The 129,912-nt window shown below is 42.0% G+C and overlaps 6 protein-coding genes and 1 pseudogene across 12 annotated transcripts; 2 read left to right on the top strand and 5 right to left on the bottom strand.

The window, feature by feature from the left end:
* Positions 1-26,037: 26,037 nt before the first annotated feature.
* Positions 26,038-58,781, bottom strand: LOC115108566 (volume-regulated anion channel subunit LRRC8C-like). 2 transcript variants are annotated; one of them, XM_029633069.2, is made up of 7 exons: positions 58,660-58,781; positions 39,961-40,103; positions 34,364-34,738; positions 33,596-34,194; positions 32,865-33,186; positions 29,748-30,110; positions 26,038-29,532 (listed from the first exon to the last, which is right to left on the bottom strand). In XM_029633069.2, exons 2-7 carry the CDS (start codon positions 40,096-40,098, stop codon positions 28,966-28,968), a joined length of 2,364 nt encoding a protein of 787 aa, XP_029488929.2. In that variant the 5' UTR covers positions 40,099-40,103; positions 58,660-58,781; the 3' UTR covers positions 26,038-28,965. The 2 variants fall into 2 exon arrangements, with proteins under 2 accessions (XP_029488929.2, XP_064865209.1); XM_065009137.1 differs by lacking the exons at positions 39,961-40,103; positions 58,660-58,781 and adding an exon at positions 38,928-38,982.
* Positions 58,782-75,902: 17,121 nt separating this feature from the next.
* Positions 75,903-78,413, top strand: glrx2 (glutaredoxin 2). 3 transcript variants are annotated; one of them, XM_029633060.2, is made up of 4 exons: positions 75,903-75,976; positions 76,726-76,795; positions 76,872-77,048; positions 77,482-78,413. In XM_029633060.2, the coding sequence occupies exons 2-4, from the start codon at positions 76,727-76,729 to the stop codon at positions 77,644-77,646; spliced, it is 411 nt and encodes a 136-aa protein (XP_029488920.1). In that variant the 5' UTR covers positions 75,903-75,976; position 76,726; the 3' UTR covers positions 77,647-78,413. The 3 variants fall into 3 exon arrangements, with proteins under 3 accessions (XP_029488920.1, XP_029488918.1, XP_029488919.1); XM_029633058.2 differs by lacking the exon at positions 75,903-75,976 and adding an exon at positions 75,983-76,191; XM_029633059.2 differs by lacking the exon at positions 75,903-75,976 and adding an exon at positions 76,250-76,610.
* A 70-nt stretch (positions 78,414-78,483) lies between these two features.
* On the top strand, positions 78,484-85,732 carry LOC115108563 (ubiquitin carboxyl-terminal hydrolase isozyme L5). The gene is made up of 11 exons (XM_029633057.2): positions 78,484-78,792; positions 79,338-79,401; positions 81,085-81,190; positions 81,687-81,812; positions 81,939-82,000; positions 82,215-82,345; positions 83,028-83,091; positions 83,197-83,299; positions 84,131-84,244; positions 84,448-84,546; positions 84,778-85,732. Exons 1-11 carry the CDS (start codon positions 78,717-78,719, stop codon positions 84,820-84,822), a joined length of 990 nt encoding a protein of 329 aa, XP_029488917.1. The 5' UTR covers positions 78,484-78,716; the 3' UTR covers positions 84,823-85,732.
* Positions 85,733-88,412: 2,680 nt separating this feature from the next.
* LOC115108562 (regulator of G-protein signaling 21-like) lies at positions 88,413-91,583 on the bottom strand. Its single transcript, XM_029633056.2, has 5 exons — positions 90,249-91,583; positions 90,051-90,140; positions 89,806-89,867; positions 89,388-89,554; positions 88,413-89,261 (listed from the first exon to the last, which is right to left on the bottom strand). Exons 1-5 carry the CDS (start codon positions 90,335-90,337, stop codon positions 89,067-89,069), a joined length of 603 nt encoding a protein of 200 aa, XP_029488916.1. The 5' UTR covers positions 90,338-91,583; the 3' UTR covers positions 88,413-89,066.
* Positions 91,584-98,119: 6,536 nt separating this feature from the next.
* LOC115108561 (regulator of G-protein signaling 21-like) lies at positions 98,120-101,005 on the bottom strand. Of its 2 annotated transcripts, none has more exons than XM_029633055.2 (5): positions 100,727-101,005; positions 100,323-100,379; positions 99,812-99,873; positions 99,486-99,652; positions 98,120-99,297 (listed from the first exon to the last, which is right to left on the bottom strand). In XM_029633055.2, the coding sequence occupies exons 1-5, from the start codon at positions 100,810-100,812 to the stop codon at positions 99,109-99,111; spliced, it is 561 nt and encodes a 186-aa protein (XP_029488915.1). In that variant the 5' UTR covers positions 100,813-101,005; the 3' UTR covers positions 98,120-99,108. The 2 variants fall into 2 exon arrangements, with proteins under 2 accessions (XP_029488915.1, XP_029488913.1); XM_029633053.2 differs by having other exon boundaries at positions 99,812-99,876; positions 100,727-101,003.
* Positions 101,006-103,846: 2,841 nt separating this feature from the next.
* On the bottom strand, positions 103,847-107,282 carry LOC115107427 (regulator of G-protein signaling 21-like; annotated as a pseudogene).
* A 13,822-nt stretch (positions 107,283-121,104) lies between these two features.
* LOC115107426 (regulator of G-protein signaling 21-like) lies at positions 121,105-123,730 on the bottom strand. 3 transcript variants are annotated; one of them, XM_065009445.1, is made up of 5 exons: positions 123,553-123,730; positions 122,955-123,073; positions 122,781-122,872; positions 121,948-122,114; positions 121,105-121,760 (listed from the first exon to the last, which is right to left on the bottom strand). In XM_065009445.1, exons 2-5 carry the CDS (start codon positions 122,963-122,965, stop codon positions 121,584-121,586), a joined length of 447 nt encoding a protein of 148 aa, XP_064865517.1. In that variant the 5' UTR covers positions 122,966-123,073; positions 123,553-123,730; the 3' UTR covers positions 121,105-121,583. The 3 variants fall into 3 exon arrangements, with proteins under 3 accessions (XP_064865517.1, XP_029486689.1, XP_029486690.1); XM_029630829.2 differs by having other exon boundaries at positions 122,955-123,024; XM_029630830.2 differs by having other exon boundaries at positions 122,781-122,851; positions 122,955-123,024.
* Between the last annotated feature and the right edge of the window lie 6,182 nt (positions 123,731-129,912).

Here is a 129,912-nt window from a genome sequence, read left to right as displayed (position 1 = left end):
CAGTTTTTTGCTCATCTTCATCAAGGATGGAAAGAGTACTGAAATATACTACTCAAGAAAAAGTACTGTTACTTTAATGACATTTTACTCAAGTAGCAGTACTATTACTGGTGTAAAACAAACTACGGGTAAAAGTAAAAAGTAGCTTCCCTTCCTTGATCCATTTCCTTCCCTAGCTTCCTTTCCTCCTTTCCTAGCACAAATCTGTATGTAGAAAAACGAAGGATTTGTCAAAAATGGTGTTAATGTCACACCCTGATCTGTTTCACCTGTCTTTGTGCTTGTCTCCACCCCCCTCCAGGTGTCGCCCATCTTCCTCATTATCCCAAGTGTATTTATACCTGTGTTCTCTGTATGTTTGCTGCCATTTCGTTTCGTTTTTTCAAACCTACCAGTGGCTTTTCCTGTGTGCCTGTCTGTCATTAGTTCCTGTTTTCTAGCTTTCCTGGGTTTTGACCATTCTGCCTTCCCTGAGCCTGCCTGCCGTTCTGTACCTTTCAGACTCTGCTCTGGACTACTGACCTGGACTACTGCCTGCCCTTGACCTGTCGTTGGCCTGCCCCTTTGTTTTTGTAATAAACTTTTGTTACTTCGAAACTGTCTGCATCTGGTTCTTCTCCTTAGCCTTGACAGTTAACATTTGAGAGGAAAGGAAATTAGGAAAGGAAAGGTAAAAATGGAGCTGGAGAGGAAAGAAGAAAGGGATCTAGAAAAGGAGGGAAGAAAAGGGAGCTAGGACAGAAAAGGAGGAAAGAAAACAAATCCCAGAAAGGATGGGAGGAATGGACAGTAGAATATGAGGAATGGATAGGAGGAATGGAAAGGAGGAAATTAAAGGGAGCTAGGAAAGGAGGAAAGGAAGCCAGGAAAGGGATCAAGGAAGGGAAGCTTAGAATGTATAGGAAGAAAGGAAATGAGGAATTAAGATAGGAAGAGAAGCTAAGAAAGGAGGAAAGGAGCTAGGAATCAATTATAAGGTGACCTTGGAAAGGAAAGGGAGAAAGGGAGCTAGGGAAGCACTGTTGGGGAGGGGAGGAAAGGAATGGGTGCTATCATAGGATGCAATGAAAGGGAGCTTGGAAAAGATTAAATTAAGTAAGAAAGGAAGCTAGAAAAGGAGGAACGAAAGGGAGCTTGGATAGGAGGAAAGAAAAGGATGAAAGGGATCTAAGACAGAAAAGGAGTTCACATGCATGTGGTAGGGATTAACTATGTCCGGTAGATGGCAATAGTAAGCTATTGGATTTAGTGAGAGGTGAGTTTTATCTGCTGAGTGGCTGCTGCTGGGGCTTGGTTTGTGGCCCTGGGTTTCTGCTGGATTATAATGCATTCCTATGGGATTTTACCTAGAGTGACATATACTGGGCAGGTTTGCTGTCCCATTCCTTAAAAGTTACAGAGTATATAATATTATCTATCATTGTAACCAGTAGACTTCAGATAATACTAAAGAAAATGTTTAAGGGTTTGAATGTAAAACAAAACTTAAATGAATGTGAAATCATTGACAAAAAAATGTAATCCGGTTAGAATTTGGAGCACTTTCTCACCACTTTCAAGGACACATAGATGATATATGCCATATCTCTCCACACCACCTCAAACATTTTAAGCAGTCATTGGGCATTATATAGCAATTATTTATGGAAATACAGCCATGTGAATCCTGTCCTATTTGGTGCCATGGAACTGGTCGCTGGCCATATTGGAAAAAAGCTGCCCTACAGTGTAATAGATTAAATCTGCATTGTTACTATACTTAGACATGTTGTGTCATAATAAAGGAATTTTGTTCAAATGGGTTACTTACAGTACCAGTCAAACGTTTGGACACATCTACTCATTCAAGGGTCTTTCTTTATTTTTACCATTGTATACATTGTAGACTAATAGTAAAGACATCAAAACTGTGAAATAACACAAATGGAATCATGTAGTAACAAAAAAAAGTGATAAACAAATCAAAGTAGCCACCCTTTTCCTTAATGACAGCTTTCCTTCCTTCTTAATGCACTTTAGCTAATCAGTTGTGTTGTGACAAGGTGGGGGTATACAGAAGATAGCACTATTTGGTAAAAAACCAAGTCCATATTATGGCAAGAACAGCTGAAATAAGCAAAGAGAAACAACAGTCCATCATTTCTTTAAGACATGAAGGTCAGTCAATGCGGAACATTTCAAGAACTTTAAATGTTTCTTCAAGGGCAGTCTCAAAAGGCATCAAGCTCTATGATGAAACTGGCTCTCATGAGGACTGCCACAGGAAAGGAAGACCCAGCGTTACCTTTGCTGCAGATTATATGTTCATTAGAGTTAACTGGCAGCAGAGATTACAGCCCCCCAAAATACTTCACAGAGGTCAGAAACATTTCAACATCAACTGTTCAGAGGAGACTGCGTGAATCAGGCCATTGTGGTTGAATTGCTGCAAAGAAATCACTACTAAAGGACACCAATAAGAAGAAGAGACTTGCTTGGACCAAGAAACACGAGCAATGGACATTAGACCGGTAGAAATCTGTCCTTTGGTCTGATTAGGCCAAATTTGAGATTTATGTTCTAACATGTCTTTGTGAAATGCAGAGTAGGTGAATGGATGTGTGGTTCCCACCGTGAAGCATGGAGGAGGAGGTGTGATGGTGTGGATGTGCTTTGCTGGTGACACTGTCAGTGATTTATTTAGAATTCAAGGCACACTTAACCAGCATGGCTACCACAGCATTCTGCAGCGATACGCCATCCCATCTGGTTTGTGCTAAGTGTGACTATCATTTATTTTTCAACAGGACAATGACCTAAAACACACCTCCAAGCTGGGTAAGGGCTATTTGACCAAGAAGGAGAGTGATGGAGTGCTGCATCAGATGACCTGGCCTGCACAATCACCCGACCTCAACCCATTTGAGATGGTTTGGGATGAGTTGGACCGTAGAGTGAAGAAAAAGCAGCCAACAAGTGCTCAGCATATGTGGGAACTCTTTCAAGACTGTTGGAAAAGCATTCGTCATGAAGCAGGTTAAGAGAATGCCAAGAGTGTGCAAAGCTGTCATCAAGGCAAATGGTATGTACTTTGAAGAATCTCAAATAGAACACATTTTGATTTGTTTAACACTTTTTTGGTTACTACATGATTCCATGTGTTATTTCATAGTTTTGGTGTCTTCATTATTATTCCACAATGTAGAAAATAGTAAAAATAAAGAAAATCCCTTGAATGAGTAGATGTGTTCCCTCCCCAATTTTTTTGGTTTGTTGTGATATCGAATTGGTAGTTACAGTCTTACGGACGTGGGAGTGGCAAAGGTCGAGAGCCATACATCCTCTGAAACATTACCCCGCCAAGCCACACTGCTTCTTGACACAATGCTCGCTTAACCCGGAAGCCAGCAGCACCAATGTGTCGGAGGAAACACCATACACCTGGCGACCGTGTCAGCGTGCATTGCGCACAGCCCGCCACAGGAGTCACTAGAGCGCGATGGGACAAGGACAATCAGGCCGGCCAAACCCTCCCCTAACCCGAACGATGCTGGGCCAATTGTGTGCCGCTTCTCCCGGTCTGCTGCGATATGGCACCAGGTGTGTCCAGACTTTTGATTGGTACTGTATCTTCCTGCTGGATATAATGCATTCCTAAAGGGATTTTACCTATAGTGATGTGTACCTTACATATTTCCTGTCAAATTTCCTCAAAGTGACACAGTATATAATATATTATATATCATTGTAACCAGTAAACTTCGAGGATGATGTATATACCTTTCTTGGAGTGTTAAAGGTTATTTTGAATTTAATACTGGCTTTTCATCATTGTTGCGATCATCAAGGTAAACGCAAAGACCATGTGGTTTTGGCTGCTCCCCAAACCAATACAAACATTTTAATCTACACTACATGTGGACAACCCTTCGAATTAGTGGATTTGGCTATTTCAGACACACCTGCTGCTGACAGGTATATACAATCGATCACACATCCGTGCAATCTCAATAGACAAACATTGGCATTAGAATGGAAGCTCAGAAGCTCACAGAACAGGACCACTGAGTGCTGAAGTGCGAAGCTCGTAAAAATCGTCTGTCCTCGGTTGCAACACTCACTACCGAGTTCCATACTGCTTCTATAAGCAATGACAGCTGTTCGTTGGGACGTTCATGAAATGGGTTTCCATGGGCGAGCAGCCGATGGAAACAAGCCTAAGATCACCATGTGCAATGCCAAGTATCGGCTGAAGTGGTGTAAAGCTCGCTACAATTGGACTCTGGAGCAGTGGAAACGCGTTCACTGGAGTGATGAATCATGTTTCACCATTTGGCAGTCCGACGGGCGAATCTGGGTTTGGTGGATACCAGGAGAATGCTACCTGCCTAAATGCATAGTGCCAACTGTAAAGTTTGGTGGAGGAAGAATAATGGTCTTGGGCTGTTTTTTTATGGTTCGGACTAGGCTCCTTAGTTCCAGTGAAGGGAAATCGTAACACTACAGCATACAATGACATTCTAGACGATTCTGTGCTTCCAACTTTGTAGCAACAATTTGGGGAATGCCCTTTCCTGTTTCAGCATGACAATGCCCCCGTGCACAAAGTGTGGTCCATTAGAAATGTTTTGTCAAGATCGGTGTGGAAGAACTTGACTGGCACGTACAGAGCCCTGACCTCAACCACATCGAACACCTTTTGGATGAATTGGAATGATTTTGGAGTGAGATATTCGACGAGCATGTATCCACATACATTTGGGACCATGAAGATCGGTAAGAGCAGGCAAATGCATTTTCACTATTGACCTATAGGGAGAGCTACAGGCCAACCTGAAAATTGTTGAACTGGCACTATCAGGTTTTGTTCAAGGTAAAAAAAAATATACAAGTATGCCAATTTTCACGCTTCAAAACCAAATCGAACAATATGGCATTTTTGGGGAGCTTATTTACTAAACTATATTTATATATATATATATGGTCATAGGCAATGTTTCCTCTAAACTGCACGCAGCTCCCCGAGACTGCAATGCAGAATAAATATGAGCCTGCGAAGAGAAACACGAGATTGAACTTCACTCAACGTTCTAGTTTCCCCCGTTAACACTATCAACTTTTCCCTTTACTGTGTGATCAAATCAACGCAATATTAGCACATTTCAATGCAACATACCGAAGCAAAACGAACTATGCAAGACTTAGTATGTAAAACTAACTATGCAAGATATTTTATTGTAGGCACAACGCATCGGAGTAGGATTCTATTACATTGACATGCATAACTCAGCCATACTCTACATAGACCGGTGCAGAATAACCAAGATGGCTTGTTTTGAGATCAAAGCTCATATCCTGTTCATGTTCTTTGCTAGTTAGTGAGTTATTAGCCCAGTTACAGACAATTTGTTGTCAGTAATTGGGAGTGATTGCTTCCTACAATAATTCAAAACGTTTACATATCTAGATATCTTTGAAAAGCGAGTCTGGTAAATAGCTTTTTGTCTTCAAGGAGCAGTGTTGTATTTTGAGACAGGCTTGAATAAACTAAATCGCCAATAGGCAGACAGTAGCATAATTTGTCTGATTCTCTGTAATAATGGTATGGGAATAATAATGCATTTTATGTTGTAAAGTGGTTTCTTGCATCAAACACAACATTCAGTCACCTCCTTGTTTTAACTACAAGTAGATTAACAGGTTAATGTCAAGCCCTGCATGCTATCTGTTTTTCAAAAGTCATAGAATGTCATTGAACACCACACACTGGCTGCTATTGTAGACTGAAATAATTATGGGAAATACGGTCACATGCTACTCCTAGTGCATGAGGCGCAAGCCTAATTTATGCACGAGTGAAACAACTTTTCAGTATTGATTTACACCAGGGAAGGTAAGTACTTGCATGTGTGTGCAGTTATGATGCAGATGTATGATGTAGTCTGTCCTATGCAATTGCATGACTCTCGTTTTAAAGTTATTGCATGCTGGCATGGATCAAGGTAATTCATGATTTATATATTCTATAACCCAAAACAAATGAATTAATTAATTTAAACACAAATCAGATTTATTTGACTTATTTGAATACTGTATTGGAGAAGTTTAGCATCTGAATCCATCTAACCACCTTCCAAAGTCAACATGTGCCAATCTAAAGCAGATAAAAGTTATGCAGTTTATGACATGTCTTTTTAAATTCGAGCCCTGTCCCAATTAATCAATCAATTAATCAGTAAAGTTGCCTTGTATAACATGTTAGTAGATTCTAAGGGATAGACAGCATTTGATAAAAAATATTCATATAAGTAGTATAATATACCAACTCAAGGATTCTATAAGATGCTCAATATAATGTATTGTCAGAGCCACTGAAATAACTGTCACATACAAGCCATTGGCATTACCTGGACTGGGGGGGAGCATTGTTCACTGCAGGGAAGTCAAACCAACATAGCGTTTGCTGTACCTGTAGGGGGACCATCCTTTCTAACCCCTGCCAGGAGATCTCTTTGACCTGTCTTTTCAACATGAGTACAGCATGAGGTACTTGATTTCTGTCCTGCTATTCAAAACATTCAATAAGTGCTGCATCAGAGTAAGAATGGGTTCAATCATATTCATTCCTTACATAAAGCCCTGGCCTATTATGTGCTGCCTCTATAACAACTGTTAAAGACAATAGTGTATGGCATCTAAAAAACACTTTCCCAACGAGGTGTGATGAACTCTGTCACGCAGGAATAGGCCAGGGCTATCGTGTTTTGTTTTATGCGAGGATGCCTAATCCAGTGCCCACCCAAAGCTCGAACAAATATGGCCAGCACATTGTGTGCCCAACGAACATTGTGTTTTGTTAATCTTGCTCCCCCTGGAAGCCCTCGACCGGCGCTGCAGAGTAATTGAGGAGAAGCCCAGCTAAATCTGGTATACTGTCCAGGCCGGACTCAAACCCACAACTCTGGCATTGCTAGCAACATGTTCAACCAACTGAGGTACACCTGACAAAACTAAACAATTTAAAAAATGGAGACATTTTTATATATCAAATCAAAGGAGATGAATACATTAGTTGACCCACTTTGCAGTGTGTCAAGCAGAGAGCGGTGCAATAAACAACTCAATTATTCTGTATTATGTTAGCCCTACATGTAACAAAATGAACATCTGGGGACAATACAGTTTGAGCCATTACACCGCTAAAACAACTAATAGTTTTATCCCATCTCATTTCAGAAAGGGCCCTGCTGGATATATGAGCCAAGGTGGTACTCAAAACCAATATAATTAACTATAGGTTATGGGCCTAAGTTGTAAAGCGATAAGGCAATTAATAGTTCTCCTCCCTTGTTTTCTTCTGTCTTGAGACATTAGCTCTGTGGAGTCAACACAGTTGCTTAAGACTCCACCCAGTTCCGTATATATGGCACCTAAGTCATTTCCATGATGAATACTGTGTACTCTACTCCTTCCTGTTTGAGGCATAAGACTACGTGTCCTCGCTGTGAGGGCCTCGTCAAGCTCAAACCACAGCCTGGTACAGCCCAGCTCCCCCACCTACTGAAAAACAAGCTCACCCACAAGCTCAGCCTGGATCACTTCCAAGAGTTCTTCAACACCATAAAGACCTCCAGTGGCACTTAACTACTGTGTTTGGAACTGGAGACACTGTAAATATATAGTTTTCTGCATCGTACTGGCCAACTACTTGTTTTCTTTCTTGTTCTAAACAAATACCATCATGACCTCCAGTTGTGTCAGGTTACATACTGACTGCTGCTGGTCTACTGTCCATTGGTTCACCTCAGCTTATAAGAGAATAGAGTTTTACATTTAACATTGCAACCCTAAAGGACTGGTGGAGGAGGCACTCCACTTTACATGAGTTACAAGACAATAATATCCTAATGGAGTGGAAAATTCCACAGCTAATCTTTTCATGTGTAATAACTGATAACTAGTTATAAGCAGATATTAAACACTATTAAACTGCTTGAACCTCAGAACAGCCCGCCACTAGCTTGCGAGCTTCTAAGAAATACACACAAAATGTTAAAATACAATAGGTCATGGATTTCTGCATTAAAATATCAGTCTGTTTGGCTAGGTGGCAAATAGGCCAATCAAGTACCAATCGAGCAATGTATGTACTGATCGTGCAATGTATGTTGTCCCGAGAATGGACAGTTTGATGAGCTGGTGATCTCTCTTCTCTGCGTCTGAGGGCCTTGTGTACATCAACAGGGGACGGATATCATCAGCCTGAGGAAGGAGGAGGATGTGGTCAGAGGGAGAGTTACTGGGTGATAAGGGGTTTCCCTAACCATGTGTGTCAAAATATATTTGATGGGAATTATTATGAACAAACTACGTCCTTGTCAGACAGTTGTGTAACTACAAAAATATAGCACATGCATACATTCACTATGTCTACCATTTTGAACAAAAAACTAATGACAGCTCTTGTTTATGTTGAAAATCAACATATAATACTGATAGTAACACTTTTCATTTCACATCTTTGTTACGTTCCCCAGTTTCTGTGTTGTGGTTTTGTATGTGTGTGTTGCAGGATGGATTCCTGAAATTCCCACAAGCAGCTGATTGGTCGGCCTCAATGATGATTGGAGAGCTGACCCCGCCCCCTCGTCAGGATACAGGTGTATCCCATTAGACTCCTTCTCCAGCTATATAAGCCAGTGTTCTGTGGCTCAGAAGAGAGCTGAGGGTTACATCATATGTTGGTTGTTTCTCAGAAAGAGATTTGGTATGTACTATGTTAGTTGTTGCTGAGAGAGCTGATTGTTATGTGTTAGTTTGTTGCTCAGAGAGAGAGCGTTTCTTTAATGTCTTCAACACCCAGACTAGCTGCAGGGTGCTAGAGTGGAGGGAAGACCATAAAACACAACATAAGTAAATAATTGTTAAATATCCAACAAATAAGGTGAATACAATTGTTCCCTCAAGTGACAGCGAGGAAAGGAGGGGGAGAGGATATGATTTAACCGAATGACTTGCCCAAAAATGTATGACATCCAAGCAGTTACATAGCTAGGCTTTCCACAAGGTCACATTGTGGGTGTTTTTCCATTGTTTGTGCTGTACGGTTTTGTAAACAAAACAATCACACAATGTCTCCTAAAGCCTGATGACACCTAAGCTGTTAAATATCCTAGGCCACAAGGTCACACTGTAGGTATTCTGTATCAGGTATTACATTTACATTTAAGTCATTTAGCAGACGCTCTTATCCAGAGCGACTTACAAATTGGGGGGGTGAGAAGGATTACTTTATCCTATCCTAGGTATTCCTTAAAGAGGTGGGGTTTCAGGTGTCTCCGGAAGGTGGTGATTGACTCCGCTGTCCAGGCGTCGACCTGTCAGGTCAGGTATGAAGGTAAGATGCAGATGCAGACAATGTCGAATTAACAATGGTTTAATAATCCAACAGGGGCAGACAATAGACAGGCAGGGCTCAGTAAACCAGAGGTGGGTACCGGACGGCAGGCAGGCTCAGGGTAGGCAGAGGTCAATAATCCAGAGGTGGGTACCGGACGGCAGGCAGGCTTAGAGTAGGCAGAGGTCAATAATCCAGAGGTGGGGCAATGGTGTAGGTTGGCAGGCAGGGTCAGGCAGAGTGGTCAGGCAGGCGGGCTCCGAGTCAGGACAGGCAAGGGTCAAAGAAAAGGAGAAACTGGGAAAAGCAGGACCTGAGGCAAAACTGCTGGTTGACTTGACAAACTGGCAACAGATTAACAGAGAACACGTGTATAAATACACAGGGGATAATAGGGAAGATGGGCGACACCTGGAGGGGGGTGGAGACAATCACAAAGACAGGTCAGACAGAAACCGATCAGTGTCAATTCTGTATGCATTGTCTATGTTATAAAACCATATTACAAACCGTACAGCATGTAAAACGTCTTCAAAAGCCTGATGTAATCTTTGAGTTGACGGACCCTGTATTAGGCAGCATTGTGCAAACGGATGAGGCCTCACTTGTCCTGTGCGTTAATGTCAGCCCTTTGCTTCTGGAGATACTCTGCCACCTCCAGGTTGTTGTAGCAAGCTGAGGTGGGAAACAAGAGGAATGTCAAAATAAAACTGTCAGTCTGCCTTACAAAAAACTTTAAAACACAAGATCTTCCTGTAAAGGCCGTCAAAGTAATAACATAGCTCCACATTTCCCAAAGTCCCCGGGTTTGATGACCTGGCTGTCATCCTTTTATGCATTTCTGTTTATGAGTAGGTGTCTAAAAGGTGTGCTGTCCACATTTGCCTTGAAATTAATTGAATTAAATGTTTTTTTTAAACAGTCAGTAGTCTATTTTTATTTTCACATCCACATGAAATAGCCTAGCCTATGTTGAATAGGCGGAACTAAGCTATTCACAGTTATAACATGGCTCATTGTGTTATCTTCACGTAATGTCAACCAGACCTCTTTGAATGCAAAATATTTTAAATGATTAGTCAAAGTATATTAGCTCACGTTCATTGTCATGATCCAATTTGTGTCAGATAGAATGCACATTTCATGGCACTAGTATTCCACGATGAAGTTGCTGTTTCTGGGGCAAAGAAGGCTCGTAGTGTCAACGTCTGACACCTTGGGTTCAGACACAATAAGTTGGTTTGGAGTGTTTATAAGGTGTTTTAGCCATTTTCAGAATGCATTGAGTTCAATAGCAATGTTGACAACATAACATGGATCGACAATTACATCAATAACTCCAATAATCCATTAAAAACAATACATTGGAGATTCTACAATTAAGGAAAGAGTGATAAAGGGTCCACATTTAAAAACCGAGGATCAACTCTTTAATGGTACAAAAAGTGAGTGACCTGCCATAGAAAATTGAGTTTACAGAAAGTGTAGATTAGAGAAATGTTACCATTCTCAAATTCACAGAAAAGGCTCTGGATGCAAGTCTGACATCCAAATAACTGTTATAAAGATATGTTGAATGCAATACATTTTTATTTACAAATGTTTGTAAAGTCATTATCTAGTCTAGTCATAATCTATTACAATCAGTGGCTAATGGCTATATCATAAATGTTGGCCCTACAAAACCTTCCTTAGTCTACTTTGATTGTGAGTTTTGTTTTCACATACACATGAAATTACCATGCATGACATACTGTCCAAAACAATTATTCATGTTGAATAGGCGTAAGCTTTGCATTCATATTGTCTCACATGCATGCACAGGTTATAGCTAACACATGGCTCATTGTGAAACGTTCACGTAATAGCAACACGTGAATTTATTTTCATGATTAATCTAAATATTTTAGCTGACGCTGGATGTTGTAGTATATAGTACCGCACACTTATACTATCAGTGACAAGCGCGTAGTAATACAGGGTTGTCATACAGTTGGAAAGTGGTTCTGGTCTTGAAGCTATCGATGAATGAACATGTAATCTGAGGTCAACTAAGTAACTTCATTTGGTCCTCTGTAGCTGTTGGTAGAGCCTTGCAATGCCAGTGTAGTGGGTTTGATTCCTGGCACCACCCATAAGTAAAATGTATGCAAGCATGACTAAGTCACTTTGGATAAAAGTCGTTCGATTATTATTATTTTGTATTTAAAGTCAAGCTTCACTAGTCATCTATATACCTACCTAGTCAATGAGTCCTCCAGTCATACGAATCCACAACATGGTCCGGTTTCAGAATTTCGTCGAGCACAAACAACGGAGTTAACATAAAAACAGCTGCCAAGCTAAGGGAGAGAGGCTATATGGAATGCCTGGTGCCCAAATTGATGATGTATGTCAAATGGATTTGGTTCAGTAAATTGTCCTGACGAACACTTCTTAGCTAGCCAGCAACAATAGCATGGTGCGAGTTAAAACTTGTAAAAGAAAGTCTTTATTTTGATGGGCGAGGGAGAAATAACTTGCAGTATTGGTTCACCATCTAGAATCTGGATGTCATAGTACTGCTGCTCAAAGGGGAGCGTTTGCCCTGCAAGCCGGCAACACAACAACACGGGGCACAGCGTGTCCTTCGCTCCTGATTCCCACCTGCTGAGCACTGCTGTCCTGCAGTAACTTAAGAGGGAAGTAACTAGATACTGTAGCTAATATCAGGCCAGGGTGACAGGCAGCTAAAGCACATCTGTTGATTTTGTAGTCCGATAAGTTCCGACTTCGGGCAGACAAGTTTCAAATTCTCACTGAAGTTTCTAGCCACAAGCATGAACTAGCTAGCTGGGTAGGGCTCATCAAAGCAAATGACTGAACTGACTGAAACTAATCCTGGAGAACATTACATTTACATTTAAGTCATTTAGCAGACGCTCTTATCCAGAGCGACTTACAGATTGGTGCTTTCACCTTATGACATCCAGTGGAACAGCCACTTTACAATAGTGCATCTAGGTCTTTTAAGGGGGGGGGAAGGAGGGGGGGGTGAGAAGGATTACTTTATCCTATCCTAGGTATTCCTTAAAGAGGTGGGGTTTCAGGTGTCTCCGGAAGGTGGTGATTGACTCCGCTGTCCTGGCGTCGTGAGGGAGTTTGTTCCACCATTGGGGGGGCCAGAGCAGCGAACAGTTTTGACTGGGCTGAGCGGGAACTGTACTTCCTCAGTGGTAGGGAGGCGAGCAGGCCAGAGGTGGATGAACGCAGTGCCCTTGTTTGGGTGTAGGGCCTGATCAGAGCCTGGAGGTACTGAGGTGCCGTTCCCCTCACAGCTCCGTAGGCAAGCACCATGGTCTTGTAGCGGATGCGAGCTTCAACTGGAAGCCAGTGGAGAGAGCGGAGGAGCGGGGTGACGTGAGAGAACTTGGGAAGGTTGAACACCAGACGGGCTGCGGCGTTCTGGATGAGTTGTAGGGGTTTAATGGCACAGGCAGGGAGCCCAGCCAACAGCGAGTTGCAGTAATCCAGACGGGAGATGACAAGTGCCTGGATTAGGACCTGCGCCGCTTCCTGTGTGAGGCAGGGTCGTACTCTGCGGATGTTGTAGAGTATGAACCTACAGGAACGGGCCACCGCCTTGATGTTATTTGAGAACGACAGGGTGTTGTCCAGGATCACGCCAAGGTTCTTAGCGCTCTGGGACGAGGACACAATGGAGTTGTCAACCGTGATGGCGAGATCATGGAACGGGCAGTCCTTCCCGGGAGGAAGAGCAGCTCCGTCTTGCCGAGGTTCAGCTTGAGGTGATGATCCGTCATCCACACTGATATGTCTGCCAGACATGCAGAGATGCGATTCGCCACCTGGTCGTCAGAAGGGGGAAAGGAGAAGATTAATTGTGTGTCGTCTGCATAGCAATGATAGGAGAGACCATGTGAGGTTATGACAGAGCCAAGTGACTTGGTGTATAGTGAGAATAGGAGAGGGCCTAGAACAGAGCCCTGGGGGACACCAGTGGTGAGAGCACGTGGTGAGGAGACGGATTCTCGCCACGCCACCTGGTAGGAGCGACCTGTCAGGTAGGACGCAATCCAAGCGTGGGCCGCGCCGGAGATGCCCAACTTGGAGAGGGTGGAGAGGAGGATCTGATGGTTCACAGTATCGAAGGCAGCCGATAGGTCTAGAAGGATGAGAGCAGAGGAGAGAGAGTTAGCTTTAGCAGTGCGGAGCGCCTCCGTGATACAGAGAAGAGCAGTCTCAGTTGAATGACTAGTCTTGAAACCTGACTGATTTGGATCAAGAAGGTCATTCTGAGAGAGATAGCGGGAGAGCTGGCCAAGGACGGCACGTTCAAGAGTTTTGGAGAGAAAAGAAAGAAGGGATACTGGTCTGTAGTTGTTGACATCGGAGGGATCGAGTGTAGGTTTTTTCAGAAGGGGTGCAACTCTCGCTCTCTTGAAGACGGGAGGGACGTAGCCAGCGGTCAGGGATGAGTTGATGAGCGAGGTGAGGTAAGGGAGAAGGTCACCGGAGATGGTCTGGAGAAGAGAGGAGGGGATAGGGTCAAGCGGGCAGGTTGTTGGGCGGCCGGCCGTCACAAGACGCGAGATGTCATCTGGAGAGAGAGGGGAGAAAGAGGTCAGAGCACAGGGTAGGGCAGTGTGAGCAGAACCAGCGGTGTCGTTTGACTTAGCAAACGAGGATCGGATGTCGTCGACCTTCTTTTCCAAATGGTTGACGAAGTCATCTGCAGAGAGGGAGGAGGGGGAGGAGGATTCAAGAGGGAGGAGAAGGTGGCAAAGAGCGTCCTAGGGTTAGAGGCAGATGCTTGGAATTTAGAGTGGTAGAAAGTGGCTTTAGCAGCAGAGACAGAGGAGGAAAATGTAGAGAGGAGGGAGTGAAAGGATGCCAGGTCCGCAGGGAGGCGAGTTTTCCTCCATTTCCGCTCGGCTGCCCGGAGCCCTGTTCTGTGAGCTCGCAATGAGTCGTCGAGCCACGGAGCGGGAGGGGAGGACCGAGCCGGCCTGGAGGATAGGGGACATAGAGAGTCAAAGGATGCAGAAAGGGAGGAGAGGAGGGTTGAGGAGGCAGAATCAGGAGATAGGTTGGAGAAGGTTTGAGCAGAGGGAAGAGATGATAGGATGGAAGAGGAGAGAGTAGCGGGGAGAGAGAGCGAAGGTTGGGACGGCGCGATACCATCCGAGTAGGGGCAGTGTGGGAAGTGTTGGATGAGAGCGAGAGGGAAAAGGATACAAGGTAGTGGTCGGAGACTTGGAGGGAGTTGCAATGAGGTTAGTGGAGGAACAGCATCTAGTAAAGATGAGGTCGAGCGTATTGCCTGCCTTGTGAGTAGGGGGAAGGTGAGAGGGTGAGGTCAAAAGAGGAGAGGAGTGGAAAGAAGGAGGCAGAGAGGAATGAGTCAAAGGTAGACGTGGGAGGTTAAAGTCGCCCAGAACTGTGAGAGGTGAGCCGTCCTCAGGAAAGGAGCTTATCAAGGCATCAAGCTCATTGATGAACTCTCCGAGGGAACCTGGAGGGCGATAAATGATAAGGATGTTAAGCTTGAAAGGGCTGGTAACTGTGACAGCATAGAATTCAAAGGAGGCGATAGACAGATGGGTAAGGGGAGAAAGAGAGAATGACCACTTGGGAGAGATGAGGATCCCGGTGCCACCACCCCGCTGACCAGAAGCTCTCGGGGTGTGCGAGAGCACGTGGGCGGACGAAGAGAGAGCAGTAGGAGTAGCGGTGTTGTCTGTGGTGATCCATGTTTCCGTCAGAGCCAAGAAGTCGAGGACTGGAGGGAGGCATAGGCTGAGATGAACTCTGCCTTGTTGGCCGCAGATCGGCAGTTCCAGAGGCTACCGGAGACCTGGAACTCCACGTGGGTCGTGCGCGCTGGGACCACCAGATTAGGGTGGCCGCGGCCATGCGGTGTGGAGCGTTTGTATGGTCTGTGCAGAGAGGAGAGAACAGGGATAGACAGACACATAGTTGACAGGCTAGAGAAGAGGCTACGCTAATGCAGAGGAGATTGGAATGACAAGTGGACTACACGTCTCGAATGTTCTGAAAGTTAAGCTTACGTAGCAAGAATCTAATTGACTAAAATGATTAAAATGATACAGTACTGCTGGGGTAGGCTAGCTGCGTTGTTGACACTACCCTAATCAAGTCGTACCGTTGAGTGTGAAGTTTCTACAATGCTGCTTTTCGGGAGCTAGCTGGCTAGCTAGCAGTGTTGGTTACGTTATGTTGCGTTAGGAGAACGACAATAGCTGGCTAGCTAACCTAGAAAATCGCTCTAGACTACACAATTATCTTTGAAACAAAGACGGCTATGTAGCTAGCTATGTAGCTAGCTACGATCAAACAAATCACACCGTCGGGACTGTAATGAAATGAAATGAAAATGTGATACTACCTGTGGAGCGAAGCGGAATGCGACCGGAATGCGAAAGTTCTATTCAGTAGACGTTGGCTGGCTATTGGCTAGCTAGGAGTGTCTCCTACGTTAAGGACGACAAAATAGCTGGCTAGCTAACCTCGGTGAATTAAGATAATCACTCTAAGACTACACACTCTAAACTACACAATTATCTTGGATACGAAGACAGCAAAGACAACTATGTAGCTAGCTAATACTACACTAATCAAGTCGTTCAGTTGAGTGTGATAGTTACTACAGTGCTACGGTAGCCGGTGAACGTATGCTAGCTGGCTAGCTGCTAGGCAGATAGGAGGATGACGAAATACGATAATTACGCAATTATCTTTGATACAACGACGACTATGTAGCTAGCTAAGAAGAAATTGCTAAGATTAGACAAATCAGACCGTTGTACTATAATGAAATGTAATGAAATGTAATGAAAAAGTTATACAACCTGCAGACCGAAGCGCGGATGCGACCGGCTCGCTCAACCGGAGCGAGCCGGTTTACATCCATGTAAACCCAGACGTCCCACCTGTCATACATGGCTGCAGAAAGATTCGATAGGCAGTCATGGACAGACTAAAAAGATCACTGAATCAGCTACTGGAGGCTGATGTCATAGGATAGACCATGTGACAGAGCCCACTGCAGGGTATGCAGTCACAGAGAAGATTGGGAAACTACGAGTTTGCTTGGATCCCCACGACCTGAACAAAGCTGTTCTCTGGAAACACTACTCCATCCCAACTACAGAGGACATGCTGAGTAATCTGATTGGAAATATATTCATCATCTTGGTTGAAAAGGACGGCTACTGGCAAGTGAAGCTAATCAAAGAGTCCTCACTGCTGTGTACATGTAACACTCCATGGGGACCATACAGGATCAAATGCCTACCCTGCAGGATCAAATCATCCAATGAAGTGTTCCAGCAACACAACTGTGACACATTCAGAGACATCGAAGCTGTTCACACCATTGCAGATGACATGATCATCGCTGTAGCCACAGAGCAAGAACATAACAAGATACAAAATGTGATGGGAAGAGCTGAGCAGGTCAACGTGACATTCAACAAGGAGAAATAAAGTACAAGGTGAGCACTGTCAAGTTCATGGGCCACGTAATTACACTAGATGGCGTGAAAGCAGATGAAGGGAAGATGCGAGCAATAGCTGAAATGCAGCCAGCTGCTAACAAAGCAGCACTACAATGACTGCTGGGCATGACAAAGTATTTGACAGTACATCCCTGATGAAGCATCACTCACAGCATCACTACGACAGCTGCTACGCAAAGACATGGCCTGGCAATGGCAGCACGAGCTCCAGGAAGTGCTGAAGAAGCTCAAAACAGCTCTGATCCCTGCTCCAACACTGAAATGATTTGATCCACAGAAACAACTCGTCATACAGGCCAACGTATCCAAAGACTGAGTAGGGGCGTGTCTACTGTCTACTACAAGAGGGACGACCGATCGCCTACGCATCAATGCCCAAGTAGAATCGGAGCTATTAACCATTATGTTTTCTGCCAAAAGGTTCCACCAGTGTGTGTACGGGATGAAAGTGAACTTTAAGTCCAATCACAAGGTGCTATAGTCCATACTCAAGAAGCCACTGGGTATAGCACCATCCAGACTCCAGAGGAAGCTCCTCCAGCTGCAGAGTTAGGACCTGAAAGTATCCTACACACCTAGGAAAGACATGCTGCTCGCCGATACACTGCCACGAGCGGTCGTGGAGAGTCAACACACAGAGACTGATGAAGTCACAGACGAGAAAATCATCTACACTCTGGAGGCAACAGACGCCCTTGATGAAGACATGCTGAAACAGCTCAACGAGGCAATACAGAAAGATGACATTACAACTGCTACAAGGTTCACGGGAAAGGTTGGCCACAACAGAGAAATCAGCTCAACCCAAGACTGTATCAGTACTGGTCAATCAGAGACACAGCAGCAGAACAAAACAGAGTTCTGCTTTCAGGAGACAGAATCATCATTCCCAAAACACGGGGAACAGTCCTGCTACAGAAGCTTAACGGTGCTCATCAAGGAATGCAGCACACAAAAGCTCATGCCAGGAATCACCTGTATTGGCCTGGAATGACAAGAGACATTGAACAAATGGTTGAAATGTGCACCACATGCCCACAGTATCAGCCCAAGAATCAGAAAGAGCCGCCACTCTCACATGACATTTCAGAGTTCCCTTGGCTGAAAGTGGCTGTAGACATCTTCAAGATCAGGGGTTAGTCTTACCTGTTGATTACATGACCAAGTATCCCAAAGTGATGAACATTATAGACAAAACAGCACATACAGCCAATCAGCAGAATGAAAGGAGTGCACCCTAGAAATGGCATACAAAGCACTACTGGCATACCAAGCAATACAATTAGAAGCTTTACATCAGCCTGGGGTATTAAACTGACTCATTTAAGCCCTGGCTAAGCACAATCGAATGGACTGACTCTCCCCAGCACAGATCCTCATAGGCAGAGTACTCAGGAGCACTCTTCAAAGTTCCAGCAGAGTCCACCAACATGCAATACCACACCGCAAGGTATCCACACAACGCTGCAGCATATACTGTACAAGAGTAGCAACACAGTCTCTTAGAAGAAAAATATAAACACTTGGAACCAAGACTTAAAAATAACTGATACTGGCACATGGCATATGAGGGTGCAACGAGATAACAGGTGGGTTGGATGCTACTTTTCTAGTCAATAATTTTGAAAAAAATTATACTTAAAACCTGTAAATCAACCAATCCTCCATCATTAACACAATGGAAAGGCCAAGTGCTTTATTGTCCGAATGTTGAAAGTGTGTGGGCGACATAGAGAAATAAAATGGTGCCGTTTGAGACCATGTGACGGAAAGGGATGCGGGCGCTGGAGATGAGGTGTTAGCAGGTGAGTCTGGACAGGGGTGATGTTGTGGATGTTTGTGTGCATCTGTATGTTGTCATTTGTATGTGGGTTAAACCACTACTATAACAAAGGTGCAAAACCACTCCCAGAGCTGCAACCAGGTGCTACAGTGCACATGGAGTGTCCACAAGGATGGCATCCAGCTGTAGTCATGGCCCAGACAAGTGAGCCATGGTCTTACACCATCGAATCGTTATTAGGTCAGCAGTAGACGCAACATGAGACACCTGAGAAGCACACCAAGCAACACAACGTGTACGCTGACTTACATTTCGAGAGAACACAGAGCTCTCATCCACTACAAGCACCACACACACCAGAAATGGCAAAGAAATCAAACCACTGGTAAGGTATAAATCAGGCGTATTCTAGTGGTTAGAGCGTTGGGCCAGTAACCGAAAAGTTGCTGGATCAAATCCTCAAGCTGACAAGGTAAAGATCTGTCGTTCTGCCCTTGAGCAAAGCAGTTAACCCACTGTTCCCTGGGTGCTGTGGATGTCAATTATGGCAGCCCCCCATACCTCTCTGATTCAGAGGGGTTGGGTTAAATGTGGAAGACACATTTTCTGTTGAAGGCATTCAGTTGTACAACTGACTAGGTATCCCCCATGAGTTCTGGAGCCTGCTGTTTTTCTGTTCAACCTGATAATTAATTACAACCATCTGGCGTCCCAGGTCTAAATCAGTGCCTGATTAGAGGGGAACAATGAAAAAACCCAGTGGCACTGGCTTCGAGGTCCAGTTGAGTTGAGCTGGTGGTAAAGATCGAACTCCACCAAAGGGTTAAGTGCCAGTAACCTCTGACTCTATAGTCTTATTCCTTCCATTCTCTCATGAAAAATCACATTGAAAAGAGAGCTAAATATAAATGTATATACTCTCATGAAAAGACTGAAAAAAAGAGAGAAGAGACATTGAAAAAAACGGAACTGAATGTGAAAAGAATGCTCATTATTACAAGTGTTCTGAAGTGAACGTAGGGAGAGAAAGTAAGCAGTTGAAACGTACCTGCAACAGAAGAACAGAGTTAAATCAAATATCTGTTTCACGCTGAATAGAAACATTAAGTTAGTATTTTATTTGAAATTATGACAGTTTGTCATGATTTTATTTAGCCAAAATAATATTTTTCATGGATGTTTATTGATATCCTTAAGAGTGAAAAGGGTGTGTAGTACCGCACACTTATACTACTAGTGACAAGTGCGTAGTAATACAGGGTTGGTATGTGGTTGGAAAGTGGTTCTGGTCTTGATGCTATCTATTAATGAAAATGTAAACAGTTTGTGTCAGTTAGAATGCACATTTTGTGGAATACTAGTGCCATGAAGTAGCAGCTTCTGAGGCAAAGAAGGCTAGTAGTGTCAACGTCTGACATATGCAAACCATTAAGGTTAGCACTTAGCTAGCTAGTTCCAGTTCACAGGAGACAATATTTATCACATTAATGTAGACTAGAAACAGGCCTGGTCCTGTCCATTCTGCTGCCCTAAGCGAGACCAACCTCCTCCTACACGCCCAGGAAAACTAGTAAAGTCATAGTAAGCAAAAAAGGATGGTAAAAAGACATCTAAAAGGCATATATTCCAAAAACAGACATAAATTCTCCTTAGTTTCATTAGCTGTCTGGGTGGCTGGTCTCAGACGATCCCGCAGGTGAAGAAGCCGGATGTGGTGGTCCTGGGCTGGCATGATTACACGTGGTCTGCGGTTGTGAGGTCGGTTGGACATACTGCCAAATTCACTTAGACGATGTTGGAAGTGGCTTATGATAGAGAAATTATCATTTAATTTGATGGACATTCCTGTAGTCAGCATGCTAAATACACACTCCCTCAAAACTGGAGACATCTGTGGAATTGTGCTATGTGACACAGTTGCACATTTTAGAGTGGCCTTTTATTGTCCCCAGCACAAGGTGTTCCTGTGCAATGATCATGCTGTTTAATCAGCTTCTTGATATGCCAAACCTGTCAGGTAAATTGATTATGTTGGCAAAGGAGAAATGTTCACTAAGAGGGATGTAAACAAATTTGAGCACAGAATATTTGAGAAATAAGCTTTATGTACAGTTGAAGTCGGAAGCCTACATACACTTAGGTTGGAATCATTGAAACTCCCTTTTCAACCACTCCCCAAGTTTCTTGTTAACAAACTATAGTTTTTGCAAATCGGTTAGGACATCTACTTTGTGCATGGCAAGTGATTTTTCCAACCGTTGTTTACAGATATTTTACATACAATTCACTGTATCACAATTCCAGTGGTCAGAAGTTTACATACACTAAGTTGACTGTGCCTTTAAACAGCTAAGAAAATTCCAGAAAATGATGTCATGGCTTTAGAAGATTCTGCTAGGCTAATTGACATCATTTGAGACAATTGGAGGTGTTCCTGTGGATGTATTGCAAGGCCTACCTTCAAACTCAGTGCCTCTTTGCTTGACATCATGGGAAAATCAAAAGAAATCAGCCAAGACCTCAGAAACAAATTGTAGACCTCCACGAGTCTGTTCCCTAGGATGAACCAATTTACAAACGCCTGAAGGTACCACGTTCATCTGTACAAACAATAGTACGTAAGTATAAACACCACGGGACCACACAGCCGTCAAACTGCTCAGGAAGGCGACGCGTTCTGTCTTCTAGAGATGAACGTACTTTGGTGCGAAAAGTGCAAATCAATCGCCGAACAACAGCAAAGGACCTTGTGAAGATGCTGGTAAAACACGTACAAAAGTATCTATATCCACAGTTAAACAAGTCATATATTGACATAACATGAAAGGCCGCTCAGCAAGGAAGAAGCCACTGCTCCAAACCCGCCATAAAAAAGCCAGACTACGGTTTGCAACTGCACATGGGGACAAAGATAGTACTTTTTGGAGAAATGTCCTGTGGTCTGATGAAACAAAAATAAAACTGTTTGGTCATAATGACCATCGTTATGTTTGGAGGAAAAGGGGGATGCTTGCAAGCCGAAGAACACCATCCCAACTGTGAAGCACGAGGGTGGCAGCATCATGTGGGAGTGCTTTGCTGCAGGAGGGACTGGTGCACTTCACAAAATAGATGCATCATGAGGATGGAAAATTATGTGGATATATTGAAGCAACATCTCAAGACATCAGTCAGGAAGTTAAAGCTTGGTCGCAAATGGGTCTTCCAAATGGACAATGACCCCAAGCATACTTCCAAAATTGTGGCAAAACGGCTTAAGGACAACAAAGTCAAGATATTGGAGTGGCCATCACAAAGCCCTTACCTCAATCCTATAGAAAATGTGTGGGCAGAACTGAAAACGTATGTGCGAGCTAGGAGGCCTACAAACCTGACTCAGTTACACCAGCTCTGTCAGGAGGAATGGGACAAAATTCACTTTATTGTGGGAAGCTTGTGGAAGGCCTCCTGAAAATGTTTATCCCAAGTTAAACAATTTAAAGGCAACGCTATCAAATACTAATTGAGTGTATGTAAACCTCTGACCCACTGGGAATGTGATGAAAGAAATAAAAAGCTGAAATAAATAATTCTCTCTACTATTATTCTGCCTTTCACATTCTTAAAATAAAGTGGTTATCGTAACTGTCCTAAAACAGGGAATTTCTACTCAGATTAAATGTCAGGAATTGTGAAAACTTAGTTTAAATGTATTTGTCTAAGGTGCATGTAAACTTCCGACTTCAACTGTACATGTGGAACTTTTCTGGGATATTTTATTTCAGCTCATGAAACATGGGACCAACTCTTTACATGTTGCGAATATATTTTTGTTCAGTATATTTTTCTAGACATTGAAGTTAGGTTCATTTTAGTTTTTTAATGAAAGGTGAAAATACATATTTTCCGGATGTTGGAAATATGTATTTTCCGGACGTTTAAAATCAGGTTAATTTCCGGTTCTGAATAAAAGTTGAAAAGACATATTGAGTAGAGTACATTAGAGTAAGGCAGGCTACACATTTTTGTACCTGGCCATAGAGCTGGTTAGAGGGCACCCCTGTCATGAATGCCATCTGTCCTCAGGTGACCATAGAGATGGCTAGAGGACACAACTGCCTTGAATGCTTCTCTCCACTTTTACCCCACAGACTAGAGAATTCTTAACAATTTCCATTCTAGTATGCATTCTAATTTTCTGATTATAAGCCTGCAATCCATCCAGTTTATGTTGAATGAAGCGTGCTAGACAAACTGCACAATACATTACAGTGTAATAAATACAAGAACAAGCAATCTAGTAATTGATATCATCTGATGGACAGTATACCTTAGCTTGGTCCCATATCTGTTTATGCTATCATTCCACTCCTTGCCACTCCATGTCATGCAAAACATTCCAAGTACAAGCAGTCAAATGTTAGCACAAATCAATGACTTTATATATGAATGGACAAAGCCATTGATCACGTGACACCATTCACTCCTATGTGAAGACTCAATTGTGCATTGAAGCCAAATTAAGTTGGTTAAGATGGCTTCTCATAGAAACATAACATGCGTAGTTTGAGCTACTTCAAAAAGTGCCATTGCAGGCTAGCTCAGTGCTGCTCCCGCTCATTGAGTAACTCAAGTTGAAAGCTGACCAGGGTACTGCAGGCTGCCATTAGCAACTAAATCATAAATTATTATTACTTATTCTGTGTGAGGTTTTAAAATAATTTGTTCAAGGACATACATCGGATTAGATTAGAGGACTTTATTAGTCACATGCACAGGGTCGCAGAAGTAATTGCAGGGTACAGTGATATTCTTAAACTCCAAGCTCCAACAGTGCAGGTCAAAAAGATAATCTGGTGTATTAGAATAAATTATTGGTACCATGATTGTCTCGAAAACAAATTTTATTTACACGAAGATTGACCACTAATATTGACATTTTTCCATTCACTATAATGGGGGATCCTGTTTTCTGATAACAATGTCTGCAGTACAAAAGTTGGCCTTGAACTTCCGTGGTTTGAATGAGGGGGCAGTCGTTCTCCCCTGAATACGGTACTATAATCTACTGTGCTGGACTGTTGAACTATACTTTACTGTGCTCTATTGTATGTTGCTGTATTATACTCTTATTTTCTTTACTGTACTGTAAATGCACTCTGATGTGCTGTACTTTGCTGTCCAAATTTATGAAACAGATTTATTTATTTAACTAGGAAAGACAGTTAAGAACAAATTCTTACTGTCATTGATGTCTATGATTGGTTCATATTTGGTTCGGTCAAATGTTTGAGCCAAATCACGATCGGTCCGGAACAGGACACACCCAAGAAATACCCACATCAAACCACACCCCCAAGCTAACACGTTTGGCTTCTGTCATGGGCCGCAGGGATTTCTTGAAGAGCAAGCCAAATAAACAAAGTGAAATCAGCAGGTGAAGTTCCCCTTTAACCTACCTTTTTGGTAGTCTTAAACAAATCTACTTGGAAACAAAAGTATACACCTCACACACATGGTTATGGGCTTAAAAAAAGAAGCCACCTGTACCTTGTCAGATATAGAGTTGAAATGTACTACATTTTGAGAATTTTTATATACATCACAGATGACTGAAATATAACAACCCGTTTGACATAGAAACACTGGATGTTCTGTTTAAAAAAAAAAAAAGTTTATTAATTCTGAAATTCTGAAAAAATTAATAACAGTCCGCCCATGAGGCCACTAAGTAATTCGACTGCAGGAAAGGGCTACAGATAATTTCCTGCAATTCTACACATTTAGCCTTTTTTAATGATATCAGAGTCGAGAGTGACAAACAAAATAAAAGGGGGCAGTTTACTGTAGGTCGGTGGATACACTAACTTACCAATCTAAAATATTTTAGCCGAACATGGGCTAATGGAGTGACTGTCAGTAACTGACATAACATGAAAAAACAGGTGATGCACAACCAAATTAGAAATGTTACTATTCTAACTCTCCACAGTAGGTTGAGACCCTGAATGAAAAATACCAAAAGAAAGATGCCCAGGGTCCCTGCTCATCTGCGTGAACGTGCCTTAGGCATGCTGCGAGGAGGAATGAGGACAGCAGATGTGGCCAGGGCAATAAATTGCAATGTCCGTACTATGAGATGCCTAAGACAGCGCCACAGGGAGACAGGACGGACAGCTGGTCGTCCTCTCAGTGGCAGACCACTTCTTTTTTTTTTTTAGCTTTATTTAACTAGGCAAGTCAGTTAAGAACAAATTCTTATTTTCAATGACAGCCTAGGAACAGTGGGTAAACTGCCTGTTCAGGGGCAGAATGACAGATTTGTACCTTGTCAGCTCGGGGGTTTGAACTTGCAACCTTCCAGTTACTAGTCCAACGCTCTAACCACTAGGCTACCCTGCCGCCGTGTAACAACACCTGCACAGGATCGGTACATCCGAACATCACACCTGGGGGAAAGGTACAGGATGCCAACAACAACTGCCCGAGTTACACAATAGGCTGAGAGAAGCTGGACTGAGGCCTTGTAGGCCTGTTGTAAGGCAGGTTCTCACCAGACATCACCGGCAACAATATCGCCTATGGGCACAAACCCACCGTCGCTGGACCAGACAAGACTGGCAAAAAGTGCTCTTCACTGATGAGTCGCGATTTTGTCTCACCAGGGGTGATGGTCGGATTCGCGTTTATCGTTGAAGGAATGAGCGTTACACCGAGGCCTGTACTCTGGAGCGGGATCGATTTGGAGGTGGAGGGTCCGTCATGGTCTGGGGTGGTGTGTGACCATATCATCGGACTGAGCTTGTTGTCATTGCAGGCAATCTCAATTATGTGCGTTACAGGGAAGACATCCTCTTCCCAGGCTCATCCTGACATGACCCTCCAGCATGACAATGCCACCAGCCATAGTGCTCATTCTGTGTGTGATTTCCTGCAAGACAGGAATGTCAGTGTTCTGCCATGGCCAGCGAAGTGCCCGAATCTCAATCCCATTGAGCACGTCTGGGACCTGTTGGATCGGAGTGTGAGAGCTAACGCCATTCCCCCCAGAAATGTCTGGGAACTTGTAGGTGCCTTGGTGGAAGAGTGGGGTAATATCTCACAGCAAGAACTGGCAAATCTGGTGCAGTCCACGAGGAGGAGATGCACTGTAGTACTTAATGTAGCTGGTGGCCACAACAGATACTGACTGTTACTTTTGATTTTGACCCTCCCTTTGTTCAGGGACACATTATTCAATTTCTGTTAGTCATATGTCTGTGGAACTTGTTCAGTTTATGTCTCAGTTTAATCGTATGTTCATACAAATATTTACACATGTTGAGTTTGCTGAAAATAAAAGCAGTTGACAGTGATAGGACGTTTCTTTTTTTGCTGAGTTTATTTGAACCAAAATGACGGAATCTTATAGCCCCGAGATCTCGAGTTACTGGTAGGTAGGTATGTGTGGTTTATCTACAAAAGTAAAAAGGTACAAATAATAACACGCAATAATGTGCATAATTATGTGGCTGTTAACTTGTATAATATGAATATCAATGCAATGACAATATACAAATACAATGTAAATGAGTAAAGTTATACATAATTAGTGCAGCAATGCAACAAATCTCATGGCCAAGAGGCTGCAATAGCATGTGGCATAGAAGACAAAAGCTAGAGCAAGCTAGCGGTGGCTACATAGGATAGCATATGGCAGGCAATCAAACAATATAAAGCTCACGAAAAGATTTCAAGCAGCAATGCAATAGCCACAAAAAAGAGGCCTTAATTAGCATAATATAAACAAATGCTCAAAAGGTGTGTACAGTGATTTAAGGTGAGTCAATTAGCAACTACATGTAACAGAAACAACAGATAAATTAATCAAAATGGTTACGTGACTTGGTGTTGGTACCATAGAGATAGTTAGAGGACGAAACATTGTAGATATCCCATTATGTCGTCTGTGAGAGAACAGACTCCTTTCTGCGTTTGCAAACATTGCTGCACAAGGGTAACCGAACCTAGAAAGTGAAAAAAATCTGTGGATGTGCCCTTGAGCAAGGCACTTAACCCGAATTGTGCCAGGGTCACCGTTGATAATGGCCATGACCCCACTCTCCGAGGGTGTATCAGGGGGAGTTGGGATATGCAAAAAAAAACATTTCCAAAAGGAAAAATATAACCATTTATTATATTGGTTGCAGAACACGGGGGAGTTCTCATAGCGCACCAGCAAAAGAAGGCTCCATTTACATGTTGTTATGAGTACATTTCAGACTACTTTAGGATTCAAATTTGATTTTAAGACTCGTATGAATGTCTTGCTTAATATAATGTAAAAACTGTATTATACTTAAAAAGCTCAACTTCAACCAGTAAAATGGGTGTTAGCATTCTAGCTAACAACTGCTGGATCCAAATAGGTATTTTTGCAAAGGTCACAAACAAATATAATCTTAACGACTGTTCATGCAATAATCAAAACAACATTGTAAGCATACAAGAACCCAAAGTAGGGTTTTTGTTTAGACGTAAATCTAGATATTACTTATAAACAAAAACGGACGCAGTTGACAATGGGGTCTTTCTGCCTCCAAGAATCCTGTGCATCCTTGCCTGATGTGAGTGTGTCATGTACTGAAGAGTGGACTATGGGCTGCGCCATTGAGGGTATCTCCATTTTGAAGTAGTACATTTTCTTCTTCTACTACTTGAAATTAGGGCTGGGCATGGCCTAAAAATTATATCTCGATTTTTAAAAAACTTGTGGGTGATTCCCGATATATATATCTTTCAATTTAAAAAAATGTTTTCTCTAAATATGCTTTGTTGTACAATTAATGGTAAAATACACTGTTAACATTGATGCATTCAAAAGATATTCACACTATACCAGCAGATGCACGGTAGCACATACGCTAATATGCTCAAATATGCTAAAAATACTTTAAGCATGCTTTCCAGTGTGAGCTCACTGCCTCTATAATATCTGGCATGCTCACATGAGAGGGAACAGCTGTCGCTGGTCTACTTATTGTCCCCTATCCCACTAGCTACACCCTCCCCGACCCCCCACCCAAAAAAGCCAGTGAGATATCTCCTTTCCCTACAGTCTCTGGGGCACCCCTTCCTGCAGGGTGAGGGCAATAAGTAGACCAGAGTGGCCCTGCCTAGATCAGGAAAAATGTGGGTGTGGGATGTTTCGCTTCTCTGCCGGAATAGAAAGGAGGTGCCCTCAAACCTGCCAGTTTTTGTACCTGGCCATAGAGCTGGTTAGAGGGCACACCTGTCATGAATGCCATCTGTCCTCAAGTGACCATAGAGATGGCTAGAGGACACAACTGCCTTGAATGCTTCTCTCCACTTTTACCCCACAGACTAGAGAATTCTTAACAATTTCCATTCTAGTATGCATTCTATTTTTCTGATTATAAGCCTGCAATCCATCCAGTTTATGTTGAATGAAGCGTGCTAGACAAACTGCACAACACATTACAGTGTAATAAATACAAGAACAAGCAATCTAGTAATTGATATCATCTGATGGACAGTATACCTTAGCTTGGTCCCATATCTGTTTATGCTATCATTCCACTCCTTGCCACTCCATGTCATGCAAAACATTCCAAGTACAAGCAGTCGAATGTTAGCACAAATCAATGACTGTATATATGAATGGACAAAGACATCCATCACATGACACCATTCATTCCTATGTGAAGATGCAATAGCGCATTGACCACGAAGATTTACACTTTTTCATTCACTATAATGAGGATCCTGTTTTTTGCTTTCAATGCCTGCAAAACCGCAGTCAGCCATGAACTTCCGTGGCTTCAATGAAAGTGGGCATTTGTTGTCATCTGGCACAAATAGGCTGGTACCAGGGCTAAGTATACATTGCCTGTGACTAATTATATTGTTAAGAACCATTAAATTACAACATAAAGCCATATTTCCTTCTGTTATATAGCAACACTTAGACATAATACTCAAAACATACATTAATGAATATCATAACTGTTCCCCATTACGAACTGAGGGTATAGTGTTTAGAGTTTGATCATGATGAGCTAAGTATACAGTAAAATCTACCATTTTGGTCGACTATGATTGTCAGATTAAGACAAGATTGGCATTTTATTTTTGCACAGACATGTAAATTGGCTTGTCCAAGCCAGAATGGCCCATATGGCAGAAGCCAATCTCCTGTTTATGTAAGGCAGCTTGATGTACAAGTACACCCCTGGACAGGAAGCTAGTGTATGGCAGGGCCTTTTGCATAGATACTGTAAAGCATTTCACTCAGCCTTCATTTTGTCTCTGATATCTGAAGGCAAGGTTTCAAACAGGACGTCCTCCACCACTAGGCCGCCACGCTTCAACGCCCGGCAGAACCGCAGCTCTGGAGGCAGGAGCTCAAAATGGTTGCCCTTCAGTTCCAGGTGTGTCAATAGAACCAGGTATGAGATCTTTGGTGAGAGCAAAGACAGCATATTCTTGCCCAGCTTGAGGGTTTTGAGCTTCTTGCAAAAGAAGAGCTCGTCTGGGAGGTTCTCGATTTTGTTGCACGTGACAGAGAAATACTGAAGACTCTGTAGGACGCCAATCTCCGGCGGAATGAACCGGATGTCGTTGTTGGACAGGTCCAGGTAACGAAGCTTGTTGCATAAGAACAGGTGCGGGGACAATATCTCTATCTTGTTGTGACTGAAGTAGAGGCGCTCCAGGCTGCCCAGCTTCTTGATGTGCTCAGGGATGTAGCAGATACTGTTGTGCCAGAGTTTCAGGCACGTCAGCTTGTGGAGGTGCTGGCAGCTGACTATCTCCTCAATGGAGCGCAGGTTGTTTTCCTTCAGGTCCAACTCCTGTAGAGTTAAGAGTAAAACATTTTTATTTTAAGTGTCATTCCACAAAATTACAGCAATTGGCCATACATATATATTTTTGCAACCCTAGTTGTGTGACACTGTATGCAATCATAGCAGGCAGTTATAGTAAATCACGCCTGTAGGCTGACTACTCAGAGTTTTGAGACACTGTAGACGATCATATCAGGCAGTCATAGTATGGTATATCATACCTGTAGGTTCGTGAGGCTAAAGACAGCATGTGGGATGCGTTCCAGGTCACAGTGGACCAGCTCCAATTCAGTCAAGTTCACCATTTTCTTCAGGTTGTTGAGCATCACCAGCTTGGTGCCATCATTGTAGATGTACAGCCTCTGCAGGTGGCTGGACACATCTACGATGGACTGGGGGATCTTTGTAAAGTTACTTTTGAGCGAGAGTGTCTTCAGATGCTTCAGCTCCCTCAGGGACTCCAGACCCACATTCTTCGAAGCGTCAGGACTCAGTGAGCCAATGAGGTAGAGTTCCTCTAGATTCCGCAGGTGGTACAGCCAATGAGGCAGCTCCCTGCTGTCATCAAACTTTACCCTGAGCACCTTAGATGGAGATAGATAGATACTTCATTAATCCCTGCGTGGAAATTTAATGTCAATGACAACAGCAGACAAAATACACATGGGTTGTTCCAATAAATTGAGTGCCTTTTGAGTCCCTTTGATATTTTAAGTATAAATTGTACACAAATGTTGAATTTTAAAAGCATCCCTGAGTCGCCTCTACACTGTTGATGTTGAGACTGGTGTTTTGCGGGTACTATTTAATGAAGCTGCAAGTTGAGGACTTGTGAGGCGTCTTTCTCAAACTAGACACTAATGTACTTGTCTTCTTGCTTAGTTTTGCACCGGGGCCTCCCACTCCTCTCTATTCTAATTAGACCCAGTTTGCTCTGTTCTGTGAAGGTAGTACACAGCGTTGTATGAGATCTTCAGTTTCTTGGGAATTTCACGCACATTCATTTCTCAGAACAAGAATAGACTGACGAGTTTCAGAAGAAAGATCTTTGTTTCTAGATATTTTGAGCCTGTAATCAAACCCACAAATGCTGATGCTCCAGATACTCAACTAGTCTAAAGAAGACCAGTTTTATTGCTTATTTAATCAGGGGAACAGTTTTCAGCTGTACTAAACATAATTGCAAAAGGGATTTCTAATGATCAATTAGCCTTTTTAAAATGAATAACTAGGATTAGCTAACACAACATGCCATTGGAACACAGGAGTGATGGTGGCTGATAATAATGTAGATATTCCATAAAAAATCTGCCGTTTCCAGGTACAATAGTCATTTACAACATTAACAATGTGTACACTGTATTTCTGATCAATATGATGTTATTTTAATGGACAAAAAAAGTAGATTTTCTTTCAAAAACAAGAACATTTCTAAGTGACCCCAAACTTTTGAACGGTAGTGTACATTCAACACCGAGGCGCATACGCTGATTACTCACATAGATGCACATATTCCTTCAGGTTACAGACCATGTAAAGTGCCTTCAGAAAGTATTCACACCCCTTGACTTCTCACATTTTTGTTGTGTTACAGCCTGAATATGAACTTGATAAAATTGCTTTGGTCACTGGAATACCCCATAAAGTGAAATTATGTTTTACATTTTTTACAAATTAAAAAAAATGAAAAGCTGAAATGTCTTGAGTCAATAAGTATATACCCCCTTTGCTATGGCAAGCCTTAATAAGTTCACGAGTAAAAACATGCTTAACAAGTCACAAAATAAGTTGCATGGCAATAATTGTGTTTAACATTTTTTTTTTTTATGCCTACCTCAAATCTGTACCCCATACTTACAATTATCTGTAAGTTCCCTCAGTCGAGGAGTGAATTTCGAACACAGATTCAACCACAAAGACCAGCCAGGTTTTCCAATGCCTCGCAAAAAAGGGCACCTATTGGTAGGCGTATCAATACTTCCAGTCACTACAAAGATACAGGCGTCCTTCCTAACGGAGTTGCCGGAGGGGAAGTAAACCACTCAATGGTGACTTTAAAACGGTTACAGAGTTTAATGGCTGTGATAGGAGAAAACTGAGGATGGATCAACAACATTGTAGTTACGCCACAATACTAATCGAATTGACAGAGCGAAAAGAAGTAAGCCTGTACAGAATAGAACTTTTCCAAAACATGCATCCTGTTTGCAACAAGGCACTAAAGTAATACTGCAAAAAATGTGGCAAAGCAATTCACTTTTTTTTGTGCCGAATACAAAGTGTTAAGTTTGGGGCAAATCCAATGCAAGACATTACTGAGTACCAATCTCCATGTTTTCAAGCATAGCGGTGGCTGGATCATTTTATGGGTATGCTTGTAATCGTTAAAGACTGGGGAGTTTTTCAGGATAAAAAACAAAAACAGAATGGAGCTAAGCACAGGCAAAATCATAGAGGAAAACCTGGTTCAGTCTGCTTTCCACCAGTCACTGGAAGACTAATTTACCTTTCGCAGGACAATAACCGAAAACACAAGGCCAAATCTACATTGTAGTTGCTTACCAAGAAGACAGTGAACGTTCATCAGTGGCCCAGTTACAGTTTTGACTTAAATCTGCTTACAAATCAAAGTGGTTAACTAACATCGATCAACAACCAATTTGTCAGAGCTTGAATTTTGAAAAGAATAATTGGCAAAAAAAGAAAATCTTTACAAATGTTAGAATTTTTTATTCTATCACGTATTTCTTGTAGACCGTTGACAAAATATGACAATTAAATCCATTTTAATCCCACTTTGTAACAACAAAATGTGGAAAATGACAAGGGGTGTGAATAACTTTTGAAGGCTCTATAACTAGGCCTAGGACCTCTAGACGAAGCGAGTGCATCTATATTCATAGGCTAGTAATGTCATCAAAAACACTAGAGTAAATACTACAGTAATGTCATCAAAAACACTAGAGTAAATACTACAGTAATGTCATCAAAAACACTAGAGTAAATACTACAGTAATGTCATCAAAAACACTACAGTAAATACTACAGTAATGTCATCAAAAACACTACAGTAAATACTACAGTAATGTCATCAAAAACACTACAGTAAATACTACAGTAATGTCATCAAAAACACTACAGAAAATACTACAGTAATGTCATCAAAAACACTACAGTCCGCAAAACACTACAGAAATTACTATAGTATATACTACATGATAAACTGGGTGGTTTGAGCCGGAATGCTGACCCACATACTGTACGAGACAAAAACAGAATACAAAGTCAAGAGAAATAAAAAAACATGCCACACCAAATTCACTACCAGAAAAGCATACCTTGAGTTTCTCCTTGAGGAAGGAAGTGGCTGTGGTGTGGATCTTTAAGCAACACTGATACAGAGACAGCTCCTGGAGGTTTTCCAGCTGGGCGATGGAAGCTGGGATGGTTACATTGTTGATGATCTCTAGCTTCAGGGATTGGAGCTCTGTCACCTCGAAGATGGTGTCTGGGAGCCCAGACAGCATGAACAGCTGCAGCTCCAGTCTGTCATTGTGGTTGGTCAGCAGTCTCTGACGCAGCTTATCTGGCGTCCATTCATGGTTCAGGTTCAGCTGTTTCAGTTTGTTCTCGCTGACCTCAGACAGGAACACTGCGAACCTGAGAGAGAGACCGAAAGAGAGAATAAGAAGATTACTTTATTGTCCAAAAAACAATGTAAAATGATGTGCAATGGAAACTTTTATTCTGCTTTATTCAAATCAAAATCATATTTGTCACATGCGCTGAATAAAACAAGTGTAGACCTTAGCATGAAATGCTTACTTACAAGCCCTTAACCAACAATGCAGAGTATTTAAAAAGTAAGTTTGAAAAATGTGCTAAATAAGCTAAAGGAAAAATAGTAACACAATAACGCCTTCGAAGGGTTGGAGCAGAGGGCAGCTATGCATTAGCACATGAATGGTTTATTTTATAACTGGAGGCATTACATACTTATCAATAACAACAAAGAGCTGAATCACTTGAAAGAATTTACAATTGTCTAATTTAAGAAAATGTTTTGCACCTCTTAGAATACAGTGGATCATACTGGTCGATCATGTGCAGCATGAAGGCGAAGTCATTCTTCACGTCTGGGATGTCATCGATTCCCGTTTCTTGCCTCACGTATTCAAAGGAGTACTCCTTCAGTGAGCGGTAGAAGAGCCAATAGGAAGTGTAGAGGCAGGTGAATCCGTACACAGCCACGAAGCACAGGTAACAGTACGACAACTTAGAGAACAGGTGGGCCATGGTGTGATTACAGGAGAAATGCTTATATCCCGTCATGTCCTGTATGTCCACACTGCACTTCACTGTGATCTGCACCTCAGAGACTAAAGCACTGTTATATGCGATGATGAGGAGGAACTTGAACACTTTGAGAACAGTCTGGCGAACATACATAACATAGAGGATGTCCCCCTCTTCTACGTGCAGGCGGAACTTCTTCACCTTCTCAAATAGAGCTTTGGCCTGTTCTCCTTCCTTCTTATCCAGGGCGCTGGCTGTGGGCTTGTCCACTACGATCTTCTCTGGAATGGATTTGAGGGACTGGGTCTTCTCCAGGTTGTCCAGGTTCCCCTCTACAGACACATTGAGGATCGCCCTACTCTTCTTGATGTCCTTGAATCAATTCATGAATGAATGGATTAATGCATTTTATTTCAAAGATATACAATATAGATCGGCTGTTTTCCGGGATACAGATTGAGCCTAGTCCTGGACAAAACATAATTTTACACATGCACACACCCACACACAGTAAATACATACAAACACATACCAACAATACCTTCTCCTCTGGGTTCTCTCCAGACACCTCAGACAGAGCTCTAGTAGTCCAGGGGGAGTCAAAGCACTTTCCCAAGATGGAGATGAAATGCTCTATCTTAGAGCTGGAGCCTGGGAACTTGAACCAGAAATTGCTACACACCATGAAGATGAGGGTGTGTATGAGGACTAGGTAAGGGAAGTACTTGGCGTACCAGTGCAGAGCTTTCTCATAGCACATCTGGTTGATGAAGCTATACTGCTGGAAGTCCAGGTTAGTTTTCCGGCCCATCATCTCGTGCACATCCGGCTGCACAGCAGTTTTATTTGGTAAGAGTATTGTTTGGTTGTAGATGGTCATTTTTTGGGGAAGGCAGATGATTTTGTCCTGCCTCACCTGAAAGAAGACAAACAACAAACAATAACTCCGTAAACCAAAATTGTTTCTGTGAAAGTTCCAAGAACATTCGTTAGGTCACGACAAATGTTCTCATAACACACAAACTGTCCAGTTGTGCTGATGATTATACAATGTTTGAATGTATTTAACCCTCTGTTTCCCATCATGTCCTTGTCGGAGATTGTTTGTATGTTTGTGTATTATGTATTGGTGCGCGACAGGCTCTTGTCCCCACTTTTATTTATCTTGTAATTTTGGTTATGGAGTTTTGTTAAGTCTATTAAACAACTCCATTTATACCAAGTTCGATTCTCCTGCGCATGACTTCCCTGCCACCTACACACACGCTATTACAGAATCTCCGACCGGGACATGATGGGAAACAGAGGGTTAAATATACATGTAATTCATGGGATTGGAACCAGGTGTGAAGGAAGACAAGACAAAACCAATGGAAAATGAAAAATGTATCAGTGATGGCTAGAAGATCGGTGATGTCGACCGCCGAACACCGCCCGAACAAGGAGAGGGACCGACTTCGGCAGAAGTCGTGACAATAACTATGCACTCTCCTCAAACAATTGCATGGTATTCTTTCATTGTAATAGCTGCTGTAAATTAGACAGTGCAGTTAGATGAACACAATTTAAAGCTTTCTACCCATATCAGATACTGTATGTCTATGTCCTGGGAAATGTTCTTGTTAATTACAAACTCATGATAATCACATTAGACTACGTTAGCTCAACCGTCCAGTGGAGGGGACACCAATCCCATAGAGGAAGATAAATAGGTTACATGGGCCTATATATTTTAAATCATATTGAAATAGATTCTACAGTATGTTCAATCAATTGAGTTCTATTTTGACAATAGGCTACGGTCTGTCATTTATGACTCAGTGTATTGCATGTGTAACATGTGCACAAGGATGTCCCCGATCGGTAATTTAGCGCATTCTTATTGGGTAAGCATTATAAGCCGCCTCGATATTTGAAGCCATATGTGGTAATATCTCTAGGAGCTGATCCGTCATCAGTATTGCAGCGTAAATCCCATGTTATGGTACAATTTGAATGGAGTGAGCTGATCCGAGAGCAGCGCTGCTTTTCTTTTGATTTTATCAGTATTGACACATGGTCTAACGACACATTTAGCGAACATTCTCTCTATGTGGTGTTTGGGAAACGCATTTGACATCTTTAGCTGTTGTAGGAATGATGCATCGTTAAAAACACTCGTAAGCCTAAGTTCCATTGTTATCAGGAAACCAGGCCATGTCTCATTTTCTGCTCTGACGTCACTGGTAGAGATGTGACTCAGACAGGAAATAACCAATTAGTGCTTTAGCCAACCGCAGACTGAAGAGGGAGACACTCACTCTAATGCAATACTGTACCAAAAAATTCATTTGTTATGCTTTGACCTGCCATTGCATCTTTTATAAACACTTACAGCATATAGATATTTTTTTCTATTGAGATCATAGATGAATCATGGACCCAAGTTGTGGTGATGTAATTATAGTGAGAAAAAACAAATTTAATTGTTTTCTTCTTCAGCTTCGAAAGGTTTTACATAGATCCAGATCAGTGACGTGGTTTATGGGACAGAGGAAATTAGCCTCATGGTTGTGCTGCAGCAGTACAGGGCAGGAAAGGAGAAACACAGTCAGGCCTGCTGAGTATAATCTCTGGAGAGAGGAGCAGCAGAATTATTTCTCTCCATATATACTCTCTCTCTCTCAATCTCTCATCTTGCTCACTTTCTCTCACTCTCACTATCCCTTTCCCTCTCACTCTCTCCCCTCTCTTACTCTCACTCATTCTCCTGCTCTGTCTCTCTCTGCCCTCCCCCCTTCTCTCCCTATATGTGGTAGCTAGCGTGTAGAGCTATTCATTGGCTTCTCTCTGTTAAAATGTCCCTTGGTTCTGCCAATCTAAACTCGGACACACAGTCCCATAAAGGCAGGAAATGTATTAATTAGAGTCTTATTTGACAAGGCTGCAGTTCACCAATATAAACTAATGGAAGTTATCACATGGGTGGTGTTTTGACAAACTGGTCCCAGGCAGTGGTGTAAAGTCATTGTTTTTGGAGTATCTGTACTTTTTATATTTTTGTACTTTTTCTCCACTACATTCCAAATAAAATAATGTACTTTCTACTCCATACATTTTTCTTGACACCCAAAAATACTCGTTACATTTTGAATGCTTAGCAGGACATGAAAATAGTGTAATTCACGCACTTAAAGAGAAAATACCTGGTCATCCTTACTGCATCTGATCTGGTGGACTCACTAAACACGAATGCTTTGTGTGTAAATTATGTCTGAGTGTTGGAGTGTGCCCCTGGCTGACAGTAAATAAAAATTTAAATTGTGTCTGGTTTGCTTAATATAAGGGATTTAAAATGGTTTATACTTTTGATACTTAAGCATATTTCAGCAATTACATTTACTTCTGATACTTAAGTATATTTAAAACCAAATGCTTTTTTACTTTTACTCAAGTAGGATTTTACTGGGTGACTTTCAGAGGAGCCTCTTAGAGAAGAAGTTACAGGTCTGTGAGAGACAGAAATCTTGTTTGTTTGTAGGTGACCAAATACTTATTTTCCACCTTAATTTGCAAATAAATCCATTAAAAATCCTACAATGTGATTTTCTGGATTTTTTTCCCCTCATTTTGTCTGTCATAGTTGAAGTGTACCTATGATCAAAATTACAGACCTCTCTCATCTTTTTAAGTGGGAGAACTTGCACAATTGGTGGCTGACTAAATACTTTTTTGCCCCACTGTAGATGGAGCCCCTATGGGCACTGGTCAAAAGTAAGTCACTACTTAGGGAATAGGGTTAATTTGGGATGCAGCCCAGAATCGGCAGATCGAGCTCCACCATCTCCAATTGATCAGAGTGGTGAAGAGAAGTAACAGGTTATGGGCAGCTGGAATCATGACTACATCCCAAATGGCCTCCTATTCTGTATTTATTGCATTACTTTTGACCAGTGCACTATAGGGAATAGGGTGCCATTTTGGACAAATCCCATTTGTTTATGAAGAGGGGGTGGGGCAGGCGAGGTGCCATTTTTGGTGCGCGGTGCAGTGTGTGTTTCCCATGTGTTCCCCATGTGTTTATGAAGAGGAGGTGGGGCAGGTGGTGGGGGCCATGTTTGGTGCACGGTGTGGTCTGTGTGTGTTTCTGTGTGTTTGTTTGTGGAGTGCAGAAATTTCTTCCCCTTCCGCTGGTAAACTCCAGCCAGACTGCTGCTTATATGAACCTAACCTCCTCCCCAGGCTTGAATTGATGGGAAGTTTTTTTTTTTTATTACAAAAAAATGAAAATCACCCATCAAAATGAATGTTCTATCACAGCATACATACTATTTTTGCAGTGCCCAATTTATTTTTAGTTCGGGGATATAAAGTTTATATTTGAAAACGTTCTGAAATTCCCAAACTCACTTCCTTGTTTAGCACATTACTTGCTATGCTCGCACATTGAAATCAACAAAGAGGGGGAGGTTCTAGATGGTGCTGGAGTGAAAGATCAGCCAATTAAAACCTGCAGATGTTTTTTCCAGGCCTTCCATTGACTGCCATTTAAGTCCCTTTCTGAGGCGCTCTGAAACCAGATGTCTCGCCAGAGAGAGCCCGCTGGTGGGTGAGATTAACATGAACCCAACATTGGGTTGTTTGTCGCTGCAGGACCGGCCACAATAAAAGGTCTAGAGCTGTCACCCTAATTACTTCTTATTTACCATTTATTTTAATATCTGCTGTTCAGCAAGTCACTTTAAGACTTGATTTAAGCATTTCAACATATCTCGAATTATAGCTAGTTGGTACTAGCAGATGAAGTATACATAATATATGCTATAAAAACATGACTGTACTATACACAGAACATAAGGCAGACTATATGAACTACAAGAGTTAAACTTAAAATTACATAATTACAACCAGAAATCTGAAACATAACTTCAACCAGTTTTGACTTCTGGGTATAGGCGTATGCTACAAAATGTTTAGAATGTGTATGCACCTCATAGAAACAATTGCTTGTTCATAAATACTTTATTGGAAGAGATTTTGAAGCTGTCTGATGCTACTGACCTGTAGGGTGCATCCGAACACTCCGATCATTAGCATGACCACAGAGAGGTAGTCTGTGCACTAACCTGTAGGGTGCATCCGAACACTCCGATCATTAACATGACCACAGAGAGGTAGTCTGTGCACTAACCTGTAGGGTGCATCCGAACACTCCGATCATTAGCATGACCACAGAGGTAGTCTGTGCACTAACCTGTAGGGTGCATCCGAACACTCCGATCATTAGCATGACCACAGAGAGGTAGTTTGTGCACTAACCTGTAGGGTGCATCCGAACACTCCGATCATTAACATGACCACAGAGAGGTAGTCTGTGCACTAACCTGTAGGGTGCATCCGAACACTCCGATCATTAGCATGACCACAGAGGTAGTCTGTGCACTAACCTGTAGGGTGCATCCGAACACTCCGATCATTAGCATGACCACAGAGAGGTAGTTTGTGCACTAACCTGTAGGGTGCATCCGAACACTCCGATCATTAACATGACCACAGAGAGGTAGTCTGTGCACTAACCTGTAGGGTGCATCCGAACACTCCGATCATTAGCATGACCACAGAGAGGTAGTCTGTGCACTAACCTGTAGGGTGCATCCGAACACTCCGATCATTAGCATGACCACAGAGGTAGTCTGTGCACTAACCTGTAGGGTGCATCCGAACACTCCGATCATTAGCATGACCACAGAGAGGTAGTCTGTGCACTAACCTGTAGGGTGCATCCGAACACTCCGATCATTAACATGACCACAGAGAGGTAGTCTGTGCACTAACCTGTAGGGTGCATCCGAACACTCCGATCATTAACATGACCACAGAGCGGTAGTCTGTGCACTAACCTGTAGGGTGCATCCGAACACTCCGATCATTAGCATGACCACAGAGAGGTAGTCTGTGCACTAACCTGTAGGTGCATCCGAACACTCCGATCATTAACATGACCACAGAGAGGTAGTCTGTGCACTAACCTGTAGGGTGCATCCGAACACTCCGATCATTAACATGACCACAGAGCGGTAGTCTGTGCACTAACCTGTAGGGTGCATCCGAACACTCCGATCATTAGCATGACCACAGAGAGGTAGTCTGTGCACTAACCTGTAGGGTGCATCCGAACACTCCGATCATTAACATGACCACAGAGAGGTAGTCTGTGAACACATCCCACCAGGGCTTCAGAACCCGGAACTGTGGCTGCTGCTCTGAGAACTGCCGGAACTCCGTCACAGGAATCATGGCTCCTGCTGGGACAGAGCTGACATTTGGATTGCTTGCAAACAATGCATTTGTAAATAAACAATGTATAGCTTAAAAATATGTTTAGTCCTTGCGTGCCAGTTATTACAACCATTCATTTGTGGTGATATTTCTCCATCCTCATCCCTTTGCTTTGGAGCAAACCAAGTAGCAGGGCAGATTTTATTCCCCAACAAATTAAGGATTTTGCCTTTAAGCCTCCATTTAAATCCCCTTGTCACTTTCCTTGAGGATTCTGACCTATACTTTCAATATTGTCACGTATACTCCCTCTCCAGCCTCTAGGTCATCAGGCTGCTGATTATCCCGCACACCTGTCACCATCGTCATGTGCACCAGCGCCTCATGACACAACTGGACTCCATCACCTCCTTGATTATCTTCCCTGTATCTGTCACTCCGCTTGGTTCTTTTCTCAGGTGTTATTGACTCTGTTTCATGTCGGTGCGTTGTTTGAGTTTGGCGTGTAGTGTTTTGTTTATTTTTTTAAACACTCACTCCCGGTACTTGCTTCCCGACTCTCAGCGCACTCGTTACAAATATGGCCAGCTTCCAGACTAGTTTGATAACGTTAAAGATTTGACTGTACAACAACCACACTCAATAAACTGGTGTGATGTATCAATAAACTGAGGCATGATAAAAGCAACATGCATGCCTTGCCCACCTGAGGAGCTGTCTTTTCCTGTGTTTAGGGGTGCCAAATCCACTTGTCAGTTCAATCTTGCTGGATTGATTACTATGATTTTACTCCTGCGACTCTTTCATACTTTTATTTGTGACTGTGGTTTTTCCCCCGGTAACATTACGACCTCAGAAATGTTTAAGTAATGATCTGTCAAAAACACCCCGGTAATGGCTGAAATGGGTTTCATGGAATACATTGGCTTAAAGTTGAATCTATAAGAACGCCAAAGCTTAGTCTAAGATTTAACACACCGTCTCGACACTTACTGTACATCACAAGAAAGAGAAGAAATAACTTTATTTTGATGGGTGTTCATTTGTGTAATTGAAAATAGGTACAATTTAATACAGTTGATACAGTTGGTCTAGAAATTAGACAGAGCAAGTGTTTGGTAGTTGCAGCCAGGGACTTAGTGAAAGGGTAAATGCCATTTATGCCCCTTTTTATTTGTGAAATTTCATTTACTCGCCTTTTTATTGAGTTTATTATTGTTTACCCACATATTATTGCATTCCCGAGCATTTATCTATGGTCAGAACGCTAATATTATTGATCTGAGTTCTAATTATGTCTGCCTCTGCAAACGAATGGAATCATGATTACGTTATGCTTGTTATACTACAGCGACTGAAATGACTGCAACACTCAGAGCTGCAGTTAGTTTGAGTGTGTGGCAAGGAATAAGTTAGCCTTAAATATTTCAAAAATTAAAAGTATTGTATTTGGAACAATACACTCACTAAACCCTAAACCTCAACTAAATATTGTAAAAAATAATGTGGAAATTGAGCAAGTTGAGATGACTAAACTGCTTGGAGTAACACTAGATTGTAAACTGTCATGGTCAAAACATATTGATGCAGTAGTAGCTAAGATGGGGAGAAGTCTGTCTATAATAAAGTGATGCTCTGCCTTCTTAACAACACTAGGTCCTATAGGCCCTAGTTTGTCGCACCTTGACTACTGTTCAGTCATGTGGTCAGGTGCCACAAAAAAGGACTTAGGAAAATTGCAATTGGCTCAGAACAGGGCAGCACGGCTGGCCCTTGGATGTACACAGAGATCTAATATTAATAATATGCATGTCAATCCCTCCTGGCTGAAAGTGGAGGAGAGATTGACTTCATCACTACTTTTATTTATGAGAGATCTTGACATGTTGAATGCACCGAGCTGTCTGTCTAAACGACTGGCACACAGCTCGGACACCCACAAGAGGTCTCTTCACAGTCCCCAAGTCCAGAACAGACTATGGGAGGCACACAGTACTACATAGAGCCATGACTACATGGAACTCCATTCCATATCATGTAACTGACGCAAGCAGTAAAATTAGATTTTTTTAAAACACATAAAAAACACCTTATGGAACAGCGGGAACTGTGAAGCAACACAAACATTGGCACAGACACACACACACACAAATATACGATAAGATACGCACTACACATACACCTGGGTTTAGTACTGTACATATGTGGTAGTGGTAGAGTAGGGGCCTGAGGGCACACAGTCTGTTGTGAAATCGGTGAATGTATTGTAATGTTATAAACTGCCTTAATTTTCCTGGACCATAGGAAGAGTAATGGAGATCCATAGTAAATACAACTGCAAATGTTTGCCTGATACCCCCAGATTTGCATTGTTAGCAGCGCATTCATTCACCAACAGAAAACTGCCCACGGCACAGGCCGAGACGTGAAACAAACTACCTCAGCCCAGGCCAAAGCTGGCAAAATGTCCATCGACTCCTGCCTTGTCAACAGACATCCCTCAAACAAACCAAAATAAACGATATTTCAGTCAGGTGGCTAGCTAGCTAACATTAGCTATAACTAGCTGGCTAGAAGGAAGAAGTTAGAACCTAACATTAAAAGGAGCCTGACCTAAGCAGGAGCAGTTGACTGAAATTAAGATAGCTATAATCTTAACAAAAGACAGGATAAATAAATCCTCATAACAGAATACATTTGCTTTACTATCCAGGTTTCCATCCAATCGTTTTATGCGAGTAAAGTACATTCCGGATTTAAAAAAATGTAATGACATGTCTGATGGAAACAGTACATTTTTGTTAAACTTTACAGATTGTTGACAAAACAAAATAGCCAGACAAGGTAGTATCTTTTTGTCTGGGTAAAATTAATTATGCGAGAAATGCTTTTAATGTGCAAATATTGATATAATAACCATCATATCGAAGTAAACTTAGAGTCATGTGATGACGTGTGGTCCTCCCACCCCGAGAAGTCTTATAAGGCTAAAGATTAAAAAAGTTATGATAAACTTAACAAGGTGGTGAAAGTGCTAGGTGATGAGCTAGATGCTCCTGTCCAATAAACATTGAGGGTCTTATTCTGGTGACATGATCATCGATGCTTGGCTGCCATTTGACATATATATATATATATATTTTTATCAAATCAAATTTTATTTGTCACATGCGCCAAATACAACAGGTAGACCTTAGTGAAATGCTTCCTTACGAGCCCCTAACCAACAATGCAGTTTAAAAACAGAGAGAAATAAAAGTAACAAGTAATTAAAGAGCAGCAGTAAAATAACAATAGCGAGACTATATACAGGGGGGTACCGGTACCGGTTAGTCGAGGTAATTGAAGTAATATGTACATGTAGGTAGAGTTATTAAAGTAACTCTGCATAGATGATAACAGAAAGCAGCAATGGTGTAAAGGGGGGGGGGGGCAATGCAAATAGTCTGGGTAGCCATTTGATTAGATGTTCAGGAGTGGCTTGGGGGTAGAAGCTGTTTAGAAGCCTCCTGGACCTAGGCTTGGCACTCCGGTACCGCTTGCCGTGCGGTAACAGAGAGAACTGTCTATGACTAGGGTGGCTGGAGTCTTTGAAAATATCCTTCCTCTGACACCACCGTTATAGAGGTCCTGGACGGTAGGAAACTTTGTCCCAGTAATGTACTGGGCCGTACGCACTACCCTCTGTAGTGCCTTGCGGTTGGAGGCTGAGCAGTTGCCATACCAGGCAGTGATGAAATCAGTCAAGATGCTCTCGATGGTGCATCTGTAGAACCTTTTGAGGATATGAGGACCCATGCCAAATCTTTCCAGTCTCATGAGGGGGAATAGGTTTTGTCATACCCTCTTCACGACTGTCTTGGTGTGATTGGATCATGTTAGTTTGTTGGTGATGTGGACACCAAGGAACTTGAAGCTCTCAACCTGCTCCACTACAGCCCCGTAGCATGCTCTGTCCTCTTTTTCCTGTAGTCCTCTTTTTCCTTCCACTCCTGCGTTGTCTTGGCTGTGTGCTTAGGATTGTCCTGTTCGAAGGTGAACCTTCGCCCCAGTCTGACGTCCTGAGTGCTCTGAGTACCCAGTCCCTGCCACTGAAAAACATCCCCACAGCATGATGTTGCCAACACCATGTTTCACGATAGGGATGGTGCCAAGTTTCCTCCAGATGTGATGCTTGGCATTCAGGCCAAAGTGTTTCATCTTGGCTTCATCAGACCAGGGAATCTTGTTTCTCATAGTCTGATAATCCTTTAGGTGACTTTTGGCAAACACCAAGAGTGCTGTCATGTGCCTTTTACTGACGAGTTGCTTCCGTCTGGGCACTCTACCATAAAGGCCTTATTGGTGGAGATGGTTGTCCTTCGAGAAGATTCTCCCATCTCCACAGAGGAACTCTGGAGCTCTCTCAGTGACCATCAGGTTCTTGGTCACCTCCCTGACCAAGGCCCTTCTCCCCTGATTGCTCAGTTTGGCCAGGCGGCCAGCTCTAGAGTCTTGGTGGTTCCAAACAAATTTGTTTTAAGAATGATGGAGGCCACTGTTTTCTCAGGGACTTTCAATGCTGCAGAATCGTTTTGGAAACCTTCACCAGATCTGTGCCTCGACACAATCCTGTCTCTGAGCTCTATGGACAATGTTACTTGGTTTTTGCTCTGCCATGCACTGTCAACTGTGGGACCTTATATAGACAGGTGTGTGCCTTTCCAAATCATGTCCAATCAATTCTATATACCACAGGTGGACTCCAATCAAGTTGTAGGAACATCTCAAGGATGATGAATGGAAACAGCATGCACCTGAGCTCAATTTCGAGTCTCATAGCAAAGGGTCTTACTTATGCAAGCATTTCTTTAAAAAAATGGTTTTGCTTTGTCATTATCAGGTAGTGTGTAGATTGATGAGAAAAAATATATTCAATACATTTTATAATAAGGCTGCACCATAACAAAATGGGGAAAATGTCAAGGTGTCTGAATACTTTCCGAATGCATTGTTTATGGAACAATTTCTGGCTCATTTTTCCAAAGACCAGCATGAAACTCTTTCTAAAGACTGTTGACATCTAGTGGAATCCCTAGGAACTGCAATCTGGGAGGATTTCGCCTTATAATAAAAGTGACAGCCATTGAAAACAGTGGCAGGCTGAATTTTTTTATATTTTTAGATGGTTTGTCCTCGGGGATTTGCCTGCCATATCAGTTATGTTATACTCACAGACACTGGAAACTTTAGTGTTTTCTATCCAAATCTACCAATTATACGCATATCCTAGCCTCTGGGCCTGAGTAACAGGCAGTTTACTTTGGGCAAGCTTTTCATCCGGACGTGAAAATACTGCCCCCTACCCAAGAGAGGTTAACAAGAAATTTGTGGAGTGGTTGAAAAACGAGTTTTAAATTACTCCCACCTAAGTGTATGTAAACCTCCGACTTCAACTGTAGGTACAATCGTCCCAGCGCCTCTGTTAGAAGGTGTGCCAATACCAGTAGGAGACGGATGCACAGAAAACATTTTATTTCACACACACACCAACATAGCAAGAGGGGACTGGTAATAGTGGTAGTGCTGGTGGTATCTGTAATAGAACATAAGATAGAGAGTATGCATGTAGAATAGGCATAGAGAAAGATATAGGCCTCTGGTGACCAAAAGGCAATTTTAGCATAAGCAGCGCCATTGAGGGCGTCCACCATTTTAAAATTGTCAAAGAAGTCAACTGGGTTGGGATTCCTATGGGTTGTAGCCTCATTGGCGCTTCCCATGCTGTCACAAATGCTATAATGGTACAGATATAAAGATGAGTTCTATATTTTAAACATAACACTCAATATTAACAATATAGCAGTGGGCTAGCACGTTAGGCCAGGGGCTTGTAAACTAGGTACAGTACAAGGCATACAGGGAAGCTACAATTAGCAAGGCTAACAGCGATGGCTACCAGGAAAAAGAGCTACCATTGACCAAAGGACTAAGACGGCACACAGAATGGCAATATACAATAGCAGATAGCTTAGGGCCAGTATGCTATGTGACTATGCTAAGTAAACAACAAAAGGCCACGAGGCAGCCATCACAACACAGCAGCCATCTTGAGGCCTATATGATCAAGCCTGGGGTGTATTCATTCTGCCAATTCTGTTGCAAAATGTTTCTTAAGCGGAAGCAAGCAGAATGAAACGGGGATGGACCTACCTGAATTTGTCCGATATAAACTCGTTTGGCTTTGTTTGCTTCCATTTGGTTCTTAAACGGTAAACGATTCCCATAATGACTACACCCCCGTAGACCTACTGGCTGGCCTAAACATAAACAAGCAGTTTTCAATACACCCACACCCAGCAAAGTCCACTTACTATATCATGGACGCACGCACTAACACTAGCGTGTGTTGTCAAGAGTCCAGGGCTCTGGAAAAAGGTCAGTTGGGTGTGTCCCAGCTGTTGGTGTGCAGGGCAGAGGTTTATAAGAGAGCTCCTCACTCTGCCACTGCTTGCTGAAGACTGAGAGAAAGTGGCAGGAATTGGGTATCTGTGACCCCAGATGACTGGCTGTGATTGGCTGACCCCACAGTTGAATAAGGCAACCCTAGCAACCTGGCCTGGCAACAGAGGTGTGAAGTGCAAGTTTATGGCCCCTTATAGGCTCCAGTGGGAGTGGGGGGCCTACTTTGTGCAGTTAGAAGTCCCAAAGTTGTGCCTCTTTGTCCCAGTTTTTCTCTCTCTCTCAATTCAATTCAATTCAAGGGCTTTATTGGCATGGGAAACATGTGTTAACATTGCCAAAGCAAGTGAAGTAGATAATATATAAAGTGAATATATAAAGTGAAATAAACAATAAAAATTAACAGTAAACATTACACATACAGAAGTTTCAAAACAATAAAGACATTACAAATGTCATATTATATATATATATATATATATATACAGTGTTTTAACAATGTACAAATGGTAAAGGACACAAGATAAAATAAATAAGCATAAATATGGGTTGTATTTACAAAGGTGTGTGTTCTTCACTGGTTGCCCTTTTCTCGTGGCAACAATTCACAAATCTTGCTGCTGTGATGGCACACTGTGGAATTTCACCCAGTAGATATGGGAGTTTTTCAAAATTGGATTTGTTTTCGATTCTTTGTGGATCTGTGTAATCTGAGGGAAATATGTCTCTCTAATATGGTCATACATTGCGCAGGAGGTTAGGAAGTGCAGCTCAGTTTCCACCTCATTTTGTGGGCAGTGAGCACATAGCCTGTCTTCTCTTGAGAGCCATGTCTGCCTACGGCGGCCTTTCTCAATAGCAAGGCTATGCTCACTGAGCCTGTACATAGTCAAAGCTTTCCTTAATTTTGGGTCAGTCACAGTGGTCAGGTATTCTGCCGCTGTGTACTCTCTGTGTAGGGCCAAATAGCATTCTAGTTTGCTCTGTTTTTTTGTTAATTCTTTCCAATGAGTCAAGTAATTATCTTTTTGTTTTCTCATGATTTGGTTGGGTCTAATTGTGCTGCTGTCCTGGGGCTCTGTAGGGTATGTTTGTGTTCAGAGGTGAATTTATCAAACCTATTGCGGTGAAAAAACTTTTTTGTTGTTAGGAGCTCTACTCAAACAATAGCATGGCACTTTTATTCCCGCGGTAATAGGTACTGTAAATTGGACAGTGCAGTTATATTACCAAGAATGTAAGCTTTCAGACGATTTAAGACACTTCTATGTACAGACATTTGTTGTTACTCTAAAATCTGCGATCTTGACATAACACGCTGAATGATTTACAACCGTCCCGTGACGGGACGCCGATCCTTAATTAAGTATGATGCTACAAGCTTGGCACAGCAGATAATCTTGTTTTTCATGGTCTGAGAGTCCTTTAGGTGCTTTTTGGCAAACTCCAAGCGGCCTGTCATGTGCCTTTCACTGAGGAGTGGCATCCGTCTGGCCACTCTACCATAAAGCCCTGATTGGTGGAGTGCTGCAGAATGGTTGTCCTTCTGGAAGGTTCTCTAATCTCAAAATAATGGCGGCCACTGTTTTCTTGGGGACCTTACTTTAAGGAGCAGTTCTCTCTTTGTGGGTCTAACCCCAAGAAGTTCTGGAAAGCGGTTAAAGACCTGGAGAATAAACCCTCCTCCGCACAGCTGCCCATGTCCCTTAATGTTGATGATGTGGTTGTTACTGACGAGAAGCACATGGCTGAGCACTTTAATCACCACTTCATTAAGTCAGGATTCCTATTTGACTCAGCCATGCCTCCTTGCCCGTCCAACATTTCCTCATCTCCAACCCCTTCTAATGCGACTAGCCCCGGCGCTTCTCCCACTTTTTCCCCTGCCCACAACAAAGTTTCTCCCTGCAGGTGGTCACTGAGTCCGATGTACTGAAGGAGCTCCTGAAACTTGATCCCCAAAAAACATCTGCATCAGATGGTTTAGACCCTTTCTTCTTTAAGGTTGCTGCCCCTGTCATCTCCAAGCCTATCTTCAACCTTTTAAACCTGTCTCTCCTTTCTGGGGAGGTTCCCATTTCTTGGAAGGCAGCCACAGTTCGTCCTTTATTTAAAGTGGAAGATTAAGCTGATCCTAACTGTTATAGGCCTTCTATTTGGCCCTGTTTATCAAAAGTGTTGGAAAAACTTGTCAATAATCAACTGACTGGCTTTCTTGATGTTTATGTTATTCTCTCTGGTATGTAATCTGGTTTCCGCTCAGGTTATGGATGTGTCACTGCAACCTTAAAGGTCCTCAATGACGTTACCATTGCCCTTGATTCTAATCAATGTTGTGCTGCTATTTTTATTGACTTGGCCAAAGCTTCTGATATGGTAGACCATTCCATTCTTGTGGGCCAGCTAAGGAGTATTGGTGTCTCTGAGGGGTCTTTGGCCTGGTTTGCTAACTATTTATATCAAAGAGTGCAGTGTATAAAGTCAGAACATCTGCTGTCTCAGCCACTGCCTGTCGGCAAAGGGAGTACCCCAAGGCTCAATCCTAGGCCCCACACTCTTCTCAATTTACATCAACAGCATAGCTCAGGCAGTAGGAAGCTCTCTCATCCCTTTATATGCAGATGATAGTCTTATACTCAGCTGGCTCCTCCCCAGATTTTGTGTTAAACTCTCTACAACAAAACTTTCTTAGTGTCCAACAAGCTTTCTCTACCCTTTATCTTGTTCTGAACACCTCCAAAACAAAGGTCATGTGGTTTGGTAAGAAGAATGCCCCTCTCCCCACAGATGTGATTAATACATCTGAGGGTTTAGAGCTTGAGATAGTCACCTCATACAAGTACTTGTGAGTATGGTTAGATGGTACATTGTCCTTCTCTCAACACATTAAAGCTGCAGGCTAAAGTTAAATCTAGACTTGGATTCCTCTATTGTAATCACTCCTCTTTCACCCCAGCTGCCAAAATAACCCTAACTCAGATGACCATCCTACCCATGCTAGATTACGGAGACATAATCTATATGTAAAGGGTGAGGGTGCTCTCGAGCGGCTAAATGTTATTTACAATTCGGCCATCAGATTTTCCACCAACACTCCTTCTAGGACACATCACTGCAATCTATACTCCTCTGTATACACGTTGCAAGACCCACTGGTTGATGCTTACTAATAAAACCCTCTTAGGCCTCACTCCCCCTATCTGAGATATTTACTGCAGCCCTCATCCTCCACATACACCTGTTCTGCCAGTCACATTCTGTTAAAGGTCCCCAAACACACACATCCCTGGTTAGATCATCTTTTCAGTTCGATGCAGCTTGCGACTGGAATGAGCTGCAACTAAAACTCAAACTGGACAGTTTTATCTCAATCTTTTCATTCAAAGACTCAGCCATGGACACTCTTACTAACAGTTGTGGCTGCTTTGCATTATGTATTGTTATCTCTACCTTCTTGCCCTTTGTGCTGTTATCTGTGCCCAATAATGCTTGTACCATGTTGTACTGCTGCCATGTTGTGTTGTCATGTGTTGCTGCCTTGCTATGTTGTTGTCTTAGCTCTATCTTTATGTGGTCTTGTGTTGTCTCTCTTGTTGTGATGTGTGTTTTGTCCTATATTTTAATTTTATTTATATATACAACCATTCAAAAGTTTGGGGTCACTTAGAAATGGCCTTGTTTTCGAAAGAAAAGCACATTTTTTGTCCATTAAAATAACACCAAATTGATCCGATATACAGTGTAGACATTGTTAATGTTGGAAATTATTATTATAGCTGGAAACGGCTGATTTTTATGGAATATCTACATATGTGTACAGAGTCCCATTATCAGCAACCATCACTCCTGTTCCAATGACACGTTGTGTTAGCTAATCCACGTTTCTCATTTTAAAAGGCTAGTTGATCATTAGAAATTCCTTTTGCATTTATGTTAGCACAGCTGAAAACTGTTGTTCTGCTTAAAGAAGCAATAAAACTGTCCTTTTTTAGACTAGTTGAGTATCTGGAGCATCAGCACCTGTGGGTTCGATTACAGGCTCAAAATGGCTAGAAACAAAAAACTTTCTTCTGATACTCGTCAGTCTATTCTTGTTCTGAGAAATGACGGTGCAAGACATTGCCAATAAACTGAAGATCTCATACAACGCTGTGTACTACTCCCTTCACAGAACAGCGTAAACTGGGTCTAACCAGAATAGAAAGAGGAGTGGGAGGCCCCAGTGCACAACTGAGCAAGAGGACAATGAGGTATCTGTTTTTCTAAAAATCTGTTTTCACTTTGTCATTATGGGGTATTGTGTATAGATTGCTGAGGATTGTTTTTTACTTAATCCATTTTAGAATAGTCTGTAATGTAACAAAATGTGGAAAAAATATTAGAATAAACATTCTATTTCCATGATTCCAACAGTGAACCCATGTGTTTTCCTCTAAATCGTAAGTCAAATTGCAACATTTGGTTAAAAATAAGGCCCAGATTGCTTGCCCATATTGTGCAGCCCTATGTGGCAGTGTGGAAATTAATGAAAAGTATGACTTTTTTGGGGTTGAAGTTGAATTAAACAGTATAAAACAATCAGAATGGAGAAAGACCCATTGAAATCACTTAGAATGTATGTGTTGCTACCCTAGCGTCACGCACTGCTCATAAAGCAAATGTACAACTTTTATTATTAAAAAACATAAAATATCGTCATACTGTACATTTTTGGGAAAATACTGTGATATAATATTTTGGCCATATCGCCCAACCCTAATAGCATGTAAGCAACTGAAGAATTAACAGATTTATCATATTCTAGAAAGAAGATTAGCAAACTAGATGGTCATTGTTTGACAGTAATTTTCATTTTGTTCTTGAATGCTTCCATTTGAAATCAGGACAAAGAAAAACCATGATATTGGGGATTTTCACGAAATGTAATCCATAGAAGGGTCCTTTGGAGGAAGGATTGTTGACATATACACTAAGTGTACAAAATATTATCCATGACACAGACTGACCAGGTGAATCCAAGAGAAAGCCATGATCCCTTATTGATGCCACTTGTTAAATCCACTTCAATCAGTGTAGATGAAGGGTAGGAGACAGGATAAAGAAGGATTTATAAAGCCTTGATACAATTGAGACATTAATTGTGTATGTGTGCCATTCAGAGGGTGAACGGCCAAGACACAATATATAAATGCCTTTGAACGGGGAATGGTAGTAGGTGCCAGGTGCACCGGTTTGTGTCAAGAACTGCAACGCTGCTGTGTTTTTCATGCTCAACAGTTTCCCTTGTGTATCAAGAAGTGTCCACCACCCAAAGGATATCCAGCCAAATTGACACAACTGTTGGAAACATTGTCGTCAACATCGGCCAGCATCCCATTAATGCTAGAGCAAAATATTTTCGTACATCAAATAACACTAAAATTTTAGCACTTTCAAGCCCAAAAATTTGATATTTTTGTTATAGATGTTTCTATAAGCCAAAATATGAATTTATCTGTAGTGGGGATTTAGAGCATCCAGACCAGGCCTGGTCTAAGGGATGGCTTACTCTGGAGATTCCTTCAATATTTGTGTAATTACAAGACACTCTGAAACAGAGACCTTGGTCTCAGCATGACTCTGTTTTAAAATAAAGGTTCAATTAAAAACAGCTGCACTGTTTTAAATAGGCCACCATGCCAGTAAAAAACAATCATCTTTAACCAGGGTTGGTCAGCATACAACTGTGTCTGAAAGTCACAGACAGATTCGGAGTATTTCACTGTGGAGACTATACAGTACTACTAACATCTCGAATTGTACTTCACAATATTGAGTATGTTTACATGCAGAATAACAATTAGATGTTAAACTGATTGTAGCAGTAGGCCCAGTATTGAAATAGTCATGTTAACACCTTACCTTGCTTATCTTAATTGGCATAAGGTTAAAATTGAAGTAAGCATAAGCCGATTAAAACATCTAGTTTAGTTCTAAGCAATCTTTCAAATTATTAGGACATGTAAACAGCTTAATAGGCATTCCAGCTGTGTATTTGATCTACACATATGCCAGCACCGTTGGCAAAGCCTCCCTTTTATGAGTGAAGTGATTTCGGAAAAACTGAAAGCATGCATCTTAGAAATAGTTTTCACATACAAACCTTATATGTCCCAACTCAGAATCAAAAAGGTTTCGCAAAAATAACATGGTCACTGTGGTAGAATTTTTATTTTGATTGGCGATGTTCTGAATTCATTGAAAGTCCCATCAGGTAGCCTGATTTTTATTATATGAATTATATTAATCTGACAATCCACAATAATCATGTTATTATGTGTTTGCTCATTGTTTCTTTGAAGAGTTCATGAGTAAAAGGACCACCAAGTTAAGGAGTAAAAGGACTACCAACTTTACCCATTTCATGTAAAAAATAAAATAATGTAAAACTGCTAATGGGTTAACTATAGCTACTTGAATATAACGTTGAATCTCCCTTTCTCTTAAAATCAATGTATTAAGATGATTTGACGTTCATTTATTTTTTCACAGTTATTGTCCATGGATGCCGGTTACACTATAATATGACAATTGTGCCAGCGCTAGATCACACCCAGTCCCCAGTCAGTCCCCAGGATAACACATCCTGTTCAATATCGGTTCATTAGTTATTCATTAGGACCAGGGAAAAACACTGTAGAAAATATTAGTCTCTAGGGTCCCTTTGAGAGAATAGTGGAGTGAACTTGTAACAATAGGTCTTAAATGTTAACAATAATGCAATAACGTCAGACTTACGTAGGACAAATCTTTTAACAATAACTTGTACAATGGAAACCGGAAATATATTATAAGCTACAACTGGTAAATATTATTCAACTGCATAATGCAAACTGCTGAGCCTATTTTCTGATCTTAAAGCAGACTGTTATCCTTGGTCAACTTCAAAACACATACTATGAATGGTCTTTCCCAAAAAACAACAACCATAAACCATCCCCTCTGGACAGGATATTGACAAACTCAAAGGTGTTAGTATTAGGCTATACAGTATAAGGCTAATCTATGGTGTGAATTCTCTGCCTCGCAAAAATAGACACTCATTCTGCTAACCAGTTAATCATATACTCTGTGAAGCCATGGGGTGGAGAAGCAGAGGGGTAGGGAAATGGGGAATAGGTGATATCATTATCCACTAGAGTAATCCCCACCACTTTCATATTTCTACCCTTTTAACAAAATAATATAGGCTAAGTGTGAGCAGTCAACTAATTGAGTTATGTGGTATATGCTAAACTCAATATCAGCACTCTTTAGTAGCAGTACCAGAGTGCAGAAGGCTCAGGTTACATGGGCTATAGACAGTAAAAATCTTTATATTTCTTAAAATAACATAGTCTCTGTGGTAGAACGTTTATTTCGATTTCCCCATCAAGTAGCCTATTTCAGATGTGTCCATGTAAACAGGATTATTAGGTCAATTGCTGTTCTTGCAACGGAGGTAAACATTAAAATCAAACTATCAAATTAATCTGACTATTCACAACAATCGTATTATTGTGTGCATGTAACTACTTATTCTAACGAAATATGCGCTATGTAAACAACATGGACCTTTACAATCAATCATAATACAATAACAAAATGTGCCTTGTGCCTAATTCACATTATATCTGAGCAGTCCGTTGCATGGCGTCGGATGTCATTAATTTCAAGGGGGACCGTCGCAACGGAGTAGTATCGCAATGTTTCAGTTGAAGGCTCTGTTGAGAAACGGATGCCGCATACATATCATTTTTTACAAACTTTGAGTTGTCTTTAGTGCAGCTAGAGTCCGTCAAAAGAACAGGAATTACCAAACCACAGAACAAGATGAAAATGAGGTTTTCGGTGATGGCTTTATCGAATAAGTAGCCATGTGTAAACAATTACCCATTCCTATAAGTGAACACTAAATTAATAGTAATGTTAAATAATACACTTTGGCTGTTAAGCAAATTACAGTGCATTCGGAAAGTATTCAGACCCCTTGACTTTTTCCACATTTTGATACGTTATAGCCTTATTCTAAATAGCTTATGAAAAAAATCATCATCAATCTACACACAATATCCCACAATGCCAAAGCAAAAATAGGCTTTTAGAAATGTTACACATTTCATAAAAATGTAAAACTGAAATATCACATTTACATAAGTATTCAGACCCTTTACTCAGTACTTTCTTGAAGCACCTTTGGCAGCAATTACAGCCTTGAGACTTTTTGGATATGACGCTTCAAACTAGGTACACCTGTATTTGGGGAGTTTCTCCCAGTCCTCTCCACAGATCCTCTCAAGCTCTGTTAGGTTGGATGGAGAGCGTCTCTGCACAGCTATATTCAGGTCTCTCCAGAGATGTTGGATCGGGTTCAAGTCCGGGCTCTGGCTGGGCCACTCAAGGACATTCAGAGACTTGTCCCGAAGCCACTCCTGCATTGTCTTGGCTGTGTGCTTAGGGTCGTTGTCCTGTTGGAAGGTGAACCTTCGCCCCCAGTCTGAGGTCCTGAACTCTCTGGAGCAGGTTTTCATCAGGGATCTCTCTGTACTTGGCTCTGTTCATCTTTCCTTCAATCCTGACTAGTCTCCCAGTCCCTGCCACTGAAAAACATCCCCAAATCATGATGCTGTCTACACCATGCTTCACCATAGGGATGATGCCAGGTTTCCTCCAGATGTGAGGCTTGTCATTCAAACCAAATAGTTCAATCTTGGTTTCATCAGACCAGAGAATCATGTTTCTTATGGTCTGAGTCCTTTAGGTGCCTTTTAGCAAACTCCAAGCAGACTGTCATATGCCTTTTACTGAGGAGTGGCTTCTGTCTGACCACTCTACCATAAAGGCCTGATTGATGGAGTGCTGCAGAGATGGTTGTCCATCTGGAAGGTTCTCCCATCTCCACAGAGGAACTCTGGAGCTCTCTCAGAGTGACCATCAGGTTATTGATCATTACCCTGACCAAGGCTTGTGGTTCCAAACTTCTTCCATTTAAGAATGAAGGAACACTGTGTTCTTGGGGACCTTCAATGCTGCATTTTTGTGGTACTCAATTCAATTTACCACAGGTGGACTCAAATCAAGTTGCAGAAACATCTCAATGATGATCAATGGAAACAGCATGCACCTGAGCACAATTTAAAGTCTCATAGCAAAGGGTCTGAATACTTATGTAAATAAGCTTACTTTGTTTTTCATTTGTAATAAGTTTGCAAAACTTTCTACAAACCTGTTTTCGCTTTGTCATTATGGGGTATTGTGTATGTAGGTTGTTTTTTGAATCCATTTTAGAATAAGGCTGAAACGCAACAAAATATGGAAAAAGTCAAATGGTCTGAATACTTTCCGAATGCACTGTATATTATATGACTGTTGTCTGACGTTTTACTTTCTGGTAATGACGTTTGTTTTTAATGATAATTATTAGGTGGCGGTCGCTAGCCACAGTATCTTCAACATAGCTTATAGATTTTAGCTACCTAGCCGCTCTGTAGGCTAGTGTGACTTGGCAGAAAGTTAGAGAAAGAAGTTGAGGAAAATGTAACTAAGTGAAACATGTTTTATTATCACTTGAAATAACTTCTTGTGACTCCCCATCCCATCCAGCGTAATCATCGCCTGACACTAATTAGCATAACGCAACGGACATAAATATCCCTAGAAAATATTCCTATTCATGAAAATCACAAATGAAATATATCGAGACACAGCTTAGCCTTTTTTTAATCACCCTGTCATCTCAGATTTTCAAAATATGCTTTACAGCCAAAGCTAGACAAGTATTTGCGTAGGTTTATCGATAGCCTAGCATAGCATTATGCCTTCCTAGCAGCAGGTAACCTTGTCACAAATCAGAAAAGTAATCAAATTAAATCATTTACCTTTGATGAACTTCGGATGTTTTCACTCACGAGACTCCCAGGTAGATAGCCAAAGTTAATTTTTTCACAAAATATAATTTTTGTAGGTCGAAATAGCTCCGTTTGTTCTTCACATTTGGCGGAGAAATCGACCGGAAATTGCAGCCACAAAAAATATTCCAAATTAGCTCCATAATATAGACAGAAACATGGCAAACGTTGTTTAGAATCAATCTTCAAGGTGTTTTTCTAATATCTATTCGATAATATATCCGTAGGGACAATTTGTTTTTCAGTAGGACCGATTGGAGTAATGGCTACCTTTGTATTTTACGCGAGAATCTCTCTCGGAGCCACCATGTGACCACTTACGCAATGTGGCCGCCTACGGCTATTCTTCAAACAGAAATGCGTAAAACTACGTCACAATGCTGTAGACACCTTGGGGAATACGTAGAAAGCGTACGCTCGTTGATGGCACATTCACAGCTGAATAGGGACTCATTGGAACGCAGCGCTTTCAAAACCTGGGGCACTTCCGGATTGTATTTTTCTCAGGCTTTCGCCTGCAACATCAGTTCTGTTATACTCACAGACAATATCTTTACCGTTTTGGAAACGTTAGAGTGTTTTCTATCCAAAGCTGTCAATTATATGCATATTCTAGCATCTTGTCCTGACAAAATATCCCGTTTAAAATGGGAACGTTTTCTCGAGTCGCAACAGGTTTTAAATGAAAAGGTTTAATTTTGCAATCTCCCAAACCAAATGCGATCACTGACGAGAGACTAGGCTCTCCTCCATCATGTTCTGCATTGTGAGGCTTAGTCCCATGTGACTCAGTTGGTAGATCATGGCACTTGCAATGCTAGGGTTATGGGTTCGATTCCCACGGGGGACCAGTACAAACAATAACGAAAATGTATGCACTCACTACTGTGTGTTGCTCTGGATAAGAGTGTCTGCTAAATTACTAAAATGTCAATCTTATGCTCTCCGTAGCAGAACAAGATTGTATGAAGATGATGTACGGTGTAATGAAATAAGTCACAATGTGTACAGGGCTTGTCCCTAGTGATGTCCGTCCGACAGCCTTGGTTCTATAGTGGATGTCGATGGGTGTTTTTTTAGGGCAGCTGTGTTCTTGTGGATCCAGGCTGCGTTCAGTACAAAAAATCAGAATGCAACATTCAATTAAAACGAAAATAGTGCTGTTCTGAACGACTAGTTGAAAAATGGTGAGGGGTTGGGTTGTGGGTTGGGGAACACTGTCAGAATGGGCATTGCCTTTTAAATACATCACTCATTGCTTCAAGCCACACCCCGCCACAAGAAAGGGAAAGGGGTACCTAGTCAGTTGCACAACGGAATCGATTCAATCTAAATGTGCCTTCTGCCTTTAACCATACCCCTCTAAATCAGAGAGGTGCGGGGGGGCTGCCTTAATCGACGTCATCAGTGCCCGGGAGCAGTTGTTGTTGGGGGTTGACTGCCTGGCTCAAGGGCAGAAAGGCAGACTTTTCCACCTTGCCGACTCGGGGATTCGAACCAGTGTACCTTCCGGTTAATGGCCCAACAACCTAAGCCTACCGAAACCCGATTAGGACAATACTTTTTGGGGGGTTCAAGGTTATTGTCAATAATTGTCGTTACACTATTATACGATAGTCTATAATATAAGATATACATTTAAAATTACATTCCCTCTAGACAGGATATTGACAAACTCAAGGAGTTAGTCTTAGGCTATACAGTAGAAGGCTAATAATCTATGGTGTGAATTATCTGCCTCGCATAATAAATAGGCACTCATACAGTTAACCAGGTATTCATATGGCCTGTGAAGCCATTTCACAACTACTTTTCTCCTATTTTCTTTTTGAGAAGAGGGGTAGGAGATGCGGGAATAGGTGATATAATTATCCAAACTTGAGAAATCCCCACCACTTTTCATATTTCTTGCCTTTAAACAAAAGAATAAAGCCTAGACAATGTGTGGGCATAAAACTAATTGAGATATGTGGTGTTTGCCTAACTCAATATTAACACTCTTCAGTAGCAGTACCAGCTAGCGCAGGAGGCTCAGGTTACATGGGCTATAGACAGGCGAAAGTTAAAATGTTTATCTATATCGCTTACCGGCAACAATGTGTAGGCTAATTTACAGTAAAACCCAAATACAGTCACAGATAATGTTACGAAATTTGCTCTATGTAAACAACATTGACCGTTACCATCAGTACAATAACAAAATATTCCTTACCCTTGCTGTTCGTCCGCCTATAGGTACTGTTTTTTTAGTGTAACGGCAGCGAACATGTCATTATGGACCAGTGCTGCGTTCAGTAGGCTACGAAAAATCGGGGTGCAACGTTCAACTTAACGGAAACGGTGCTGCTCTTTATGACCAGTTGAAAACCGGGGAGGGGTTGGGGAACGCTTTCGGAATGGCTGCTTCCCTTTATATACGTCACTAATTGCTTCAAGCCACACCCCGCCACACCCATCAAACCAAGCAAATGTAGACCTGTCGAAAGTCTGTTCAAGAACGTTGAAGATCGTTTTTGGGAAACGTGTCTTCCATTATAAACAACCACGCAATATAGCAAACGTTTAATCAAACTGAATGCACCAGTGGTGTGTCCTCCGCTTTTTGTGAGCTAGCTAGTTCAATGCTAATGGAAAATTGCTTGTGGGGTAGACTGTTGTATTATCTGGAAGACCATCTCAGATTTGTTCCAGAAAAGGAAGGACTACCCTTGATTGGTTCCAGTTAGAAAGAATCAAAGCTTTGGCAATGAAGGAAGTGATGTCAATAGTCAAGGCTGTGCACAGACCTTTTGGGGGGCAAGTTCTCAAACAAACAAAAAAGGTCACTCTTTGAGAAATTATTATTTTAAATTAAGAGGGGAAAGCAGCATGAGTTAAGTATTTAGCAAAAACGTTTTTGAACTGCAATAAATGCTGCACTTATTATTAACAATGACCCAACACAATTCCAGTCAAAATAAAATATTGTAAAAAATACTGTAGCCATCCATCATACACTGTAAAAATAGAAAGTCTTAAAACACCATGATTGTGTATTGAAATCATGAAAAGTAGGGACTCTAAACTGAGATCTTGGGAGGGTGTTTGAATGTAAACCCAATGTAAGTGGGATTACACACAGAATGTGTTTTAAAACAGAAATGCAGTACTCTGAAACACCAAAAGTGTTTTTAAGAAAGCTTTGTGAAAGCCCTTTTTGGAGTTTCATCGCATGTAAAAGGAAGCATAAAAACACAAAAACTGTGTTTCTCATACAATCAAAATACAAATGGTTTATAGCCTAAATGTTGATTGATGAGGCTCTATTGAGAATATTTTTTGGTAGAATACCACCTTTAATTATTTATGCTTTATTTTGACAGATCAGAAACAGGAGAGGCAGTAAGATGGTACATTTCATAAACATTTTACCCACTCAACCACATAGCCACACTGTAAGAAATTATTCTGAGGTGAATTGAAACTGACACCCCAAAACATAAAACATACACTGAGTGTACAAAACATTAAGAACACCTTCCTAATATTAAGTTGCACCTCCTTTAGCCCTCAGAACAGCCGCAATTCTTCTGGGCATGGACTATATAAGTCGAAATCGTTCCACAGGGATGCTGGACCATTTCGACTCCAATGCTTCCCACAGTTGTGTCAAGTTAACTGGATGTCCTTTGGGTGATAGACCATTCTTGATACACACGGGAAACTGTTGTGAAAACCCATCCGTCATACACTGTAAAAATAGAAAGTCTTAAAACACCATGATTGTGTATTGAAATCATGAAAAGTAGGGACTCTAAACTGAGATCTTGGGAGGGTGCGCCTGGAACCTACTACCATACCCCACAATTCAATCTTTTGTCTTGCCCTTTCACCCTCTGAATGGCACACATACACAATCCATGTCTAAATTGTCTCAAAGTTTCCCACGCCAGTAAGGTTGGGACAGACAGCTGTTTTTATGGTGTTTCTATATGTTGTTCTTTCATTCTGAGGCTTGGTTATTATCGAGGCCTGGGAGATTTTGGAAAAATCTTTTTTCAGATATTGTGAGGACCTATTATCATTTGCAATGGATGTTGAAAAAATAAACTTTGTTGACTTACTGTGTGAGGTGAAGAAAAACTGAAAAGCTTAGCTTAATAGTGGTGAGTTAAGACAATCAGAAAACAGACATCCCCAAATGGGCACTTCCCTGCATTTGCACATAGCAGGCCAGGTAGGCCAATTTCTATACATGCTCAGGTGTGTGCTTCCTCAACGTTATCAGGACATGCCCGTTGCACACATGGAGCACTCCAAACAAAAGACAATGCAAAAATTGACAAAACTCGTAAATGATGGTCAGGAAATAAACCAAAACTTGATTCTCACAAGTGTAGCAGATTGTGAACTCTGTCATTAATACGCGCATTAACAGAAATGAATGTAACCAAATGATGGGGATTAACAATACATTTACTAGGCCTACTGGTGACAATAATGGGGCAGTGATAAAAATAAACAATCAAAGGGCAAACAATTCACACAATGAAAAAATGAATGCACGAGAATTGACGGGAGACCGTTGAGTGCATTCTGGAGAGCTGAGAGCATGCATTCTGGAATGGAGAGAGACCCACCATATCTTAGCCACACGTCTCCCCTTCTTCTTGTCTCAACATTTTAAATTATACTCAAGACACACTGAGCCGGCACTGGGCATAAGAATGGAAAAAAAACAATGTATGTATATTTTAAGATCTCAGTTGGGGTCTCAACTTACTGTTGAGAGTTAGAATAGTAGAATACACAAGGTGTTAGTTCGAAATTGGGTTGTGCATCATACATTTTTCCCTTGTCATGTCAGTCACTGACAGTCACTCAATTAGCCATGTCAGCTAACAATTTTTAGATTGGTAAAGTAGTCTAGCCAGCTATCTAAACTTGTAGTAATCATGGCCTGATACCTACCGGTCACACAGGGCATGTGCCCAGGGGCCCTGGCCTTCAGAGAGCCCTCATTAATTTTGTTAGTCACTCTCACTCAGATATCATTAACATGGCGTAAGCTAAGACAAAACAAAATTTGCTTTATAACTGAAAACATGTCTCTCCACCGCATGGCAAAATTAGTGTAGTCGCAGTAAATTAGCTGTAAAACTTTAAAATGTTTCTCTGTGCCCCATTGCAAAATGTAAATTTATCTCTCCGCCATCAAGAGGGGGAGACCACAAAAATGTTTTACCCGCAAGGTGCCCAATCAAATCTCGCTTAGGGCCCCGAAAAGGCATAGAGCCGGCCCTGAAAACACATTATCTTCACACATAGACAGCTCCAACTCAATAATCAGCTAGGCCTATTGCCAAAAGGGGCATGTGCTCGGCACAGGTAGAGCCCCATCTGTGCACGTGCCCAGGGCTGGCCCGCCCATTAGGGGCAGATTGATGAGGGCGGCAGTTTGACTGAATAAGACACACCTCCAACAACACATAAAATGCTTATCATCGACAAGGTCTGGGGAGTTTTGTAGGATGGAAATAAATGGAATAGAGCTAAGCATAGGCAAACTCCTAAACGAAAACCTGATTCCGTTTGCTTTCCAACAGACACTGGGAGACAAATTCACCTTTCAGCAGGACAATAACTAAAACACATGGCCAAATATACACTGGAGTTGCTTACCAAGACAACACTGAATGCTCCCGAGTGGGCTGGTTACAGTTTTGACTCGAATCAGTTCAAAAATGGCTGTCTAACAATGATCAACAACTAACTTGACAGAGCTTGAAGAATTGTAAAAATAATCAATTGCAAATATTGTAAAATCCAGGTGTGCAAAGCTCTTAAGAGACTTGCCCAGACAGAGACACAGCTGTAATCGCTGCCAAATGTGATTCTAACATGTATAGACTCAGGGAGTTGAATACTTATGTAATCCAGATATATTCGTGTTTTATATTATATTTGATATATTCGGATATTCGTTCTTTTATATATATATATATATATATATATTATAATTTTTCTTTTTTTCACATTCCACTATGCATATTTAGCGTAGATCTTTGACACAAAAAAGACAATTAAATACATTTTAATCCCACCTTGAACACAACAAAATATGTAAATAGTCAAGGGGGTATGAATACTTTCTGAAGGCACTGCGCTTTGATAAGAAAACAAAAAAGAGCTTTGATGTAAATATGGCGTATTAACAAACATCCTAAAACCAGGACAGGTCAAAGTAAAATGGACAATATGGAACGGAAAATCCGGCTACTCACAACTGCTGTCCATGAGGTTTACCCCGTGGGCTAAATTGTCATGATAGTCAAGGTTTCAAGCTAGTATCCATCAATTTTGTGACGAGATGATTAAATGCTTTTGCATTTCCTAATGTGTAAACACTTAGCTTCCCATTGCAATTAGGCTCAGGATAACTCCTGATAAAGTTGGGTAGCTGATATTTAGCTTAATTAAATAGCCAAAATTATTAGTCACAGGAATCAGGACTAATAAAGCCAATGCAACTGCCTGTTTTACAAATGGTAGGCCTACCACGTTGATGGGAAACACAACCAAGAAACACTCTGCGTGACCCTGATTCAGCCCACTGCAGTAAAAGGTTAAATTAAATGGAATGGGTAAGGTATTGGTGTTAGAATATATAAATGAATAATGGATTTCTTGTTTGATCAAACTGCTGTTTCAGCAGTGGAAGAATGGTCAAGCTACACTACCTGATCAAAAGTATGTGGACAACTGCTCATCGAACATCTCATTCCAAAACCATGGGCATTAATATGGAGTTGGTCCCCCCTTTGCTGCTATACCAGCCAACACTCTTCTGGGAAGGCTTTCCACTAGATGTTGGAACATTGCTGCATGGACTTACTTCCATTCAGCCACGAGCATTAGGTTGGGCCCTGATATTGGGCCGATTAGGGCTGGCTCGCAGGCGGCGTTCCAATTCATCCCAAAGGTGTTTGACGGGGTTGAGATCAGGGCTCTGTGCAGGCCAGTCAAGTTCCGATCACAACAATCACGAAAAAAAGTTTCTGTATGGACCTCGCTTTGTGCACGGGGGCATTGTCATGCTGAAACAGGAAAGGGCCTTCTCCAAACTGTTGCCTCAAAGTTGGAAGCACAGAATCATCTAGAATGTCATTGTATGCTGTAGCGTTAAGATTTCCCTTCCCTGGAACTAAGGGGCCTAGACCGAACCATGAAAAACAGCCCCAGACCATTGTTTCTCCTCCACCTAACTTTACAGTTGGAACTATAGAGTTCTCCTGGCATCCGCCAATCCCATATTCGTCCATTGGACTGCCAGATGGTGTGATTCAGTACTCCAGAGAACGCATTTCCACTGCTCCAGAGTCCAATGGCGACGAGCTTTACACAACTCCAGCCGATGACTGGCATTGTGCATGGTGATCTTAGGCTTGTATACAACTGCTTGCCCATGGTAACCCATTTGATGAAGCTCCCGGCGAACAGTTCTTGTGCTGACGTTGCTTCCAGAGGCAATTTGGAACTCGAATGCGAGTGTTGCAACCGAGGACAGACGATTTTTACACAATACGTGCTTCAGCACTTGGTGGTCCCGTCCTGTGAGCTCGTGTGGCCTACCACACAGCTGAGCTGTTGTTAATCTTAGACATTTCCACTTTACAATAACAGCACTTACAGTTGACTGGGGCAGCTCTAACAGGGCATAAATTTGACAAACTGACTTGTTGGAAAGGTGGCATTCTATGACGGTGCCACGTTGAAAGTCACTGAGCACTTCAGCAAGGCCATTCTACTGCCAATGTTTGTCTATGGAGATTGCATGGTTGTGTGCTTGATTTTATAAATCTGTCAGCAACAGGTCTGGCTGAAATAGCCAAATCCACTTGTAGGGGTGTCCACATACACTATATATACAAAAGTATCTCTAGGAGCTGATCCGTTGTCAGTATAGAGGAATAATTATAATGCTAAGGTAAGATTTGAATGGAGAAAGCTGATCTGAGAGCAGCCCTGCCTTTCTTTCGATCCTATCAGTATCAACCCAATGTTGGGGAGTAAAACAGCCATCACTAACACAGAGAGGTTGCTGCCTACATACAGACTTGAAATTATTGGCCACTTTAATAAATGGATCACTAGTCACTTTAATAATGACACTTTAATAATGTTTATATACCTTGCATTACTCATCTCATTTGTACAGTACAAGTCGGAAGTTTACATACACCTTAGCCAAATACATTTAGTTTAACACAATTCCTGACATTTAATCCTAGTACAAATTCCCTGTTTTCGGTCAGTTAGGATCACCACTTTATTTTAAGAATGTGAAATGTTTGATTAAAGTAGACACAATGATTTATTTCAGCTTTTATTTCTTTCATCACATTCCTAGTGGGTCAGAAGTTTACATACACTCAATTATTTTTTGGTAGCATTGCCTTTAAATTGTTTAACTTGGGTCAAGTGTTTCGGGCAGCCTTCCACAAGCTTCCCACAATAAGTTGGGTGAATTTTGGCCCATTCCTCCTGACAGAGCTGGTGTAACTGAGTCAGGTTTGTAAGGCCTCCTTGCTCGCACACACTTTTTCAGTTCTGCCCACACATTTTCCATAGGATTGAGGTCAGGGCTTTGTGATGTTCACTCCAATACCTTGACTTTGTTGTCCTTAAGCCATTTTGCCACAACTTTGGAAGTATGCTTGGGGTCAGTGTTCATTTGGAAGACCCATTTGCGACCAAGCTTTAACTTCCTGACTGATGTCTTGAGATGTTGCTTCAATATATCCACATAATTTTCCTTCCTCATCATGATGCTGAGCGGCATTTCAGGTTATGTTGATATAGGACTTGAGTTTAACTGTGGATATAAATACTTTTGTACCTGTTTCCTCCAGCATCTTCACAAGGTCCTTAGCTGAATGTGTTTCCTTCCTGAGCGGTATGACGGCTGCGTGGTCCCATGGTGTTTATACTTGCGTACTATTGTTTGTACAGATGAACGTGGTACCTTCAGACCTTCAGGAAATGGCTCTCAAGGATGACTTGTGGAGGTCTACAAATTGTTTCTGAGGTCTTGGCTGATTTCTTTTGATTTTCCCATGATGTCAAACAGAGGCACTGAGTTTGAAGGTAGGTCTTGAAATACAACCACAGGTACACCTCCAATTAACCTATCAGAAGCTTCTAAAGCCATGACATCATTTTCTGGAATGTTCCAAGCTGTTTAAAGGCACAGTCAACTTAGTGTATGTAAACTTCTGACCCACTGGAATCGTGATACAGTGAATTATAAGTGAAATAATCTGTCTGTAAACAATTGTTGGAAACATTACTTGTGTCTTGCACAAAGTAGATGTCCTAACGGACTTGCCAAAACTATAGTTTGTTATCAAGACATTTGTGGAGTGGTTGAAAAACGAGTTTTAATAACTCCAACCTAAGTGTATGTAAACTTCCGACTTCAACTGTATTTCAACAGTTTTTTATACCATCTATTGCACTTTGCCTGTGTCGCTCTGTCATTGCTCACCCATATATTTATATTTATATATTTTTATTCCATTTCTTTACTTAGATTTGTATGTATTAAGTAGGTAGTTGTTGTGGAATTGCTAGATTACTTGTTAGATATTGCTGCACTGTCGGAACTAGAAGCACAAGCATTTCGCTACTCTCGCAATAACATCTGCTAACCATGTGTATGTGACCAATAACATTTTACTTTAGTAACTGATCACATGTAATCAGTTACATGTAATCTGATTACAAAAAACAAACTTTATTCAGTTACATTACCAGCAAAAATATTGTAATCAGATAACAGATAGTTTATAAAAACTAGATGATTACTTCTCGGATTGCGAAAAAATACATTGACACCCCACTGGGCACACACTGGTTGAATCAACGTTGTTTTCACATAATTTCAATGAAGTTACATCGAACCAACGTGGAATAGACGTTGAATTGGCATCTGTGCCCAGTGGGACCTTTCTGTTTTCTCTTATGAAATTAAATTCAGCATTGTAAAAAGGTTCAAGTTTAAGGTTGTTCCAATCTTTTTAAATTCAGCACACAATGCAAATAGTCCGGATAGCCATTTGATTACCTGTTCAGGAGTCTTATGGCTTGGTGGTAAAAACTGAGGAGCCTTTTTGATGAGCGAGCCTGCAGTAAGGTAGCAGGCACAAAAAATGCTGCAGAAAAATTGATACTGTGAGATTTCTAAACATTTAAAACCATGACTAGAGAGACTGTCAACAAATACAGCAAAGAGCTGCTGTTTTTATGAGTGAGTTCATGTTTAAGTTCTTACTCAGCACTATTAACACTTTTTATTCAACACTTTTATAACCAATAAAATGCGCGTTCTTCCTATTTCCACTCAGCGCTACAACAAGCAGTGCAGCAGTAATGAATGATTAGGAAAGTGTATCTATAGGTTTGCGTTGTTGTTATTATTAGTGTCGTAGACATATTTGGTCAATCATATTTCACAAATACCGGAGCATGTGAGTTCAAATAGACTTTTTATTACTTCATAATAAAAGCTGAGCTGGATCATGAATACTGCCTTCCAGTCTTGGCACAAACTATTTATACATTTGTCTTCCTTATGTCATACTCATAGTAACTCCTCTTAATGGTTCACCTCTGGCATTTAGCCACCATTATCATATTGCCTTCATATTAGGACATTCAACCTGTAGAGTCACAGAAATAGTTTCATGCATGTAGGACCATAGCAACAGACCGTGGCACTCTACAGGATTAACCAATACATGACATCCTGCTGACTCCACTGAAAGTGTAACAATACAGAGGCGGATGCAAGATGCAAGCAACGATGGTCATTTACGAGTGCCTGGAAAACCGCTGGGGAGTTGGATAGCCCAAAAGGCATGACCAAATATTCGAAGTGCCCTCTGGGGGTGTTAAACGCGGTCTTCCATTCGTCCCCCCCCCTTATGCGAACCAAATGATATGCATTACGTAAATCCAACTTAGTGAACACGGATGCTCCCTGTAACCTTTCAAAGGCTGAGGACATCAACGGTAAGGGATAGGTATTTTTTACTGTGATGTTATTCAACCCACGGTAATCAATGCAAGGCCGCAGAGATCCGTCCTTCTTCTCCACAAAGAAGAACCCCGCCCCCGCTGGAGAAGAGGAAGGACGAATGAATCCAGATGCCAGAGAACCAGAGATGTATCTCTCCATAGCCTCCCTCTCAGGAACAGAGAGTGAATATAACTTGCCTTTAGGCGGAGACTCACCTGGCAATAATTCTATTGCACAGTCATAGGGACGATGCGGAGGAAGAGAAGCAGCACGGGACTTACTGAACACCTCCTTCAGGTCGAGGTATTCAACGGGCACGTTAGACAAATCCACCGCCTCCTCTAGAAACACAGAATCAGACACAGACGAACAAGCAGACACTAAACAGGACTCAAGACATTTGTTACTCCACATGGATATAGAATTATGACCCCAGTCAACTCTGGGGTTGTGTTGGGTGAGCCAAGGGTGGCCGAGAACTAATGGTGCAAGGGGTGAGTCCATGAGTAGAAATGATAGTGTCTCAGTGTGATTGCCAGAAGTGATGAGTGTGATAGGTTCAGTGGTGTGAGAAATGTTGGGTAGTTCTTGACCATTGAGAGCGTTGACGGATATCTTGTGCGTGAGTGAGGTGATAGGAATCTGGAGTTTGTGAGCGAGCTTGAAGTCCATGAAATTACCCTCTGCTCCTGAGTCCAGTAAGGCTTGGGTGTCGTGCGTGTGGTTGGCCCATCTTAGTCTTACCGGGAGGAGAGTAGATGATGAGGTCTTCTCTGTGGTGACCCCACCCGATAGTAGCCTCATTCTTACTACCGGGCCTAATCTTTTACCGGGCAGGAGTGGATAAAGTGGCCCGCTCTACCACAGTAGAGACAGAGTCCTTGGGATCTCCGCCTCTCCCTCTCTTCCCGGGAGAGGCGAGCTCTCCCCAGCTGCATGGGTTCGTGAGCGGAGGTTGAACTGGCCGTGTTCCCGCCGCTGGCATGCCAGCCCTCCGTGTTGTTATACGGTCTGTTAGGGCATGCTCGGCGGCCAACACGACTCAGACGAGCGTCAACCCTCAAGGCTAGTTCCACTAGTCCATTTAAACTCCTGGGAAGGTCCAGAACATAAATCTCCTTCTGGATCCGGTCCTCCAGCCCATGCAGGAACATGTCCCACTGCGCCTCCTCGTTCCACTGACACTCTGCGGCCAGAGTGCGGAATTGGATGGAGTATTCCGATACTGAACGGTCTCCTTGGCGAAGGTCAGCGAGTAGTCTGGCCGCCTCCCTACCCGCCACGGCCCGATCGAAGACCCTTCTCATCTCCTCGGAGAGTGTCTGGAAAGAGGTGCAGCATGGGTCCTGGTTCGCCCACACCGCTGTTCCCCAAAGAGCCGCTTTGCCTGATAGCAGTGTGAGTACGAATGCTACCTTAGACTGTTCACGGTTGAAGGTCCGTGGCTGCAACGAGAAATGCATGGAACATCTCGTAAGAAAAGCTCTGCAATAGTCAGGATCACCTGAATAACCCTCTGGTGTCGGTAGCCGTGGCTCTAGCTGGGAATCCGGCTCTGGCGGGGCGGGTTGAACTGCCGGTGTAGGTGGCGCAGCGAGACCCCTCAGATGTTGTAATTGTTGGGTCAGCTGGGATACCTGTGTCGCAATGGCTTGTACTTCCCGACCTGTGCTGGAGATGTTCTCCTCTTGTTGATCCATTCTCGTGATACTACGGGAAATGAATTCGGTCAGACTCGTTGAACTCGCTGCATCCATGGTCTGGTCAGATCGTTCTGTAACAATACAGAGGCGGATGCAAGATGCAAGCAACGATGGTTTAATCAATACAGGTTACAGCAGCAACAGGACAGACAGACTGTACTCAGACGGAATCCGACCCAGGGACTAGGGCGCATCCTCCTATGTGAGCGTGCTGAGAAACCCAGGGGAGAGTGTCCTTGATGGGTAGGAAGGAGCACAGCAGATAATCCACACAAGGGCGGCGAGAGATGAGTACGGACACACGACACAACCTCAGGGAAGTAACAACGATCTGACAACAAGAACACTGGTTACAGAACATATAAAGGGAAGATAAGTGATTCCAGCTGGCGCAGACAATCAGGCCGAGATTGGGAACCACGCCCACACAAACACAGGAGAGAGAGAGAGAGAGAGAGAGAAAAGGAGGCAGTGGATTCATGAACCGTGACAGAAAGGGGAACCCCTGTTCTGGAAAAAACCCAAGAGGTATAACCATAGTTGGCCATAACAGTTACAAGAATAACCATGTGCATGTCTAACGGTGTCCAATGACCTAGAGCACATACAGAGTACTAGTTTTGCTGACTCCTTCTGAAATAAATAATTGCCACTTAAGTACTGAAAAATTCACAATATTAGCGGCTTGGGTCTTTTTTAATATCAAGGAATATTTCACTTTCTCTGTCCATAGGAGTAACAAAATGAATTTGTGCATGAGGCAGAAATAATGTGGTGCGACTCGAGTTTTGCCATCAGCTGGAAGACGGTGTCACTTTTTGGTCAGTGTCAGTGGAGGAAAGGGATGTTGAGAGACGGAGCTTCAGTCTGCTGCTCTCTCCCTCCGCTGAGACTGACCATCAGATGCATCACCATCGGCCCAGTAAAATAAAAAGCAGTGACTAAGAACCATCGGGTTCTTGGTCACTGACCAAGGCCATTCTCACCGATTGCTCAGTTTGGCCAGGTAGCCAGCTCTAGGAAGAGAATTGGTGGTTCCAAACTTCTTCCATTTAAGAATGATGGAGGCCACTGTGTTTTGGTACCCTTCCCCAGATCTGAAACTCGACACAATCCTGTCTTGAAGCTCTACGGACAATTCCTTCAATCTCATTGCTTGGTTTTTGCTCTGACATGCACTGTCAACTGTGGGACGTTATACAGACAGGTGTGTACCTTTCCAAATCATGTCCAATCAATTGTATTTACCACAGGTGGACTTCAATCAAGTTGTAGAAAAATCTCAAGGATGATCAATGGAAACAGGATGCACCTGAACTCAATTTCGAATCTCATTGCAAAGGATCTGCATACTTATGTAAATAAGGTATTTCTGAAAACATTCTAAAAATCTGTTTTCACTTTGTCATTATGGGGTATAATGTGTAGATTGATGAGGGAAAAATAATTGAATACATTTTAGAATAAGGCTGTAACAAAGTGTGGAAAAAGGGAAGGGGTCTGAATACTTTCAGAATGCACTGTATACAGATGGTTCAAATGATCCAGTTAGTGGTAGGGTGGGGGCAGGGGTGTATATCCCAGATTTCAATGTTAGAGTATCTAAGCAGTTAACTGATTATGTGTCACTGTATGCAGCCGAGTTGACGACAAAGATTATAGGTTTTAGATGGGTGGAGGATGTCAAACCACTCAGAGTGGGGATCTGCTCTGATTCAGCTACAGTGTTGAGTAGTGTGAAGACTGGCAGGTCAGATAGAGGAGACTTGTTTGTGGAGATGATGGTGATGTTAATAGGATTGGAGGGGATGGGAATGGTGGTAAGCTTTTGCTAGGTTCCCGTTAATGTGGGTGTGGAGGGTAATGAGAGGCTGATGTGGTGGCTAAGAGTGCTGTGAGAAGAGAGGGGGTAGATATTCAGGTCCTGTTGGGCCGCAGGGAAGTCAAGTCCTTGATCCAGGCGAAAGGGCTCGATCTTTGGCAAAGGGAGTGGGATGCTAGTAGTAAGGGGAGGCAATTTTATCACGTGTACCGGTCAGTTAAGGATGAGGCAGGGAGTATGGGATGTAGGACAGATGAATTTGTGTGGAGTAGAACCCTGTTAGGGCACACAGGTTTGAATGCCAAGTTGTGAATGATAGGGAGACATAAAAGAGATCTGTGTGATGAGTGTTTAGTGGAGGAAACAGTGGAGCATGTGTAAATAGTCTGGGTGGCCATTTGATTAGTTGTTCAGCAGTCATATGGCTTGGGGGTAAACGATGTTAAAGAGTCTTTTGGTCCTAGACTTGGCGCTCCGGTACCGCTTGCAATGCGGAAGCAGAGAGAACGAACGACTTTGGTGACTGGAGTCTTTGACAATTTTTTGGGCCTTCCTCTGACACTGTATATACACTACCATACAAAAGTTTGGGGTCACTTAGAAATGTCCTTGTTTTTGAAAGAAAAGCAAAAAAATTTTGTCCATTAAAATAACATCAAATTGATCAGAAATACAGTGTAGACATTGTTAATGTTGTAAATGACTATTGTAGCTGGAAACAGCAGATTTTTTTAATGGAATATCTACATAGGTGTACAGAGGCCCATTATCAGCAACCATCACTCCTGTGTTCTAATGGCACGTTGTGTTAGCTAATCCAAGTTTATCATTTTAAAAGGCTAATTGATCATTAGAAAACCCTTTTGCAATTATGTTAGCACAGCTGAAAACTGTTGTTCTGATTAAAGAAGCAATAAAACTGGCCTTTAGACTAGTTGAGTATCTGGATCATCAGCATTTGTGGGTTAGAGTAGAGGCTCAAAATGGCCAGAAACAAAAAACTATCTTCTGAAACTCGTCAGTCTATTCTTGTTCTGAGAAATTAAGGCTATTCCATGTGAGAAATTGCCAATAAACTGAAGATCTCGTACAACGCTGTGCACTACTCCCTTCACAGAACAGCTCAAACTGACTCTAACCAGAATAGAGAGAGGAGTGGGAGGCCCCGGTGCACAACTGAGCAAGAGGACAAGTACATTAGAGTGTCTAGTTTGAGAAACAGACTCCTCACAAGTCCTCAACTGGCAGCTTCATTCAATAGTACACGCAAAACACCAGTCTCAATGTCAACAGTGAAGAGGCGACTCCGGGATGCTGGACTTCTAGGCAGAGTTCCTCTGTCCAGTGTCTGTGTTATTTTGCCCATCTTAATCTTTTATTTTTATTGGCCAGTCTGAGATATGGCATTTTCTTTGCAACTCTGCCTAGAAGGCCAGCATTCCGGAGTCGCCTCTTCACTGTTGACGTTGAGACTGGTGTTTTGCGGGAAATCCAGGATCCAGTTGCAGAGGGAGGAGCTTTGTCCCAGGGTCCTTAACTTAGTGATGAGCTTTGTAGCTACTATGGTGTTGAACGCTGAGCTGTAGTCAATGAACAGCATTCTCACATAGGTGTTATTTTGCCCAGGTGGGAAAGGGCAGTGTGGAGTGCGATTGAGATTGCATCATCTGTGGATCTGTTGGGGCGGTATGTGAATTGGAGTGGGTCTAGGGTTTCTGGCATGATGGTTTCGATGTGAGTCATGACCAGCCTTCCAAAACACTTCATGACTACTGACGTGAGTGCTACGGGGTGGTAATCATTTAGGCAGGTTAACTTCATTTTCTTAGGCACAGGTGGTATGTTTGAAACATGTAGTTATTATAGACTCGGTCAGGGAGATGTTGAAAATGTCAGTGAAGACACTTGCCAGTTGGTCCGTGCATCCTTTGAGTACACATCCTGGTAATCCATCTGGCCCAGCGGCTTTGTGAATGTTGACCTGTTTAAAGTTCTTGCTCACATCGGGTAAATGTTGACCTGTTTAAAGTTCTTGCTCACATCGGGTACGGAGAGTGTGATCACTCAGTCGTCCGGAATAGCTGGTGCTCTCATGCATGTTTCAATGTAGCTTCCCTTGAAGCGAGCATAAAAGGCATTTCAATTTAAATCAAATCAAAGTTTATTTGTCACGTGCTCTGAATACAACAGACCTTACAGTGAAATGCTTACTTACAGGCTCTAACCAATAGTGCAAAAAAGGTATTAGGTGAACAATAAGTAGGTAAAGAAATAAAACAACAGTTAAAAGACAGACTATATACAGTAGCGAGGCTATAGAAGTAGCGAGGCTACATACAGACACTGGTTAGTCAGGCTGATTGAGGTAGTACGTACAGTACATGTAGATTATGGTTAAAGTGACTATGCATACCTGTATATGATGAACAGAGAGTAGCAGTAGTGTAAAAGAGGGGTTGGCGGGTGGTGGGTGGGACACAATGCAGACAGCCCGGTTTGCCACTGTGTGGGAGCACTGGTCGGTTGGCCCAATTGAGGTAGTATGTACATGTAGATGACTAAGTGACTATGCATATATGATAAACAGAGAGTAGCAGCAGTGTAAAAGGAGGGGTTGGGGTAGGCTCGTGTCACTGGGCAGCTCGCGGTTGGTTTCCCTTTGTAGTCCATAATAGTTTTCAAGCCCTGCCACATCCGCGACCGTACGAGCCAATATAGTAGGATTCAATCTTAGTCCTGTATTGACGCTTTGCCTGTTTGATGGTTCGTCGGAGGGCATAGCAGGATTTCTTATAAGCGTCTGGATTAGTTTCCCGCTCTTTGAAAGCGGCAGCTCTAGCTTTTATCTTGGTGCGGATATTGCCTGTAATCCATGGCTTCAGGTTGGGAAATGTACGTATGTACGGTCACTGCGGGGATAATGTCATCGGTGCACTTATTGATGAAGACGGTGACAGTGGTGATATATTCCTCAATGCCTATGGATGAATCCCGCAACATATTCCAGTCTGTGCTAGCAAAACAGTCCTTTATCGTAGCATCCACGTCACTTCCGTATTGAGCGAGTCATCATGGTCAGATTTGACAAATGGAGGGTGAGGGAGAACTTTGTATTTAATTTTTTTATTTTACCTTTATTTAACCAGGCAAGTCAGTTAAGAACACATTCTTATTTTCAATGACGGCCTGGGAACGGTGGGTTAACTGCCTGTTCAGGGGCAGAACGACAGATTTGTACCTTGTCAGCTCGGGGGTTTGAACTTGCAACCTTCTGGTTACTAGTCCAACGCTCTAACCACTAGGCTACGCTGCCGCCCCGCGTATGCGTCTCTGTGTGTGAAGTAAAGGTGGTCTAGTTTTTTCCCTCTCTGGTTGCACATGTGACATGCTGGTAGAAAGTTTTCCTGCATTCCTGCAAGTCCCCGGCCACTAAGAGCACCACTTCTTGATGAGCATTTTCTTGTTTGCTTATGGCATTATACAGCTCGTTGTGTGTCGTCTTAGTGCCAGCATCGGTTTGTGGTTGTAAATAGATGGCTATGAATAATATAGATGAGAACTCTCTTGTTAGCTAGTGTGGTCTACAGCCTATCATGAGGCATTCTACCTCAGGCAAGCAATACCTCAAACATTTTTTAATATTAGACATCGCGCACCAGCAGTTACTGACAAATAGACCCACACCCCCGCCTCTCGTCTTACCAGAAGTAGCTGCTCTGTCCTGCCGAAACACTGTCAGCTCTATATTATCTGTGTCGTCGTTCAGCCAAGTCTTGGTGAAACATAAGATATTACAGTTTTTAAATTCCCGTTGTTAGGATAGTCTTACCTGTAGATTGTCCAGTTTGTTTTCCAATGATCGCACATTGTCCAATAATACAGAGGGTCGTTTTCTTACTCGTAAGCGAATTCTTAGAAGGTACCCTCCTCCCCCACTTTCTCCGAATTTTCTTCACGCTGATGACGGGGATCTGGGCCTCGTCACGACAAAGCAGTATATCCTCCGTGTCGGACTCAATAAAGAAAATAATCTTCATCCAGTTTGAGGTGTGTAATCGCTGTTCTGATGTCAAGAAGCTCTTTTCGGTCATAAGAGACAGTAGCATCATTGTGTACAAAATGAGTTACAAACAATGCGAAGAAACTAACAAAATAGCACAGTTGGTTAGGAGCCTGTAAAACATCAGGCATCCCATCCGGCGCCATTAATCTTAAATTGAGAAATTGCATGAAAATGTTAGAAAGGCTGGACAGGGTTGGGGTTTGGGTAGTGTAGTGGGGGAGGGAAGTGGTGTTCAGTGCTCTGTTTCACTTTCTTAGAGGAACAGGACTCATGAGGAGATTGAATTTAGGTAGGCCGTGACTCGCCTCACACTCCAGTAGGTGGCGGTGAATGCACATTAAAAGTTGGATGCGTTCTGCCAACCCAATCTCAAAGAAGAAGAAGAAAAATTACGTTTTTTCACCACCAAATATGGTAGTGAGAGGAAGTCCAGTCGCAGGTAATGGGAGAGGATGGAACTAGGTGAAACTGGGCCGACATTCTGCTAATTTTGTAATCGATGAAACATCTGATATCAATATATTTTTCTGTTCCCAAACCTAAAATATGTAACGAAAACAGTGCACTAATTTGTAAAGACTTGACGGTTTGCCAAAGTTAGTTAAAAAAATAGCTTTTTTTAGATGGAGCGCAAAGTCGAATCGAATTTGTGCACACGCACACTTCACAGAGGCGTTTCCTAACAGAAATATACAAATACAGGCTACAACGCACCAATAGGATCTCGATCGTTTGTGGTTGGCTTTGCCCACCTCCTTGCTTGTTCTGCCCACTACGCTTCATTTCCTCCCACTGTAATTGACACAGATGAACTTTCTTGGGTTAGTTATACATATCTTTGACCCACCCCTCTTGTATAATAATGTACTTCCGGTAGTCAAGGTAAGCATGTGCGGCCAATTGTAAAATCGCAAACAGAGCAAGTGGAGGTAGTGGTCACACAGAAACGCTAATGTTTTTCTACACTACTGAGTGTATATTAGCCGCATGTTCTACCTCGGCCAACCGTTTGATTCTATGTTATTTGCGGTTTCTTTGCTAATGATGTTAGCGCGAGGAGGACTCCTGTCCAGATTCGTATGGAACGGTTGCCGAAGGTCACTTTCCCTGTTATTTAACATTGAAATGCCAATATTAAATAATAATGTCAGTATAATGTATGTAGGCAGCCATGTGTTATTCTTTTTAAACTATCGTAATATATTTGAACGGCGAAACTTGAAAGCTAGCGAATCAAATGTGACCAACATGCTAATGTTTACGAGTGTCGTGAAAATAGGTAACGTTAGCTAACGTTAATTGATGGTTGAGATAATCCTTATCCCACCGCAAACTAATCCTTCAGATTCAGCCAGTGCCTTGCTGTGAATGTTCGACGGGTTGCTAGCGAACGCTACAGATAGCTAGTTGACATCAGAATGGACACAAAATACAAACTGAGTCTCACCTGTTTGATTGTTATATTATCACTGATAATGGGGATAATATCTTCTGCACACGCCTTGAAATGTTTAAGGTTATTGCTACAATATTTTCATTGATGGGTTGGTGCATGTCTGTTTCGGTGCTTTAGCTAGCTATCTATTTACTGACATAACGTTGGCTCGTTAACAACCTGTGTGTCCTTTCAGGATGGGAAACTTCACATCCTTCAGCTCAAGTGGTCTGTCAAGCACAACAGCATGTGGTCAGTTTCTACAGGTAAGATTTAACATTTTTATCTCATGATTCTGTTTGTGTTGGTGACTTGGTCTGACATTGATGTTCTTTTCTTCAGGAGGTGGTGTCTCATAACTGCATTGTCATATTTTCCAAGACCACTTGTCCATATTGCAAAATGGCCAAAAATGTATTCAATGAAATTGGTGCTACATACAAGGTGATAGAGCTGGATGAACACAATGATGGAAGACTACTACAAGAGGCCTTGGCGCAGATGACCGGTGCCAGAACAGTATGAAACAACCTCATGTTTATATCATGACCAATTTGCATTCCCCAATCAATTTTGCCATGGTGTTTTACATTGCTATGTGCTGAATTACATATCACATTCTATCTCACATATGCCACCTTAGCTTTAGTATAATAGATCATTCTCTGTAACCCTCAAAGTAGGTTGTTGATTGAGGACTGTTCATGTTTTTACCCTAAATGCCATATGTACACTACATAGATGTACAGTATGTATCTGCTGATTCTACTGGTGAGTCTGACATTTGACCTGACTGTATGTTGCTATCTTGTTGTTGATAGCAATAGCACTAAGTTAACACAACTGGCACCAGACCAGTAGGGACATTGTTCTTATTATTATGCACACAGAGAACAGCTGAACTGAGCACCATTTAGTGTGTTATTTTTAATGTGGTTACTTGTGGTTACAGGTTCCGAGGGTCTTCATCAATGGAAACTGCATTGGAGGAGGCTCTGACACAAAGGAACTACACCAGAAGGGAAAGCTGCTGCCTCTGATAGAACAATGTGCCCCGTGCTGCGTGAAAATTAACACTGAAGGCTCGGGCAGCGGACAGTTCGAGTCCACCAAATGACTAACCGTTCTAATTCTCACTGTAATTTATCCTGTGTTTATTTAATGTTTCCTCGACTTTGTGCGATACATTATATATATATATAGAACCCATATGTATGTATGTATATATATGGGTTCTATGTGGTTTATTTACCAAGATGCACACTTGTTATCGTCACCCTTCGTCTACATTCAGGGAATGTACAGTATTTTAATGAATTAAATCAAATCAAATGTATTTATATAGCCCTTCTTACATCAGCTGATATCTCAAAGTGCTAAACCCAGCCTAAAACCCCAAACAGCAAGCAATGCAGGTGTAGAAGCACAGTGGCTAGGAAAAACTCCCTAGAAAGGCCAAAACCTAGGAAAAAACCTAGAGAGGAACCAGGCTATGAGGGGTGGGTAGTCCTCTTCTGGCTGTGCCAGGTGGAGATTATAACAGAACATGGCCAAGATGTTCAAATGTTCATAAATGACCAGCATGGTCAAATAATAATCACAGTAGTTGTCGAGGGTGCAGCAAGTCAGCACCTCAGAAGTAAATGTCAGTTGGCTTTTCATAGCCGATCATTAAGATGATCTCTACCACTCCTGCTGTCTCTAGAGGTGAAAACAGCATGTCCGGTGAACAGGTCAGGATTCCATTAAACTCCACAATCTTTTAAAGGAGGACCGTGCCTAATTATTTGCATGCCTGTGAAGTAAGAAATACATTAACTGGTTTAACATGATACACTGGTTAAAATTATGGTAGCGCTTCATAATAAAAGCAACAATGTGTTACTTGTTACAATGTGTTATTTTTAGTAACGTTGTGGCAACATTTGAAATGCCCAATGGAATGACAACTATATATAATAGTATGTAGAAAATAAATGTAGGCCTATGATGACAGATCATTTGCACATACAGCCCCCCTTGCTCGATTTGCACACGATTCCTGTTGAAAGACATGCCGGGAGATTTCGCTTGAACACAATTTACGCAGCGGATTGATTCATTTTACTGGCTAACTAGCCACTACAGATATAGGCTTGTCTACTGCAATACAATTACTTGCCCTACGGTTCTTGAAATAAATAAAAAATGACTGGAAGCGCAGGAGAATGGTGTCTTATGGAAAGTGATCCTGGGGTTTTCACAGAATTGATCAAAGGCTTTGGTGAGTGTGCTATATGCTAGCATGCTACTAGTACTTTCTAGCAAGATTGCCAACAAGCCATAGCAAAGTCTGAGCAAATCAAGTAGCCTTTGCTACGCACATCCTTTGTGACCGTAGTGTTAGTTTGCAGTGCAGCAAATTTCATAAACATAATTATTTGTTAATCAGATTAAACACCATCTAGCTATCTAACGTGCTAACTAGGTGGCGTAATTTATTCCAGCGTGGTAGCTAACTAAGCATGATGAAATAGCATTAGCATGACACCCACTGGCACTGTATCTGGGTTAGCTAGCTGACTACTGAAATTCCTTTAAAAGCTGACACATTTTTACTGCATGCTATTCCAGTTGAATTTGTACACATTAAGAAGGCCTAACTAGTTAGATAAACTGGTCATAGTTGATGCAATCCTCTGCGAATTCAAATGGCTAGACTAGTTAAATTGAATAGCTACTGTCCTGTCCTCTATCCATATAGTTAGTAAGCTATTGCTTTAAATTATCATAGTAACTAACCCATATTTCCCCTTTCTACTAACCCAGGTTGTAAAGGAGCTCAGGTTGAAGAAATATGGAGTATGGAACCAGAGAACTTTGAAAACCTGAAGTAAGCCATGCCCTAATCTCTTTGCTTCGAAACACTTCACAAATGCATAATATCGCTGTGATGCTGTTGACTAATCCCATTCCGTACAAATTTGCGCAACCCAAACCAGGCTGCAATGAAAACTAATGGGACTGCTGGCATCAGAATCTGGGGTGTGAATTACGCTTCTATTCATGCGTTGATTGACATGGTAATAGCCCGATAGTATTGGAGAAAAGTTTTTTTTTAAACGGACCCCTCTGACGCTGTACGTTAAATTGTGACCTGTCGTGACGTAACGTACATCACGCATAATGCAACTCATTCTGTGTCGTGCAGATTAAAAACAAGGGACAGTGAATACGGGGATACCTAGTACAACGGAATGTATTTTTGCGTCATCACTGCAAGCCATCATGACATCATGACTCAGCTGCTGTTTACTTCTGAAGATAACTTTAGCACCGCCCTAAAAACCTGCAAATGGGTATGTAATGACACACTATATATATTCTTTATAGTGTTTTATTTACATTTTAGAGGCAATAAGGTGATAAATTGGAAAGATCTAGTGAAAAAAAAACATTTTCCCACAATACATCTCTCCTTCTCACTATCACGCAGTAGGTTTCACTTCCCTACCCGCCATATTTAAAAAGATCGATGGAGCTCATTGATTTCTTCGATCATGCAGAGAAGGGCAGCATGAAGGTTTCGTCATTGATTTTGCTGGAAAGGCGAGAAATTGTGCGTTTTGTCAAATTACAGTTGACCTGGAAGTATTCCGTTTTTTGGGCGCTAAAATTAGGTCGAATAGTAAGTTACAGCGCAATGTACAAAAGTGTTAGCTAGCGTAAACTCGTACATCGCCTTGGTCCGTACAATTTGCCTTATTTTAGGTCCCAAAAACGTAATACTTCCAGATCAACTGTAATGTCAATACCATTGTAAAGCATAATTTCTCCCCTTTCCAACAGATTCAATTACATGACCTAAACGCTGCCTGTTTCTGCATAATTCAAGCAGGCAATGAGCCCCGTCGGGTCTTTTTAAAAATGGCGGGTGGGGAAGTGAAACTAATGTGTGATAGTGAGAAGGAGAGATGTTGTGTTGGAAAATTGCTTTTTTTTTCACTAGATCTTTCCAACTTATCACCTTATTGCCTCTAAAACTTAAATAAAACACTATAAAGACTTTATATAGTGTGTCATTACATACCTATTTGAATGTTTGTGTCGAATTTGAATCGTGTTTTTAGGGCGGTGCTAAAGTGATCTTAGAAGTTAACAGCGGCTTTGAGAATGATGATCGCATGCAATGATGACGAAAAAAATGACTAGGTATCCCCCCCTTACCCCCGTCACTGTCCATTTCTTGTTTTTAAACGATGATAGAAGTGCTACACCTGGTGGAGAGAGATTGTAAGACAGAAATAGTTGCTTTATGCGTGTTGTACGTTACGACATGACACGTCAAGATGTAACGGAGGGTCAGTTTTTTTCAACTTTTCTCCAATACTATAGAGACATTACCATGTCGATCAACGCTTGAATAGAAACCTAGTTCACACCCACGATTTTGACGTTAACACAGTCGCTACAGTCCCATTAGTTTTCTTTGTAGCCTCGTTTGAATGTTGCGGTTGCGCACATTTGTTCGGAATGGGGTGAGTTTACGTTACTAGGCTTCTCTTTCTTTCTCCAGACCAGTTCATGGGTTGATCTTCCTGTTCAAGTGGCAGCCAGGTGAGGCACCAGCAGGCTCTATCGTTCAGGATTCAAGACTTGACAACATATTTTTTGCCAAGCAGGTACATGGTTTGGTTAGACATCTTTGACTAGGGGGAAATTATATATTCATTGTATGTATTGCAGAGTTTGCACATATTCAAAGTCCTCAGAAGTGTTTTCAGAAGTCACTTTCTTCCTGGCACTGATTCTCCTGATAGCAGCTATTTTGAAGAAGAGTCTACTTGCAGTAACTGTGTTCAATGTATTGACTGCATTTGGGATCCTGAGTGGTGCGGTGGTCTAAGGCACTGCATCGCAGCGCTAGAGGCGTCACTACAGACTCGGGTTCGATCCTGGGCTGTATCACAACCCGCCGTGATCGGGAGTCCCATAGGGCGGCGCACAATTGGCCCAGCGTCGTCCGGGTTAGGGGAGGGTTTGGCTGGGGTAGGCAATCATTGCAAATAAAAATGTGTTTTTCACTGTATTGCCAAGTTAATAAAAAATAAAATCTCACTCTGGTTAAGAGCATCTGGCAGGATGTCATATGTCTAATGTCTTTGTGTGTTGTTTCAGGTGATAAATAACGCATGTGCTACCCAGGCCATTGTGAGTGTGCTGCTGAACTGCACTCACTCTGACATGCTGCTGGGAGAGACACTCACAGAGTTCAGAGAATTCTCACTCAGCTTCGATGCTGCTGTAAGTTGTGTCTGATTCTGGTTAGCGTTTACTTTGTGCAGGCTGTTCTTTCTTTATTGTCAGTCAGTGTTTTGTCCTTGGGATGTGCATAACACCCACACATTGATGATATTCTCTTCTATAAAGATGAAAGGTCTGGCTCTCAGCAACTCTGAAGTTATTCGACAAGTTCACAACGGCTTTGCCAGGTGAGTTGACTCTTTTGATTTCAGAGAATGATCGTCTCACCGCAGACATCACAAGACAAATCGAAGGGTTGGCTGTAAGCAGACAAACTGCCATTTTGTTTGCATTGTAGACAGAGTTTGGGAGAAAAAAGGCTTTGGTTTTAATACGATGTTAGTTGCTCTGCTAATGAGATATAACTGTCAATTTCTTATTTTATTGTTTCTTTGTTTTCAGACAGCAGATGTTTGAGTTTGACGCAAAGTCTTCAGCGAAGGATGAGGAAGCATTCCACTTTGTGAGTTATGTCCCTGTCAACGGCAGGCTCTATGAGCTGGACGGACTACGTGAAGGGCCCATCGACCTCGGTATGCACATACGGGTCATGTATACAAAACATTAAGAACACCTCTTTCCATGACAGACTGACCAGGTGAAAACTATGATCCTTTATTGATCATTGGGTTTTTCATACTCAACAGTTTCCTGTGTGAATCAAGAATTGTCCACCACCCAAAAGACATCCAGCTAACTTGACACAATAGTGGGATGCTTGGGAGTCATGGGTGAGCATCCCTGTGGAACGCTTTCGACACCTTGTAGATTCCAAGCCCCGATGAATTGAGGCCGTTCTAAGGGTGGCGGGGGGACGACGACTCCATTTTAGGAAGGTGTTCCTAATGTTTGGTATACTCAGTGTATTTAGATGTATAAAGAGAGAAAGTTGTTTTATTGTCCTACATCATTTTACAAGTAATAGTGAGAACTGAATTTGAAATAAGCTGCCCATTCAGATTCTTTTGGATGGCGATTCAGCATTTTTTCTAGTGAATTAGAAGTGTGGGTAGTGATGTCTTGAACCAGACAAACCCTATTCTACACTATATGCTTGTTGGCCATTGATTTATATATTTTCTCTTTGGTTGTATGACTGTGGGAAAGTAGGATACATGCTTGCATGTGTCTAGTCACTCACTGCTCTACCATGAAATGTATATATTTTTTAATAACGTTATTTATAGTTTCACCCCCTCTTGTTTTGTGTTTCAGGTGTATGCAACCAGGACGATTGGATCAACGCAGTTCGGCCAGTGATTGAGAAAAGAATACAGAAGTAAATATTTTGGATCCATTACATTTTGACCACTGTTGAATAGTGCGTCATGTTGATGCTGTTTGTGTTTATGCTTGCTCGTGCATCTTCCGTCTACCTTATCAGGTACAGTGAGGGAGAGATCCGCTTCAACCTGATGGCCATCGTGTCAGACAGGAAGATGATTTATGAGAGGAAGATAGCGGAGCTGCAGATCCAGCTTGCAGAGGTACTGTAAGTGGTGTCACTGTTACCCATGATGCCCATGGGGCAGCCTTCAGGCCAGGACCTTTCAATTACCAGCCCTCCAGGGCCATTTATCAAGTCCTTTAAAATTGCTGCTAATGATGAAAGAAAGATGTAGTCTAACTGCAGTAAGTAACGTTGGTCTCATTCCAGCGTTTTCCATTAGCCGGTAATTGCCGGCTTTTGGCAGATAAAATGAATAAATAACCAAAAAATAATAACATTACAATCCGGCAGAAAATATCCTGATAAAAATAAAATCCTCTATAAATCACATTGCTATGCATGGAGTTTGGGTCAGGTTGTATTTCAATCGTATCATCATCTACTCTGCACTCTCGCTAACAAACTTAAAAAATGGTATCATTGTACTATCACGCAAAGTTTCCCATCACCAGTGAGTCAGGCACTGCTGTATGCAGGCAGAGGAGAAATGTTTAGCTAGTTTGCTAGATTAATCCCCCTTACAGACATTTACACCGAGGAGTATTAAGACTAAGTGATTTTTGCTTTCCTTCTCTTTAATCTAATGCCTGGTCGAGCAGCAATCTTAAAAAGGACAACTCTACAAATCAAGCTAGCTTGTCAACTAGCTACTGTATCAAGCATGGAGGCACAGACATTTGGAAAGATAAATTGACATGGAAACAGGATATTGACAAGTGGGCACTCCTAAAAAGCATTACGATACATATGATGGCATTCAAATGGTGTTCTATTTGTTATGGCTGGGAAGTCTCACATCTGTCCGGAAAATATAAATCTGGTTGGACATTTGACCGAATGGAAACACTGTCTCACCCTGTTTTTCCAGGAAGAGCCAATGGACACAGACCAGAGCAGCACCCTCCTCAGCTCGATCCAATCAGAAATTGCCAAGTATCAGCTGCTGATTGATGAGGAGAATCAGAAACTCAAACAATACAAGGTGTGTTCACTGACCATGGGTCAAATAGCCGACAAATACAATGGTATGGGCATTTAGCCAACAAATACAATGGTATGGGCATTTAGCCAACAAATACAATGGTATGGGCATTTAGCCAACGAAAACAATGATGTGGGCATTTAGTGGGGTTATTACACATTTTAATGTTTGCCTTAAATATCATTATTTTTACTTTATTATAGATCGAAAACATCCGACGAAAGCATAACTACCTACCCTTCATCATGGAACTACTGAAGACACTGGCAGAATACCAGCAGTTGATACCTTTGGTGGAAAAGGTGAGATCTCTTTAGCCGATGCAGAAACTTGAATTTTGTGTATATAATTTTGTTGTATGATGGTAGTTGAAGGTTCTCTACAAGGTACATGCAATATATGACAAACTTTTTAGTCTTTTTTTTAACTGTTTTGAAGTATAGTGTTATATAACTTATATCCACTAGAGGGTGATATTTACCTCTCACAGACAGCTGCTCACTGGCACTAACTAATGTATGTCATCTCCACAGGCAAAGGAGAAGCAGAGTGCCAAAAAAGTCCAGGAAGCCAAGTGAACACAGTCACTAGTGCTGAGTGAGGGGGGGGGGGTTATAAAACAACTAATCGACGACTTCAGTTTAGTTACTTTAATTCCATTTAGTTTTTTGTGAGCCCAATGCAGAAATCAAGTCAAGAACTATGTGGGACGCTGGTCTGAAGATAATTAGATACACACAGACCCACAATGACAAGAGGGATAGAGACAGTTTGTGAAAGTATGCCTTATCTACTTTGAAGAACTAGTCATGATTTCATCAGACAGCTCTGCATCATAGGCTACTTAGGCAGGCTAGCTAAATATGATGACTAAAGACAGTACATTATAGGGAGCACATAGATAACGTTACTGGCTGCTTCAGATTGCTACTGCCTGAGCAGAGATGAGATGACGACTTTAAGGAATAAAAGATAATAAAGTCATCAAATAAAAACTTACAATATTTCAGTTCTGTATATTACTATTTCGTAGTAATTTCCTGTTTTCCTATTGATATCTAGTCAATGTGGAACTGACAAAGACAATGGATTATTTTTATTGTTTTGGCAATTGAATGCTGACTATTTTTGGCTTTGGAATTTCCATTAAAAAGATCTATTTCATAATGCATTTAATGTTGAAAAAAATAATCGAAAATCGTGATATTTTTTCTAATTGAACCGAAACCGAACCGACCTCGAAAAGCACAAATCTCTCAGCACTAACACTCACACTCATCAGTCGTCGTATTCATGTGACCCCCCCTTCCCCACCATTGTATCATGTGACACCCACCCCCCACAGACATGAGCACACGGGCAGTGGGATAGACAAGAACTGTTGACTCCCACCCACGTCTACCGCTAAGCTGTAATGTATGCCTGGAAAGATGTTTAAATGAGCCTGTCTTATTTTCATAATAAAATGTGTTGTAGTTTGATTGTTAATTGCATTCTGTCATAGTGTAGGCCCACATGTTCAAGTTTGTGTGTGTATGCAAGTAAGTTTGCAGGTTTAATAGTATTCAACTCCCATCATTACTAGTACCCATAAATAGTCATTCATGCCACAGATCATGTTCTATCCCATGGTGTATGATCCCCAAATTCCTTGATGCTGCTGGCCTTATCAGCAGGTTAGCATTTTTCGTCATGGATCTTGTTCTGGAGGCAGCTCTGCAGTGGACACTAGCTGGCACAGTCATAAAATCAGATTTGAATCCTAACCTTAACTACACTCCTAACCCTGCCCTTTTAAATTAAGACCAAAAAGCTATTTTTCTTGTTTATATTATAGCCAATTAAATTTTGCAGCTGGTTAATCTAAGACAATCACTCAGACATGACAAATGTCAACCTGTGTCTAATCACTAAGAGCCGCCTACGATGTCACAAATATACAGGCAACTGTATTGCACCTATCAATAATTGACTGTACACAAGCAACAGTGTCACATCCAACTGCCTTTTGATAAGTGTCACTCAGTCTAAAATAAGCACACCAAATCAGGTTAAAATTCTTTAGATCAGGACATTAGTCATGTTTCACCTTAGAGACCATTACTGAACCTCTTATTTGGCGCAGTGAGTTTTGACCATGTGACGTTAGGTTGACACAATGACGCAGAATTCTGACCCAGAGTTGGCTAGTTGTAGTCCGCCATGTCCACAACACTGGCAGACTATAGCTAACTGCATCAAACAGTCATTTCCTCCTTTTACCTTCTGCAGATTGTGCCTTGCATAGGGCCATGACTTGCAGACAGCCAAACGCTGTCCTTCCCTTGTTTTTCACTGATAGCCATGTTGTGTGACCAAATTTGTATTTCATTTTCTAATACTCGTAACTTGGTTTTTGTATGCCTGATCTGTAGCCTACAGCATTAAAGTACACTAAAGTTCTGCCAATGAACATGCATTTATATATGATTTGAAGCGTGCTCTGCAATAGATACGATTAGAACATTTATTTGTTTCCTTTTAGTTGGGTGCTGTAGATCCTGTTCTCAAGTTGCCAACCTGTAAGAAACTTGGGAGTCCTTTTCAAGCATGAAACCTCTTCAATCTTATGGCTCCATGTGGACTAATAATTAAGAAATGATGTGCCTGATGCTTTTACTCATGCCTTTCTGGGTTTGAATTTACTGTACTTAGGCTGACGTTTACAACTTACCCTCTTCTATGTGTATCCTTTCTGTGTATACAAGAACCTAAGCACTCCTTGCAGCAGAATCTGCTATTTGCAGGCCTGCCCAGTTCCACTGTAGGAGCATATAAAACAAGTTTTTGCAATCCACCCGAAAGAATAGAAGGAACACTTACTTCCTGAAATTTAGGCCACGTGCATGTGTCATGAATAGATAGTGTATGTTTGGAATACATACCAACTGAGCTTTAATCTGTTATTTTAAAGTGTTAAGTGCTATGTCACTGACATCTCTGCACAGTTAGAGAATACATTGTACTACTCTGTTGTCCTGATATGGGTGAGTCCATATATAGCTTAAGCACAAACTCAGAGGGAGAAAGACATGCAAGGATATGTTTTCTGATTCTCGTGGTGGTGTATTAGTATCCACCACGATAGTTCTTGCACAGTTTTGACTGGATGTTTAGTGGGGGGGGGGGAAACTGCCCTTTTGCAAAACTATTAGCCCGTTGCTAAGAAACATATTCAGTTGTTTCTAGTCTGTTTGGACTAATGTGTTAGATGGATGTCTTATTATGCCTTCATGTTAGGAGTGTATGGAGTTATTTTTGAGCTGTTTGGGCTGAGATGTGTTTGGAGAGAAATTGTCCTATATTAGGCCTGTGAAATATCAACACAAGCCATGGGTCCTAGTACTACAGGCCAGCTGTCAGAGAGGAGAGGTGTCTGGCTGTCTGTTCAGTGTCAGCTTTTACTATGAGCTCATGCACATCCTTACTAACAGCGCTTTGTCATGTCAGGAAAGTGACACAAAGTCTGCACATCCTCAGCGGTACGGAGATACAGTACCTTACGTCAGTCATGATGTTCTCGTTTGCATGTGGACCACAGAACAATTCTTACTGGAACCTCCCTATCCCTCCCTATTCTTACTGGAACCTCCCTATCCCGCTGCGGGAACACACTGTTCCAATGGAAGCAGAATTACACGTTCTGCAGACATTATTTCACTGGTGGAGTAGATGGATTTCGTGCAGGAGTTGTGAGAAAGAGAATTGATCTGATGCAGGTATTTATGTCTTTGATGTTTGAGTTTGTTGAGTAAATATTAGGCCTGGAAGGGAGAAGACTGGGGAGACCTCATATGTAGTCTCTTTACACCAAAACATTCCATTCCTCAGCTGCCTCAAGGTAGGCCTACTGCTGGGAAGTTGTAAGGTATAACGTGCTTCTACACCTGCATTGCTTGCTGTTTGGGGTTTTAGGCTGGGTTTCTGTACATCACTTTGATATATCAGCTGATGTAAGAAGGGCTTTATAAATATATTTGATTTGTATAGTTTATCATGTCATGGACAGTCATTCGCTGGCATATTGAAATTATGGTTTGTTATTTCAGTTGGATCTGTGGTCTTTTTTTATCATTACTAACACTGTGTTAAAACCTTCAGGGCCCAGTAACGGGAAAATACATTGTTTCTGAATTCAACACGATTTTATTTGACATGTATTTAACAAACGATAAATACGGAAAAACAATAGTGTTGCAGTCCAGCTGCACCCACGATGAACTGAACTCATTGGAATGGTTAAAACCATTTCCGCTACAATGTTTAGTGCAAACACCTCTATGCAATGCAAAACATTCACCTCCATTCACCTCTCCAGCGAAACAGTTGCCAATGTAAACCTATATGACTGGTCCCAGAAAGTACTTGCGCACATCGTATACAATCAATTGCAAATAGTTAGTAGCCAGTTATTTACCGGTACTGGTGTTTGGTGAAACTGACTAAAGTGCATTCAAACACAACTGGATAAGCAATTCCATTTTGAGCCAATAACACAACAACTTTACATCTGATCTGCATAATCATGTGCACAAAGGTCCTGGTGTTGTTTTGGCTGACTCTGCAAAACCAAGGATGCACAGTTGAATGAACATTTTTCAAGTGTAAAGGCTAAGCCATTTACAGCTAGTTATTCACTGTACTTCCTACACTACAGTACTGTTTATAAATAGTGCGCTACAGCATTGCCAATGGCCACATGGCTCAAATGTGAAATGGTTTTACATTCCATGTAACTTCATGTAATACTTGACTACATAGTCAATCCTTGCGAGTAGTAATCTTAAAACTTGAGATATTTCCCCTCTCCCCTGGCGACGGCACACAGTTCCTCGTAGAGCTCAGAGTGGATGAAGCGAGGGTACGAGTTGTTCTCCATCAGGTTAAACACCTTCTTCTGGGCCGACAGGAAACACGTCAGGCTGGGCAGACGCAGGCTCTGGCTGATAGCATCCTTCGTCTGGTAGTCCAGGTTGATCTGCAGCCAAACATAGAGACAAGAACCACACTAAGTCTTTGTACAATCAGAATGATCACATAATGGCATTAGATAAATGTGATTTGGGAAAAAACAACAAATAACAGTAGTGAAAGGTAATCTCACCTCTTTAGGAGCATCACACTGGATGAACTCTTCATAGATGGTTCTAGCCCTCGACGACAGTTTCCCTAGAGACGTCATGGTCCTGAACTCCTCACAGGCCGTCCAGAACTCTATGTTCTCATCACAGAACTCTGACTTCAGGAATATCTGAAATGCTGCCTTTCCATCTGCAGGACAGAAGGAGGAAGGAATGAGGGAGAGAGAACAGAACAAAGCAAGCAGTGGAAGAAGCATTCAAGCTAAGTTGAGGTCAAGGGTCAAATATCAACCTATCAGAGTTACAGTTTAGTTACAACTGTACTTCACTTCAAGTTGACTCACTTAATTCGTATAAATTGTTACCCAATGACCTTTGTGCCAGTTTCATACAATCATGCTGCTATCATATGAGCTATAACACTCAGGGGGTGGCACTTACATTTGTGACTCAGGAGTTTGTCAAGTGACTGTGCCCATTGGTTGACTTCCTCCACTGTTGGCCTGAGGAAGAAGAGAATAGTCATATTAGATCAACAAGTACAAGAAGCATACTGTAGTATTAGTAGTAGTAAATACTGCTTATAGTGATACATATTAAGTTGGATCATAATCAGAATATAGAGCCTTATCATAGTCTTTACTTTACTTCCAGAATAGTACATAATTCAAATCCCTGAGCCTCACCTGTAAGATCTTCCTGCCATGCATTTTGAAGAAGAAAAAGAAGAGTTGATCTTCAAAAGATAGCGTATCCTTGTCCTCCAGTTTCTTTTCCTGAAAAATGCAATACTTTCTGTTAGGATAATGTGACTGCTATCATTGCTGAACAATGTCATAACAACCAGCATTAATAATACAAACATTAATCATTAAATAACTTACTTGATTCCTTTTGTATCAATAGAGAAATCCGATGCCTTCATACAGTCTGTACACGCCATGTCCCTTTCTGATACAACACACTCTCTCATGATTCTGTGGTGAAACACTGAATATAGTCCTGACTATAGCAAGCAAGTTAATCTACCTCCCTCTAGAGCAGTCAGAGCACTTTATAGTTTCTCTCTGATATCGTCATTCTAGAAAGGTGGGCCTAGACTAGAGTAACAGATCTGTAACCTGATTGGCCCACTCTATGTAAACAGTTGACTAGGCCATCCGCTGATGGTAAGAGCCTGAGGGAGAAAAAGGCAGTGCTAGGGAATGTGATTGGCTGTTTAGTGTAAATGTTTACACTACTGAGAGTGCTTGTGCTTCCATTTTTAACTCAGGGTGAGACGGTGAGCCAATGACGTAGAGGCACACCAAGGCCCTCCAAAACCATATTAAAGTTTAGAGGACTGACGAGGATAGGATTGGTCAGAGGGTGAGTTTGAAACCTTGTTTTGTCAACATGAACATTTGTTTATCATGGGGCCTTGATGCCTTTTCTGAGTTGGGGTCTTTCCTATCCACTTAAACTGAAATTCTCAAAGTCTCAGGATAAAAGTTAAAGCAACATCAAAGGAAATTACTGTAATACACTTCATACAATTAAAAATGTATTTCGCTCCTAAGTGCAAGTCTCAAATCTCCCCAACCCCCACTCAATATCAGTTATAAAGACAAACTTATATTTGATTAACTAAACCAATCAGATCTAATCAAGCAGTAGGAGATGTCGTAACAAAAGAATGCATGTAGAGTATGATAATGTGGAGGACTGAACATGATGCAATATCCGCTTCACAACACAAAGTATAGGCCCTGATACTGATTGGAATGCTGTAGCCCATCAAACACGTTTTCTTACATTCCTGTTTCTTGGTTGTCCAAAATAGCAACATGGGAAGAAGGGGTTGGGAATAAATTGCTTGATATTGTACTGCCCTGTTGAGGGAGCTAGAAAGTAAGCATTTCGCTGCTCCTTTTATACCTGATGTAGACCATGTACGTGACGAATACAATTTGATTCTCCAAGTTTTTTTCCCATTTTTTCCAGTTAGAAATGAGCTAACCTGCAATTAACTTAGTAACTGCCTTCGTTAGATTGATATGAAAGAGGAGGGATATTACCGGATGCAATAATGTGCCAGGTAATGCAGTTAACTACTATCTGGAATAATTAGGAGGGTCACTGGTCAGATTTTGAGGTTAACCACTTTGTTTTCTGTACAGATGACCTAAACCCTTTCACCTCTAAACTATTTTACCTCTGCTCCCCCCCTCTCCTCTCTCTCCCTCTCTCCCTACTTATCTCTTCTTACCCCCTTTCTCTCTTTCTCTCACTTTCTCTCTCTCTCTCTCTCTCTCTCACACACACACACACACACACACACACACACACACACACACACACACACACACACACACACACACACACACACACACACACACACACACACACACACACACACACACACACACACACACACGCACACTATATCTTCCTGAATAGATGGTTGTATTCGTCCAACTGACTCAGAGTGATAAGTGAGTTATCAGCATAGTGCTCCAACCTGAATGACTGGTTCTTGCCCCACCAGCATGGTAATTTAATAGCGCACACATCACCTGGCTTCGCACTAGCTTTGCATCTTTCCACATTTTTATTTATTTTACTATGTTAATATGTATTTGAAGCTGTCAGAAGATGTCTGGGTTCATGCAAATGCATGGTGGATGTGATTTGAATATGTTTGTCCTTACCCAGAAAATACAGCATACTGCAGGTGGAGTACTGTATGTCACTGTGGCACCACCACAAAAAGTAATGGAAAATCTGTGAATTTGCATAAATACGCGAACAATGTTTTAAATGTTCCGTAAACACAAAGTGGTATATTTTACTTCAGTGTCATTTAATTACTGCTCAACGTCATAGTCAGTCGGTGGTCTTACAAGTAGGCAGAATTCCTCAAAAGAGAATACAAGTGTTTGGATCTTGCCATGTGATTGATACCAGAGGGCTAGTGATTGAAATCAGATTGCCCATTAACAGTGCATTCGGAAAGTATTCAGACCACCTGATTTTTTCCACATTTTGTTACAGCCTTATTCTATAATGTATTTTTGTAATACATGTATTTAATAATGTATTTTTAAATGTTTTATTCATCATCAATCTACACAATACCCCATAATGACAAAACAGATTTTTTGAAATGTGTACAAATTTGTAAAAAAAAAATAAAACAAGAAATGCCATATTTACATAAGTATTCACACACTTTGCTGTGAGACCCGAAATTCAGCTCAGGTGCATCCTGTTTCCATTGATCATCCTTGAGATGCTTCTACAATTTGATTGGATTCCAGCTGGGTAAATTCAATTGATTGGACATGATTTGGAAAGGCACACCCCTGTCTATATAAGGTCCCACAGTTGACAATACATGTTGAGGCACAGATCTGTGGAAGGGTACAGAAACATTTCTGCAGCCTTGAAGGTCCCCAAGAACACAGTGGCCTCCATCATTCTTAAATGGAAGAAGTTTGGAACCACCAAGAAGCTTTCAAGAGCTGGCAGCCCAGCCAAACTGAGCAATCGGGGGAGAGGGAGGGAGGTCAGGGAGGTGACCAAGAACCCGATGGTCACTCTGACAGAGCTCCAGAGTTCCTCTGTGGAGATGGGAGAACCTTCCAGGACAACCATCTCTGCAGCACTCCACCAGTCAGGCCTTTATTGTAGAGTGGCCAGACGGAAGCCACTCCTCAGTAAAAGGCACATGACAGCCCGCTTAGAGTTTGCCAAAAGGCACCTAAAGGAATCTCAGACCATGAGAAACAAATTTCTCTGGTCGAATGAAACCAAGATTGATCTCTTTGGCCTGAATGCCAAATGTCACGTTTGGAGAAAACCTGGCATCATCCCTACGGTGAATCATGGTGGTGGCAGCATCATGCTGTGGGGATGTCTTTCAGTGGCAGGGACTGGGACACTAGTCAGGTAAAGATGGAGCAAAGCAAAGCACAGAGAGGTCCTTGATGGAGCAAAGCATAGAGAGGTCCTTGATGAAAACCTACTCCAGAGCGCTCACAACCTCAGACTGGGGCGAAGATTCACCTTCCAACAGGACAACGACCTTAAGCACACAGACAAGACAGTGCAGGAGTGGCTTCAGGACAAGTCTCTGAATGTCATTGAGTGGCCGAGACAGACCCCGGACTTGAACCCGATCGAACATCTCTGGAGAGACCTGAAAATAGCTTTGCAGCGACGCTCCCCATCCAACCTGACAGAGCTTGAGACGATCTGCAGAGAATAATGGGAGAAACTCCCCAAATACAGGTGTGCCAAGCTTGAAGCGTCATATCCAAGAAGACTCGAGGCGGTAATCACTGCCAAAGGTAAATGTGACATTTCAGTTTTTTTATTTGCTCAAATGTATTGTGTGTAGATTGATGAGGGGAAAACACAATTTAATCAATTTTAGAATAAGGCTGCAATGTCTTTTTTTTTTTAAAGGTCAAGGGGTCTGAATACTTTCCGAATGCACTGTAGTTCTCTAAGATGTGGTCTTGTGGGAGTCACGGGCGGAGACACTGTGTTGCTGTTGAGGGATTTAAAGTGGGGAGGAAAGGGAACTGCTCTTAAGGCATGATAAAAGCTTGTTAAGTTTGATCCGTAATTTGAGAGTTGCCATCGACGAAAGCCACATATGCTGGCAATCACACTGTTAGGAGGAAATCATAAAATACAAAAGTGTCCTCTGCAGGATAGAAAGGGCATGGGAAGAAATTACACAACCACATGACAGAATATATACAGACCCTTTACTCAGTACTTTCTTGAAAAACCTTTGGCAATGATTACCGCCTCGAGTCTTCTTGGATATGATAATTGACATAATTTGAGTCAATTGGGGGTGTACCTGTGGATGTATTTCAAGGCCTACCTTCAAACTCAGTGCCTCTTTGTTTGATATCATGGGAAAATCAAAAGAAATCAGCCAAGACCTCAGAAAAAAATGGAAGACTTCCACAGGTCTGGTTCATCCTTGGGAGCAATTTCCAAATGCCTGAAGGTACCACGTTCATCTGTACAAACAATAGTATGCAAGTATAAACACCATGGGACCACATAGCCATCATAAGTCGCTCTGGATAAGAGCGTCTGCTAAATGACTTAAATGTAAATGTAAATGTAATACCACTCAGGAAGGAGACGCATTTTGTCTCCTAGAGATGAACGTACTTTGGTGCGAAAAGTGCAAATCAATCCCAGAAAAACAGCAAAGGACCTTGTGAAGATGCTGGAGGAAACATGTACACAAGTATCTATATTCACAGTAAAAAAAAGTCCTATATTCACATAACCTGAAAGGCCGCTCAGCAAGGAAGAAGCCACTGCTCCAAAACTGCCATAAAAAAGCCAAACTTCCGTTTGCAACTGCACATGGGGACAAAGATAATGTGTAATTCTTGTAGAAATGTCCTCTGGTCTGATGAAACAAAAATAGAACTGTTTGGCCATAATGACAATCATTATGTTTAGAGGGAAAAGGGGAGGCTTGCAAGCCAATGAACACCATCCCAAACATGAAGCACAGGGGTGGCAGCATCATGTTGTGGGGGTGCTTTGCTGCAGGAGGGACTGGTGCACTTCACACAATAGATGGCATCATGAGGATGGACAATTATGTGGACATATTGAAGCAACATCTCAAGACATCAGTCAGGAAGTTAAAGCTTGGTCGCAATTGGGTCTTCCAAATGGTCAATGACCCCAAGCATACTTCCAAAGTTGTGACAAAATGGCTTAAGGACAGCAAAGTCAATATATTGGAGTGGCCATCACAAAGCCCTGACCTCAATCCTATGGAAAATGTGTGGGCAGAACTGAAAAAGCATGTGTGAGCAAGGAGACCTACAAACCTGACTCAGTTCCACCAGCTCTGTCAGGAGTAATGGGCCAAAATTCACCCAACTTATTGTGGGAAGCTTGTGGAAGGCTACCAGAAACATTTGACCCAAGTTAAACAACTTAAAGGCAATGCTACCAAATACTAATTGAGTGTATGTAAACTTCTGACTCATTTGGAATGTGATGAAAGAAATAAAAGCTAAAATCAGTTATTCTCTCCACTATTATTTTGACATTTCACATTCTTAAAATAAAGTGGTGATCCTAACTGACCTAAGACATGGAATTTCTACTCTGATTAAATGTCAGGAATTGTGAAAAACTTTAAATGTCTTTGGCTAAGGTGTATGTCAACTTCTGACTTTAACTGTAGTTATATAGATAGGCTTAGACCATCTTGATGCACAGAATTTAAACCACAACCATCTTATCCAGCAGTGTGGTGTGTGGGTTGGGGTTAGGGTTAGGGTTCAAGTTGGGGTTGGGGTTGATGTTGATGTTAGGTTAGGGTTAAGGGCAGTTAACCACATGATATCCGGACATGTGTTCATTATAGTACCTGGAAAGGGAGAGTGCCTGACTCACAATCACAACCTCTAAAATCAATAACTGTGTCATTTTATCCATATTTACCTTTTTCAATGCTGAAAAAATTCAACACCTGCAATGTGTTGCAGATTTTGCCTTTATTCAATATTGATTCTGTGTTGGCAACATGGGAGCCTAATCCTATGTAAATAATATTCTGCCCAGCCAGCCCATGCATACTGTACTCACCCAATCAGATGAAAAGTTAAGTCACTTCTCAGACAATAGCCACATTAAGAAAGTCCATTCTTGTTGATATGCTTGGCGAGGGATCTTTGTTTTCCTTGGAATAACTCTCACATGTACATAATCCTTCCTCATACTGTATGAGTCACGTATTCAGCTGCCACAGCATCCATTCATCCATCCATCTTTGACAAACTTTGAGCAGAGGCCATGCATGTGGTTGCAGCAAGCTACAAAAAAAGAACTTAGTATTAACACTTTGGTATTTTTGTTCTAGATCATTATTAGCACAGTACATCTGCGTCTCTGTGTGTCAAATCAAATCAAATCAAAGTGTATTTGTCACGTGCGCCGAATACAACACTGTTTCCCACCAGTGAAGTATATTTTGTCTCCAACTACGATTTCTAAGCATAGTCAGGAAGCACTATTAGAGCTATTTTGTTTCTGAGGCCAAATAAAATCAAATGTGCTTCAAATGTATTAATTTGGTTGAAGGTATTTGAAGCAACTATGTATAACTTGGCATACATTACAGTGGTGTACAATGGTCACATAAAACACTACACTTTTCTAGCCATGCTAAATAACATGTTAGGCCCATTGCCATGATGAAACACCTTTACATGCAGTGTCATGTTGTCATAGTTATTAACAGAAGGATCACAGTCTCTTATCAGATATCCATTTACTGTAAAAACACATTACTTCTCATAATCACCATGGTCTTGTGATGAGAAACTGAAACTCAGCAGCTCTTCCTGTTTCTGTTGTTCATGATGCAGAAAAAACACTTTTGAAACAAGACAATAACTATTTCAGACAAAAACAAAAGCATGTAGAATAGAATAGACACATTTAGCATAAGTATAACACAGGAAGGCACAATTTATAATACAATATTTACACATGTATCAGGTAACGGGGGATATGGGGGCAAGTTTTTCAATTGTGCATCATTAGTCATAGTAAATAAGAGTCTGGTAGCAGCAGATGTATGTGCAGCATGAAAGTGTATAGACTCACCGGCCAGTTTATGAGGTACACCGCCCCATTCACGAAAATGAATCGCTTCTACAGACTGTGAGTCACGTGGCTTGCTATAAAAAGTAGGTAGACAGGCATCGAGGCATTCAGTTACTCTTTGATTTAACGTTAGAATGGGCAAAGTGAGGGACCTAAGTGACTTTGAGTGTGGTATGATTGTCAGTGCCAGGTGCGTTGGATCCAGTATCTCAGAAATGGCTGCCCTCTTGGGCTTTTCTCGCATGACAGTGTCTAGGGTTTACCGAGAATGGTCCGACAATCAAAAAACATGCAGTCAGTGGCATTCCTGTGAGCGACAACAGCTCGTTGATGAGAGAGGTCAAAGGAGAATGGCAAGAATCATGTATTCTAAAAGGCGGGCCACAAAAAGACAAATATTGGCACAGTACAACAGTGGTGTGCAGAACAGCATCTTGGAATGCGCAACTCGTCGATCCGTGTAACGGATGGGCTGTTGCCGCAGACGACTACAGCGGGTTCCACTCGGGATGAGATGGAACGGACTGTTCACAGCATGAATGTACCGTTGTCCAATCTGCAGAAATTGCGTGATGCCATCGCGTCAGCATGGACCAACATTCTTGTCGAACATTTTCCCGACAACTTGTGGAATGCCCCAAACAATTCAGGCTGTTCTGGAGGCAAAGGGGGGTCCGACCCGGTACTAGATGGGTGTACCTAATAAACTGCGAAATTTTATTTTTGCACATTGAGATGATTTCACGTGCATTGGAGACCATCAAGTGTGCTCAAACTCATGATTTACTATATGGTAATAGCCCTCTCACTACTTTCTGGGAAGGTGGTGTGTCAAGGGATAAGATTTAACATTAGCATGTGACATTGATTTGTCTGTACTATTGCCACACATTTATAAATGTATACCACGCTTCATGGAATAGTGATATTATACTTGTGTTTTGCTGGTAAAACATTGTTGTGATAAATCATGGACTGTCTGAGACATTTACTATGTAATGAGCTGTAAAGATTAAAGCAATCACTATATGTAATGTTGGTTTTTAATTTAGTTGTTGAGAGTGAACCCAAAGAGATTTTTGCTAATTAGTGATTGACAACAAGTACCTTGTCTGCAAATAATTTAATGTCATCCTACATAATCATAACTTTTTTAACAAGCATTGCAAAAGTCAGCATCCAAGCAGTGACTGTGTGTTATAAATAGTACAACATGCAAATCTGAATTAATAAACATTCTAGCTCAGTAAGCAATCAGAAACATTCTGTATCAAATAAGTAGGAGTTAAGTTCAATATACAAAGTTGGACATAGACTATTCTTCTCTCTACAATTGCACAACTTAACCTATACTTCTCAATAGGTCATTCTTAAAAGATAGACAGTGAAAGAAGTCTTTAACTGCCTTACAAGTGTAAATATCAAAATGCCTTTCACAAAACTTGATTGATTTTAGAGACTAAACATTCATAGTGTAAAGGAGAGTATATTCTGTTTGGCCGGTATCCGCTGAATACATGCTCCTTCCTTCATTACATTCCTCCTGACCACGTAGGTTAGTACTGCTAGTGAAAGTCCACCCTGCATCTCATGTCTTATCACAGTATCATAGGCTTCCTGTTACGCGCACACAGACACACACACACACGCGCGCACACACGGACACACTCTTCTCTGTCTTTATCAAGACAGGAAGCACCTCCGGTTGAGTGGGGACTGCATGGTTCTCTGACGTTGTGTTTCAGTTCAATCGTCATTCACTATGTGATTCATTCACTGTCAAAGACGATCTGATCACTTATGATACGACACGTCACTCCCAGAGTCACTGATAGGACAGCAGTATCCAGGTCAAACACGCATCACCGTAGAGTTCCCCATATCCTCTCTGCTTTTTCTTCTGTCTTTGCTTCTTTATTTTTCTCTTGGCTAATCCTGCTTGCAGAGTGTTTCAGGGTGTGGTCCTGCATTGTGGGAACCATGTTTTGTAGGGCATGGCCTGCCAGTCTCTCTGTGCTTGGTCAGCCTTCCATCCTGTAGAAGCCCAAACATTCCAGTTACTGTTTTCATGTTCTCCTGTCATCTTCTCCTCTCCTATCATCCCTTGACGGCGTCAGCGGCGAGGGACTCCAGGAGGGATCTGTAAATGTCTGAGCGCAGGAAGCGAGGGTACGAATCTCTCTCCATCAGCCCATAGACAATCTTCTGGGCATCGTCGAAGCATTGGAGGTTAGGAGTCTTCACAGCGCTCTTGATCTGCTCCCTTGTGTAGTAGTCAATGTTAATCTGGAACAAGATTAATTTAGATTTACAAAGTACAGAAGCATTTCATATAGCATGTCTGGAGACATTTGAGGGTGGTTTAATAACTGGATGGTGTTGATGAAATAGATTGAAACATTAATGAGGTTACAGAGGGTTATTTGTATCTCTAACATGATGTAGCCATGTACTGTAATACATAACAGTCTTACCTCTTTAGGAGCCTCAGCCTTTATGAACTGCTCATAGATTTTCTTTGCCTTCGATGACATTTTGAACGACGACTTGATTTTCTTGTACTCCTCACACGTCAGCCAGAACTCAATGTTCTCATCGCTGAATTCAGACTTCAGAAAGGTTCTGAAGGTGGCCAGTCCATCTGTGGGGAAGAATAAAAACAAACCAAGGCATGAAACACTGATACAGCCCCAAGCCTGCACACATGGAGTTTTTGTTCCACATTTTTAGATAAAAAAAAAAAATCTGATTTAGCTACTTATCTCTAACTATTTTGATCGTCTCGTGAAGTAAAACTTACATTTAGACTCAAGGAGTCTCTCCAGTGACTGAGACCATTGTTGGGTATCTTCTAAACTTAGCCTGCTGGGAAGAAAATGTGTGTTTGATGACTCAACTAGAGTCAAATCTGGGTAAAAATAATCTGGTATTTGACGTGAGGACAAAAGGGCACATAGAATCAACATAATTAAGAAATTATTATAGCCACACAGTTATCAAGTTCTTTCACGTATCAAACACTTGGGCCTTTGTGTGTGTGTGTGTGTGTGCGTGCATGCGTGCGTGCGTGCGTGCGTGTGTGCGTGCATACGTACGTACGTACGTGTGTACGCGTATGCATGCTTGTGTGTGCTTGTGTGTGCCTGTGCTGTGCCAAAGTTAACATAAGTCCTGAAGTTTCATTTGAATCCGCACACACTACCATAGATGGACGCTAGAACACACATGGCATTTGAACAATAAAATACATGCAAAATGATAACAATTAGCATCAATGCAGTGACAGTGTAAGGAAGAGTAAGAATCCTTACCTCTCAGATGTGGAGTGTGAGAACATGCATTGCAGTCGGCAAATAAAGTTCTTTCCCCTTTGGAGAGAAAAAGAGAACTGTCATGATCGTCTCATAAAACAAGACTTATTCCATTGCTGTATAAGGACATCTCAGTATGTAGTATCTAGGTAGGAGGTATTTACAGGTTTAGTATAACATATGCAGTGTTTATATACAATATGTGGCCTATAGTATGTAGTATTAAGCTAATACGTATGTAAAAGCATTTTAAAATAAACTATACAAAGTATTTTGTATTTAGAAAGTATATTACACATCCATAGTATTACTAGACTACATTGAATATAAAACTTATTACTTATACAAAAGCTCCACAATACATTTTCCAAATTCCCCAGCTGTTGACTGCATAAAAAACTCACAGGTTCTTGTTCCTCCCCCTGTCGTCCTGCTCCATATTGAAGTCCTGCGTTTGTGTCAGTGTCTCTGTGATGATTAGGCTGGGCATGTTTTAACTCCACACTCTCTGTCTCCTGGTGCTGCTCATGCTGCGATGGATCACTCTCTGTATGGAGGGGTCTCCCCCCACTTCAGGCCTTATATGCAGGGCGCCCCGTTGCTTAGGGGCTGGATGGTGAAACACTGAAACATCAGACCCAGCCCAGCAAACCGTAGCGAGAGAGGAAGCCTCCACGCTCTCTTTCTCTCTTCCTGTGACATGCGCTCTCTCTTTTTGCGACACACTCTCTCTCCCCCTCTCTCTGTGACATGCTCTCTCTCTCCCTCTGTTTTTAGGGAGGGTCTAATGTCCCCTTGTTAAAAGCATGCTCTGTATGTCCACAGTCTTTTTTTATCTTCGCTGCTCAGATGCAAATGACAGATACAGTGAGAGTGATAGGCAAATCATGACCTTCACTTACTGCGTTTTGGTACCCTGTTGAAACATCATTGGGATGTTTAAGTTATATCCAAAAGCATCATATGTACCACACGTTGTGTTTCTTTCTCTGAAGGTTGATGGTTTACAGGTAAAACCCCTGTGAATGGATTATCAAAGGCAAACTTGCTCTATTGACAAATATTAACAGCAGTTTAGGTCTGATCAATATAGAGCGATTACAGTAGGCAACATCAGATTTTTCACTCTCTTCTAACTAGCCTTTGCATACAGTAGCCAAAGTCATATAAACCTCACTTGCCAAATGATCTTTACCAGTAGGCAGCCATGTCCAATGTCTGTCATTCTGCACAGTAACTGACTTGGCCCACCTCAACTTGCCCAAAGATGGCCACAAGCAGTCAAGCACAACCAAGGGACATCAAAACATGTCCAACTATATTTAATGTGCCTTGTGCCCCCTCGTCCACACCACCACAACTACCTTTATATAATACAGTAAAGCTCAACTGACCAGAGGTTTTAAATGAACACACTGAAATCGCCTGTGTGATTAACACCATACAAACAGTATCCATTCTAGAGGTTCCTGAGTGATGGTATTGAGTAACTCAGACAGTGTCTGAAATGCACTGCACATTACCCACTTCCCTTCGGCTGTTATGACAACCACTAGGGACTGAGCAAAACCGTGTCAGACTGTGTGTGAGGGACAAGGTGGAGCGATGTCGCCTACGTGCTGTGGTGATACAGGAGAGGTGAGCTCTTGGTCATCTAGAAAGAACATCGCCTTACACCAGCTGCCCTCAGCCCCTCCAACAAAACAAAAAGAATATATATTATACCATGCTCTAGGCTTACTGAGCAAATGAATAGTAAGATAAGGCACTATTGTCTGGTCTTCCCTCTATCCAATAGAATAACAACTCTCACATAATACAATCCCATTGAAGTCTGCTTTTATTCATAACCTTGTATGTGTAATAAAATGTAGTTTATCTCAGAATCATCATGCAATGCTCAATTGAAGATCCTGCTGAGCTAGCCTCCAGGCATTTGTGTCTTTCAGCGGTTTGGACATCTAGAAGTGTGCATAGTTGCTAAAAGTCGCCATAGAAATAAACAGTTGTTCCTTGGTGAAGAGATTACGTCCCTAACAAGGGGACAAATTCAGGGTGATTTGCCACGCATCACGGCATATGACTGAATCCACTGGTGGGTGTCCTGAGTCAAACTCACAGTTATTGTTAGAGCCATCCAGATGGCCTTTTTAAGACACAACTTTGAGGAATAGAGCCATCTACAGAGAGGGGTCAAGAGTGACAGGGCTCATTTTTTTCCAACTTCATGACACTGTTAATGGGCTAGCTCTGGCTAATTAGCTGAGACAGTTGACATGTGAGCACAACAGCCTTACAGGTATGCAGGTAGCAGGCTGTGGAAAATGTTTTTGTGTGAGTCTCCCTGCCCACCGACAATTACTCAGTGTCATAGGACAAGTCAATGATAACCTTCCTGACAACATTTACATCCTGATTTATCTAATGTACATTGAAACTGACATGATACATCCATGCTATATTAGTATTAACAGAGTTAAACAAATAACAGTTACTCATATTTCCTATTGTTGACAGATACATTTATTTTATTTATCCGTTATTTTACCAGGTCAGTTAACACATTCTCATTTGCATCAATGACCCGGGGAATAGTTACAGGGGAGAGGAGGGGGATGAATGAGACAATTGTAAACTGGGGATTATTAGGGGACCATGATGGTTTGAGAATTTACCCAGGACACCAGGGTAACATCCCTACTCTTACGAAAAGTGGGATCTTTAATGACCTCAAAGATTCAGGACACCTGTTTAACGTCCCGTCAGAAAGACAGCAACCTAGACAGGGCAGTGTCCCCAATCACTGCCCTGGGGTATTGGGATATTTTTTTTAGACCAGAGGAAAGAGTGCCTCCTACTGGCCCTCCAACACCACTTCCAGCAGCATCTGGTCTTCCATCCAGGAACTGACCAGGACCAACCTTGCTTAGCTTCAGAAGCAAGCCAGCAGTGGTATGCAGGGTGGTATGCTGCTGGCATACATACATACATATAATGTCCAATTAGCATGGAATGAAGAGACAGATTTGTTCCTTTTCCACAACAAAGGACACTTTAAATAGAAGTGCAGACTTATGTTCTGCATTTTTGCAACCATATGCAAGTTATTTCTGTAACTATTCATAACTTAAGTCCTTCCATTTAGACATTCTGTACCATCGTTCCAATCTATATCAATTCCCTAGAATTTGACTTTTGGTGCAAACGCCACTTTTGACTCGTCAGTCAGTCTACAGCAGGGGTGTCATACTCTTTCCATGGAGGGCCTAGTGTATGCAGGTGTTTAGTTTTTCCTTTCAATTAAGACCTAGGCAACCAGGTGAGGGGAGTCTTTAATAATTAGTGACCCTTATTCATCGATCAAGTACAAGGGAGGAGCGAAAAACACGCATTTCCTCAGCCCTCCGTGGAATGAGTTTGACACATGTGGTCTAGAGGTTTGAAGTTTGAATGAATGTACTGTTTAGTACTCTGAATCGTTGTCACCACTCATCACCACACACCACTCATCACCACACACCACTCATCTCTAATCCTTCTCCATACTTTATATTAATTCAATCTTCATCCACAACTCATAAGTCATTTCCTGTGGTCATTCTCCTTGTTTGACTTTGTGAATCTTGACTCCGAAACCCTTGATCCCTGACCTCTATCAGAGGGTCCTGGCTTTGCGTCTGAACCCTAGGTAGGCATCTGACCTGAGGAACCTGGGGCATGAGTCCTTCTCCATCAGTCTGTACACATTTCTCACTGCCTCATCAAAGCAGCACAGACCAGGAGACCTCATGGATGTTTTGATCTTCTCACGGATGTGGTGGTCAACGTTAATTTGTAGGGGCAAGACGCAAACAATGACAATGAAAATTTTATGAAAGGCCTGAGCTGAACGATATGGTAATCTTTCCACCCTAAGCTTGCCAATTAATTCATTCATTGCGTGAGCTTGCTCAAATCATATATTTTCCCATCTGCTTGCTATCTGTATTTTGAAAGAGTAATTGTCCCACATCAGAAAGTACAATGGTTGTCAACTGATTCTGATGAGAGGCTGTTATCTTTGCCCGTCATCTTGCTATCTCTATTACGAAATAGCCTTTTCCCACATCAGCAAAGTACATGGTATTATCTAGTCACACTTTAGGAATTATAGCTACATTTGTGGGTATGCTACTTTAGCTTGTAATATGTTAGCATTTGGATAGCTGCTACTACCAAGGTGAACGCTGAAGCATAGCCTGACTGACCTCTCACTAGGCCTGGGGATGGAGGAACTCCTGGTAGATCTCTTTTGCTTTTTCCAGGAAAGGTCGGCTGGTGAGGTGTTCTCTCTGTAGTCACGACATGCTAGCCAGAACTCAATATTCTCCTCACGGAATTCAGACTGCAGGAAGGATCTGAAGGCTGCAAAGAACCCTATGGGATTAGCATGCTAAAGTCAGAAGGTGGTCTTATGAGACTGTACTATTGAAGATAATGAATGTACTCTGGGCCAACGTAGTTAAAACAGTTGTCCTTACTTTTTGTCCTTCAACTCTATATCAAGACTTGGTTGAATTCTTCTACTGTCCTCTTGACGACACGTTTTTGCATTAGATGGGTTTTGTAAATCAATATCACTATTTGACATATTGTTGTGAAATAGTCTCTAATGTTGCTGTACTTACTTGATTTTTGTAGAAAAGGAGTCATCATTTATCTTCTGTATCAGAATACACTGAATGTCTTTTTTCTATCTTTTTTGGCTTAAAAGGATATCGATCCTGTGGAAATTGAGGAAGTAGTGTACATTAAGATCTGATCTTGATATATTACCAACAGCTTTTCTTTATTTCTGTATTGGTGTAAATATACAACACTTACTGCATTTCATTTTATTATATTATATTTGTCCTCGTGTGTTTGTATATATTGAATGCTTAAAAGGCCCCTTTCCTAGATATATACAGTACCAGTGAAAAGTTTGGGACACACCTTCTCATACAAGGGTTTTTATTTATTATTTCTATTGTCTACGTTGTAGAATAGTAGTGACGACATCAAAACTATGAAATAACACATGGAATCATGTAGTAACTGAAAAAGTGTCGAACAAATGTGAGATTCTTCAACGTAGCCACCATTTGACTTGATGACAGCTTTGCACATTCTTGGCATTCTCTCAACCATGAGGTTGAGTCACCTGGAATGCAGTCAACCATGAGTCATCTGGAAGGCATTAGAATTAACAGGTGTACCCTGTTAAAAGTTCATTTGTGGGATTTCTTTCCTTCCTAATGTGTTTGAGCCAATCAGTTGTGTTGTGACAAGATAGGGGTGGTATACAGAAGATAGCCCTATATGGTATAAGTTTATTCAAATAAGCAAAGAGAAACGACAGTCCATCATTACTTTAAGACAGGAAAGTCAGTCAATGCGGAAAAATTCAAGAACTGAACGTTACTTCAAGTGCAGTCGCAAAAACCATCAAGCGCTATGATGAAACTGGCTTTCATGAGGACTGCCACAGGAAAGGAAGACGCAGAGTTACCTCTGCTGCAGAGGATAAGTTCATTAGATTTAACTGCACCTCAGATTGCTACTCAAATAAATACGCCACAGAGTTCAAGTAACAGACACATCACAACATCAACTGTTCAGAGGAGACTGCGTGAATCAGGCCTTCATGGTCAATTTGCTGCAAAGAAAACACTACTAAAGGACACCAATAAGAAGAAGAGACTTGCTTGGACCAAGAAACACGAGCAATGGACTTTAGACCGGTAGAAATCTGTCCTTCGGTCTGATGATTCCAAATATGAGATTTTTGGTTCCAACCGCCATGTCTGTGTGAGATGCAGAGTAGCTGAACGGATGATCTCCCGTGTGTGGTTCCCACCATGAAGCATGGAGGAGGAGGTGTGATGGTGGGGGGGTGCTTTGCTGGTGACACTGTCTGTGACTTATTTAGAACTCAAGGCACACTTAACCTGTATGGCTAACACAGCATTCTGCAGTGATACTCCATCCCATCTGGTTTGCACTTGGTGGGACTATAATTTGTTTTTCAACAGGACAATGACCCAAACCACACCTCCAGGCTGTGTAAGGATTATTTGACCAAGAAGTAGAGTGATGGAGTGCTGCATCAGATGACCTGGCCTCCACAATCACCCAACCTCAACCCAATTGAGATGATTTGGGATGAGTTGGATCGCAAAGTGAAGGAATAGCAGCCAACAAGTACTCCGTTTTTGTGGGAACTCCTTCAAGACTGTTGGGAAAGCATTCCTCATGAAGCTGGTTGAGAGAATGCCAAGAGTGTGCAAAGCTGTCATCAAGGCAAAAGGTGGCTACTTTGAATAATCTAAAATATATAATATATTTTGATTTGTTTATGAACACTTTTTTGGTTACTACATGATTCCATAGGTGTTATTTTTTTTACCCTTTTTTCGTGGGATCCGATTGGTAGTTACAGTCTTGTCTCATCGCTATATCTTCCTTATGGACTCGGGAGAGGCAGAGAGCCGTGCATCGTCCAAAACACAACCCAACTAAGTCACAATGCTTCTTGACACAATGCCCACTTAACCCGAATGCCAGCCATCTGTTGGAGGAAATACCATACACCTGGCAACCGTGCCAGCATGCACTGCGCCCGGCCTGCCACAGGAGTCACTAGTGCACGATAGGACAAGGAGATCCCTGCCGGCCAAACCTTCCCTTAACCCAGACGATGCTGGGCCAATTGTGCACCACCCCAGTTGCGGCCAGCTGTGACAGAGCCTGGACTCGAACCAAGAATCTCTAGTGGCACAGCTAACACTGCAGTGCCTTAAACCACTGTACCACTCGCGGGGCCTGTGTCCAAACTTTTGACTGGTACTGTACATTAGCTTACCTTCTCGTCTGTGTCATAATTTGCAGCAGATCCTTAAATTATTTGATCCGTATCTTTGAAAATAATAGTTTTGGCATCTTCACGTAAATGACAGTGTTTCCTCCTAGGAGATAGCTGTACACTGTATGGGCATCTCAGGAGTCTCAGGAGAGGTTTGTTCTGGTGACATTGGGGACTCGCTGGTGCAAGCTGCCCCTAGAAACTCTACCTCAGGTATAAACACACAGCTTACCATAACTCCCCTAGGGCATCTACATTCCTGTACAATTCTAATTCCACATTTCTTCCACATTTTTTCCATTCATCAATATAATGGACCTTTTGAGAGATATTTCCTACAGTGTTTGTGTATTATAGTATAAATACTACATATATTACTAAATCACACTCTATGAAGACACATCTTCCATGATTCAACACTAATAATTCCCTCTGAAGACATTGCATGCCAGTGAATGGAAATGACCATATATTAAAACAGGAAGATGTTAAGGAGCATTGTCTGTCTGCCCACCTTAATATGATCGTCAGGGTTTACTCACATCTATACTCCTCCACATACAACTTCCTGAGAACATCTGTCATTTACTGTGAATGGTAACTTTGGTAACATAAGAGGGGGAATAATATGTAATGGAAAAAGGGGCCATGGCCATTGGCAATCTGACTGGGTAACCATCATACTGTCCTATCAAGGTGTGTCTGTAAAACTGGGAGTGGTCCGATATTCTCATCTATTGCAACAAGGCTTGTGACTCAGATTATGTTGATCTTCTTATTGCTGCTTTATTTTGTCTTAGGTTACCCTAGCCATAGATAAGAATAGAAAGACTCACTGAAATTGTAGGCATATGGAATTTCATAACATGCAAATCATTTTTTTGAAGCTTCCCCCTGAGGTCCCACCTAGAGTGTTGTGGTGTGTTTGTGGACTCCTGTGGAGAGATCGGCTGGTCACATCTACCTATAGTTAGTGTGAGTATTTTGAACTTTCCTAGCTACAAACCCTGGTACTAAGGTGGTGTGTGATGTGGAGGGGTAAAAGCAGAAGAACAGCCCACCTACTGAGAATCTCCTCATGTGTATCTCATTTGACATGCTTGACTAATGGCTGGGTCCCAAATGTGCTCACAATGAACACAGATAAACCCTGACATCAGAGGATGAAAATTCATGTTGTTTCTGCTAGTGGAAATGGAAAAACTAAAATCCAGGTAGAAATAATGAATATACTCACATAGATGTGACCTTTTGTGGTGATTTGATTTGTGTTTCTTGTGTTATGTGTTTTGCACCAATAATGTGGTTATATGTGGATTTATAATTCCATACATATTTTAGGGATTCATTGTGAACTAACTAAGTTTTCCATTAGATACATACATGCAGATACTATGAAAAACTAAATAGAGGCGTGTCTTGGTGAATCATATTTGGACAAGGATGAACAGATGAGTCATGCCCTAGGTACAGTATGTACTGTAGCGTACGTGTATGCCTGTGTGTGTGTGCACATGTGCGTGTGCAGCATTCTCTCACTCTACTTCCACTCACATAAACACCCACGACCAGCCCCATATCATATCACTATCCGTGTGTTGACATTGTATCAGTAACAGAGTAAAGGTGTGAGAGAAAACACAACAATGGTATCTTATGGGGAAAACACTTTGGTAACACAATGTTCCCATGGAAGTCCTGCCTGTCACCCTCAGTGAAGATTAAATTATGAATCTGAGATGTATGACTGGTTCTTAACTTGTTAGAGAAGTGCTCCCGCTGTGGGGATCAAATCAGCAGAAATGCTCAAGAGCGCCACCATAGAGGTTGATAAACCTCAAACTTTCATTAAAATTGACATACAATATACTGAATTAAAGCTACACTCGTTGTGAATCTATCGACCAAGTCAGATTTGTAAAATGCTTTTCGGGGAACGCATGAGAAGCTATTATCTGATAGCATGTAACACCACAAAAGACCCACAGGGGACGTAAACAAAATAATTAGCATATTCGGCGCTACACAAACCGCACAATAAAATAGAAAACTATTTAATAAAACTAATAGAATTCATTACCTTTGACCATCTTCTTTGTTGGCACTCCTAGATGTCCCATAATCACTATTGGGTCTTTTTTTTTATTAAATCGGTCCATATATAGCCTAGATATCGTTATATGTAGACTGTGTGATCAACGGAAAAAAACAGCGTTTCATAACGTAACGTAATTTTTTTAAATTCAAAAAGTCGACGATAAACTTTCACAAAACACTTCGAAATACTTTTGTAATGCAACTGTGTGTTTTGTTTCGTTTATTTTGAAGTTTGTGTAGCAGGATGGAAAAGATCACTATGGGTGATCCAGACACTCATCCAATGTTTATTGATGTGATTACCTAGAACAGAAGTCATTGTGTTTTCCTGTTTGTTTTTCCATAATTTTTCTATTTCCAATCTTTTCATCCATTCCATTCAGGTGTATCTAATTTAACTGAGTTTCAGGGTGGTAAAGAGGGACACCAACACATGCAACATGTGTGAGCAGGACACTGTGAGCAAGACAAAGGAGCTGATCATGGACTACAGGAAAAGGCGGGCCGAACAGGCCCCCATTACATCGACGGGGCTGTAGTGGAGCGGGTCGAGAGTTTCAAGTTCCTTGGTGTCCACATCACCAACGAACTATCATGGTCCAAACACACCAAGACAGTGGTGAAGAGGGACCAACAACATATTTTTCCCCCTCAGGAGACTGAAAAGATTTGGCATGGGTCCCCAGATCCTCAAAAGGTTCTACAGCTGTACCATCGAGAGTATCCTGACCGGTTGCATCACCGCATGGTATGGCAACTGCTCGGCCTCCAACCGCAAGGCACTACAGAGGGTAGTGCGTACGGCCCAGTACATCACTGGGGCCACATTTCCTGCCATCCAGGACCTCTATTCTAGGCGGTGTTAGAAGAAAGACCAAACATTTTTCAAAGACTCCGATCACCCAAGTCATAGACTGTTCTCTCTGCTACCGCACAGCAAGCGGTACTGGAGCGCCAAGTCTAGGACCAAAAGGCTCCTTAACAGCTTCTACCCCAAAGTCGTAAGACTGCTGAACAATTGATCAAATGCCGCACCCCCCTTTTGTTTTTACACTGCTTCTTCTCGCTGTTCATTATATACATTATGCATTAATCACTTCACTTTACCCTTACCTGCAAATTACCTCCACTAACCGGTACCCCCGCACATTGACTCGGTACCGATACCCCCTGTATATAACCTCGTTATTGTTATTTTATTATGTTACTTTTAATTAGATTTTACTTTTGTTCATTTGGTAAATATTTTTTTTACTCTTTCTTGAACTGCATGTTGGTCAGGGCTTCTAAAAACCCATTTCACGTTAAGGTCTACACTTGTTGCATTCGGCGTGTGACAAATAAAGTTTGATTTGATTTGAACATGTAGGCTACAAATAATCAAATGTCTGTATACACGGCCCTCCAGGAGAGAACACTGTATTGTCATTTCTGTGTATTTCATCACAGGGTGTGTAACTACCAGTCAGCCATGATGTTGCATCATAGGATGCGGACGTTGGGACATGTCGACTTGCAGTCCACAGTCAACATGATTGACAGAGAACTATATTGATACTGTAAATGGCTGCATTTATTTTATTTTTGTATTTTATTTTTACAATACAAAACCAAACACACACACACAAATGACAAGATACAGACCCACACAAAGATCCACAACATCACCCCTGGTCAGACACACCTGCTCACAACCCCATCTCCAGCGCCAGCATCACTCTCGGCCACATGGCTTCAGACTGCACCATTTTGTTTCTCTCTGTCGCCCACACACTTTCAACATTTAGATAATAAATCAATTGACATTTCCACTGTGTTAACTATGGAGGATTGGTTGATTTCCCGTTTTGAAGTACTGTATATGTTTTTTTAGAAATGGTTAACGAGAAAAGTATCATCCAACCCATCCGGTATCTCTCTGCACCCTCATATGCCATGTCTTGAAATATACAAACAGACAGATGAAAAGTACATTTACATTGTAAATGTCTCAATTCTTAGAATGTGTATTTTTACTCTCGCACTTGGACACATTATAGCAGGCAATTACTTCAGTCAACATTTATTCATAAACCCTGACAGAGGGATTTTAGATTGTGACATCTGATGTGACATTCCTAAATGTTTAGTGGAACTATACTGTGCTATTGTATCTTCCAGCAGAGAAAGTTACCCTTAGAGCAGCTTTTCCTCTTTCTGCCTCTCTCTCTCTCTCTCTCTCTCTCTCTCTCTCTCTCTCTCTCTCTCTCTCTCTCTCTCTCTCTCTCTCTCTCAGTGGAGCCTCAGGCTGTGACACCTATTATGAGGTCTTTAGACTACTGGCTAATTAAATTATAATGAGTAGCTAAGAGACAGCAGATGAAACAGTCAATTCATTAATTGCCTGGCCTGTGAATAGAGTAGGACTCTGTTAGCTCTGTTAGTCTGTCTGGGTCTATCTGGGAGAGGGACGGCCACACCACTGTCCATTATGTACATTGAACCCATACAGTTGTATTTGTGGTAGAGCATTAAGTTTTGTAGAGACAATTTGTTATGTTCTGTAATTTTGTTATTGTGTCAGCAGACAGTTGGTAAGGTTATTGGTTTGTCATTGTCTTGTCTGCTTCCTTGTAAGATGGTGTGGTACCAAGAAAGAGGTTCTAGATGTGCTTGGTAAATATAATTTTGGTTTACAAAGAATGCACTCAAATCAACTTGTACCTAATCATCTCTGACATGACTAGAAACATAAGCTTTCTCACATTCGCAATAACCATGAGTGAACTAACGCCTCAGGATGTCAATGTAACCTTTTATTTCCACGGATTACAGTGTTTTGGCAATCCCTATTGTGAAAGTGCTACTGATTTTAACTCAATTTAGCAACATAGCGTCAATTGTGAAATTCTGTACTTCAATATTAAACATTTTGAGAAAGGAGACTCAGTCTTGCCTCAGTTCTCAGTTTTGTTTTGTTCTTACTGTCAATAATATCTGACCTGCTAGCAGGAGTTAGCATCTCACTAACATCTCATTAAATAAATAATCTTTACAATAATAACCTGGTAACAACACAGCCATTTACATAGTGTAAGAACAGGAAGGCAGATTACTACAGTGTTACAAAAGGAAGGTACAGTAGACAATGTAAAGAGGCATATTATCGGATAACTATTGTATATTGAGGAAAAACTGCAAATATATGAGGACAATCTCATCTCATCATCATTGGAGTGCCAATGTTATTGTCAAACTATGCAAAGCAACGTTCAAATGCCTGTGTGCTGCTGAAACTTTATTGACACATAAAACAAGTGGACGTGCACACACTTACTATTCTGCTGCCGCCTTTGACGTACACACCCACGATAGGTGAGGCTATCATAGTTTTGTGATGCAGGACTCAATGTGGGTCCCAATAGTCTAAAGGGGCTTCCTGTTCTCCTCCTTTCCTTTACCTGCAATCGGAAAACCAGTGGAGAGGTAAAAGCACGACAGCGAGCTGGCACCCGATTGTCAGGGTTATAGAGTGTTGGGATGAGGGACACCATTTTCCACAGCTCTAAGTGTTGGGATGAGGGACACCATTCTGCACATCTCTGAGGACAGGGTGGGTGTCTGTGTCTGCAAAACTCTCACAGAACTGAGGTGGAAGTGAAACGGCTTGGCATCCGAGGAAACACAGGAGATTCAGGAGAAGTCAGACTGACAGTGTTATATTTTGTGGTTTCTGAAATCCCCCCATAGGAAAAACAGCTCAGGCGTTATGATTCAAATTCTCATGTCTGTCGGGCCTTGGTCAGCAGAATCTATAGTGTGGTTGCAAGGACTAGAGACTTGGTTCACTTAGAGTTTATGCAATGAGTTTATGCAATGTCATTATTCAGAAACAATAGCATTGGGCCCTGTTAAATGTATAGGTTGAGTTAAATAATATATATTTTTTTTTTTAACTAAGCTGGTCCATGGTTCATTTGCTCATGAATTTGAATTTCTCTTTGAAACTTTGACTCATAATTAATCATTTGTTCAGAAAAAAGTTATTGCTTCTGTTACATGGTGCAATTGAAATGGCGTCTTTGCTGCCATCTAGTGGATATTAATAAGAAACCGAGCTGTCCATTCAGTGGTAGAGTAATGCTGAGAAGGGAGCGAATATGTTCAAATAATTTAATTTGAAAAATGTGAATCTAACTCTCCTCAAGTATTGACTTTCCAAACATACCTGCAAACCCTTCATCATATATACTGAACTGTTAACCTTTACTGTCAAAGCAGCATCTGGGGTGAGGGAATCAGAGGTGGGGAGTGTGTGTGCGTGTGTGTTTGTTGAGAATGGGGTGTTCAGAAGGAACTAGGGATAAGGTATGTTCCCAGATAATGTAAGAAACCCATTTCTAAACCTTTAATGCTTGGTATTAGAGTGCAGAAAGCCCTACTGCAGGAGGTAAGCTGTGAAAGGACTTCAGCCTTTCCCAGTCAGGACCAGGGACAATTTGTGGGACTCAGCAGAGTCTCAGACACCTTATCTCCTTCCCTCCGTGAGTTCTTCCGCTGCTACTTTACCAGACCCAAAGTCCCAGGGAGTTATCTCTTCTACTCTGCAGCCCAGAGAAGGCCAATCTGTTGGGGCCTCACGGCCTCTATCCCCTCCCTGTCTGTCTCCCAAATCAGCACCCAGCCATCACAGGGGTCTATCAGAATAGGTATGGGATTAAATTAAACAGAATCCATAGAGCATATTTGTTGGTACTGTCCATCGATGGCTCGCTTTTGGAGTCAGGTCCAGGAATAATCATAATATTTCAGATGGACCTGCAAACTGTATTGTTAGGGGATCTGAAAAACCCCGATAGTCAATGGGAAATATCATTATAGTTTTGGGTAAAGTATTTATTTTTAGGCAATATCAGTGGAACGTTACATATAGGGAGTTCAGGACCTTCGTAAGATATCATAGTAAAATGGGGGAGTGCTGTTGGATAATTTAAGACCCTCTAAGAAGAGGTAGGGTTTCAGATATTTTCAGACACACACACACACACACACACCAAGAGATGATTGAGAGGCTTTCAGAACTATCCTTCTTCCCAATGTCCCTGGCCCTCTGCCAACTCAGAGGGACATGTGATTAGCATGGCATGAAGTCTCTACCAATGTTGTGAGATTTCACAGTGTTTTTGTCTGTCCCTGCCTGCTCTAACTTGTTTATGTAACCAGGTTTTAAAGGAATAAAGACAAAATAGTGTTTCTCTATGTAATGTCACCTTCAACTACCGAATGAAAACTTCACTTTACACTAGGAACTTGAAGTCATGTTTCTTTGTTTTCAAATATATTATGCTGTGTTATTGTCTTTTCTTCAGGCCCAAACAATGCCATGTCCTATAATTGACAGAGATATTGTTTAAGTTGCTTTGATCCAATCTTTGTATTGGCTCAGGCAGATTTGTATTATCATCCCAGGCCTGAAAGGGAGATAGACAGAGGAACAGATTATTTTAATGCAATAGTATGTTTTGTAGAGACCTAAATCCCTGCTGTATCCCTGGGCTGGTGTGGATTATGTAGATGTTGGTCACTGGTCTAGTCTCTTTTATAACCCTACTGTCTTATTAATGTTCTGTCTTCAAGTTTCATATTCCAAATGGCAGACGGCGTCTTGGTAGGAGAACGTTTCTCTTTTCTGTAGTTAGACAGAAACACATGCACATACCACAAACAAACACACACACAAGCACGCACGCACATACAAGAACATTAACAACCTCAGTCACCCGAGCCACGGACTGTTCACTTGGTCACCGTCTGACAGAAAGAGACAGCACATCTGCATCAGAGCTAAGACTGAGAGCTTCTATTGGACCATCAGACTGTTGAAGAGCCATCACTAGCCATCTACCAGGTGATGCACACTCACTCACTCACTCACTATCACAAACACACACACACACACACACACACACACACACACACACACACACACACACACACACACACACATCCAAACACACACACACACACACACACACACACACACACACACACACACACACAAACATCCAAACACACACACTCACACACAAACTCTCACACAGCCAACGCTGCTCTTCCATGGTATAGACAATAAACCACTGGACCCTACTGCATTCTCAACATACAGCTGTAGCTCATTCTAATATTTCATCTACTGTACATTGTATTATAGTTACACTGTTTATACACACTGCATATTTATTTACAGTACCAGTCAAAGTTTGGACACACCTACTCATTCCAGGGTTTATCTTTATTTTGCATTTTTTGTTTAACACTTGTATGTTTCCATATGTGTTATTTCATTATTCTACAATGTTGAAAATAGTCAAATAAAGAAAAAACCTTGAATGAGTAGGTGTGTCCAAACTTTTGACTGGTACTGAATATACTGGATTCTTGACATAGTTCACTCTAATAAATCTACTGCTGTACATCTCGTTCCTAGCGAATCTTGTGTAAATTACCCCATTGTAAATACATTAAATTGCATTTGGATTACTGTTACAGTGCTATTGGGATTGTGAATTAGACTCGTTCCTAATTTTCTTGATTTCTTAATATATATAAATATATATTTATTTTATTTATTATTTGTGTACTTGTTTGGCATTTTACTGCATTGTTAGGAGATAGTGGGTGCAGCAAAATGCTTATGTTACTAGAACATCTGCTAAACACACGCACGCACACACACACACACACACACACACACACACACACACACACACACACACACACACACACACACACACACACACACACACACACACACACACAGAGCTTTAGTAACATATGGGTTGCATTGCAGAACCACCTGTGTTTTGGCAGAAACATCAGCATTACATTCTCCCAATGTGATCACTCTGACCTCCTCCCTATAGGCTGCCTCATCTTTATCGGTGATCAGGCCTACCACTGTTGTGTCATCAGCAAACTTAATGAGGGTGTTGGAGTCATGCATGGCCGTGCAGTCATGAGTGAACAGGGAGTACAGGAGGGGACTGAGCACGCACCCCTGGTGGTCTGCTTGAAACATGTTGGTATTACAGACTCAGACAGGAAGAGGTTGAAAATGTCAGTGAAGACACTTGCCAGTTGCTCAGCGCATGCTCGGAGTGCACGTCCTGGTAATCCATCTGGCCCTGTGACCTTGTGAATGTTGACCTGTTTAAAGGTCTTACTCACATCGGCTGTGGAGAGCGTGATCACACAGTCGTCCGGAACAGCTGATGCTCTCATGCATGTTTCAGTGTTACTTGCCTCAAAGCAAGCATAGAAGTTATTTAGCTCGTCTGGTAGGCTCATATCACTGGGCAGCTCTCGGCTGTGCTTCCCTTTGTAACCTGTAATAGTTTGCAGGCCCTGCCACATCCGACGAGCGTCGAGCCGGTGTAGTACGATTCGATCTTAGTCCTGTATTGACACTTTGTCTGTTTGATGGTTCATCATAGGGCAGAGCGGGATTTCTTATAAGCTTCCTTGAAATCGGCAGCTCTATCCTTTAGATCACTTCGAATGTTGCTGGTAATCCATGGCTTATGGTTGGAGTATGGACATACAGTCACTGTGAGGACGACGTCCTCGATGCACTTATTGATAAAGCCAGTGACTGATGTGGTGTACTCCGCAATGCCATCGGCAGATTCCCGGAACAAATTCTAGTCTGTGCTAGCAAAATCGTCCTGTAGTTTAGCATCTGCTTCATCTGACCACTTTTTTATAGACCAAGCCACTGGTGCTTCCTGCTTTAATTTTTGCTTGTTTGCATTAATCAGGAGGATAGAATTATGGTCAGATTTGCCAAATGGAGGGCGAGGGAGAGCTTTGTACATGTCTCTGTGTGTGGAGTAAATATGGTCGAGCATTTTCTTCCCCTCTGGTTGCACATTTGACATGCTGATAGACATTAGGTAAAATTGATTTAAGTTTCCCTGCATTAAAGTCCCCTGCCACTAGGAGTGCCGCCTCTAGATGATCGTTTTCCTGTTTGCTTATGGTGGTATACAGCTCTCTGAGTGTGGTTTTAGTGCCAGCATCAGTCTGTGGTGGTCTGTAGACAGCTACGAAAAATACAGATGGAAACTCTCTAGGTAGATAGTGTGGTCTTCAGCTTATCATGAGATACTCTACCTCAGGCGAGAAGAACCTTGAGACTTCCTTAGATATCGTGCACCAGCTGTTGTTTACATCAATGCACAGGCCCCCGCCCTGTGTCTTACCAGAGGCTGCTGTTCTGTCCTGTCGATAGAGTGTATAACTAACCAGCTCTATGTTCTTAATGTCGACCTTCATCCGCGTGAAACATAAGATATTACAATTTTTAATGTTCCATTTGTAGGATAAACGTGTTTTCAGTTCATCCCATTTATTTTCCAATGATTGAACGTTAGCTAGCAGAACAGAAGGTCAGGGCAGATTAGCCACTTGTCACCTAATCCTCACAAGGCACCCTGATCTCTTTCAATGAAATCTCAGTCTCCTTCTCCTTCTCCGGGATCTGGGCATGGTCGGGTGTCTGTATTATATTCCTCCAGTCCGACTCATTGAAGAATAACTATTCTTCCAGTTTGAGGTGAGCAATCCAGTTCTGATGTCCAGAAGCTCATTTTGGTCATACGAGACGGTAGCAGCAACATTATGTACATTTTTTAAAACTAAAAACGTGAAAAAAACAAACAAAATAGCATGGTTGGTTAAGAGCCGATAAGAGGGGTACCATCACAGTCTCACCTCAACCAAATCTTTTCTGTAGTTGCGGATCAGACCTGCACAGCGGTCAGGAGGTATTTTGGACCATTCCTTTTTACAAATCTGTTTCAGTTCAGCAATATTCTTGGGATTTCTGGTGTGAACCATTCTCGAGGTCATGCCACAGCATCTCAATTGGGTTGAGGTCAGGACTCTGAATGGGCCACCCCAGAAGCCATATTGTCTTCTGTTGAAGCCATTCTGTTGTTGATGTACTTCTTTTTGGGTTGTTGTCCTTCAATTGGCGGACAGACAGCCTAACATTCTCCTGCAAAATGTCTTGATAAACTTGGGAATTCATTTTTTTCGTCTGTGATAGCAAGCTGTCTAGGAAATGGCAGCAAATTAGCCCCAAATTAGCCATTACATTACATTACATTTAAGTCATTTAGCAGACGCTCTTATCCAGAGCGACTTACAAATTGGTGCGTTCACCTTAAGACATCCAGTGGAACAGCCACTTTACAATAGTGCATCTAAATCTTTTAAGGGGGGTGAGAAGGATTACTTTATCCTATCCTAGGTATTCCTGAAAGAGGTGGGGTTTCAGGTGTCTCCGGAAGGTGGTGATTGACTCCGCTGTCCTGGCGTCGTGAGGGAGTTTGTTCCACCATTGGGGGGCCAGAGCAGCGAACAGTTTTGACTGGGCTGCGCGGGAACTGTACTTCCTCAGTGGTAGGGAGGCGAGCAGGCCAGAGGTGGATGAACGCAGTGCCCTTGTTTGGGTGTAGGGCCTGATCAGAGCCTGGAGGTACTGAGGTGCCGTTCCCTCACAGCTCCGCACCATGGTCTTGTAGCGGATGGCAAGCACCATGGTCTTGTGAGTTGTAGGGGTTTAATGGCACAGGCATTGCAGTAATCCAGCTGACAAGTGCCTGGAACTGGAAGAGCAGAGGAGAACCTACAAGAACGGGCCACCGCCTTGATGTTAGTTGAGAACGACAGGGTGTTGTCCAGGATCACGCCAAGGTTCTTAGCGCTCTGGGAGGAGGACACAATGAGTTAGCTTTAGCAGTGCGGAGGGCCTCCGTGATACAGAGAAGAGCAGTCTCAGTTGAATGACTAGTCTTGAAACCTGACTGATTTGGATCAAGAAGGTCATTCTGAGAGAGATAGCGGGAGAGCTGGTCAAGGACGGCACGTTCAAGAGTTTTGGAGAGAAAGAAAGAAGGGATACTGGTCTGTAGTTGTTGACATCGGAGGGATCGAGTGTAGGTTTTTTCAGAAGGGGTGCAACTCTCGCTCTCTTGAAGACAGAAGGGACGTAGCCAGCGGTCAGGGATGAGTTGATGAGCGAGGTGAGGTAAGGGAGAAGGTCTCCGGAAATGGTCTGGAGAAGAGAGGAGGGAATAGGGTCAAGCGGGCAGGTAGCCCCAAACCATAATGCTCACTCCACCATACTTTACAGTTGGGATGAGGGTTTGATGTTGGTGTGTTGTGCCTTTTTTCTACACAGATAGTATGTTGCGTGTTCCTTCCAAACAACTCAACTGTAGTTTAATCTGTCCACTGAAGATTTAGCCAGTAGTGCTATGGAACATCCAGGTGCTCTTTTGCGAACTTCAGACATGCAGCAATGTTTGCTTTTGGACAGTAGTAGCTTCTTCCGTGGTGTCCTCTCATGAACACCATTCGTATTTAGTGTTTTACATCAACATGTTAGCATGCTCCAGAGATTTCTATAAATCTTTAGCTCTAGGATTCTTCTCAACCTCATTGAGCATTCTGCGCTATTTTCTTGCATTCATCTTTGCAGGACTGCCACTCCTAGGGAGAGTAGAAACAGTGCTGAACTTTCTCCATTTATAGATACATTTGTCTTACTGTGGACTGATGAACATCAAGGTTTTTAGAGATACTTTTATAACCCTTTCCAGCTTTATGCAAGTCAACAATTCTTAATCTTAATCTTCTGAGATCTCTTTTGTTGGAGGGATGGTTCACATCAGGCAATGCTTCATGTGAATAGCAAACTCACATTTTGCGAGTGTTTTTTATATTGGAGGGCAACTCTAACAATCTTGTCTCATTGATTGGACACTAGGTTAGCTGACACTTGACTCCAACTAGCTTTTGGAGAAGTCATTAGCCTAGACTGGTTCACATACTTTTTCCAACCTACACTGTGATTGTTTAAATTATGTATTCAATATAGACAATAAAAACACAAATGTGTGTGTTGTTAGTTTAACACTGTGTTTGTCGGCTGTTGTGACATTTTTTGAACAATTCACATACTTTTTCATGCAACTGTATACATTTGGCCGGAAACATAACTAAAGTGCCTATGTGTGTGTGGATGTGTTGGACTCAATGAGGGAAGCAATGATCATGGTATCATATCTTAGAGCAGGATGGTATGCGTTACATTTAATTGTGTCTATGTTTACAAGTGGAAGATGCCAGGTGTATATCCTTGTGGGGGTCTGTATGTGGAGGGAAGATGGTGTCTGGTGTGTTGAAGTGGAGGCAGGCGGTTGATCCTTCGAGTACATGGCCTCCTGCTGGGAGATATAAAAGGTGTGATGGGTCCATACTCAGAAAGATGTTGCATAAAGCTTACTTCATTTTTTAAAAGATATTGTTATTTTTGCTGCATCAAGGATAGCGTACACAGACATTGCTGGGGAGAAACTATACATACCTGGACTGGTGTTACACATAACACAGAGAGGTCAATTTAACTGTAAACAACATGAAATCCCACTGTACAATGTGTGAAAACACAACACACAAGAGAGAGGCAGAGATAGGAGCGAGAGAGAGGTCTCAAAGATGGCCCATTGGCCTGGTTGCCTAGGGAACAGAGCTTTTGGGGTTTCTCTGGGTCTGAGAGATAAAGAAGAACAACATAAGGGTACGACTGAGAGAAAGAGACTATGACCTCAGCTGATGCTGCACTGATTGTGTTGGATTGGCTTTCTGAATCCTAATGACAGACACCCGCATACACAACATCGCATTGGGCTGGCTTAATGAATTCCTGTCATAGACAGAAACACCACATACATAAAAAAAAAATAGACTGAAACGTATTTTTCATTGCTTTAATGGCAGGTCTGACATATCCTAGTTTTCATAGACATCAGGAGAATACCATGAATTATTACAGTTAAAAGTAACGATCAATTGATAACCAATGGATATTAATAAGTTATAAAACATACATAATGCTTTATACTCTAAATAAAGTCAGTACTGTATAACATTTGTTATCATATCTATTATCTATAATATTAGCATATTTATATGGAGAGTATTCCACTTTATGTTTACGTTGAAAATATTTTGGTTGGCCACACCTCAGAATAAGATTAGGAGCCACTGAGCTAGATGATGAACTATTATTAGAGAGACTACAGAGCATGGGCCCTGTGTTTTGTGCTCCAGCCCAGAGTTAAACCATGCTGAACTTACATGGGCAGCTAGTTAGAGCGGAGAGAGTTGAATCCCTGTCAGCCCACAGACTGTTGGTTGTTAACAGGTATTATTCTCCACCTGGTTCTGGAACCTCAGCGGGCTTCTGATGGTTCTAAAAGACCTTGATAGATTTCAGATTTCAGGAATCTGGGATAACAGTCCTTTTTCATCAGCTTGTATATCAGTCTCTGTGCCTTGTCGAAGCAGCTCAGGGTCGGCTGAGACATGCTGTTTGTAATCTCCTGCCTGGTCCCACAGTCGATGTTTATCTGGAATTGAGTAATGAATGAAACATTGCCTTTGTGTAGCCATCATGTTGGACAGAGAGAGGGACACAGACATAATGATTGAGAGACAGCTTGAGGCGGAGAGCCAACGATTAAACAAATAAATGAAAGAAAGAGAGAGGGGGAAAGAAGATTAAGCTACACCATTCCGTCTGATGTCTTTACGTACCTGTCTGGGAGCGTCGACCTGTACAAACTCTGTGTAGATCCTTTTGGCTGCTATAGCTATCTCATTGCTGGTGGTGATGGTCTTGTACTCCTCACAGGCCAGCCAGAACAAGATGTTCTCCTCGCTGTACTCTGTCCTCAGGAACTCTCTGAAGGCCAGCTGCCCTGCTACACGGTAGAGACATAAAAAGGAGATGGTGTGAAACAGACTCACATTCATACAGGCAGGCACATACATGTAAGCATGGCCACTGACCATGACCTGCAGAACACAGGTTTAGTTTGAGAGAGCAGGCTAGCCCACAAAGTTGTCAAACTGGTTCAGGAAATTGACAGGGGGTTATTGGGCTTCCATTTTTAAATGGGACATTTACAGTTGCTGACCAATGCAAATAAATTACCAAACAGTATAATAACTTTTGTTGCCTAAAAAAACATGTACAATGTCATAAAACATGTTTTAGATGTGAGTGAACCATTGCATGTCTTATGGGAGAATAATTGTCCTTTGTAGCCTACTGTTCCTTCTCAAAATGCTTAGCCTACTTATAAAGCCATGCAGGTGTGCCATTTTTCACGAGTCTTTTGGGAACACAAACAAACAGCAAACTGCATTACTCACACTAATTGCTTAATATAAATCACAGCTGGAGAACTGACTCTAATCGACACAAGACAAAATATGTACAACGACAGCCAGCTTGTCCCCCCTGACTTTAGGCTTATACTGGTACCACTTCCCTGCACATGTTTTGGTAGGACTGTATCAACAGTACCAATAAACAGTATCAATAGTAGTAGAGAGAGAGAGTAAAGAAGAGTACATTGTCTTACTTTTAGACTCCTGGAGTTTTTTCAGGGATTGTCGCCATGACACAACTTCATCGATGGGGGGCTTGGGGGCCCTACAAAAACAACAAAAAAGCCTAGAGACTCTTAATTTTTCTTTTGAGGATGATGATGATGTTCAAATGGTTTACATTTATACAGAACAGAATGTTGACTTACTTCCTGTACATGCCCCTTTGCCTGATATCAGACCATCTAACATGAGAGAGTGATGATGGAAACAGCTGATCTAAAATGAGGGAGAAAGAAAGACAGAGGCAACAGAGAACACAGGAAGCCTGTCTGGTCAGAGATGTTTTTTGCCCCCAAAAAATGCAAAAGCAGAACAGCAACTGGCCAGTTTCGCTATGAATTATGGGACAGAAACAGGAAATCTCATAACTTCAGCAGTCAGAATCTGCAGCTGTTTAAGAAGACACTGGTCATCCATTATGATTATTGATTCATTAATCGATAATAAGTATTAGCCAGAGAAAAATTATTTTTGACCAATCATCTATGAGCAGGGTTCGGTATCAAACATTTATTTTATACACAAATGTGAATAGAGACTACCTATCTATGAATTACTAACCACTTACAATGAAGCATAACTCATTCGTGCCTAGAAATGCAAAAAACTGAAGCAAACCAATATACTGTAAGTCAACCAACCATGTTTAGTACGGAATGAAAAGAATGTGAAAGGAGTGGTCATGTCACAAGCATTTCTCTATTTCTCTATACAGCCAAAGCAAAGCTCAAAGCTAATACTTACAATGTATGCATATGATTGCAATATCCCTGAAAAGCAGAGTTTGTTCGTCCTGAAGATCAGCACTCATATATATGCTCAACAACTTCTGATGTTTTTCCCAGTTCTGGTTAGACTTCCCTATTATGTTCTGTTTACCCCTGTTTGCTATTCCCCTCTGGCTAGAGCACACAAGTATCCACATGTTGGGCTGGGAGGAGGATTGGCAGATGGGAGGGTTAAGAGGTGACTCAGAGTTTTTATTCTGCTTTTTTACTTTGAAATTCCTAGGATGGGAATCAGGGAAGCTTGAAAAATCAGAGAGAGATGTTTGACCCAGTTCAACGACACACTCTTTACCCATCACTCTCATATGAAGACAGACAGCAGAGGAGAGGAGGAAGGGAGGGAGACACCACTATCTCTGCCAAATGGGGGGGACCGAGACAGACACTGTCGTCCCCCAGCTTTGAAAATTACTGATGACAGAACAACTGGCAGTGTAGTGAGCAAAACGAGACAAATGACAGTAACAGGGACAGAGACAGCAGAGTGTCTCTACCTGTCCACCCCTCTCCAGTACCAACGACTGATTTATGGACCCTCGGCGGGACGCTCTGGGCCAGCTAGGAGAATGAGAACAGGTGCTGTAAAACACTGCTGCAGAGACTGCTGCAGCTGGGAATCTGGCTACTCAAACAAAACCTGGCAGATCTGATCATTCCCTCCCCTGAGCCACTGTGCCATGTTCCATAATGTATGCAGGTATTTGTTCAGCCCAGCGCTTACACACCTGATTCAACTAACGTTGGACTATTTTTAAGAGCATCTATTAGGTGGCTAGTGTTGAATCAGGTGTCTTACACACTGCTGTCCTCCATAACTATTAATGTTCCGTGGTTTCCCCTGGCATTTTACTTGGTCTGTGTCCAGGAGCAGATATATAACCTGGCTTAGCCCGTTTCCTATTTGTCATGTATTTGTCTTGCATTAGTTCCCTCTGAACTATTGCCATGGCAGGTGAAGGCCAGTTTATTCATTGGGCTCAGTGCTTCGGCCAAGCTGAATGAAACAGCCTTTCATCTCCCAGCCAACCTCCCTCTATTCATCCTTTCAGAAGGTGAGAAATCTCTGTCCTGTTGAGGCTTGTGATGAATTCATTTGTTTACCTTTATTTATTGACCTTTGTGCACTGAAGAGGATGTGTGGGCCAGCAGGGAATGACTCAAGTATGAGTGATAAATAATGCCTGTAAAATATACAACATCTATAGTCTTAAAGCAGACACCTCCAGTAAATAATTAATGTTTTATAACACTGCATCAACAAACATGAGATTTTTAAATGAGCTACAATGCTAAACAAAGATTTCACAAGTGTAAATGTAAACAGAAAGATATCCCTGAGTAGCCTATACCTCCTTAGACACTTTTAGGTAAACAGTGTGTAAACTTCCGGCTATTTACAGAGGCAAAAGAGACTCCCTGAAGTAGTTTGGCTCAGCTCATCTCCTGTTTTGAACAACAAACACTGCTCTCCATGCACACTGAATAAATGTTTTATTTTATTTAGAGAAATCATAACATTGCAATGATTCCTGATCAAATCTCTCTCTATTCACTCAAATTCATTCTCTCTATTGGGAGAAAATGGGAGATTGAGAAAGATGGAAAATAGAGAGACAGAACGAGATGGAGAGACAGGGGAAACGAACAAGCGATTTGAATTGAATTATTATTTTCTTAATTAATTTTTCTCATGAGAGGAGAAATAGGACTGGGATGTTCATATCTAATTCATTTGATTTGTATTCTCACAAGGAGTCATGGTGATTACCATGCCAAACTGACTGGAGAGTTGACTAGCCAGCAGCTTTAATCTCCTCTCTCTCTACTCTCTTCTGTTTCCTCTGTGGCAACACTACACCCTAGTTAGCATTTGACCACACAGCTTACAGGGAGAAACCCCTGTTCACTTCCAATGTTGCAATAACAACCATATCCCCCTCTAACCCCCCCCCTCCCCTCTCTCTGTCTCTCTTTTTTTCCATTTGGTGTACAGTAGTACAGTACCTGATTGAATGCATCACCCCATCCCAAGATGACATCCCATGACCACCATACCATCAGCCACTGTGGGGAGCTCTGTCTCTACTAGGATTCTCTCCCTCTCCTCTCTCCTTTGGCAGTGGGGTTTGCCTTGCACAGAGTGGCTGTGGGTCGCTGTTGCTCATGTTAAAAGCTCAGCTGGGAGGACGGCCCCCAGGACCACTGATACATGGCCTTAGTGTTTGGCTCTCTGGCTCTGTGGCAGGACATACCATCTGGTTTGGAGGGGGGGGGGGGCACTCTGATCCAGAGCATCAATGTTATTTCTTACAAAGGTTTTACCTTTTCTCTGTCTGGGTGCCCATTTTATGTGTCGTTTTGTCTGCCTGGTTTGCTGCCGCTTTCCGGCTGTAGGTGTGTAATGAGTAATCTGGCGGCCTCCGTGGGTCTGTGTCCCTTCACAGTAACACCAGTCTGACTGCACGCTCACCCCACAATAACAGTTCCATGCAGAGCCGCAGTACAGTACAAAGGGCTGTGGCTGTCATGACATTTTGTCAGTCTGTGATTGTCAATCAAATAACTACAGGTGTCACCGTAATTTACCGTTAACTAACATAAACACATTTAGCATCTCGTGGCTTCCTACATAGCCTACAAGCCGTGTACCTTGGGAACATCAACATTTTAAATCAATTTAATACAGCCTACACCATCACAATACATACATTATTTATTTTAGACAGGTCTAAAAAAACATAAAATGAAAAAATATATAGAGTTGAAGTCAGAAGTTTACATAGTTTACATTACAAGTTTACATTCCCTGTCTTAGGCCAGTTAGGATCACCACTTAATTTTAAGAATGTGAAATGTCTCAATAAAAGTAGAGAGAATGATTTATTTCAGCTTTTATTTATTTCATCACATTCCCAGCGGGTCAGAAGTTTACATACACTCAATTAGTATTTGGTAGCATTGCCTTTAAATTGTTTAACTTGGGTCAAACGTTTTGGGTAGCCTTCCACAAGCTTCGCACAATAAGTTGGGTGAAATTTGTCCCATTCCTCCTGACTGATCTGATGAAACTGAGTCACGTTTGTAGGCCTCCTTGCTCGCACATGCTTTTTCAGTTCTGCCCACACATTTTCTATTGGATTGAGGTCAGGGATTTGTGATGGCCACTCCAATACCTTGACTTTGCTGTCCTTAAGCCATTTTTCCTCAACTTTGGAAGTATGCTTGGGGTCATTGTCCGTTTGGAAGACCCATTTGCGACCAAGCTTTAACTTCCTGACTGATGTTCTGAGATGTTGCTTCAATATATCCACATCATTTTCCATCCTCATGATGCCATCTGTTTTGTGAAGTGCACCAGTCCCTCCTGCAGCAAAGCACCACCACAACATGATGCCCCCTGCCACCCCCATGCTTCACGGTTGGGATGGTGTTCTTCGGCTTGCAAGCCACCCCCCTTTTCCTCCAAACATAACGATGGTCATTATGGCCAAACAGTTCTATTTTTGTTTCATCAGACCAGAGGACATTTCTACAAGAATTACACATTATCTTTGTTCCCATGTGCAGTTGCAAACGGAAGTTTGGCTTTTTTACGCCAGTTTTGGAGCAGTGGCTTCTTCCTTGCTGAGCGGCCTTTCAGGTTATGTCGATTTAGGACTCGTTTTACTGTGGATATAGATACTTTTGTACCTGTTTCCTCTAGCATCTTCACAAGTTCCTTTGCTGTTGTTCTGGGATTGATTTGCACTTTTCGCAGCAGAGTATGTTAATCTCTAGGAGACAGAATGCGTCTCCTTCCAGAGTAGTGTGATGGCTGCGTGTTCACATGGTGTTAATACTTGCATACTTTTGTTTGTACAGATGAACATGGAACCTTCAGGCGCTTGGAAATTGCTCCCAATTTAGGCTGATTTGGCTGATTTCTTTTGATTTTCCCATGATGTTAAGCAAACAGACACTGAGTTTGAAGGTAGGCCTTGAAATACATCCACAGGTACACCTCCAATTGACTCAAAGGATATCAGAAGCTTCTAATCTAAAGCATGACATCATTTTATGGAATTTTCCAAGCTGTTTAAAGGCACAGTCAACATAATGTATGTAATCCTTCGACCCACTGGAATTGTGATACAGTGAATTAATTATAAGTGAAATAATCTGTCTGTAAACAATTGTTTAAAAAATTACTTGTGTCATGCACAAAGTAGATGTCCTAACCGACTTGTCAAAACTAAAGTCTGCTAACAATACATTTGTGGATTGGTTGAAAAATGAGTTTTAATGACTCCAACCTAAGTGTTTATAAACTTAAATTGTATATATTTAAGAAGAACAGAATAGCGCACCTGTCTGTAACAGTTTTCTTTAGGTGAAGTAGAGGCGGACCAAAATGCAGCGTGGTTGTTATTCATTGTACTTTAATAAAGAAACTGAACACGAATAAACTAACAAAACAACAAACGTGCAAAAACCTAAAACAGTCCTATCTGGTGCAAAACACAGAGACAGGAACAATCACCCACAAACACACAGTGAAACCCAGGCTACCTAAGTATGATTCTCAATCAGAGACAACTAATGACACCTGCCTCTGATTGAGAACCATACTAGGCCGAAACATAGAAATACCCCAAAACATAGAAAAACAAACATAGACTGCCCACCCAACTCACGCCCTGACCATACTAAATAAATACAAAACAAAGGAAATAAAGGTCAGAATGTGACAGTACCCCCCCCCCCCCCCCCCCTCCAAAGGTGCGGACTCCGGCCGCAAAACCTTAACCTATAGGGGAGGGTCTGGGTGGGCGTCTGTCCGAGGTGGCCGCTCTGGCGCGGGACGCGGACCCCACTTCACCATTGTCTTAGTCCGCCTTATTGTCTGCTTCCGTGGCCTCCTAACCACGGCGACCCCTCTAAATGACCCCAGTGGACTGAGGGGCAGCTCGGGACAGAGGGGCGGAAGCTCGGGACAGAGGGGTGGAAGCTCTGGACAGAGGGGCGGAAGCTCTGGACAGAGGGGCGGAAGCTCTGGACAGAGGGGCGGACGCTCTGGACAGAGGGGCGGAAGCTCTTGACTGAGAGGCAGGGGCTCTTGGCTGAGGGGCTCTGGCGGCTCTGGGCTGAGGGGCTCTGGCCGGTCTGGGCTGAGGGGCTCTGGCGGCCCCTGGCTGACTGGCGGCACTGGCGGCCCCTGGCTGACTGGCGGCACTGGCGGCCCCTGGCTGACTGGCGGCACTGGCGGCCCCTGGCTGACTGGCGGCACTGGCGGCCCCTGGCTGATTGGCGGCACTGGCGGCCCCTGGCAGACTGGCGGCACAGGCGGCCCCTTGCAGACTGGCGGCACAGGCGGCCCCTTGCAGACTGGCGGCACTGGCGGCGCTGGGCAGACTGGCGGCACTGGCGGCGCTGGGCAGACGGGTGGCTCAGGCGGCGCTGGGCAGACAGGTGGCTCAGGCGGCGCTGGGCAGACGGGAAGTTCCGGCAACGCTGGGCAGATGGGAAGCTCCGGCAACACTGGGCAGACGGGAAGCTCCGGCAACGCTGGAGAGGAAGGCTCTGACAGCGCTGGACTGAGTAGCTCTGGCGCCTCTGGACTGAGGGGCGGGAGCTCTGGTAGCGCCGAACAGGCGCTACCAGAGACAGACACAGTGAAGACAGACACATCAGGGATGCAACTGCTTGTCTACATATTGAAAATGTTTGAAGAACTGTCCACATTCACTTTTCATCAGCTAACAAGATGAGTAGGCCTAACAAACAGCAAAAGCACTAGTCTATGTCAATCTACTATCCCCCATAGTACAAAGGTTAACCTATTCTCTTGGTCAACTTGTCCTTCTGTGCAAGAAATAAATATTCCAAACATAAACTGGGACATTTGTGGGATGCGATAGATCCCAAATTAATACCACCACGAGCATCAAACATGTTTTTAAAAGCAATGCAACAGATCAGAATGTTTAGCTTAAAATGATGATAACGTACAATAGTTCTTCCTTTGAAAGTTGCGTCATACTGCAGCACACCTTGCGGCCTGCCGCATAATTCTATGGCACGTTATGTAAGTGTCAGCCATTGTTGCCATTAATGCTGGTTAGTGCTAGTTTGACCACTAGAGGGCATCTTTGAGAAGCATCTGACAGCTTTTAATATTGTCTGTCCTAGATCATTTAAACACTTTTTTGTAAGAACATAGTATATGGGATTGATTTTAAGAAATGTAACTTAATTAATTTGATTACTATTATGGTGTTTCTATTCCAAAAAAAATAAAAAATGAAACCCTCAGGGTTATCATTAGGAACATATGGCG

This window comes from Oncorhynchus nerka, linkage group LG24, assembly GCF_034236695.1.
Source record: "Oncorhynchus nerka isolate Pitt River linkage group LG24, Oner_Uvic_2.0, whole genome shotgun sequence".
Lineage (NCBI taxonomy): Eukaryota > Metazoa > Chordata > Actinopteri > Salmoniformes > Salmonidae > Oncorhynchus > Oncorhynchus nerka.
The sequence above is the reverse complement of the archived record's forward strand: the minus strand, read 5'-3'. Positions and strand labels throughout refer to the sequence as shown.

Coding starts and splice junctions, on each gene's coding strand:
- LOC115108563 (XM_029633057.2), top strand. CDS start 78,717: ATGACTGGAAGCGCAGGAGAATGGTGTCTTATGGAAAGTGATCCTGGG. Junction 78,793..79,337: donor AGAATTGATCAAAGGCTTTG/GTGAGTGTGCTA, acceptor CTACTAACCCAG/GTTGTAAAGGAGCTCAGGTT. Junction 81,191..81,686: donor ACATATTTTTTGCCAAGCAG/GTACATGGTTTG, acceptor GTGTTGTTTCAG/GTGATAAATAACGCATGTGC.
- LOC115107426 (XM_029630829.2), bottom strand. CDS start 123,619: ATGAGTGCTGATCTTCAGGACGAACAAACTCTGCTTTTCAGGGATATT. Junction 123,025..123,552: donor TGCAATCATATGCATACATT/GTAAGTATTAGC, acceptor CCCTCATTTTAG/ATCAGCTGTTTCCATCATCA. Junction 122,115..122,780: donor AAAACTCCAGGAGTCTAAAA/GTAAGACAATGT, acceptor TCTACCGTGTAG/CAGGGCAGCTGGCCTTCAGA.
- LOC115108561 (XM_029633053.2), bottom strand. CDS start 100,812: ATGCCCAGCCTAATCATCACAGAGACACTGACACAAACGCAGGACTTC. Junction 100,380..100,726: donor AGGGGGAGGAACAAGAACCT/GTGAGTTTTTTA, acceptor TTCTCTCCAAAG/GGGAAAGAACTTTATTTGCC. Junction 99,653..99,811: donor GAGACTCCTTGAGTCTAAAT/GTAAGTTTTACT, acceptor TCTTCCCCACAG/ATGGACTGGCCACCTTCAGA.
- glrx2 (XM_029633058.2), top strand. CDS start 76,082: ATGTTCTACCTCGGCCAACCGTTTGATTCTATGTTATTTGCGGTTTCT. Junction 76,192..76,725: donor GTATGGAACGGTTGCCGAAG/GTCACTTTCCCT, acceptor GTGTCCTTTCAG/GATGGGAAACTTCACATCCT. Junction 76,796..76,871: donor CATGTGGTCAGTTTCTACAG/GTAAGATTTAAC, acceptor TCTTTTCTTCAG/GAGGTGGTGTCTCATAACTG.
- LOC115108562 (XM_029633056.2), bottom strand. CDS start 90,337: ATGAGAGAGTGTGTTGTATCAGAAAGGGACATGGCGTGTACAGACTGT. Junction 89,868..90,050: donor ATGGCAGGAAGATCTTACAG/GTGAGGCTCAGG, acceptor CTTCTTCCTCAG/GCCAACAGTGGAGGAAGTCA. Junction 89,262..89,387: donor AGTGTGATGCTCCTAAAGAG/GTGAGATTACCT, acceptor GTTTGGCTGCAG/ATCAACCTGGACTACCAGAC.
- LOC115108566 (XM_029633069.2), bottom strand. CDS start 40,098: ATGATTCCTGTGACGGAGTTCCGGCAGTTCTCAGAGCAGCAGCCACAG. Junction 34,195..34,363: donor GAGAGAACCCAGAGGAGAAG/GTATTGTTGGTA, acceptor AATTGATTCAAG/GACATCAAGAAGAGTAGGGC. Junction 29,533..29,747: donor TTAGCCTCACGAACCTACAG/GTATGATATACC, acceptor TTAACTCTACAG/GAGTTGGACCTGAAGGAAAA.